The sequence below is a fragment of the Plectropomus leopardus genome, chromosome 1 (assembly GCF_008729295.1).
Source record: "Plectropomus leopardus isolate mb chromosome 1, YSFRI_Pleo_2.0, whole genome shotgun sequence".
Lineage (NCBI taxonomy): Eukaryota > Metazoa > Chordata > Actinopteri > Perciformes > Serranidae > Plectropomus > Plectropomus leopardus.
Window position 1 is genome coordinate 6,850,650 of NC_056463.1, and position 144,179 is coordinate 6,994,828.

At 39.9% G+C, this 144,179-nt stretch overlaps 1 protein-coding gene across 2 annotated transcripts; it reads right to left on the reverse strand.

Moving 5' to 3' along the window:
• Positions 1–10,650: 10,650 nt before the first annotated feature.
• On the reverse strand, positions 10,651–93,538 carry mpped2a (metallophosphoesterase domain containing 2a). 2 transcript variants are annotated; one of them, XM_042490869.1, is made up of 7 exons: positions 92,965–93,538; positions 90,266–90,553; positions 66,834–67,015; positions 55,663–55,888; positions 15,854–15,969; positions 13,644–13,757; positions 10,651–12,653 (listed from the first exon to the last, which is right to left on the reverse strand). In XM_042490869.1, exons 2-7 carry the CDS (start codon positions 90,376–90,378, stop codon positions 12,535–12,537), a joined length of 870 nt encoding a protein of 289 aa, XP_042346803.1. In that variant the 5' UTR covers positions 90,379–90,553; positions 92,965–93,538; the 3' UTR covers positions 10,651–12,534. The 2 variants fall into 2 exon arrangements, with proteins under 2 accessions (XP_042346803.1, XP_042346809.1); XM_042490875.1 differs by lacking the exon at positions 92,965–93,538 and adding an exon at positions 91,603–92,070.
• Between the last annotated feature and the right edge of the window lie 50,641 nt (positions 93,539–144,179).

Genomic DNA, 144,179 nt, shown 5'->3' on the forward strand with positions numbered 1-144,179 from the left:
CTTAACCCTTTGAAATCTGTATCTACATCAGTTTTCTTATGCTGTATTCACTTGCTTTTCACAAGCTATTTAACCCTTTGAAACTAGAGCAAACCCGTGGCTGCTGCAGCAAGAACACACGCTCTAAACTCTGTCAATTAGTCTGAGCGTCTAATAAATCTGTGTGTGTCTTTACTCTACTCCATAATCACTGTTGCACTTTTGAACTGTTGCATTAATGTTTTTTTGTTTTTGTTTGTTTATTGTGATAGGTCCATCAAATTGCTGTTGTTTTCTTTGTAACTTGTGTTCAACCAGAACAGGTTCACAAGCATTTCACTGCTCATTGTAGTTGTATGATTGCGTAGGTGACAAGTAAAGCTGAAACTACGTTGGGGTTGAAAGTGCGATGCCTGTTACACAGATGCTAAGTGGTGCCCCACTGCTTGGGCAGCAGTATCTTGGACACTGCCCAAGTGGCATATTTTGACACCCTGGGGGTGAAACCAGGCTGTGCAGACACAAAAGCATTACTTGAAGCCTGACAGGATGGATTTTTGTGTGATCACATGATATTGCAAGAAGCTGCCATGCAAGGTAATCTTGTTAAAGTACTAAATTCATATGCAAAATAACAGTTTTTAATACACTTTCTTTAGAATTAGGGACAATAAAAGGTTTAACAACCCATTTTTCTATCAAATTATCTGTCAAAAAAAAGGAACATATTAATGGTACCCTGTATTTTCTAACGTGTTGATGTGGAGATTTTCCAATCAGAGGAAAAGAGACACCGACGTATCCGATTATGAAGGATTCTGATTGTCCGTTAAGCACTGTTCTTGATTGGTGAATAATGGAACAATACCGCCCAACATCTGTAATTACGGTAATTTCCTAAACACCACACAAACTAATCAATGAGGTGCTCACAAGAAAGGAGAGAGACGGGAGAGCGAAAATCGGGAAGGAGGTAAATTATATACCATTACACAAATGTACCTTTTGTCTCTGCGGCGATGTAAAGAAACAGCGGAGCCACTAATCATCTCCCGCCATTCAGCCGATCCACTTGTGATAATCATGCATTGTTAGCAAGGTTGGAGGGTCAATTCTCTTCCGGCTCAATCAGCTCTGAGAGATTCCTTTAAAAGTCAGAACGTAAAGAGAAATGACAGCATCAATCCACTCTGCTGCAGAAATAATTAACTTGAAAGACAATTATAAAAGCGTTACTATTAGCCAATGAGCTTTCAATTTAATTTGATCAAATTTTGACATTTGGAGATGACTACATTAAAACTCAATGCCTGCTGGATATTCAAGTTAATTATTTCTGCAGGAGATATATATATATATATATATTCACATCTCTGCCCGAAAATACTTAAACCCAGTATGTCAATTTTGATTTTACAGAAGTTTATTCATCTCCACTTCCAAATATATTTCGCAAATAAACCCCAAATAATGTAAACTGCAAAAGTAAAATATTAGTCTAAAGAGATAGTAAGTAAGACCACATGGGAAAAAGATGAGCGCATGGAAAGCATGAGCCTGCATGACTCCGATTTAGAGAATTATTTCATACCAACTCCACTCGTGCCAAATGAGCTCCAGATTACAATAATACCACTGGCGGGCAATTAAGTCCATATAAACACTGCATGCAGAGTGCTGGCACCAGAGTAAGCACACACACACACACACACACACACACACACACACACACACACACAGGTTGACGCTCAGACTCTGTCAGCCTTCACCGTGTCACACACCCCGTATCCATCAGCGGCAGACGAAGGCTAACCTGACAAACACCCAATACCAACCAGCAGCTGCCTGCACAAGGATAATTAATACAGCCAGCAATTTGGCAGAGCTATAAACGTCCTGAAGCTGAGACATGAGAGGTGACTAGTGAAGAGACTATCATCAGTGACAGAGAGAGAGAGAGAGAGAGAGAGAGAGAGAGAGAGAGAGAGAGAGAGAGAGAGAGAGAGAGAGAGAGAGAGAGAGAGAGAGAGAGAGAGAGAGAGAGAGAGAGAGAGAGAGAGGCATTGATAGGAAACAACAGATTTCTCTGACAGACACATTAATAACACAAACTTAATTGTCTCTGTCAAAGGAAAAATCCACTTTTTACCCCTTTAAAACCTGAGCAAATTGGTTTGATTTCTTTTGAAAATATGGCTAGAAGGCAAGGAGCAGCAAAAAAAGAAAAGTATTTACAAAATAAAAATATACAAAACAATATATAGATAAAAAGACAAAGAAAATAACCTGAAAAAAGTGGAGAAAATAAAAAATAAATTAATTTTTCTCTGTATCATAATTTTGAATACAAAGGTATGATAATTAAATATATAGTTTTCTGGAAATTTCTCTCTATTTTTCAAAATAATATTCTAATCATCTCCCCCCTTTTAATAAGAATTTTAAGGTCATTTTCTTGTTTTTTTTTTTTTTTTTTTAGAAATTTCTTGCATTTAATGGGACATGTCTAGCCAAGCTGGTCCTTGCTTTTCCCCCCATATTTTTCCACTAAAAAAATCAAACCAATTTGCTAAGGTTTTTTGGAACACAGCACAAGAAAATGTCGAACCAGGTTTCAAAGAGTTAAAAATCTTCAGTTAATTCTCTGTAGATAATAAAAGGTGACAGGAGCATCTCTCATTGTGAAAGAACATCTTTTTTTTAAATTGTAGGTGTTAACAACAGCATTGGCATGTGTCTGATTCTTTGCTAAAAAAAAGAAGTCAGAAGTAAAAGCCAGTGTACATAAAAACCTTTAACTAAGAAGCATTTATTCATTCACACCTCTGACTGTCTTCTTCTCCATGGTAACGCCGGCTCAGGCTAATGATTATCACAATATTTAGAGCAGGGGTCGTCAACTACATTTGTCCAAGGGCCAGATTTCCTCCACGCAGACACTGTGGGGGTTGTACTTTTGCATAAAAATAAATGCATTCATTAGATCTAATAAGCCTCTCATTGTTTAAAAAATTAAAGGAGCAGTGTGTTAGATTTTGTGGCACGTAGCGGTGAGGATCGCACATTAAAACCAGCTCAAACTTCTTGTTAGATTTTCTCAAGTGTTCAGGAGGTTTTGACCAGGTGTGCAATTATCCATAGTGGTCTCTTCCTCTTCAGAGCAAACGGACCTGGTGATTAAAATGGCCAAAAACATTGAAGAAAGCAGCTTCATGTTAATATTCATTGTTTTTCGGACACTGTGCAGCTTGTTGCAGATGGCACATTAACCCATCGCTGCCAATGTGCTCACCTATTTTCTCTGACAACTCAAGATCCAAATGTTCAGGAGGTTATTTGGCGAGCCGAATTATCTGCAGAGATCCAGTAAATTAAACCAGAAAAAAAGAATAACTAAAGCAGTAGCAAATTAAAAATCAATGTTTTTCCAATGCTGTTTGGCTTGTCACGGACGGGCTGCTAACTACAGTGATCCGGCCCTATCCTGCTCGTAACTGGATCAGATGGGTGTACGGACATGAACTCAAAACTGCGGGTTAACTTTTCCGATTGCGACTGTGCAGACTCCAACTATGTCATCATGGCAGGACCTGTATACGCAGTATTTCTGTTCATCTTTGTTTCGTGAAAGAAAGTAAAGACATGTTGTCCATTTGTATATACAGTCAATGGCTGCAACCACCAACACATCTTACATTTCCACGATTATTAAATCTGTAGATATTTTCCAGATTAATCACCTAATTTAAAAAATTGCCATCACCATTTCCATGCTCTAAAGTTGACTTTTTCAAATAGCATGTTTGTCCAAAATCATCCAGTATTTAATATTCAGTTATATGTAACAGAAAAGCAGCAAATCCTCACATTTTTTGAACAAATAAATGTCAGAGAATGTTTGCCTTATGCGTGATTTAAAGGTCCTGAGTGTAGGATTTAGGGAGATTCACTGGCATCTAGTGATGCAGATTGCAGATTGCAACCAGCTGAGTCTTCACCAGATTTCCCTTAGTGTTCCTTGTTCAGGAGGTTTTCACCAGGATATGAATTACCCTCAGAGGTCTCAGACAAGGTGATTGAAATCCATGAAAACAAAAAAATAAAGCAGTTTCACTTTAAAAACATCTGTGTTTTTCCGACACTGCTCTTCGCAGGGGGGCTGCTAACTACGGTGGCTGACCCAAAAAAGCAAATGGTCTGATCTAGAGACCCGTCTACCCGGGATGCCCTTACGGTAATGCCAAAAAATACACATGGTGGGATGACGCAGTCCGTTACCGTGATGTAACAGCACGCAGAAAGCAGCATGGTCCTTATGTTTACACGACAGCGCGGACTGTCATGATGGTTATGATCAGACAACAAAGTCATGGATGGTTAGGTGTAGGCAAAAGAGGCGCATGGTAAAGTGTAGAAAGAAAAACACGCACACATCCACAGGGGAGGTCAACTTTGAACTCCCACACGAAAGTTGGTTTTGTTCAGTTCCGTCCGGTTCCATCTGGTTCCATCTGGTTCCATCTGGTTCCATCAGGTTCCGTCCAGCCGCATTCTCATCCAGCGCAATGTAGCTGTGTCCCTGCTGGACGCGGAAGGTGACTTTTGGCATCATACTCGTAAGCCGAAAGCACTGACACAGCGGCACTATTTGACGAGTTCGTAATGAGAATGGGCTGGTCATCTTTTTCTGGCACAAAGCAACATGGGCCTTATGTTTACACAACAGCACGAGCTGCCACGATGGTTGGACCTATCCACCTCCCCAGCCGCCTGCCCTATAAGCGTACTTGCACTTATGTTATGTGGTTACCAGCAGAGTTATTATCTGACGCTGTCCTTCAGCGTTTCATGAACATGTGATCCGTTCCATCCGGCCATTGCATGTGGACGTGCCTGGTGCCATCCGGCCATCCGGCAGTGTACAATAACAACATCACCAGTTCTGTCCCACCATGTTATCATCTGACCATGTCTGGCCGTGTTCTGGTTGGACCAAGAAGGTTCCACGCCAAAAGCATTGACAGAGAATGGGTTAGGGCTACTGCAGAAACATGGCGGAGGAAACACTCCCTATACAGATATAAATGACTCATTCTAAAGATAACAAAAACATGACAATTCGTATTTTCAGGTGACTATACACTAAAAAAAAACACACATTTTTACATTATATTCCATTTCTACCAAATATATCCCCCTAAATCCTACACACTGAACCTTTAAGATTCTGACATTTAGTTTAGGATCATGTGACATTCGAGTATTAACTTGTCATTAGCATGCACGATGTTAAAGTAGCATTTAATGTTTTCAATTAGCATTCTAACGATAAGCATGTAATTTTGAAATTCTAGCACATGAACATGTGTTAGTAAATTAACAGGGAGATGTTTAGCATATCTAACATTTAGCATGTTAGGGAGTATAGATGGACTACGTCGTGCAGTATATAAGGACCTATATCAAATGGATTGCAGAGACACAACATGTGCAGCATTAAAGTGCCCGTATGCATTCACACCCACACTAAGAGGTTGAACGAACACAGCAGAGCCGAAGCAGCCGTGTCTCCTCCTGCTCATCTGTGGCCTATGTTAATATGATTAGACTGGATTATGGTAATGTGCAGGGGGATCTGGTGGGTGTGGGGCGATGCTTTGCTGCTCTCGTTTCGGGGAATAGTTAATTGGTTGGGTTTCTTTGATGTCGTGGTGATGAGAGAAGGGGGTTGGTGGGAAAGGCTGGCAAAGGCGCCCCACAACTCAAGCCCATTTTATTTTTGGCCTACGAAGGATCTGTGCTGGCCAGTGTTGAAAAGGAATGAAACCTGATGAAACCAATGAGAAATGATGCAGATCTGGAGCCGAAACATTGTGAATATTCAGATAACAAGTCTGGAGGAAAGGCAAGCCTCATTTTTATTCTCTCCTGCTGAGTGAAGCAAGTCAAGTCATCTATTGATCTGAGTTTTGTTTGTGATCTCTTAAAGGCTCTTTAAATCTATTATTTTTTACTTATGAATAAATAAATGATTATTTGCTGTAGCTGAGAAAGTCCTTAATATCTGCTCTTAAGAAATGTCGATCGCCTTCTCAGGTATCCTTGGTTGATAGTACCAGTAAAGTAAGAAAGATGCTGCATCTTTACTTTAGCTTTTTTGGGCCACATAAGTATTCATGTCCTTTCTGGGCCTCATCCACTGATATGTGAATAAAATGTTCTTACTTTGCAGGCAAAAAAAAGTGTGCATGCAAAATTATCGTCAAACTCATGACACGTGGACAAGCCAATTTTGTTTTTTCCATCATCAGTAAACGTTAATCAGAATCGCTCTAAATTGACAGGCGCACGTCCACTATTTGCAATCAGCACGCTGCCACACCGCCATCTTTCTATAGAAGGAAATACAGACACCTAAAGGGTGTATGATGGAGAGAGCGGCGCTGCTGTCAGGCCAGCGTACATCTCTGCTGCTTCTGATCTTACGAGGCAAATTTATGGCCATCATTACAGACGCCATCATCCCAACCGCAAATGTTTGATTTGAATCTTGTTATGAGTAAAATCTCGTTGTGCTCCAAAAATAAGTAATATAATATAATTATATGTAATATAAGGGACTATCTGTGTAATTTTAGCAGAGACTGTACAAATAATTGATGTAGTTAACATTTGGTGAGTGGAGCACCATTTTTGAAGCCTCAAGTGTGGCATTTTGGCCATTTCCGCCCTGTTTTTTTGGAGCCAGAAGTGAACATTTGGTCCATGTTGTATGTTACAGAGTAGATAATATTTTACCTGACATGATAACTGCCAAGGATGAAAAGGTAAACATTTCATAGTTTGGCCAATGCATCAGTGAATTACTGATGTTTGAAATATTGTTGCCTAAGTACAACATTTTTTTTTTTTTTTAAATGTAGTTTTAATATGCTTATTGTAAAGTTGTGTGTACACATTTTCTAGGAGAGTCATCATTTGTGCTTATGTGTGGTTTGAGGCTGCTGCTGCTGTTGGGGGGCTCATCCTGAAGTCCATCCCACATTCCTCTCAACAGTTTTGACTGTGTTCGGTTTTAAGTTGTTCGGCACCGGGGAGTCGACTGTTCAACCTCCCTTGTCTTCCGTCTTTGAAAGAGCGAACACCTGAGTGCAGGCCGGGGCTGAGTGGGTGTTACAAATAAACAGCAGCCTTCCAAAACTACGCCACCAGTTCTTGCTGTAGTTCTAACGTCGTCTTTTCAAACAATTTCAAATAAACCTCACAGCTGGAGAAGTCAACAGTGTGCAAAAAGTTTTACATTTCAGCTTAAATCATTTTTGTCTGCACAGTCACAGCAGGGAAAACGCTGCTGCTGATTTACTGCCTTTATATTCATGTGTGGGTCAGGACTTTTAAACATGTTGCTCTTCTGGCCTCAGTACAATCAGGACCAGCAGGTGTTCTGCCTGTAAAGGCACAACACCTGCTGGGATACTGGGCTGTGCAGATAAGTATACATTTATATACTTTAGACAAAAGTATACAAATGGCTCTTGTATGTAGGCCAAGTCTGCCTGCAGCTGTTTCCAAACCATTAACAACAACAATATTTGTATGAAATGTGCTTATACAAATTTTGCTAATGTCAAAAGAGCAAAATGTAAATGTAGGAATTGAGATAGAAATGATAATAACTTATTATTTATGAACAGTGTTCAGGTTACAGAAACTTAAAAAACAAGTGAATGGAAAAAAAAAACTGTAATGCATCTTTGGCTGTTAATCATCACCAAGGTGCACAGTTGGCTTCCTTTACTTTGCCGTTACATGATAATGTATCAGGTTTACAACAAGTGGTGTCACATGACAATCATACAGCAGCGGTTTGTCCAAGAAATGTGGACTCAAATCACCTCACTTGGATTAGAGTCATGCATGCGCTGACTACATTTTAAAAAAAAAAAACCCAAAGAATTATGACATCACTTGGACTTTTTGATCTGAGCCTGAACATGACAAAGTATACTGATATTTGTTTGAATCAATCTGACAACATGTACTCACATTGTTGAGGGGGAATGAAAGTTGCGTTTGACTAAGGACTCTGCAGCAAACAACAGAAATTAACGTGTAAAACATGCAGGAATGACAAATTATTAATGCGTTGAAAACCAAAGCACACCTCATAATTTTAATTTAAACAATATAAACTATAAAAGTAACTAAGACACTATTGACAAAGCATCCATTATCACTCATAAGTCAGACAATAACTTGGACTTTGAAGCTAGCGGGGAAGAGTCCTACAATATCAGCTGAAGTTACCTACATGTTGCAATAATGTTTTAAAGAAAACATTTTAATGCAATGTTCAAAGACCGTTTTTAAGGTTGTTTATGATTTCATTAATGTCCCTTTAGGCAGGGGCGTAGCCATCATTTCAGATGTGAGGGGGACAGATTGTTCAAGAATAAGCCAACTTTTATGGAGTGATTTATCAGCCTCTGACATTCAATTGTGCCTCTCTCCTTAGCGGTTAAAGATCCAAATAACCACAAACAGCAACAGTATGGCACCCGGGGACCGACTCAAATCCTTTAAAATGACCAAAATCAAAAGTTTGAGCCACCAAGCTCTGGTTGAGTTGATACAGAATGACCCTCAATCATCTACAGGGCAAATAGCCAAATAATTCATTACCAAGTGACAACACTAAACATGAAAAGTTCAGTTATAATCTGTCCTCACCTGTGATGTTTGTCCCTGACTGTCTGCGCTGCAGCCTGATCTCTGTCCTGACCGCTGCCTTCTCCCTGCTTTCTGCTGCAAAAAATAGAGATACAAATAAAATGTATATGCAAACTTCAAAGCAAATATAGTAAATGGAATTGAGAATAGTAGTTGTGAAATAGCTGTGGACATTAATCTCAAAGTCACTTTTATGCTATAGATGTATTTTCTCAGCCAGTGTAATCTGTCCTCACCCGTGATGCCCTTCATGACCGTCAGTGTTGCCTTCTGGTCCACCTTCTCCTCCCTGCTCTTTCTATTGTAGCATTAAATATTAAAAAGTAAGTGCAAAGCAATAGTGAGCACAAATTCTGCACGGAAATTAAGGAGTGGGTCTATTCCTAGCACGAAGCTAGCTAGCTAACCACAGGTAACAATAACGTTAGTATTCTTATTTGACATCATTTAGCGAACAATATCAACAGGCAGCAGCTTAACTCAACTTACACGGTTTGTTTTGAAGGTTTGTTGCCTCTTGTTGGTTGGTTCGCTGCACATTATTTGTGGTATTTTGTTAAAACCGACAGCTCAGGGTAGTGCTGCCCGCGCGCGTTTCAACTGTGTCACGTGATCACAACAAAACTGCGCGTGTACGTCGCCGCCTATTTATGGTGCGTTTACAGACCGCTCGGAAAAACGAGGCACCAATCGAGCGGTTGTATAAAAAAATAAAAATAAATGAAAAAAGTGCAGATACGGGAAGTGAGGGGGACATGTCCCACGCGTACCGCACGTCCACTACGCGCCTGGCTGACAACGTTACTAATACATTGCATTGGTTGCTTTGTACCATTAAGTTTATAAAAATAAAAATTGCTAGCTGGGTTGACTCTGGACATCATAGCCAAGATTTTGTCCCACAGCTGCTCATCTTTGTTCATCCACAGTGGCCTCAAAGATCAGTCCAGTTGCCGAAAGGAAAATGTTGGTATTGTACATTTCTGCAAACCACAAATATGTTGCATTTGTATGTTTCATGCTTATTATGTATGAGTCTATAAAGTGTCAGTACATGAGCTGAATTTGTCACTGGGAGGTGGAGGACATGTTGACCTGACATCTTGGCAAGATACCTGCCAAGCTGCAGACCACCATTTAATACCAACAAACAACTAAACTGGAGGGTATTTTAAGCCCAAATCTGATCTTTTTTAAAACCAAGTGGCTACAAAGTCCACTGGCTGAAGAGTGCTACTTCACACATGCAGGTATCAGGACATATGACACCAAATAAAGGGGAAGAGATTTGACTTTGCTTTGTGATCAATAGGTCATAGGCCCCATTGATGGCATATTTTATTTTTAGTTTATTTTTTGCCTCTATTTAGAAACTGTGTTTGCATTTCTTTAGTCTTCAAAATCTTACTCTTGGAAAAAGACCCTCTTGAGTCACTGAAATGATTCGTACAGGATGTTCTTTTTAAGTGCTGGGCCATAAGAGCCATCTGCCCGAAATATGACATTATTTACAAATTTATTGCCATTCCAGGTCTTTAAAACTCCCAGTTTTTCCACAATTAACCCATTGATCCCTAAGCAAACTGGCTCGATTTCTTCCAAAATCATGAGAAGAGGTTGATGAACAACTTAACAAAAAATCATCAAAAACAAAGCAATAAATCAGTAAAAAGTTACGAGAAAATTACCTGAAAAAAAGAGTAAGAAAAAACAAGAAAATGACGTCAATGAGCTGCCACTGTTTTCTGTTTGTTTCACCTTTTACCATTTTTTTTCCAGTCTGCAGGACGTTTCCTGTTTTTCAGGGTTTTTCAGTGCAACAAAAGAAAACGGACATTGATCCAGCTGTTAAGGGGTTAAAATGTGTGAATTTGACAGAAGACCTTGAGACACATATTTAAATGGTAACATTTAAATAAAGATTAAAACCCGAGGCAGAACTCCATAAGTAAAAATCTTGCAATTTTATTTGCATATAAAGGCAGCTAAATATATCACAATGAACTGAAAGAGAGAACTAACATTTCCATGAAGAGGGATACAATCAGAGAAAGAGCGAGAGAGGAACAGAGCACGGAAAGAGCATTTACAGCGGCAAAGTTGAGACAACTATTGGCAACATTTTTTTTGTGCTAGCAAGATTGCATTTACACACAGTGCAAAATTAGAAAAAGAAAGCAATAAAACACAAATACTATCAGATTTACACTTTAAAGGACAACTTTACCAGGTTTAGGCAGGCGTGTTGTTGGGAACAACCAGCACCTGTTAGATTGTGACTCTGACAAATTTTCCTCTCTCATCCAAATGAATGTCTACCCTACTGGGAGAGTCGATACAAAAAACATTAAAGAAAGAGCGTCTGATGGGAGCATTAAAGAAACAAGTCAATTATACAGGTGCATACAGAAAAAAAAATGCACCATTTTTTTTTGTCAAACACAACTTTTAGTACAGATGTTTTACAACATGAATATATAATATATATATTTATATATTTTATAACATACATTTTCCAAATTAGATCAGAAATCCATAATGCGATGGTACAAAGTTAATTTTTCGGGCTGTAATTTGATAGCTTCCTGTCCCTGCGTTAGTCAGGTGTTGTTTTGCGGGATAATAAATAAGGACTTTTCTCTGAGCTCGCAGAGAGTGGGGCTCTAGCTGAGAACATTAAAGCTAGTTTAAGGCAGCGTCCCTGTCAGCCAATAAGAAAAGAGGAACTGACGAGAAAAAAAAGAAAAAAAAAAGACCTAAACACAAAATATCAGATGATACAACATAAAACAATGGCATCCATTGTCCGGCCAATGCAAACCAAACACAAAGAAATTGTACAAATTCACAAAGCATCATTTATCTTACAGATCTGACCAATATTTATCAAGAGCAAGATTGTTTAACCACAAAATCCCTCTGACAAAAGGAGAATACCGGCGTCACTCGTAGCTCAGTTAAACATGCCCCCTAAATTAATTTTGCATTGCATACTTATTCTGACATTAATTCATGTTCTTTTTTTTTAATCCTTTTTATTTATTTATGTTTTTAACAAAAATGGCAATTAACAAAAACATGCAGATGTGATGGTAATGAGAGAGGACAAGAGTGGAAATTATTCCATGTGTTTTGTTTCTCTCTGATCATGAAGTTGTAACTTTTGTGACCACAAAAATAAACAAAAAGAAATAAAGTCAGAAATGTTTTTTCCTGTAAACCCCCAAAATACTGATTTGTGATCTCAAGAAAATGAGCTAGTTATGTTGAAAAATAACGTGAATGATCAAAAAAAATCACCTTACATCATGGCTCTTGTCTATTCTGCAGGCAATGTATATTTTAAAAGATTATTTCTTTGATGAAGTTTCCATTTCTTCCCGTTACTGTCAGGTGCTTAACGTTAAGTAGCGTTGATGTAAAAATGCTGAACTCTGCATGACGAAATCAGGACAAAGTTTCTGCGGGGATTATCTCGCTTTGAGGCAGTTGTTTTTCAGACGGAAAAACATTCTTGAAAAACAAATCCTGATATCTGCAACTGCACTGACTGTGTGTAGAACAACAAACTCTCAGAGGGAAACCAGCACTGTTGGCACAATAAGAAAAAAGAAAAGAAAATAACACCGGTATTCTCCTTTAACCCTCCCCGACAAACTCCCCACCCCGTCCCACGTCTCCAAATCTTCTCAATCTCAACAACAGCTTGGAGAAGACCAAAAGTTTGCAAAGAAACACTTAGATTTTTTTTTTTAAACTTGACATATTTATAGAAAAAAAGTAGTTTCTCGAGCCCGTGACCCTCCCCACCCCCGTCCTCTGGTCTCAGGAGCTGGAGGGGTTGGGCAGGTCGAACACGATGGGGGGGTTGGTGGGCTGGAAGCTGACGGTGCAGGTTGACGCGTTGATGAACGTCGTGTAGCCGTCTGTCATGATCCCGTAGCCTGAGGAGGAGAAACGGGCGTCAGCAACAGGCAGCGTTCAGAGACTTTACAACCAGGGAGAGATTTTAATCAATTCTTCCCCTAAATCTCTAATTTGTGCACTCAATATACCTGTTTCTTTACTCAGTTCAACAATTTGTACACTTGCCTCCATGAATTTTACACTGTTCAGTAATCACCTCGGATCTACTTTCTTGTCTAAACACTAATTGTTAAGAATAGCTTGGATTTAACCCTTTGAAACCTGGAAAAATTGGCTAGATTTCATTCAAAACATGGAAAGAAGGCAATGAGCCACAAAAGAAGAAAAGAACCAAAAATTCGCGAGTTATTAATAAAAAGTACACTAAAAGTACCTGAAAATGTGTCAAAAAAAGGGAAAAAGATGAAAATTGAAAAAAGAAATAAAAAGGAAATGATCTGGAAAAAGTGCTTAAAATTATAGTAACATAACTTTAAAAATGTAATTATGATATTTGTAAATAACCAACCAAGACATTTTCCCCGAGCTTTTTAAAAACAATTTTCCATGTTTACTAATTTCTTGCAATTTGCAGAACATTTCTTTTCAAGCTGCCTTTTTTGTATTTGGAAAAAAATAAATAAATCAAAATAATCACACCACTTTGCTCAGGGTTCAAAGGTGTAGATACTCGTGAAAGGCATCTAAAAGCAGCACAAGAAAAAAGATCTCACTACTGGTTTCAAAGGGTTAATACAGTTAAAAATTAGTGTTATGGCTACTAAAGACAATGTCATTTTGCCTTTGACTTCCCTTGTTAGTGTTGTACAGGATAAGATTGTTTTGATGGTCACCAGTTTAAAGGAGGTTATAAGGACGGACATCACGGTGCTCCACATGTATGATCACGTTATGTACTGAACCAAAACAAAAAGCTGCAGCACGCAGAGGTCTGAAGGGATTTCTCTGTATGTCAGCGTGAAGCCAACTCCCTCCCGGCCTCTGACTCTGGACTCTATTCTCAGTACCTTCGTGTATGCCTCCGAAGGCATGAAGTTTGGGTCGCACCCTCTTCTGGACCGTGTTGAGCAGCTCCACACAGCCGACTCGCTGCAGCTCCTTAGGAACCCAGTCTCGGAAACCTAAACAAACACACGGACGCTATTTAACTTTCTCAGTTTCCCGGACAGTCCCGGTGTGGAATATGCCCGACCAATCATCAGTAATGGTTGTACAGAAATGTAACAAGTGAGACTTAACTTTCCCAGACCTTTCGAGAACCACTTGTCCTGCATGTTTTAGATCTCTCCTGCAGCAACTTAACTGAATTAAATGATCAGCTTGTTATCAAGCAGCTTCAGGAGCTTTGTTCGAGCAGGGACAGCGATAAAACATGCAGGATGTGGTACTTTAGGAGAGGTTTGGGGAACTTTGCCTTTACTGAATGAATTCAACAGAAACATTTGTAGTAGTGGTTAGATCTTTATTTCCAACTTGCCAAATTAAATAGGGGAAAAAATAAATTAAAAAAACAACACCAGAATGCCCAACGGAAGAACTTCATGTCCGAAAAGGAGTCGGAGGAAGTGAATACTTATCAAATCCTACCCCCTCTTTCAATTTTATAAAAAAATGTCTGTTTTAAACATGAAAATTCCCAATTTCTGCCCCAATATTCACCATACATACCTCGATCTAATAAAACAAGAATTACGACCAAAACAAGAAAACAATCTCACTGAGCATTAATGAAGTACTGACAAAGAATTAAAGAACACATTTTTTGAACACGTTTAATTTCCTTCGGTGAGTCATGTGGGTGAGCTGGATGTCCAGTGAGCGGCTCATTATTGCAAAATGAACCCCAACATGGTGATGCAGGTCTTGAATCACCCTGAAGGGGTTCGTTTCTCAGTAATCGCTCACTGTACATTAACCTGCTTATTACACAGAAACTTAATTAAAAATAAATGAATAAATAAATAATAAGTTTATGACTAAAAGTGTGTCTATAGCAGCAGTCTTTACAGAAACATCAGACCAGAGAGTACTGCGCATTGTACTTGTTTGACTGTGCATGTGAAAAATAAACTTGAAACTTGACCAAAAGTGTGGAGAACTTAATAAAGCCTGTTTATTATAACTGCAGGTGAATTAAATTTCACGGTATACTGCTGCAACCCTTGTTTGAGTAAAGAAATGAACCGATTTTATGGAAAGCAGAAATCCTCTTCATTTTTTAGTAGATTCAGGCTGACATATGACATCATTTGTCATAAATGCTGAAGTAGTTTGTGATTTTTTTAAAATGTAAAAATAAAGAACAAAATTTCTCTCATATGTTGCTACATGCAAGTTAAAAGTAAGCAGTGTCCTGCTGCAGGAGATGACTTTCTTCTGTGCAATAATGAGATTTTGCTGCATCACTGGTGACTTGCGTGAATCTTTTCTAAACTCTTGATCTCTAAGTGAGGTCTTCTACAAGTTCATCTTTGAACAAATTTCCTGGGTCTTACATATCGGGAGCCTTTTCTAGTTCAAAACCATCTGTGAATAACCGTTCATTCACTGCCTTATGTGAATTTAATAGCAATCTAAACACATTCTGGCAGATGAAACCTCTTCTTGATATTTCCTAGTCTATAGTGGTGTAAATGATTGATATTTATATATATATATAGTATATATATTTCCATTTTGTGTTTTCCAGTTTTGGAGAGCCACCCTACATCTTCTACCGCCCCTTCCCTCCCCCAGCTCCAGCTCCACACTCCCATGGTCTCTCTCCAATCGTTTGCAGCGTCTGTCACACTGGTGCAAAATCGAGTTTCCATGCAATCAAACGGCCACAGTGGCTGCCGCAGCAGCAACAGCAGCAGCCCTCCGTAGGCGAGAGGGAAGGAAATCACTCAATAAAGCCAGATGGAGCGCGCAAGAGCAAAAACAACAACCGGGGCCCAAACAACTAGAAGGAAAACTGAATCAGTCTGTAGTAAAGAACAAAAAAACCCCCAAAAAACAAACAAGTATTTTTATGAAGTCAGACACAAACATTGAATCAGAAAGTGTTCGGGATTGGATTTAGATGAAACGGTTTTGACTCTAGCGTACGTACAAACAGGTCTACACAAACCGCCTGCTGCGACGCCTCCAGTGACTTCATGCCGGTTTTGAATAATGAGGCACAACCTCATTAGATATGAAGATGAGGGGGCTGTGATTGGTTAATTGGACTCACCGAGAGGAGGTCCGTGGGTCATCAGGATGTCGATGCCTTCAGGGACGAGGTTCCATTTATCCAGCAGAGACTGACCCCGAGGCAGGTTAAACCCCCAGCCGTTAAACCACGGAGTCCTGCAGAGACAGAGAGAGAGAGATCACATTAACATTGCTCAGGAGACCAGCTCCACCGTGATTATAACATAAAGATAAATTGATATCTTGAAGCAAAAACATATTAATGAATTTATGCACCTTTTCTTCAGCGAGGCCTTTTCTTAAACGCTGCAGCTGTCTTGTTTTAAAGCCCATTATATTTCTTCTGTGACCTTATTTACTCAATTTGTTTCATAAACAGTTTTTAACAGCTTCCTCCGGAAACTGTTGTTAAAGGGGCAGTTCATCTCAAAACCAAAAATACATATTTTCCGCTTACCTGCAGTGTTGTTTATAAATCTAGACTGTTTTGGGGTGAGTGCTGCCGAATGTTGGAGATATCACCTGTAGAGATGTCTGCCCTCTCTCAAATAAAACTGAATGGAACTAGATGATACTCAGCTTGTGGTGCTAAAAATGCAAAAGAATAAACTCAACAGCAATGTGTCTTTCTAGAAATCCTGACCCAGTTACTCAAGATAATCCACAGACCATGCTGTGAGCAGTTTCATGTAGGAACTATTTTCTTTCTATCGAACTACACCTGCCAGCTGTATCACAGCGCAGAAGGAGGCATGTGTAGTTCAGTAGAAAAATTCTAGTTCCTACATGAAACTGTTCACAACAAGGTCTGTGGATTATCTTGACTAACCGGGTCATGATTTCTGGAAAGAGACATTGCTGCTGAGTTTTTCAAAAGTGATTTTTTTTGGCACTTTGTGCACCACAAACCGAGTGCCATCTAGGCAACTCACACCAGAACAATCTAGATTGATCAATAGCTCTGCAGTGAAGTGAAGGCAGGTGCAGGTTTTCAGTTTGAACTATCCCAAACTGAAAACAGAACCAAAACGTCTCCACGTGAGGTAAAGGGTTTTCTCTGCCATTTATACATAAATAGTAAATTAGCAGTCTCAGCACACGCCACAAATAACAAAGACAAAGAGCAGCAAATTGCCAGAAAGCAGGCTCATAAAATATTAAAAGTGCAAACTTAAACTTGCTGCTGCTTTACTGTAAAAGGCTTCGACGTAATGGAACTGGTTATGGCTTTAATTGTAAGGCAGCTGCAGGAAGTCTTAAGTTGGTTTATGAAGTAGAAGTGCTCGGTACCCAAATAAGAGAGATTACTGATCATGTCACACAAATACTGTGTTTCTGGAATAAAATGTGTTACATGCTGAGAGATCGACAAATATAGTGTTCTACTGTAGCGGGAAAAACTTAAATTAAGCAAGACTAAATTTAAAAGCATAAATCTTAAAATCAAAACAACCACAACAGGATGAATGAAAAAAGGACACATAATTGCTTTATATAAGTAGAACTTGAGACAAAAACTGTTGGACTGTTTACCAGTAAATGAGGAGTTTGACGGACCGAAGCGTCAATGCTTTAAATTCAAAGACTCACAATCAAGTTCAAACAATTTTATAAGCCAAAACTATATGTCTGATGGCGCAAGCCTTCTTGAAAATAAAAAAAAGTGAATTTCTAAACAGCAGGGAGCCACATCATGTGTCAGTCCCCATCCCCTCTGCTTCACAGGCTGCAGATTGATTGACAGCAGCTGGGCCACCTCCGGCAGCCTGGATGGGAGTCTGCAGCTCCGGGGTGACAGGCAGCATCTCAGCCTTCCCCAGCAGACACAAAGAAAGCCTCGATGTGGCTGAGTGGGAATGAGGGATGGATGGATGGATGGGTGGGTGGATGCAGGGGGGGTTGAAAACAGATGAAGAAATAAAGCGAAGCGTGCGGAGGTTAGATATAGGAGTGGGGGCGGGGAAACCGAGGGGAGAAAAAGAAATCGAGTAGAGGCTAGTTGATAAATTGAGCCTTCATTTATCACAATAGTTGTAATGGCAAAAGAAGGCTGACAACAGAGGAAAGGAAGATAGATTATCACCCCGTAATACCTCGGTATATAAGCTGACCTACTGCAACAAGCTCAGAAAAAAAATCTTTTAATTTTGAGTTTTGCAGCACAGAGTCGCTGATAAAAAGATGATTTTCTGTTGCTCTCAGGTTACTTTGGGACAGGCCGCTGATCTCGGAGCAGCTTCCAGTCATTTAGAGATGGAGCTGCGTATGGTATCTGACCAAGGGGAAATCAGGGCTCCACAAACATCAATAGGCTTTGTTACAGTGAGGGATGGACGCTCCAGCGCTAATCAATACTTAGTGTTCCACAGGGGGGCCGAGTGGGGCTAACCAGAGCCCAAGCAGACTCAGGATGTGTAAAACATGAGATCTCAATCCCTCCTGGTTCCGTTTTAAAACACAACCAAGCTCCTAGAGTATCTCTGCCCACCAAAAAATCCCATTAATTCAGCGTGGCGGGAGAAAAGAGCATTATAATGCAGTCTAAGCACCAGCTCAGCCAGTTTGGGCCTGGTGCTTGAGCAGTATCGAGTGTTTGTGTGTGACGGCGGCCGCAGACCTGAAGCTCGCTCTTTGATTTGCTCGCTCAGTCGTTGCCTCGTTCTCTCGCTCAGTGGAGAGCTGAGAAATGAGGTTAAAAATGAAATGTGAGGAGCGCACAGGGGAGTGAAGGCCACAGACTGAACTGATTAATTAGAACTAATCACACAAATCGGAGCTAATGGAAGTCTAATGGATTACTGGGAAGACTCGCCACTTCATGGATGGAAATAGCGCTGCTGCTGCTGCTGAGGCTGTGGTGCGGAGAAACTTAGAAAGCAGTGAATCAGGGCCGAGCCGGCCTGGTCGGCTGGCTGCACACAGAAAGTACAGGCAGGGTATTTGTCTGGCTCTTGTTTTGACTAATAGCAACAAGGCCAAACTTTGAAAAATAGCTGAACGCATTTATTTTCCCCCCATTCAGAAAAATAAATCGTGGTTGCAGGCAGCAAAAAATAAATAAATAGCTCGAGCGCTGATTTCGCTCCGTGTTTCACATGTTTTCTCCCACATAAACACATTCATCTGGGAGATGAAACATAACCCCGGACATGAGCCGCGGATCCGGAGCCAACCAAAAGGTCCTGACTGAATGCAGAGCGAGGCGCTGCAGCTCGACGCCACAATGGCCCCATTGTCGGCTGTCTGCCTATGAAATATACCTTCCATGCAAGTGCATTTGTTAACCTCCGCCAAGATTAATGACATCCCGGTCACATAAAGGAGAGATTGTTTCCTGTGTGGCTGTGACACAGGTTTTATTATACAGTACTGCAGTGTGTGTGTGTGTTTGTGTGTGTGTGTGTGTGTGTGTGTGTGTGTTTGTGTGTGTGTTTGTGTGTGTAGTGGGCAGAGTGCACGTCCAACAGCATCTGAGTAGGATGTGAGTGTTGAACAGAATGTGCGCTGCAAGTGTCTCAGTCTGTTCTCAGAGTGCGTATTTGTGGACCAGCATGTATGTGTATCTGTGTGTGTGTGCGCGCGTTGTGATCAGACTACATTCGGAGCCCAGTCTTGCCTTGACACTCGCCACCTGGAGTGTGTCGCCGTGGCAACAAAGGAGAAGCGTCTGGAGGCAGGCGCAGTGGAAAGTAAAACACCATCACAGAAATAGAAGCAGAAGTGAGAGAAAGAAAAAACAGGATGAAGGAGGTGAGGTTCAGAGACAGGAGAGGAAAGATAAAAGGGGAGAAGGAGTAATCAACGAGGCAAAGATGTCGTCACGTGTTTGTGGTGGTTTGTGGTTTTTCTGCTGGAAAACGGCCATTTAACAAAATGCAAAAAAGATGCAAAGACTTTTGAAACTGGTGCTACATGACCAGAGAAAACAGAGAAAAAGCACGCTTTTGCTCAAGAGGTAGAAAACCTACAACTACCAGAATGCACTGTGCTTCACCAGGCCAATAAACGCTCCCGCTGGCGGGTGATGAAATGCAAACTCCTATGTGTGAAACAATGGCAGCTGGCTAGCAAAAAAGATCTTGTGTAACACTTTAATGGTGAGTTAAAACGTGTTTCTGAAAACATTTCAGGTGAGAAATAGGAAACTCTGCGACAGAATCTTGGCTTGTATCTCATCAGCGCTGCTTAGTTTTAATCTCTTTTTTTTTGGCCTCAATTTTCAGTGTGCAGGAAGCAGTATGGTGTCCACTCTGTTCTCAAACTCTCACTATTACAGCTACATATGGCAATAAAATGTGTTTCTAAAAACATTTTACATGTGAAAATGGCAGTGCAGGAACAAAGTCTTGGTTTATACTTGATTAGCACTGCCTCGTTTTACCATTTGATTGAATTTCAGTCCAAGTTTGAGAGACAGAGAGGGAAGGGTCTGTCTCTTGGTCCACTTCTACACTCTTGGCAGGCAATAGGAAAATGCAGGACAGCCTGTAGTTCGAGCAGCAGCCCCGAGAGCCAGCAAAACTCCTCTAGATGATAAATAGTCACTGGTTAGATGGAGGGCAGTTTACCACAGTTCATCTTCACATACTACCTTCATTGTTGACACAAAGCTGGATAAAAAATCAGCTAATTATTCTCTTTAAGTTTAGGAAGGAAACCATCAAACCTCTATGCAAACTTACTGTAAAAAATAACCTCTCTTTCACTCTAACAGTGCCACACAAAACACTTAACATTGGATCAAAAAGGACGACAAGAAGGTAACCATGGTAACAGGGACATTTAACAATCACCCCTCCAACCCCCCTCTGGGAATCAAACAGTGGAAACAGGTTCAAAATCTGCAGCTCGCGCCGGCAGCGGAGGTGAAGCAGACAGAAGCCATTTAGCCCTCGTGTGCAGAACGTCAATATTCAATTAGGCCGGTGGACATCATTAGGACGGCGGCTCTGTGTCTCTCTGGGCATGACACCGCTCTTAACCCAGCTGCTCCCCCGAACTACTCTCTCTGGGTCCCTTGACGGGCTATGATACCCCCCTGACACACACACACACACACACACACACACACACACACACACACACACACACACACAAAATGCTTCATGCCTCTCATTACGCCTTTTAATCCGTCCCCTCCCTCACTTACTGGATCATTTTAAAAATGTTCTTACACCTCACTGAATCAGCTGTTTGAAGGCTAAAGGTTCTCTGACATTTTTGTGTCACTGACCCAAAAATCATCACAGAAGCTCAAGGGGCCGGCATTATTTTAGGGTATTTTATGTACTGATATCATCGTAACTTGTTATTGTATTACAAATCCTGTTGCTCAAATTTATGTTTCCAAATAAATTGTACTTTTAAAACAACAAAGCAACATTTACTCAATTAGTCGATCCAACAGAGAAATAAATAGCAACAATTCTCATACACGATTGACTGTTAACGCATTTTAACTTTTAATGTAAAGATTTGCTGCTTTTGGCAGTTTTGAAAAAAATCCTGCAGACTGACACCCAATTTTCACAAATTTCCATCAATTTTTATATAATTCTTCGATTAAGATTAATAAAATTAAGCTTCTGTTTGACTAATGAACATAACTATAGCCCTATTTCAGAGCCTCATAGGGTTAGAGAATCATTTACAGATGTGCCATTTAGCTAAATTCTTGTGTTTTATCAATGATTCCAAGCAAACTCTAATTTAAAACAAAATTAGTTATCTAAGTTTTGGTTTTACATGTGAGTGTTGAACATCAATTTGATCATTTTACATTTGATTGTGCCGACAGTTCCTCATTGTCGGGCTGCAACTGACAATCAGTTTGAATGTTGATTAATCTGTCAATTATTATCTTGATTAATCCATTTGTTTTTTGGTCTATAAAATGTTACAAAATTGTGAAAAAAAAGATCAGTGTTTCCCAAAGCCTGGTGTGACATCCTGGCTGATATGTTTTAATCGAATACTCCAGTAGGACTTTATCAAATCTCTAAGCAACATCATGTTGGCAAATCCATAATGCTTTTTGCTTAACAAGGTCTTATCTTGTACCTGGCATTTACATAACCTCCATCTGATAAATTTACATATTTGTGTTCCTTCTTTAGCATTCATTAACTGTGAGACTCAGTTACATTAATCTCAGACATTTAATAGTGCAGATATTTTCTGATAAATCAAATGATACAGTTAAGATCCCAGCACCACTGATCATTTTGCAGGGAGCCTTTGGGATTACTGATGCTCAATCCGTTTCTTTTCCCTCCGTCCAACTAGCTGTTTATTCACTGGCTGGCACTACAAATGCTTTTTTTTGTCGTCTCTCTGCTTAACAAACTCAGGTCGGCCTCTCTTTTACCCTGTGCCTGAACTACACAAACACACACAGGTACCTTCATTTACCCTGTGCAGCGCAGACTGTTTACCAAACACGGTGCCGCCTCTCTCGTACACCTCTGGTTGTGCCTCATTCAACACACACACACACACACACACACACACACACCTACCTGAGACCCAGCAGTGCAGACCTCACAACAAACACTCAAGCTGGAAAAAAGAGGAAATCACTGTCTGTCTGTCTTCACCTGCAAAGTCTCTGACTGTATTCATTTATTGGGTCAAATCTGAAGGAGTATTTTCCCCCCAAACATTGCAACAAGCCTTACAGTCTAACAATGCCCAATGTCGCTGCATTGTTCAAAATGACTTAACCATATACATATTTAACTTTTCAGTGAACATGAGGTAAAGGTAATTATGAGATGATTATACTAAAATGTGTCATTAAACGTTTTGATGCTTTAACAACAGTCAACAGTCAACGTTTTAATCTGCACATCAGATTTGAATATTTCTTGTGCACAAGTGGAAAACAAAAATATGAGGATTCATCCTCTAGGAAGTGTTAATATCCAAAGCACATTTTATAGAAATATTTTTTTTTAACTTTTTAATTAATAGCTTCATGACAGTGTTGATTCAGTGAAAAGTTATTACATCAAGGTTATGGAATGTATCAGGACCCTCTAGAGACGATGGATGTCCTCACCCAATTTAATGGAAATTTGGCAAAAGGTTGTGAAGATAACCTGCAACAAAGTGTTGGGCAGGATTTCATACCATTTCAGGTATTTCCATTGCAATCAGTGATATCAAACATCAACACTCTACGTATTGGTGCCAGTTGCTCAGAGACAATGAGAAAAGCTTCTTTTAAAACCGACATTTGCCTGTTTGACAATAACACGGAGAAATTCGTCTTAGATGAGCCAGAGAACAATTTCTACAACCAGAGCAGCAGGAAGTTGCTGCTAAATGGTAAATGGACTGCACTTGTAAAGCGCTAATTTCTGCAAACTCTGAAAGAGCTTTCACACTACATGTCACATTCACCTATTCACACACACATTTGCACACTAGTGGCCAAGGCTACCACACATGGTGCCACCTGCTTCTGGGTAACCATTAGCATGCACGCAGACACTCATGGCAAGACATGCCATTGAGATATATTCAGGGGCTCAGTTTTAATCATGTTGCCTTTTTTCCAGCAAAAGAAGTGCTTTTTCAAAATGCATTCCCATTGCCAGTATACCAGAGCCGGCTTGGCAGCAGAGTATGTCTCTCTCTTTTTTTATTTTGCTGTATCACGTTCAACTACATGGATGGCCCTGAAATTTTTTTAGTTAACAGTAGAAAGCATCATGGCGGCCAGTGAAAAGGTTACAGTGGTGACTTATTTTTTTGTATGACTGTTACTTATTCAGTCTCTCTTTAAAACAAAGTCCAGACAGAGATGGAAATTTGCGGCTGTGCATCATTGTATCGCACTAGAAAAAGGACTAAAATTAGGGTGTCGACCCAAGTTATGAACAGTATTTCTCTCACTGCCGATCACAGGCGACCGGAGCTGGAGCCCATAAATACCTGTGACTACGGCAGAGTCATTTTTCCCAGGAGTGAATGCAGACTGTAAGTTTTCCAGTTAAACGCAAAAGCCAAATGTTACCATTTTTCTTGTCTGGTGAGAAAGGGACTATAGTCTGTTCGCTGACTCTTTTTAAAAAAAAAAATTTTAAACTGCTGTTTGTTCGGTGTGTGACTGTCTGACCGCTCCTGCTCCTGCTCTGCTGGACTAAGCCATTTCAGTCTCAGTGTAATCAAATCTGAGGGATGAAGGTACAGGATAAAATGTTATTATCAGTTAGAAAGATGACCAAATCTATTTAAGTATCATATAAAAAAAAGGAAAAGGGGGGAAAAGCTCAAAAACAAGACCCCTAAAAAGTGAGAAATAGCAACCCCCAACATTACAGCACTGTGCATGTGTTTTGGTCGGGTTCAGAGCAGAGATAAGATCGAAACATGTCTCAGGTAAAGTATGATCCTCCTCCTAAAAGCCAGAGAACAGCTGCACCCTGGGATACCAGCCTGGCGCTGAACACGACAGGACGAACAAGCTGCATGGTGACCGGCCCAGAGATAACAGGAGAGAGAGGGAGAGCTGAGAGAGAGTGTGTGCAGGTCCAGCGATCCATCGTGTCTGACCTCTGAGTCAGAGCGGCCCCAGGGTCAGCGGGGGGAGGGGTCTAATTGATCAACCTGTCAGAACCAATGAGGAGGGCCATGTTAATGGGACTTTTATAAGCCCCGCGGGATGCACCACCTGACACTCAGAGCTGTATGAGTATGTGCAAAGCAGAGTGCATGCCCTGTGTGTGCGTACGTGTGTGTGTGTGTAATCCCAGAGCCCAGGTAGCCTTATTAAAAGGAGCCAAGTGGAGACTCTGGCTGGGTTTTGACAAATGGCCTCTCAACACCAAGGCCACCTTTGCAAACTTTGGGGACGAGGTAGAGGCGAAGTCACAAGGGTGAAGGGGCCGTGTATGTTTGAGTGTGTTTTAGTGTGTGTTTTTGTGTGTGTTTTTGTGTGTGTTTGTGTGCTCGGCTTCGCCCCAGCACTAATAACCTGTGCCTAGTGACTGATGGAGTGTGGAATGGATTAATCTCGCTGCAGTCATGCTGCCAAACACAGAGGCGCTAAGGGTTAGCCACCAGACTTAGCCCGCTTAGGAAAGGCTACAACCATGGGGACGGGTTGTTTCACACTCACATATATACACACATACACACACCCGCACACTCTCTCTCCCCAGGGTTCATCTCCACGCTGAGATGCAGCCAGCTGCAGTTTGACCTGCAGGCCGCTAATGTAACACAACCGCTGCATCAGCCAGCAGACGCTTCGCAGCAAACACAGCTGCTCTCGACGACCCAGCAGCTTCCAGCAATCCACTGCATGCAGGTCTGAGTGGATGCGAACACGGAGAGAGACGGTGAGTGGAAGACAGAAAAAAAGGAAGAGAAAAGGGCAAGTGCCCAATATTGTAGCAGGAAATCAAATGAGAGCAGAGATGTTCAGAGTGTCTCCCCTGCCATCATTACATCTAAGAGACTTCCTCCTTAACAACCCCCCTCCCTTCAAACGCACGCTCACACACGCACACACTCACACACGCTCTCTCTCTGCAGCCGGAGATACACTGGATTAGCACAGACATCAAAGCCATCAAACACTATAGTAACTGAAACTGCCTGTCTGGAAGTGTGATTCAGTGACTCTGTGTGCATGCATCTGTCCCGAGTGTTGCCCTACACTGAGGCCAATCAATATTGACAAAGTGTGAACATTTTTTTAAAACACAATAGCGTCTGTGTGTCTGCAGCAGAGTGAGTTCCCCGTGGGTGCTTAAATTCAAAGACAAAAAATGATAACAGATTGTGGCGTTAACAAGGTCAACCGAAAAAATATCTACATTGAATATTTGCACATTTATTTCCCTCATTACGACTGTACATGTTGTTACACTCCCACAGGCAAGATGCCTTTGCATCCTAACAGGGTTTCAGTCTGACACCATTTAGTCACATTTTGTGAACATTTTTTGTAAACAAAATTTCACCAAAAGAGTTATCCAAAATATGCAAAAACAAATTTTGCACCAGAAGCACCACTCATTCTAGCACCACTAAAGCCTGGAAACCAGACAGCTCTGCAAGCGCTCTTTTTATCAGCGGAACAATCAAAACCAATTTAATAATATGGGGCGGGTTTGATATGATGATTGACAACTTGTGGAGCCTTTGCAATTTATGCAAAATTGGTTATAATGTTTAGTTTTTTGGCTGGTGCAACCTTGAACCAGAAACACTACTGCAAACATAAAATTAGCTTAGAAAAGAAGAGCGCTGCTGAGGCACTCTCGAAAACAACCAAGATAGCTAATGTGCCATATTCGCTGCACGTTGCACGCTGTGGTCTGTTAACATTGGGGGTGCTACTCTGCCAGAGCGAATCAGGACATGGCTCAGTGCGTGTGTTGTGTTTGTGTGTATCCTGATGTTGTGGGTTCACTGCTTTTATCAGTTGCTGTTTTCAAAACTCCCCTTTTATGTGTTTGTACCATGTGTTTTAAATGTGTGAATTGTGTGCACTGTTTTAGCCTAGTCAAAGGAGAATTTCTGTCACTGTTTGGGACAGAAAATAAAGCTGATCTATTCTATTCTATCTGACGGTCACTCAGCACTACATCACTCTTGGTTTTTTGTTGCTCTGACTGGTTGTTCGGATTTGTGATTTGGTCTGGCAAAGTTAGCCTACCACTCCGAGTTGTGCTCTGGCAAATGTGACCCTATAACATTGAGCTTAATGACCTGAAATCATCACATACACTTCACCAAATGTCATGACGTTTGTTGAATTGTTTTACCAAGAAAAGAGAAAATAAATGGAATGATACCATGTATCTAAATAAAGTGTCATGCTTGTAAATTAACTTTAAATTAGTGCCTTGGGAAGGATTTTTTACGGAACAAAAACCACTTCAAAACAAATGAACCTTGTCACTGAATTAGAAAGAACCACAGGTGGTGAACAGCTCACAATACCTGAAGCTGTGGCTGTTTATTTTCTGCTATCTTTGATAGTCAGAAACAGCCAACACAGATAAACACTTAAGTAACATCAGTTTAGTCGTTCTTTTGTCATTTTTTAAGACTTAATGCCTGAACACTGCATGTGTGATTTGATGAATATATGATTAAGGTAGTTAGGCTTCCCAGTGTTTTTTGTGTCCCTTTTTATCACCCTATGTCTCCTCTCTGGTTACGGGCTACTTTGTTATTTTGAGGGACCGTGCATGCAGTGCAGGTGGAATTGCAGTTTGTGGAGTTCGAGTCTCAGGTAAGATAACTGATCTGTCGATCCAATCAGAGCTGATCAGCTCAGATGAGTGGAGCAGCTGCTGCAGAGGCAAGTGAAAGCAACTTTTAAGAACCAGTTCAAAAAACAGTTTTACTTTACTTTAAAGTTTTACTTTCACTGTGCTGGCTGTTCTGCTGCTCTGTCTGTGCCCAGAGTACACTCAGCACTCAGCAGAGGGTTATGATATCTGCAAACTTAGTGTTTTTTTCTTTTTGTTATTATTTTCATGTGTCCCTTTTTTAATCATTTTGTGCCACCTCTCTAAATGTGGGTGTTTTTTGCGGCTCTGTGAACGCAACACAGGCGAAACTCATCCAGGAACAACAGGCTGAGTAGAGTATTCCAGACGTCCCTCTCCCCAGTAACACTTTCCAGCTCCTCCTGGGGGACCCAAAGGCAAACCCAGGCCAGATGAGATATATTATGCCCTGGGGCCTCCAACCAGTTGGACGCGCCTGGAACACCTCTAATGAGAGGCGCCCAGGAGGCATCCTGATTAGATGCCTGAAAAACCTAAACTGGTGGCTTTAGATGCGAAGGAGCAGCAGATCTACTCCGGGCTCCCTGCGGACGTCGAGACTGGAGCGAAACTCATCATGACTTATTTATCTCAGGACCAGTTTGAGTTGTGGCGCGAATAATCTCTCAATTGATCTGGTCAGAGCTGATCAGAATGATGGATAAGAGGAGAAGCAGACTGCAGAGTGAGTAAATACAGATTTTTAGACGCAGCACTATGAACGCTTAAGTTTCACTTTCACTGCGCCTGGTGTTCTGCTGTAACATCAACATGCTGGTGACAGCCCTCCAAGAAGGTGGTGCGATGACACACAGTACATATAGTACATATACTTCAATAGTGTTAGGAAATCTATATGTGGGAGCAGGTGCTTTAATTATGGTGGCCCGCAACAAATAAATAAATGTGAGGGAAACCCTGGTATTTGTGGCAGTGAGACTGGTACAAAGCTGCCTGTGGATCTGGCAGGTTAGGTTTGGGATGAACAGTGAGGTGTGATGGGAACACAGATGTCTCTACATGTGAACATGGAATCCAAACACTTTGAAGTATGGATATGGACTAACAAGAAGCTGGCAAGTCTGAAGAAACCAGAGACCTGACTAATAAAGAGAAGAGTCCTATTCAAAGGACCTGTATGAGGGGTTGGGGGCAGGGGCCAGGACCCATTCAACCTGCCCTGAGACACAGGGACAAGGGTCCCATTACCCTCCTCCAGCCCCGACCTCTGTGAACTTGATCCTGAAGAACAATGTAAGAGGGGGGAAGCGGGAGAGAAGCGAGGCAAAGGGGAGGATAATATCTCTGGGAAATAAGTGAGCTTTCCTCACTGACAATAACTGACAGGCAAGGTTTCATTTCCCAGCTCTGCTCCAAGGACCGGGGCGGAAACTCTTTTTTTCTACAGATTTCAAACAGGACAAGGTGATCTGAAAATCGAATGAACGCACTCTATAACACAGGTGTGTCTTTCAGGACGTTTCAAAGCTGCACCCTCTTACTGCTTTTCTTCCTCAGCACAAAGACTACAGCTCTAGGTCTGCAAGTTAATTGAAAAAAGGAAAATTGAAAAAGCTGTTTGAACATTTCAAACTTTCCTTTATGACACACAATACTGAGAGTAGAAAAGAGATGAAAGAAAATTATTAAAAAGGACCATTGTGTGTTTTGGCCTCTAGTAGTCTTTGTGCCAATTCAGGCCTAAAGCCGAAGGTCTGCTACTCTTCAGACACAAACAGAAATTTAAAAGAAAGATTTATAAAAAAAAAAAAAAGCTGTAAAAAATTGGGATGGTTTGACATAAATTAGCCCGGAAAGGTGACATCAGTTGGGGCATTCACACTTTTCTTACTTTGTCATGTTAGTCTCCCTTTCCTGCATTTTAAAGAGCTCCACCAATTTGACATTGCACTGCGATAACACTGTCAGACTAACGGTGGACCGTTAAGTAAAAAATATCAAAATCAATGCAGCAGAAACAGAGCTAACATCCACTTTTTTGTTTTCAAACTTGTAGTTTACAGACTCAACCAATGCAGACTCAACCACTTCTGGAGCTGTATCACTGCTTTTTGTGAAGCAGCACTTTTGAGCTGCATGTTTAGTAGAGTTGGCTAATGTTTACATTTGAACTGGTACCGATTCTGGTATCCAGCAGTACCTTTTTTAGATACCTCACTTTGTCTGTAATGACAAAAGTTTAATATTTAAAAAACAGGGTTCCCATACATTTTCATGGACAAAATGTCAGAACTTTTTCATGACTTATCAGAGAACTAGATTTTCTTTTTCCTTGTTTCTTTTCCAATGCATTTGTAGTAGACGAAAAAGCAAATCTGCTCCTCTGCTCTTTGATAATGACAAAGCTAATCCTCCCTGTCTGTCTTTTTGCTTGAGTGCATCTGCTTGTCTAGCAGTGATATTAGGCTTTTACAAAAATAACACAGACAAGAAAAATGACCAGACGCTCAAACTATCGCAGGAGATTGATGCTGCCGTGATAATTTTGGCTCTCTGAGAAGCCAACAGAACGGCAGTGGAGCTCTGCGGCCTCCTTCCCAGCTTTGGGGTGCTTCCACCACCTGTATGAAAATAAAACCACTTCATGGCACTTCTACCTCTTGTCTATACCCGTTGTTCTCATCCTGGTGCGCTGTTAGGCACCAACATTTGGCACTGATGGATTTAACGATGGTTGGTACCCAACCCTTACACTAAGGCTACCATACATGTGCCCTGCTGCATGCATAGCTGTAAATATAGTTGAAAACGTAGCATCTTAGTATATTTTTATTGTTAGAATTCAAAACCTGCATACAGCTCAGAAGTGGTGTTTGATATCTGAACTTATAACACGTCCTGGTTGTAGAAAAAAAGAAGAGCATGAAGGACCATCTTTTTATCTTCTTGGTATTTTTTAAAAGAGCAAATTGTAGTTGGATTAACATTACATTACCTCCCTCTACTGTTCATCTCATTTTGTAGAAAGAATTATTACACAATGTACAGCAGACTACACGTATCCCACAATGCAGCATCAAAAGTAGTAGTTAAAAAACAAATACTGGTCACTAATGACACGATGGCTTCCATCATTCTTCAGAGTTTACAGGAAAAAAAACTCAATATTTTTTTAAAAAGAAAATTATTCACAGATTGAACACAGCACAAGCTAGTGTAAAAAAGCATTAATTTAATGCTATTAAAGATATAAAGTTTCAAACATGTAATACCATGACAATGGCCAGCACTCAGCGCTCTGCATCAGTGCAAATTACATTCCATTAGTTACTAAAATAGCCTCATTATATAAATATCTTCTAACATAAGGCCTCCGTGGCTTTATTTCTCTTCACAGCTTTCACACTAGTTGGCTCTCGTTGTCACAGCCAGATGAATAAGAAACTAACATGATTAATAAAGCATACTGCAAGCTGTTAAAACGACTGCTGTTTTGATTATGTCGGTTTTCGTCAGTGTGGAATTACTCTCCTCCTGAGGATTAAGTGAAAGAAAGCAGCAGGTTCTCACAGATTCCTGTCAAAAGGCCAGGAGCTGAGCCTGCCTTGTCCTGACATGACAAGCCAACCAGTCTTTGCTGGAGGGGTCGAAGGTCAAGGGGGGAGGATGAGGAAGGGGTGTTAAAGGCAACAGGAAGGTCCGCAGGGTCAAGCCAGTGCAGATACATGGCACTCTGTTCGCGGTTATTGTCTCGACCTTACAACGAGTCGATGCTAGCCGGGGCACGGAGACGCAGTGGCAACAATAGGCACAGGAAAGCACACAAACTGGCATTGTTAGCCTCATGAGTTTGTATACAAAGAGCCGGAACATAGACAAAACAAGACACACAAAGCTGGACCGGGAGGCAGCCTGTACAAAGGAGCTCAGGAATATACACCAAAAGATAAAGTTAACTTGAAATGCTATTATTCTAAGGGGCAAGAGCCGTTTATGAAACAGGCAGCAGAACAGTAAACCTGGCAGCTGCTCAGTGCTACTGATCAGTGAGTCAAATCAACAAAAATAATCCACAACAGTTTTGATACTTGGGTGTTTAAATCATGTATGAAGCAAAAAATGCTTTTTCATTTGTTGGTTTAAGCTCCATATTGGTAAGAAGTTGCTGATTCGCTCTGTAACAGCTGCTCGTAATGCAACTGCAGCAGTGGAAGAGATCTGCACAACATACAGTAAAGAGCAGTGAGCATCATTTCCCTGTATGCACTGTATGCACCACCTGCGAACCAGGGGTTTCCAGGTGGTGGGTCACAGTCCAAAAGTGGGTTGCATTCCATTCTGAATGGACCAAAAGTAATTTGTGAACATGTCACGTTTGTAAACAACAACAAAAAAAACACACTTTAATTTAAGTACAGTGAATTTCTGGCACAAAGTTTTTATTTGAAGTCCCTTTTCTGTTTATCTCGCAATATGTTTCATTTCTTTGCGTTCTAAGCCAATGTGTTGTTTACTTTTTGGGAAATAAAATTGAGTATGTGGTTATGTATAACTTGAACCTTGAACTAATGACTAAGGAGAAATCTGGACCCCATGACCGGACCAGTTGGGAACCACTGCACTAAACGCACAGAGGAGCGCAGCCCGTTCTGCTGAACCTGTCGTGCAGGAGACAAGACTAGTGAAATAAGGAAAAGTAGAAGGAGAAGTGGTTGAAGAAACACATCAGCCCTTAGCTTGTGAAGATTTTTTTAATATTTAAAAGAAATGTAATATATAACAGGCCTGCACTTCTTTTACAGAAGAAATACAGGTTTTTAATGGAGCTCAGGGCGCAAAACTGCTGCCTGGTTGGACCTAGACAGAATTTTTTGGGGGGTTTATGTAGGGTTGGGCCTGATTTGTTGGGGGAAAATCAGAGATATAAACACATTAAATATTGCAGGACTTCAAACAAAACAAGCTACTAGGGATGTCAACTTCAGAACAAGGAAACTGAAGGGCAAATTTACAGGTTAGGTGATTCATCTGGGAAATGATGAACATACTAAGTGATAATGGAAACATTATTGGAAAGATTTGTAGGACCATGATTGTACGTAAAGATGGATGATGATCATCACTTCCTCCCACTGTATAAAAATGAAGCCAAAATATCATTGATACGGCTCCTGCCATGTTGCACTGGTGACGGCATTTGGAAGTCTGCGCAGTAGTGATTGAAAAGCAGAGCTACTGTAATTAGTTCCCGCCAAAACACCTGTCGGATCGAGTCGCGAGCTGTGCTACTGATAGCGGGAACAATTGACACGCATAGCTGTCAATCTTGATCTCAACCCCCCAAACCAAACTTATCAGAAAAATGAACACATGGACATACAAAAGAGTGATAAGGTCTGCCTAAAATGACAGGAAACATTTTGGGGAAAAATTATTGCACTTTGGTTTTTATTTTGGCTAATGTCCCATCTGCTAGCATGGAGGGGGTGGGGCTTATAATCAATACTGTAGCCTTGCAGCTGGAGGTGATCAAGAATGTTTTGACTTCAATTTTGGGGAGCTGTCATCCATCTTTGTGTACTTTGTTGCTGCCCTACAGCTAAATCCAATGTGCCAGAAATTTGACATATTTTTTTATTATACTTCCTATATATAACTGACTTTTGTTTCTATTGTTGATTGTTTGCCAAACAATGATCCCTCATTGGAGGTCACAGTTTGCCCACCTTTTTATTTACGGCACTACATCCCTGCAGGCACCTGGGTGTTCCTACCACCCACATCGGGCGTCTAAATTCAGCGAGCGGAGATAAGCAGCGTCTCGTCCTTGCCACTGAAGCTGTGCAGAGGTCAGCAGGAAGGAAGGGAAGTGCTGCAGGACGATGTGAATGCTATCGCCGCCGAGCAGAAACCAGTAGGTAGGCTGCCCTTCTGTTTATGGAGCTGTCGTTACCGCTGTGATTGATGGCTCGCTACAGACAATCAACATCTCCCTCACAGGACGCATAGTGTGGCGGGGGACGAGGTGGGAGAAGCAGAAGAGTGTGAGAGTGTGTTTTTGTGTGGGAAAAAAACAACTTGGAAAAACAGTTTCAGCTGTGGTGAATTTTAAGTTAACTTTTTGGTAGAGCTCTGCAATGAAATGTCTATAAACACTATAAAATCTTATCAAACTTACTCTAAATGTATTAGTTATTAACAAATCTTTCATTATGCCTTTGTTGTTAGATACATTTCCCTGTTTTAAGTCAGGTGGACTTTTTCTAAAGGGGTTTAGCAGTACAAAAAAAGACACTATTTGGTGTGTACCTCAGTACAGGGGTCACGGTTTGGACCATTTTCAGTGCAGCAGGGAAAATAATTTGTTTTAAAAATGCAGTGGCATAGAGAATTAGTGCCACCAACTGATTATCTCAATGAGCCAAATCCAAATATTTACACAACAGTACTCGATGCAAAAAACATTCATTTGCATTTTCTTTTAGAGATTTTCAGAAAATTCGGTTAAAATTTGCAATACATTTGAATAATATTGTGACTATTGCCACCAAGTTGCATACTAATGTGTAAGTATGCTGTCGCTCTCATAAATTAAACTAAGGGGCCAAACCATGAAAAACAGTCCCAGTGCCAGAGGATGTAAATGTATTCGCACAGTGGTGTCCCACATGTGGTTAAATCATCCTCGGTGAGTATAAAATATTGAAATCCTCACAAAAAAGGCCCATTTTACACTGCCTGTTCAGCAAAGTTATGCCACCTCGCTATTCTATATGAAAGGTACGACTGAAATGAGGGGACAGAGTGGTCTTGTCTTTAAGCTGCCGTGGGAGGTAGTTACAGTCCACAAACGGTGTCTGTATTAATAGGACAGCCAGCAGGACAGGACCATGGGCAGGACAAGTGTGACGTTTTTTGACAGCATGTTAGGCCTGTGACCTACTGCGGGAGATTTAAAAAGCAGCCATCAGAATTCAGCGGCCGCTCAAAGTAGAAGAACAGCAGCCGTAAATGTACGCCAAAAGGAAAATAATGACATTCAGGAGCTCCTTACCCCCGAGCAGAGGATTAGATCGGCCACCATATAACAAAGAGGGTTAATGATTCTTTCGCCATGCTACGCCTTTGTTTTTGTTGAGAACACGCTGCAGATGTGTTTGTTTTATGTCACAATAGAGGCAGACACTAGAGGTCACACCCATGATGCCCATATAGATAGATAAATAGATATTTATTTCAAACATGTAAAACAAACAATCAGATAAAGATAAAAATTAAACAAAATGGCAATAACAAAAATGAATGATTATCTATACTCAATAAATAGACTCAAACAAGCAACAAGAGTAACCTACAAGTTGTAGGACCAAGTTTGTTTGGTTCTATGTAAAAATTCAAAGGAAGCATAAAGAAGAGACTTCTTAGCGGCTCTATAGCATGATATCTGTGTAAAAAGGGCTAAAGATATACTGTATATAGAGGACCAAGCCTCGAGTGGACTGCTTTTAGAGGATAACCAAACTGCAAATAATAACACCTTGAACAGTCTGATTTCGCCTCATCTCCTTCTTGAATCATTAATGTTTTCTTCCTTCTAAAACTTGCAAGAAAAAAACAGTGGAGCTTGCACCTCTTTTCTTTCTATCAAAAGCTTTTCAGCACTTAGCATCTCTGCTGTCATATTCAAACTTGTTGTGATTGATGGCATTACTTATTCATCTGAGCTCCAGCTGCAGCAGCACTTAGGTTGGTGACCTTTCACACCAAATTCTGCGGAGAATAATGGCCAGGACAGTAAGGTACACTTTGAGCTGAAATCTATGTTTAGGCAGAAAAAAGAAAGAAAAAAAAGATAAAGTCACCGTGGTAAAAGGTGCAGCTAATGCACGGCTGCCAAACCTCAGGCCACAGAAGCAGGGGACAGTAGGCTTCCTTTGCTTTTCAAATATTTATCCCCCCATAGCGTGAGACACAGCATGGGACGGAAAACAAGACGGAGCCCTGCTGTGTCCAGGATCTGCCAGTGTACACACATACACACCAGGACAAACACAGCAAAGAAAAAACAAACAGATGGGAAGATTCAGATGTCAGAGACATACACGTGCCCCCTTTGTAACCGAGACCAAAGTGTTGGTAATGATGGAAACCCGCTGCTGCGTGCCTGCTTAACAGCAGCCCGGAGTTTTTAGCATCTTCTCTGTTGACTGAGCAGGTAGCCTGAGGTCGGGTTCACGGGGAGAGCAGGGAACGTCTGCTGACAGATCGCCTTTGCTCCCTGGCTGGTTGCTGAGCCATCTTGGGCACACTTCCAGGGGATTGTGATTGCATTTTATAGCCTTGAGCAGCCTCCTCATGTCATGTATCCCTCCTCATGTCGCAGACATCTGGTTAGCTCTGGGCTCTTCTAGTCTCCCCTGTGCTCCCTGCTGTGTGGATTGTTTGATTAAGCCTGCATCGCTCGTAATCATACTCAGAGCTGCTTGCTTCCCCCATACCTGCAGACCTGCTCCCAAACTGCCTCAGAGTCCCATGACAGTAAGTCTTGCCTCTTTAATTTGACACATTATTAGTTTAAACAGGATGTTTGAGCAAGACGATGCAACTGAAAACAGCCACAAGGAACAACGATGGAGGAAACAAGGTTTTCAAGTGAGAATACAATTTGTGACGGTGTTTTTTTGTTTCAAAGATATTATGAATTTATTATGCTATTCAGATAAAGAGAACCTGGGAACCCATCGGCTATCTGTTTGATGAGGACAAAGCCTCTGGGGGCAACACTCAATATTTCTGGGGGCTACGGTGCAGCGAATGGATATCTGGGTAACATATATCCATGCCAAGACTTCCATTTCTGTATAATCAAATAATAATCTCTATAAAAAGATACCTGCATCCGAATTAGGACTGCAATGAGTAGCTGACTAGTTGATAAGTCAACAGAACACAAATCAACTATTTTGAGCATTTAGTATTTTTTTAAGCAAAAAGGCAGTTTATATATCTGATATCTTTGACTTATGGAATGACAAAAAAACCCTCAAACACACTGGGATAGACATTTTTCTCTATTTTCTGACATTTTAAGCTCAAATGATTAATCAAGACAATAACTTTCGGATTTCTCATTAATTAAAATAATCATCAGTTGCATCTATTTTGAATTAAATTCTTTGAAATCGTCAGATTTTGAGATTGCATTTCACCTGATGTATTCTGCCACTTTTGCTCTCCATGCAGGGTGTTTACGTGCATGCATAAAGCCAGCTCAATTTTGATTGGTAAATACAGACAGACAGACTCTCTTTTCACATGCAGATACCTGTTTATAGAGATTAATGTAAAGGTAATGAACCAGCCCTTCTTGAACTGTTCTTCCTCTGTTTTTCTCTACCTTATGTGCCACGTTATGTTTTAGGCCCTTTGTTTAAAATCAATTTGTACAAATACATTTTTTGTTTAAAACAAACTTTCATCAACTGCCTGCTGGTATAATTTATTCTTTTTTTTTCAGCATATCATGCACAAATTGATGACATGTCACCAAACAACGTAGGATGAACTCTGCCGTTCATTCGTACTCGCTTGCCTGTTAAATTCTGAGCAGCCTGGAACCTATTTATTACCACTTGCTCACCTGCCCCATCACTAAGCTATTCATTATCAAGGTGACTAACCTGCACAGCCATTAGCTGCAATGCTATTCATTTCTTGTTAGTTAGCGCAGGTATGCTGTTAACGGGCGACGTGCCATTAATTCTGCACGTACAAAGGAAAACGTGACCCCGTTTCAGAGAGCTGCGGTGAGCCGGTGCACCGCCAACACACAGCCGCCGTGTGTTTAACGGGCCTCATAGGAGAAAGAGACTTACAGTGTGTTTACACAGTGGCATCTCTGAGCTGGTATTAATAATAGAGCCACTTAGCATTCAGAGGCACTGGTCTCAGCCACGCTGTTTGTTTCACAGGTCATTAAATTTATGCCGCAGCCCTAATGTTCATTACAGCAGCAAACTGGCCAGGGGTCTGTAACACTCGCTCACTGTCTTTAATCCCCCGCTGTATTCCTAACACCGGCTTTCTTTTCATCCCTCGCTCGTTCTCCCTCTCTCACATCTCAGTCCATTTGCCTTTACAACAATCTTTTCCTGGTTTAATTAAAAGAATTGCGCCAGTGTTTCCAGATTTTGTTTTTTTTTTTTCCCCTGTTGTGACTAAATTATTCAACCACCTCACACAGGCAAAAAGTATTCTATAAAACCGATGCCTGGACAAATATTCTGTTGTGGACAAAGCGTTAAACACCCTTTAAAAGTGTCGTTCAGCTGTGACTGCTGCACAAAGCTGCTGCTGTGAGGCCAGTTTGCCAGTTTCACCTTCGTAGGCGATGCTGGCAAGAGGAAGCTGATCCCTGCTCGGGCTTAACGGCTGGTAATTCCATTTCCACTGTGAGCAAACCAAAGTCACCGTGCTGCAAGCTAACAGAGGCTGGAGGTCAAAATGATAGACAAAAGGCACACACAATGTGAAAACTCATTAAGGGGTTTTACAAGGATTTTGCAGAAAAGACGAGACTGGAAAACAGCAGGGATTTATAAAAGCTAACAGGGAAACAGAGTTTTTCGTCATTATTTTCTTAAAAATCATTAACCCTCTCTGTCTTGTACTGCTATCCTCCACTCTTCTTTGCGTTTCATCGGGTGCTTCAACAGAAAAACAATCTAAACCATTACATGCACCTCAAAACATGGACACACTGCTATTGTTTTTTGTCAATAACATGCTCTGAAGTGCATCATTTTGTTTGAAAGCTGCTATATAAATAAAGTTTGCTTGATTGATCCGGCAAAAGCAGCAAAACACAGCAGGGGCGAGGGCAGATTTTCATGTTGGACAAGGTGGGGGGCACGTTTAATACGCGTACACTCTCTAAATCAACACTGCGTGAATTCACGTTGCAACCACAAACAGCAGCCTGGTCCCACAGGCTCCCACCGCCCACCAATCCCTTCATTATTCCTTAATGCGACTGATTATTCTCTTTAGAAAAAAAACAACACTGCCACACAGTCCTGTAGGAGAAAACACAAACACTTTAAGGACCAAGCAAACACTCTGTTTAATCTAATTAATCCTCTTGGAAATGTAGCGTACTTTGAAGGCTGACTGTGGAGCCGCTGGAGGAAACCAACAGCAGTTGAACCGTAGAGGAAAACAGAAAATGATTCCTTATAGAAAGAAGTTTTGTGGGTCAGATACTGACTGTTCAGAGTCGACCGCTTAGACCCACAGGAGCTACATTCCCAAACTAACTCCACATCAAGAATCCAAGGATGAAATAGATAAACATGAAAGCTCAGACTCCCATCTGAAGTACAAAAAAACTCTGTTCATTACGAAAACACACAGGGCCTGCTAGAATACCTTTTTACAGGGTTTGCATATTCATAGTCCTTCCTGAACTAATAGTTGAGCATTCATTGTGACAAAAGGAAAAAATATTAAAGCACTGCATTACCTAATAATGCAAGAAAAACAACCTTCTATTTATCATATGTGCCTATATCACATGTAAGGACATGATGCATCTGCTGTGTGTGCCACTGAATGCCACACAGGTGACAAAACCTTTGGCAAAAATGCAAACAAAACCTGACCAGAACCTAATGTCGCTTATCTGCAGAGATAGATTAAGGGGGCTGTGGCTCAGGAGGTAGAAGGGGCTGTAAACTAATCAAAAAAATCAGCTGTTCGGTCCTCCAGCCTGCATGTAGACGTACCATTGGTGGGATACTGAACCCCAAATTGTGAGTGTGCGTGAATGTTTAACCAATGAGCAGGTCAGAATGGGGATCGTTGGGATAATATCAATACTACTAATCCTATTGATACTTATCAGTTATTTTTCATTACTAATGAAAAAAATACATTGATTTAAAAAAAGAATATTTCAGAACATGATTAGATATAAATATTTTAAATATATCTAAATGTTACCAGAGCAGCAAAAGTGATGTTAATAACAGCAACAGACAGCGGAGGAGAGGCTGCAGCATGATTATAAATGACACCAAAATGCTAAAAAATATCAGTAAAAGAACTGGTAACATCTGAATTTACCAATCACGCCTGTCTTATACTGGGTTTTAGTTCCCATCACTATGAGCAGGTTGCACTTTGTATGGTAGCCTTGGCCACCAGTGTGTGAATGTTTGCGTGAATGGGTGAACCCGGCATGTTGTTTAATATTGCATTGGGTGGTCGCAAGACTAGAAAAGCGCTACACAAGTGCAAGTCCCTTTAACATTTCAGGCCGAAAAAGTGCATTCAGTGCAACACTCCTATAAAGCTTTAGTCTACTCTACTGCTGAATCCATCCATTGCAATTAAGTAATGAGTGAAACGTGTTTAAATCCAACAACAAGAGCAGTATGTTTTAAGCTTTCACTGGGCCTACTCAGCCATTCATCAGACACACAGATGCAAAGCCCTCAGACGTCAACCAAAAAGACAAAAACACACTAAGCAATCAAAAACACAAACATGATGACCAGCTAAAGTTAGCATGTTACAACCTGTATCAAGTATCCTGGTAGCCTATCATATGATTTATTCTCGATTTCCCCGGCTCGACGTCATCTACCTTTCTCTAAAATGATTCCCGTCTGTCTCCGCAGCTCTGTGGCGAATGAAGGTGAATAATGCCAAAAAGATGATAATGAAAACAGAAAAGCTATGTAGATAAAGATATCACACTAGGCATGGGGTGATACGAATGATTACCCTGGCCAAAATAATAATCCCAATAATACTCAAAATATGCTTAGAAGTCTAAAAATGCTGCTAAAATATGCCTGACTTTACAGGACATTTTTGTTGACAAACAAATAGTTTTACTGCATCACAAATAGGCCACTGCATTCCCTCAAGGTGCTGCTGAACACGATGTTCACCATTATCCTGATCGCAGAATTTTACAATCTACTTGTTGTGGGTTGATTTTTTTTTCACGATACGTGATAAAATTGTACATCCTCCGATTCCTATATCACACATGCATTATCATTTTTGAAAAATGTCCTCGTGTGTTTCTTGTTCAACATATTTGTCTTCTTTTGAAGATAGAACCAATATTGAAAACTAAAATTTTACTCTCTTTAGGAACCAGATGATCTCCCCGTGTGCGTGTTTGTCAGTCATAACATGCATCTGTCGTCTCTGCTGCCTGGTCTGAGGTCAATGTGAGCGTTTGCAGCGTAGGATCAGAGGCTTTGCAGAGCGTCGAGTCGTGTGGCTCTCTAATTAAAGATGACGCCGCCACTGAAGCCCGCCAGCTCCTGGGTCAAAGGTCACCACGCAACCACTGACACAAACAGGTAGCCAGCCACTGTGAAACGGGCTGAAAGGCAAACCGCCACCACCAGCCTCCCCCTCCTCCGCCTCCTTAACCTGTCCTCCTTCCCCCACTCGTCCCTGCTTCTCCTTTTCTTCCCCCCAATTCCCTGCACCTCTCCTCTTCAAGAAAAAAACATCCGCCTCCGCACATTTATCCACTCAATGACATGGGAGAGAAAGAATAGAGACAGAATAGAAAAGGAGGAAAGAGGGAGGGGAGGAGGAGGAGGAGGAGGAGGAAAGGCTTTTAAACAGTGGCAGCAGAACATCTATAGGAAACTCGCACTTCAGAGCCCTTTCAGCACGATGAAAGAGCAGGAGCGTCGCAGGGCCAAGGCCATCATCTGAGGGCCAAACATGTCACTGGAAAAATAAAAACTGTAGGTGGAGAAGTAAACTTCCCTGTGTACCTCTCATATGAATGATCCTATCTGTTCACCAGAACAAAGGTATGCTGTTGACCTTTGTGTGCCTATTCTTTTATAGCAAAGTGGAACCGGACCTTGGTGTGTTTTCTTGGAGATGCTTTCGTTCTTACTTTCGTTGACGTAGAAGGAGCATATACACCGAAGCCATTCATCACGCTCAAGCGAAAAGAAAAAAAAAACAGTATTCAACCTCAATGTATTTGGTCAAGCACAAATGAACCAGAGCTTGTTAACTGGAGTCACAGAGCTGAGAGGTCTCTTGTTTACAGGTCAGAGTTGTAACAGCACGTCAACCTTGGAGGTCAGACACTGCCGGCTGCAGACGAGGCGAGTCAACAGCTTGGTCACTGCAGCTGCAGCGTTTTCAGGCTTTATTGTGTGCTGCTCGGCTTTCCGAACGCGAGGAACTGCTGACTGTCAGATGTCAACATTCACCTCCTCCTCCTGCAGCCCAGACGGCCTCATGCTCCGAGGTTGTTTCTAGGAGTTGATTAGGTTTACATTCTCACTCCAAACAAACTGTACTGCTGCTCCTCTTCTTGTGGTTTATTGATGCAAACACACAGAATCACGATGCATTGTATCAGACGTGACACTTATGGTAATTTGAAACACACATTCATGGTAAAGCTTTTTTTTTTTATCAACAGAAAGACAGAAAATACACTCGAAGCAGTGTATTTTACCCTTTTCCACCAAAAAAATGTTTTTTCGTTTTAACAAAGCAAGCCATAGTTGACACACACATACTCCATATTGTGTAAACACAAGATCTTTATCAAATTAAGTAAAACATGTAGCAAATAATTTGATGTAAATCAGGAATTATCTGATGGAAGTTAACAAGATCTCCAATCTGACCAAATATTCAGTCAGAATTTTGTGGAAAACCTTATTTCTGTGACAAAGCAGGAAAAAACCTTGGCAACTGTCAAAAGGAAAATTCATATCAAGAAACATCAACACTTCTCTCTTCACACTGGAACCAAAATTAGCTGAAGGTGATATGCATTTCCGTTAAGCCTGGCGGTAAGTGTCTCGCTGCCACAGATGGATGTTTCTCACACGTGTGAACAAAATCAAGGGCTTCCACATAAAATATGGAAACCATATTAGGTGAAAAGAGTCAGGAGACTCACACAGCTGCCAGTTCTGCACATTTACATCACAGCACGACGAGAAAGACTTTTAAAAATATTACGCAAATAAATAATCCTGTTATCTTAAGACGCGCATTTTATATCCGTTAGTTTCAATAGGTTTGGTCAGACAAGTAGAAGAAGAGAGACAGCCGCCCATGTGTGTCTCTCTGTGTCTGCATCAAAGCGACGAGGGTGACGACATCTCAGACAGAGTCAACCGAGCTCTAACACTCTCAAAAACACACACACAAGCACAGACCTGCAGAGCGACAGGAGCGATTACCTTCCAGCCGCAGGCTCTGTGTGTATTGTAACCACAGTCTGTCCACACTGTCGGGGACAAACACCGATCTGACCTCAGAGCAGCGCCAACAGTCTGCTACACAACTAAAGAGCAGAAACACACCAGCGGCTGAAACACAGCTGTCTCTCCATTATTCACAGAGCGCTCAGTTTTTGGCTTACAACACACTGAAGGTGGGAAACCTCACAGGGGACTGTGCTGCTGACATAATCAGATTAAATACTTAAAATGAGTCATCATTTTTTTGGCAATGCTCAGAGACAAGCAGAGAAGGAGGTCAAATTAGATACAAAGGAAAATTTTGTCTATTTATTTCTCCTCATTCGTTTTTGATTTTTTTTTTTAAATTTAACGCTTTAAGTAAAGAAAAAGCAAAGCATGACGATATCCTGCACCCTTCCAATCCAAAATAACAATCAATACAATCCAAAATCCTGACGTCTAGAGATGTTTCAAAATCAGTACTGAACTAATTGGCTAATCTTTCTTTTATTGGATCCACCACAAGTGTCAAGAAAATGTCAACACTATTCTAAAAATACATTGATTTGCGTGAAGGGAAAAAAGGAATTGAAAATAGAAAATAAATACAAGGTTTTTTACTTACTGACAGATTTATTTATCCTTTCTTGTGTAAGAAAATTGGAAAATTTGAACATGATGTTACATTTAAGGGTGAAGTCTTGTTTCTTGAAAATAAGCAAATACAACAAAGTCTCCCAACTAAGTGAGATGATTTCATATTTTTTAAAGGCAGTTTTTAGAAGGCTGGAAAATTCAGCAAATTTTGTTTTTTAATTATGGTTTCAGCCTAATAGAGATAAAACTATTATTTTCAATGATGTTGCTTTGTCTTGTGTTATAAACCCAGTGCACCCCTTTCCTTTACAGCGGTGCACTCAGTGTTGCAAACTTAGTGACTTTCTCTAGATTACGGACCTTTTCAGACCTCTAGTGACCTTTATTCTGAAAAATAACGAGCTGCCAGCGCAACCCCTGCAAGTGCAGCCTTTGAGCTCTCATTATGTTACAAAGCAGAACTCTCACGACGGCTGCTAACATCATATTTAGCATCACCCGAATGTGTCGATTAGCGTAACGACACAAAAACAGACTGAAAGGCCAGTCCTTCTCCCCACAGCGTTCAGGCAGCCTCACACTGCAGATTCAGACGTGCCAAAGTCAGAACTAATGCTACAGGATGTTACTGTTGTATATGCTGAATGCACTCACATGAACTGTATGTCTTAAAGAATACCAAATTAAAGCACACGTCAAAGTGCTTAAGCCCGACTACAATGTGTCTTCACGTGTGTAATTTAAGTCTGCTGTTCCTGCCCTGTATAAACAAGTTAGTTAACACGTTAGTCTTAAAACGGAGCATTACTGCATTTTTAAAAACATACATTTTGAATTTTCTTATTAAAAATATGCCAGTATTTGAGTGACTTAACTGTAACATTACCTACACCTTTAGTTGACTTACATTTTTTTTTAAATATACTTTTTATTGGCATTTAACATCACATACCATCTCTTACACTGATTTCAAAAGCTTTGAACAGCCTTTATGTCTATAATGCCACATTCTTTAAATTTATGACAGGACTTACAGTTTTAAGTTCAAGAAAATCTAGTTAAGTTCAATTAATGCTTTACTTGCCGAAAGTTAATAAACTAATTGTTTAAATAACTGACATATCAATACTAACCCCCCAAAAATCATGATTTTACCAAACCTTGGCAGCCCTTGATTTTAAATCATGATTACCTTATCTGCATCATTATGTCTCCTCCCATAAAACAGTGACCATCGCACTACATGACTAAACTAGATCTTTTTTTTTTGCAGTGAATTTTGCGCCGTGGCCTTGATCCAGAGCAGGATTTTGGCTGCGTCAGCCCTTTTCCAGGCCCGACAGTGTTTGATGGAGCTGCTGGCCGTCGTGTGGCAGACCTCTGGCTGCCTGGCTGGTGACTGATGCTCACGGGGCCACGGAGGAGAGCTTTATTAAACGACGGCGAGGACCCATCACTCTCCCTCTGACATATTGGGGGCTCACCTTGGGGGTGGGGGAGCACCAGGAGAAGTCAATGGAGATGTGAAACATTTAGTCCGTCTGCGCTCACCCACCTCTGATGACTCGCAGTGTTTGTTGGTTTTCAGTTTATTGCACTTTTGCTTTTTGAAGGTGTTTTATATTTTTGTTGCATAACGTGTGTGTTTGTGCATATGTGTGTGTGTGTGCAGGGTGAGTCATTTAGCAGGGAACGCTGTGAGCTGGCATACTGTGGAGAGCGAGGGCACGATGACAAATCCATCACTTAACCCTCTCATTCACTCCTTTGACACACACACACACACTGAGAAACTTCACACACACACATACACAAACAAACACGCTACATCTGCAGACCTTGACAGCCTGCAAGAAAGAAACCGCCAACACACCCCTCCACCTCCTCCTCCGCCCAGCCTTCATCACCAGCTGCAGGAGGCTCCATACAGTCTGAACCTCCCTGCAGCTGTAACCTGAGGACCACCTGCAGCTGCACCAGCACCCATGGGTGCACCGAGCAGAGCCAACAACAACAGCAGCAGCAGCAGCAATAATACACACACAGCAGGAGCTTTGGCCTCAGTCCGGCCCCGTTAAGAGACGCTTGACGATTTCTATTTTCCGCTCCATTAAGTAAAGGTGTCACATTTTAACATCAATAAATCATTATCTCATTAATTCTGGAAAATTACGGTAATTAATGTGGGACTGCTGTCAACTGAAAACATTTTTTTTAAAGGAAAACCGAAAAAGAAAAACTGTTTTGATTGCATCTTGGCAACCTTTTATTTATTTATTTATCTGCTTATGTAATGAAAGAGTTTCCATTGGAACAAAAGGTGGAAAAACATCAATATATAATCCTCCGCAAGGGATAAAGAAAAATATTGATTCAAATACAAATCTGCATTTTCTTATCTCTTTTCTTCTTATCTGCATATTGACTACTGAATCCACATTTTTAGTCAGCGTATTTAAACAAACAAGTACCGTTTACCTCGGCGCTAACAGTGTTTTTCTTTATCTATATCCATTTAAAAAGAACTATTGATAATTAATATATGAATTACCTGAGGAAACTAAAGACCAGAGTCTTAAGAGATTGCTTTAAATCCTAAAACAGCTGTTCTGGTCAGGTGTGTGTGGTTCAAGAGTATTCATTTAAAGACAAAATGTCCTTAAATTATGAATACTTCTAACTATTTATTCACGTCTGTTTTACTATGGTCACACTTAGGGCTACAACCAAAGGTTATTTGTTGATCTATTAATTGTTCTGTTCATAAAATGTCCCAGAGCTCTAGATAATGTGTTAAGATTATGTGCTTAAATCAGCCCAGAAGCCCAAATATTTTGAGTTTACTATCAAATATGAGGAAGACAAGCAGAAAATGCTCATGTCTGTGAGAGTATTTGGCCTTTTGGTAAAAAAATTCGGAGCAATTTGCAATAGATACAGATCAATTTTCTGTCACGCTTCATCATTTCTGAGGGACACCCCCCCCCACAAAACAAAAAAGAGAGAGAGAGAGCTTAAAAACTTTCTAAAAGAATCACACAGGACAGACATGATCCAGGAAGTGTCTGCGTGCCAAATCCACTACAACTGCTCAACCATTTTCGTTTTTACTTTTTTAATAAATAACATACACATCCCTGCAGTTTTTAGGGAGGGGAAAGCAATTTCTCTTCCTTTTTTTTCAATTAAATAGTTGGGATTTTCTTGTAAAACAGGTTTGGTATATGTTTAGTTAAATATAAGAAAACTCCTTTTAATTCACCACAAGTTTGTGTGACATTTCAGAGGTTCGGGAAGTTTCACTACACAAGTTCTCTGCAGAGTGAAACAGACGAGGGCAGAACGACCATGAAGCCCTTGACTTCGCAGTGACGGACATTTGTCAGGCCCCATTGCCTCATCGGAGGTAACGCTGCCATGTGCTCTTACTCAGACAGAGAAAACAGAGTATGTCACTGTGTGTGGGTGTGTGTTTGTCAGTGTGTGTGTGTGTGTGTGTGTGTGTGTGTGTGTGTATGTGTGTGTGTGTGTGTGGTGGGCAGACTGCCAAGACAGAGGCTGGCGCCGGCAAAGAGGTGACTTAGGGGTGATTAAGCTAAAAGCAGCCGACACAAATATCAGATCTCAACGACACAGACAAATGACAACAACATGAAGTTAAAATGCTCGTATTCACTTCCACTCGATTAAAAGAGCTGTCCAAACGGACTCAAATGTTTTGAAAAGAAATATAGTCATGTAGAAAGTTTGTGTCAAGTTTTTGCCTTTTTTTTAAGGTTTATTCTCTTAAAGTGTTGAATGCTGCATACATTTAAGACCAGTTTCTAGAGACACCAAGCACAGGTGAGTAGGGATTAAACGTTTATATCCATATCTATTAAACATCATTCAGCTCCACATATATGTTTCATTAATAACCGTGTTTTTCTTTGAAGCAACTAGCAAGCTGAAGAATTTAGGGGGAAAAAAAGAACTTTAAGCATCAAGTGTAAAGTGGGTTGGGATTATTATTTCTTTCAGGTCTGTAAAACAAATTAAGTAGAAAGTTGTGTGTGTGTGTGTGTGTGTGTGTGTGTGTGTGTGTGTGTGTGTTTATGTGTTAAAGGGTCAGAGGGGATGTTATTTTACAACACCAAATTGTTCAACAATCAACAAAAGGCAACCTGACCGAACGTAAGACAGTGATGGGGGGGTTATTCCTGCCATACACTACATAGCCAAAAGTATGTGGACATTACACCCATGTCTGCTGTTACAACAGCCTGCACTCTTTGGGGCTCAGTCTTTCCACTACATGTGGTTTTAAATGCATTTCACCCCTTTGTTACCCCCCCAGCCCCCCCGGATGTGTCGGATGGGGTTGAAGTCGGGGCTCCTCGGCATAAAAATGACCGAGCTTTGTGTACAAGAGCATTATCACGCTGTAAGAAAGGTAGAAAGATGGAAAGATGGTGAGGAGAGAGTTAAAGGAATCCATCAGAAAAACAGATCTCTGCCCTCTTCATAATGAAAACAACTGAGGCTAAACATACTGATACATTTAAACATCACCACTGTGTATCAGTTCCCCTTCACACACACACACACACACACACACACCCCACACATACACATGTGCGTGCGGCTGACCTTTACAGTGAGAAATGAATACATGAATAAAACCAAAATCTGCAAATGACAAATCTGCATTTGGCCCTCCAGGTTTCCCCTGAGGTGAGTTTCAGAGAGTCAAATGAGGGCAGTTGGATTTAATCTGCCGCCTCTGGGAGGCACACGCGCACATGCACACGCAGGCAAGCCAGCAGACTGATTTTCTTTTGAAAAAGCCCCACAAAAAAACAACCAAACAATGATTGCCATTTCATTCGTTAACACGAAACAAAGTAAGTACAGTGAAAAAAGACGAGATGAGAAAAAAGAAGCGGGAAAGGGTACCGCTACTATAGGGCAGGAGAGAAATGAGAAGAAGAAATGAAAGGAGGCGAGGAGGAAAAAACCGTGACAGGAGAAGAACGGAGGAGAGGGAGGAGACTCCCCAGTGAACGAGGCAGCGGAGGAGGGAGGGAGCTTCAGCTGGGAGGATCGGGGAGGAGGCCACAGAGGCAGCAGCAACAGTTTGACCTTCGACCAGGGAGTTAAGATGCGGTCAAGTCCAGAATCACAAAATAGGTTAATCCCTACAGACCGTCTCTCTTCTCTGCTTCTCTGTTCTGAATCAGTCAGCAGAGCTTATCAGAGTCGGCAAAAGCAGCAGGATTCCTCACATATCTGTGACCAGCCTGACCCGACTGTCACTGCGTCTGTTACTGATGTCTGAGCTGACTGTGTGAGAGTGCTGCAACTAACGGTTACTTTCACGATTTCTTTTAATTCTATTCATAGTTTAATGTGTAAAATCATGACCAATGACCAATAAAGGTGCCAAGAGCTCAAAATGTTGTCTTCAGGGCTGCATATATAGTCTGAAAAAAGAGTCTGAAAATCATAAGGAGTCCGTTTACAAGAACAAACAAAAGCAGCAAATAGTCACATTGGAGCAGCTGGATGAAGTGAATGATTGGGAATATTTATGCCGGATAATTGTTTATTCCACATTAGTGTGTATTATGTTTAAAGAGCTGGTTACGATGGCAATTAAAACTAAATTTTGTGACTAAATTACTTTATTTCTACAGAATTCTGAGGGAATGGACAAAGTGTCCAAATTAGAGGAAGCTGTCATAGCATCTGTATGGCATGATACTCTTATTTAACCATTTGAACCCTGAGCAAATTGTTGTGATTTCTTGGGAAAAAAGTGCAAGAAATTAGTAGATATAGAAAATTACATTTTTAAGTGCTTTTTCATTTCATTTCCTTGTTTTTGTCTCTCTTTTCATTTCTTTTGGGTTTTTTGTTTTGTTTTATTACTAATTTTCAGGTGATTTTCTACTTTTTTTTACTATGTCTTGTTAATTTTTGGGTCATTTCATCTTTCTTTGCTCGTTGCCTTTTTCTTTTGGTTTTTGAAAGAACTCAAGCTAATTTGCTCAGCTTTGAAAGGGTTAACCTCTTCTGTCGGAGCATACAGTGCACCAGAAAAGAGGAACAGTCTGCAGTCATGAGGCAGGTATTGATCGTACAAATGCATCTGTTGAAAAAACTGTGTAAAGCCATTCTTCCGTTTGCAAGTGAGTTACGTTTCTTGGTCTGAGAGATTTTTTCACTTTGTTCAATAACTTTTAAATGAATTGATATTCAGTCCTAAAAGCATAATGCCAGAGTCGGATATTAAATGCACAAGGTTCTCACACATTTTTGTGTATAAAATTTCAAAACTTTTTGTGACTTTTCAAGGTCCCATAATAAATTTTTTTCTATTCCTACGTGCCCGGCGCTTTTAAAAGATATCAGATTCAGTTTCAGCGAGGTGCCATACATGAAGGGAAAGACAGAACGCAGGGAGAAAATTAACATGACTTTTCCAGGTTTTCCATGACCGTGAGAACCCTGATTTGCATCTTAAAGTAGGAATACATCAAAATTTTCAAAACATTTCCATATCAGGTAGTCTCAGATAATGACAGATAACTCTGAGATTACTGTGTGCTCCTTTCAACTTTCTGAAGCCCAAATTCAGTCATTAAATAGTTTATTTTGCCTCACTTGCTCCCATAAACTTTACAGCGATACCAAACAAAGAAAAAAGGCAAAACATTATGTTTCAGCAGCTTTGACCTAAAAATATTTCAGATTTTTTTTGTTGATAAATAATTTAATTAAAGTTCACAGATTGTTCACACAGATTGTTGTAATCATCTAACAATTCAGCGCAGATCTGAAGTGTTTAACCTAAAGCTGTCAGACTGGAGCAGCACTTAACGTTTTACCATTTTACAAAGGGCAAAAAAAAAAACAACCAGAAATTCATATCCTGCATTAAAGCAGTAGATTAAAGACAGAAGATTAAAACAAAGATTATAAATACATTAAAAAGTTCAAAGAAAAGAGTTTTACTTGGCTCCTAAATCTTGTTGCCTGGAGCAGAAAGAGTTAACGATGCGAACAAAATCTAAAACTGTAAAGCTCCCAGAGACCTTCAGCTTCTCCTAAAGAGGTTTGATTGACACGGTGCAGAAGCCTGCTCATCTTTGCACTGTGTGTGTGTGTGTGTGTGTGTGTGTGTGTGTGTGTGTGTGTGTGTGTGTGTGTGTAGGAATGTGTGAGTATGAGAAGAGGAGGTTTAGGTATTCGGTCTGTTAAGCATCTGTCATTAAACAGTGTGTGTTGTGTGTCTTTCACGGTACGCTGCTTTCACTCCAAGCAGAAGTGAAAAGGGTCAGAACAGTTTTACTCAAAATGTTTCAACTTTACAAAGTTATTAAAAAAAAGCCACATAAAATTGTTTTTTTCTTAAAGAAAGATGTAAGAAAAGAATATCTACAATATTTCATCGCTTCGAATCAAAGGGTGTTACAGAATTAATTATTTTAAACAAATATTCAAGCATATTTTTTAGTTTTAGCCTCTCAAATGTGTGGAATTGCTCTTTTTCTATGTTTCATATAATTGTAAATAGTGTTAAATAGTGTTTTAAAAGTTTTGCTCGGACAAAAAAAGCAACAAGACACCACCTTGGACACATAGTGAAAATTTTAATTTCAAAGATCATTAATTGAAAAAATAATAAGCATTTTAATTATGAGAATAATCTTTGGTTGCATCCCTAGAAAAATCCAATCCTCCATGTTTGCTAATCATGTATATCGCTTATTTTTTTCTGCTAATGGAAGCTCAAGGATATTTTCTATTTACCTGCTTTATTCACGACGTTTACGTTCTTATTTCAGTCGCTGCTGTTTGTAGCTTTTAAGTATCTGAATGAGAGAAGATAGTGCTGCTCTAACGTTTTAATTCAAATAGAAGTGAAAAAGAGAAACCAAATTACATCTTGATTGAAAGCAATCTGCTGCAAATTAAAGCTGTTTTGTTTTGGGAGGAAACAGAAAGAGTAACTTGTATTTTTGTCTCGTGCAGCCTCATGATGGTCACGTCATTTCTTACTTTACTGAGATGGTATCATGAAGGAAATAAATTTATAACCCAGTGTTGACATCAACATAATAACAACCAAGCAGTTGAAGGGATTTTAATTATTATCACTGTCCTAATGCTTTTAGATTAAGATCATTTCTGAACACATTTCTTTTTCAGCAATGAACCCAAAGCCAGAAGTGTTTTCAGATTTGCAACATCTGGGGCAATTTCCCTCAACGCTGAAGATTTTTAAAACATTTTTTTTATAGATAACTGGCTTTTCAGATGCTCTAGTGAGATTAATTAACTGAGGCAATGTGTTGAACACATATTTAAGTAACCAAAAATCTGTGTGTGTGTGTGTGTGTGTGTGTGTGTGTGAGAAAGCTTGGCCTCCTTCAAATCCACCTCAGTCCCTGAAGAGAGGAGTTCAGAACCGGCTTTACTTCCTCAGTTTTAGAAAATGAAAAGTTGAAACGAGCGGCGTGGGAAAGTTGATATTTCCACTGATATGATGTGAAAGCATGTTAGGCCTACACAAACTGTTCATGGTTAAAAGAAACTATGAGACAAAATGTGTTATTTATTCTGACTAAGGTGAAATGATTTGTGAATTGTCAAAAATATTATTATTAGTATTTGCATGGACAGTTTTGAGTAGGATGAAATGAAAAGTTAGAAGTTAGAATAGCTCAAATAAAAGACTTAATATCACCACAACATTTTGATTAATATTAAGTCGGTTGTACAGTTTTCAGTGTCAAAGCAAATAATTTTAGTTATTTGGTTAATTACGTTTGTCAGACAAAAAAAGATTTACTCAATACTGCCAGAGTTGGAACTGCTTAAAAAGATCCATGCAAACTGTTACATTGATTATTTTTTTGAAGTTGAACCAGAGGATTATTTGTGCAATGTGAGGACAGCAGACATGGATGTGTCCAAAACACATTTACAAAATACATAGCACCGAATGAACTGTTCCTCAGTGGTATATCCAAAAATCTCCGCTGTAAATGGCCACATGCTGAACTGACAACCTGCTGCAGATAATTATAAAATGGATTATGTTTGAAAAGCGCTGCAGCGGAATGTCATTTTTATCCATAAGACCTTTAAAAATAGACATTTAAATGATGGATTGATAAAAAGAAATGGTGAGAGCAGTGAGGGAAAGAAGGCTGTAATGTTGCTAATCAGTCAGTCAGAGCAGAATGTTTTCTTCCATCTCGTACGATGAAAACCTGCAGGGTCATTTTGTCTGAGCAGCTGTAACCTGCTGCTTCTCTACAATTAACAAGAGCAAACTTAAGAATCCTGCGTGCTCCAGTGATATAAAATTTCACTAATCGATCCAGCAGTTAATGTGTTTTGAGAAACACAAATCATTAATTTTGGTGGATTTTATGAAACAAAAAAAGAGGAGCTGTGAAGGGAATATTAAAGTTGTGTTTTCCATTGTGCTGGTTATAATCAAACTATTGTATTTTGTGCTGTGATGTTTGGACATAATGTACACTTTCATTCAAAGTAGGACAAATCTGCTAGAGCGGATTCAAAAAGCAGAAAATGCGTTTTTAGAAGTTGATTTCACGTCAAAGAGAGAAGACACAAGGAAACACCCTTTTGATGGCATTTTGCTTCGGTTGGAGTCAGATGGGGGTGGGACATTTACCAAAATGTTCATAAAGTTTTAAAATGTGAGGCATTTGAACCAAAAAAACAAATGACTGTTGTTTGTTATTTTCCTGTACATACTGTCATAGCCAAAAATACGTATTTTCTCTGAAAGATGACAATTTGTCATTTCATCAGGGAGTCCATGGGTAGAAAACATTTTAAATCCATGCTTTTAGGACTTGTTTTGGGGAGAAATTATCTTTTTCTTTTTCCTAGAAACATTACAGGTAAGTAAAACAGTAAGCTGTACATAAAAACTGCAGTCAAGTGCATGGGTTGGTTTTATGTGTGAATATGGTTATTAGAGTGAGTTCAGCTAATCTACATTTTGCCAACAAGTAAGTACAAGTATGACATAAAAACACGGTATTGTAATATCAGAAATGTGGACTTGACAGAAGATCTTGACTCGTTTGGACAATAATAAATTAAATGATGAATCAATGAAATTAGATAAAATGTTAAAGGCAATTAAAACCTCAAAAATTCAATAATATTTAGAAAATTAAGACTTTTTAAGGATTTACAGACACCCTGTCTTGTGAAGATTGCTGAGGTCCGCCACCGAAAGCAGATGTGTGAATAAATAAATTGGCCAGCGAGCTGAAAACTACCATATTTTACTGTGTTTTAAATCAGCAGCAGCAGAGCAGCGTTTATCAGGTGGTAGTTACACGCTACATTTCTTGAGCGATGCTGTCGCGTCCCGGCCTGCAGCAGCAGAGCGCTGAGGGCTCGGAGCAGATCGGCCACCCAGGCGGCGAGCTGGTGAGCTGTTGATGAAGTGAGGGGTCACTGCGAGGCTAAGTGAGACCTCACACTGGACAAGCAGGCCAGACCTCGGGCCACGGTGGCATATGGGTGTGAAGGAGGTGAGGAAGCTGAGGAGGGGGCGGGGGTGGCCAAGCTGTCCACTCGGCCTCTCACGAGACCCCCAGCTGTCACAACAGACACTTACCAGCCCTCACACTAAACACCCACCAGGGAGAGGGGGGCAGCATCCTTCCTCTCTCAAACAGAAGGATGGAGAAGAGGAAGGATGGACGGAAAAAGAGAAGGTAATCTCTCCTTCCTGCTGCTGTGATGTCTGAGGAACGCAGGGATCTGCCCCTGTAACTGTCCCCCTGCTGCTTTTGAAGGCAGCCTGCAAACCTGCTAATTATAGCCACTACAGGATGAAGGTGTGACCTAAATAGTTATTTTAAGTCTGGAGCAGACTTGTGAGGACTAGAGAGAGAGAGAGAGAGAGAGGGGGAGGAGAGGGAGTCATAGCAGGACAGAGGAAGTTCAAGAGTCGACCGCCACACAACAAAATACACAGCTGCAGCGCAGAAAAGCCGAGGTCAGACTGCAAGACTGCTCAAATACTGTAAGACGACAGAAGAGCGGACTAAACTACACAGATTTCTTTCTGCTGGACAACAGCAAAGGTGAATGGAGCAAAGTGAGAGCATCACACGGATGGGAATAAAGGACTATTAGCTAGCACGGGTGTAACAATCCTTCGATCTGCATCGATATATCGATGAAATGATCATGTGTCATCATCGATACAAACTTAAAACACCAGCAAGTGTTGTCACTATACTGTAATTTCTAACTTCAAGACAACACCTTTTTTTGACAATGGGGAAAAACTGACATTGAGGACATAAGATCAAATTTTCAAAGTCTTTGGCAGAATAAGCGAGCCATCTAAAAACAGTACCTTTTTTTATTTTCAACATATTTTTCAACCTTTTTAAATACTAAAACAGTTGCAAAAATAATTCATGGATGGAAGTAACTGCTCCAGCCCTACTTACTGCATTACAGTTTGTAAAACACACACTTCCCACCCGTTTGGGGATAAGAAACCTGCTCACACTTGCTATCTTTACTCGGAAGTTAGACATGCCTGCTGCAAACTAGTTGCATATGCAAATAGCTACATCGGCGCATACGCATACTTTCAAGACATCAAGGCTACATCGCTCTTTGGGGATAGAAAAATGAAGATCCATTCAACTTTCATGCAGTGCAGCACACGATTTCCAATAATGTTAGACATGTTTTGAGTATTTTATGAATATAATTGAAACAAAAACCAAAACTATGTCTATTCAAAACTTTTCAGAAACATTCTATCAGTTCCAAACCATTTCCAGGCCTGGAAAATGGTTTCTATAATTTCATAACTGTGGGAACCCTGGATGCAACATGACCAGTGAAATTTCACTTCTTCTTCTTTACTGTTCTTCTCATTGACAGGTCTAACAAATGCAAACAGATGTTTACTTCATTCTACATCCATTTATGACGAACTGAAGGTGTGGATACGTGGCCTGTGCACGTGCGCACAGCTCCACATTGGGAATCCTGTGGCTTTAGAAAATCTGAAAAAAGTATGAGTGTGCACATTTCTGTCTTTGTGCATACACACAGTTTTATGCATCTGGGCACTACGGTTAACCCTAAAAATCAGATTAAAAATGGCATTACTGTATGAACACAGTTTTTCATTTCTAACATTATAGCATATGAAACTTTGTATCAGAAGTTATACATCCAGCAGAGATCTGAGGAGAGTTTTCTTCCATAATGACGACAAGTACTTTCCCTGCACAAACCCTTCTCCTTCCCACCTGCCTCTGTTTGTTGAATACACGCTGCTTGCACCATTCCTCGACCCCCCCCCCGTGTACTTTCCGCACCTGAGAGCCTATTGACAGAGTGTCCCGGTACCACGCGTATCACTTAACCCCGTGTCAAAACACAGGTGTAACGTAAGCCCGGGGAGCATGCGAAGGTCCTGAGCTCATAAAGGAATGTGCGAGCTGGGAATAGCACCCTGCATGTAAGAGAGGCCTCTCACTGAGAGCAAGTACAGAGTTACTGCAGGGAGGGGAGCTGGAAAACAGCCAGACACTGACAGAGGGGAGGCACACCTTCACCTCAGGGATCCTCAACACAACCTGACAGAAATGTGACTCAGCGGTTATGAAAGACAGAAAGTGATGAGAGTCGCTTTGGATGGAGGACAAAAGAAGATGGTTGGTGTTTCTTACCATGGCGCCCCGTATATCCGGAATCCCTTTATGGTGACGTCCGAGTCCTGCAGGTACACACAGTTTGTGAGGAGCGACTGGACATTGTCAAAGTCCTCTGGTTTCAGTTTGGACACTGAGGGGAATCGGTAGTAATCCTGCTTGACCAGCTCGGCCATAAAGTCCTTATCAAAGGTCAGCTCGTGGTTTCCAGCGATCACCACCTTAAACTCGTACGGGAGGCCACCTAAAGGAGACAAGAGAGGGAAAGCGGGGTGAGCTGATGCTCCACTAATATGTAGAAAATAATGACATTTTTGTGCATAAGCTGACCAAAGTGACAAATTCAACTAAACTGAAGAAGCTGCAGTTACAATCAGCACTAAAGACAGAGCTAAAACTCTTCAATCAACCCACTGTTGAGCAAATCGCTGAGCAAAAGTGGATGACATCTGCAGTATCGACATGCACAAACGATCATAAGCACTGACAGCTAAGCAGCTTTTCTATAGCTGCATCTATGATGAAACTTTCTTACATCAGAGTTTGATCGCGTTAATGAGCAGATTATATAAAATGAAAGAGGTGAAAAACCAATAGATCAGGGTTCCATTGATAAATTACTAGAGTGATCTGTTCAGTCATTTTACACAGATCTTGTCCAAAGGTTTTAATATCCCACATTTTTTACTTCAGTTCCTGTTGCATTGATGTGTCGCCTTTTAATTGTTATTTTGTGATAAATTAATTAGAAATTACTGGAAATATACTGTAAGCATCAAGTTTATTCATACTGAAAAGAAAAGAAAAGAAAAGTTTCAATTGGTTTTTTTTTTTTAATAAAAAAAATGACAAATGTTGGCACTCAGAAGTGATTCAGAGCATTCCTGAAGAAATCGGGCCTATGCTGAAAACAAACCAAGCAACAAGGAAGTGGAGCTTACTGAAATAATTAAATTTTTTGCAGCGGGGGGTATGCTCATGTGTTTCAGGTGGTTAAATTAATTGTACTATCTGTCAAAATATCAGGAGTCAAATAATTCTGTTTATAGCTTTCCTGCAGCTACAGCTGGCTGCAATTCACCACTAAACTTGGACAAAATCCAACTTTAACACAGAATCAAACGGCTGCAGCTCGAAGCGGCTGCTGCAACTTCCTGTAACCGCTGTGTGGCAACTTACACTGCTTGGTATGTTTCCTGTGTTGTACTTATGAATGTCAGAATACAAATCTGCTGCTTGATAAAAGTTATATTTGAACATATTTAACTGCATATTGTCAGCAAGTTAGTAAAGTATTTTTTTTAATGTGCACTGTATCTGCAGAATATTTGTGCATGAGGTTGTTAAATTCCTGAATAAAATGTTTGATTTGATTTAACTGCAAATGATTCACACTGTATGTTTTGTCCAAATTGTGCAGCTCTGCTCTCAGTATTTCATACAATCACAAAGGGTTTGTACTTCCCTCCTGGTCAGTCTATTTCTACAGAAACAGCAGGTTGTCCTAATATTTTGGACACGGAGCCTACTCTCCCCTGCAGCTCCCTGTATACCTAACCCAGAGTACAGATCAGGACTGGATAGAAAACTCAGATAAGTGGAGGGAAAAACACCCTCAATTCAGACAGTCAGAGAGGTTACAACCACAGCTGACGGCTCTGCTTGACCCCAACAGACCACCGTCCATCTCTGCAGACACCGGGCGGCTGGAAGAAGCACGAACCTGAACTAAATAAAGAAGAACATCTATTACAATTCTCATCCCCTCATCTTTCAACTTCTGCTGTGCCCTTTTCGCTCTCCTCTGTCGGGGTGATTTGTCCCGCCTTCCCCTTCGCTATCAAGAAACTGACTTACTACTTTATTCCAGCAGATTGAGCACTCAACAAAAGGCTCTGGCCTTCATCGCCCTCTGTTCTTTCTCAATATTTCTCTCCTTCAGTGTTTTTTTTCCAGTCTTCTTTCCTCTCTGTCCTTTTTAGCCTGCTCTGTAGATCCTGTAATAACTAATCTAAGCTAATTTATGTGTAAAGTTAACATAGCAGGACCCCTGCTCCTAATTGCAGCACACCCCACACAGGCAATGTAATTTATAATCAGGCTGCAACTAATGATTATTTTTAATTACTTATTAATCTGCTGAACATCTTCTTGATTAACCTGGTAATTGTTTGGTCTATAAAATGTTGGAAAACAGTAAAAAATGACACAATGTCACAATTTCTATAGTACAAAGTGCTTGTTATGTTCGACCAACAGTCCATAACCAAAGAGACATTTTTTTTATTATCAAATAATACGAAGAAAAGCAGCAAATTTTCACAAGTGAGAAGCTGGAACTTGGGAATAACTGACATTTTTGCTAAAAAATGACTTAAAATGATCGATCAGTCGTTAACGATGACAGTCAATTTTGTGCCAAACAACTGATAAATTAATTGATTTAATTATTTAAGCTCTGATGTATAATATTTTGTCTGTGTAAACTGGACAGAATTTGTTAAAATACTAGAATGAAGTTTTCAACCTACAGCAGCCCTTCAGAAGCGTCGCGCTGACATGAGTAATGAGTCTGTGCTATGCTAATGAATTCATTGTGACTACTAAAGAACAAACTGTCATATTGTTGAGCTGTAATGTCATGTAGGGCTGGCAAGAGGTGATTTACTGATACATTTTGCAACAATGGTACTCCGTATGTAAACCTCCGTAGGACATTTGTTCTGACATCAATTTGAGCGAAAAAGAAAAAAAACCTTAAATGTACCTTTGTCTTACCTCCTTTGCAATTGCATTTGCAGCAATATTTCAACATTTAACAGATTTTACAGCATCTCCTGAGACATATTCATTGACAAAAAACAAACAAATCCCTTTCATACACTACAGGATTACTGCACAAATGCACAGTGAGACGCCTACATCCACCATCGACATGCAGTGTGAGTGACAGGAAGGTATTGCGCTCGCCACATTAGCCTATACCCCTCTCTGTGAAATGTTTTTGTCCTCTGCTCCATGTGTCTCCTGCCAGTGATAGCAGAAGGTTATGACTGAATTGAATAAAATGTTGAATAAAGAATCCAATAAAACATATTTGTTGAATGAAAAAAGCTTTGGACTCATGACAGTCAGTGAAAGAAAAGATGGAACAGCGCTGCTCAATTTTGCAGCGGTCAAGTTCACAATTGGAAATAAAGATAATGGAAACTGAATAGAATACAAATTTAATCAGGATATGCTGGGCTCAATGCAGAGATAAAAAAATTCCACTGCATCAGTCTGTGTGTGCGTGTGTGTGTGTGTGTGTGTGTGTGTTCTCTAATGCTGAAAATGAAAGAATCATGGTCCCCGGTCCACAGGTTTCATTCCCGCTACTCTAAATTAGCTCTTGTCGCGTCTCAGGATCATAAATTCCAGCCTAACCTTATATGAGAGCGCCGTCTCTCAGTCCCCCAGCACTCTAACTGGATCACACATCCACACACACACACACACACACACACACACACACACACACACACACACACACACACACACACACACACACACACACAAAAAGCGAATCATCCTCTCCACCTCCACACAGGGAAAAGGTGGGGAAAACATAATTACCATCAAACAACTCCATCTCCATTACTCTACTGGGAATTTCTACTGCTTTTTATTGCCACCGTGATACATCTTACAGAGGGCTGGTGGAGTGATACACCAAGATTTATTTCTTATTTTTTTCGCCCACAAACGGGTATGAAAGAGGAAATCAAAAGTCTGTGAAGAACTACGTGTGCAGAGTTTTGTCATGCCTCTCAAGAAGGGAAAAGATGTAAGAAGGCAAAAACATCTGAAAACATTTCAACTAGAAAATGTTTTTCACAGTGCTATACTAAAAATATATTCTTTACAACAGGGGCAAACAGGAGAAAAAAATATTCTACATGGTATTTCCTAAATTAAGAGAGGTGAATATCTCAGAAAATTAACTTGTCGTCCCCGTCTCATCTCTTCTTTTTTCCTCAAATTAATCCTTGAGGAAATGTGGCGGTCCCCAGGGACTGCCGTGTCGCAGACGCCGTCGCCTTTTACGACAAGCAACGGTGGCACAGAGCTTAAGAGAACTGGGGATGAGGGCGTGCGTGCGGGCAGGTGTCAGATCTGTGTAGAGCACCGAAACAAAAATACTGTAACATGACCGACAGTGTGGTTATAGCACCCAAATCACAAGTTTCACTCTCAGTGGTTTCTAAAAATGAGAAATACGTTCAAAACAAGTAAAGTCACCTAACTCCACTGTTTCTATGATTCCAACATGGATTCATTATCAGGGATAATAATTGGCTGCATCTCACTGCAGGTAGATTTTGTGTTTACTGCCTGCTTTCAAATTTTAATGCATCAGTGACATAGTGTTTCCATCCTGATTTAACAGCCTGCAACTTCACTATTTACGAGGATAAGGCTCTACTGGACTCCCTGTGTGTGCCTAATCAGCACTTAACAGCAGACAGACTAAGTTTGCAACTGTCTGGTGAAGATTTTGGAGCATTTAGCATTGGTGGAGACGAAAACAGAGCTAAAAGCAGAGTGAATATTGAACTTAAAATCATTGGTTGGACGGAGACAGGACTTCAAAAGAGTGCTAATGTTACTCTGTGTATGCTGGATGTGTAAATCAAGGCTGCAACTTATGCATATTTTCATTATTGAATAATATTAATATTATTTTGTCAATTAATCCAGTCCATAAAATGATGGAAAAGAAGCTTGCTCTACTGATGCATCTTTATATTGGCTTATTGTGAGATGAAGGTGTGTTTATGTGTTAAGAGTTTAGAAGGAGGACCTGAGGTAAATGCTTGTTAGCGATTATAAAAAAAAAAATAAAAAGGGTAATCTTCTGTTCACAAAGTTACAAAACACTACTGATATCATGTTATCAGTAGTGTTTTGTAACTTTCAAATAAATAAGCGAGGAATAGAAGAAGTTTATGAATATTTGAAGTATTGTATACAAAGAGTAAGGCTTGGTTTGTGATTAGTTTTAAGATTTGTTCTTTAAATAAAATGGAAAATTAAATTTGAATGCAAAAAAAAGAAAAGAAATACTGTGAAATACTGTAAGTGAACAACAAACCATCTGTTAGTTCTCTCTGTTTAACACGTATATTAAACTCCTTTATCTACACATTAAACATTTGAGCATAGACACAAACACACACACACACACATAAGAGCTGCAGAGGCCTGTGGGAGCAGCTTAAAGCGGCAGATCAGAGCCGGTGCTCGACCATCAGACAGGATGGGTCAGGGAAAGCTCGTTCCTCTGCATCGATCTCCAATGATCTACCTCAACATGCCAAACAGCAGTCGATGCCTTTAGCAAACCACTGCCTCTTCCAGAGCCTTCTGAGAGGAGGCTGAGGGGGAGGAGAGGCAGCAGAGGAGCACAAAAGCACGTTTACAGAGGCTTTAAAATAACAAATACATGCTCACCTAGTCCAAAGTTTAGAATCTGTTTGGATGTTGTTTAATATTTTGCTTCAGTTTTATCAACTCTAACTGCAATTTGAATACTACTGCTGCCAAAATGCTCTATAATGTTCTTCCCTGCATGAAATTACTTCTGCATAGTGATTACATTTTTCTTTGTAAGCCATATTTCTAACCTGATAAAGGTACATGCTACATGCTTAAAAATGATTGAAAAAGCTGAAGCAGTCCATGCTTTGCTTTCAAAAAATGCTAAAAGAAAATTACAGTATGTTTCTTTAAAACAAAAATAAATCCCTGACTCTTGGTTCTCAATATTTGACGCCAATTCTCTGTCTCCTCATGTACCTAATATTCAATTCCCAAAAGACAGTAAAATCTGTACTTTAAAATTTAAAAAATAAAACTTTAAAATTAGATATGCACACAGAACTTTAACAAGTTTCTAAAATGCTTGAATTTTCTTTACATACAAACTCACCCAATACATGCCAAAAACAAAAGGTAATGTGTAAAACTTTTACATACGGCATCAAACCTCCATTTCTGCAACAACAGCAGCTCAAAAACTACACTGAAACAGCTGATAAGCAATTTTTGAGTAATCTGATCATTGTTTAAAATCTGTGTGGATGTTAATTATTCTGCAAGTTTTGGCTGAGCAGTCAGTCTGTACACTGAAACCCTTAACTTTTATCCAAAAATAAATCAATCAAATCATTCATCTAAGATGCCTTCAAACTCGTGTTTTTCAGCATGACATTCTACCACACTGCTTTCTTTTCATTTCCATGTCTGACTCCATTCTCCTCCACTCTCACACTCTCTCTGCCTTCATCAACAAGGACAGAAACCAGCCTTGGAGGGAATATCCAACCTTTCACACACACTTGTGTTTCCGTCACTCGAGCCGATTCTCTATGTAAACCTCACACCAGCACTGTAATAGCCAAAACATAAATGAGTCACATTTTTGGCTGCCGACTGATAAAAGCCGTCTGCCCTCCAAACAGAAGCAAAAGATACCAACTAAAGCAAAAAGATGTTTTTACTGACTTAAAAGCTTTTGAAACAAAACTTTTACAGATTAAAAAATGTTACTTTGTGTAAAAACAATGACAGAAGCTTTATAAATAACATCTCTATTAGGATTTTAGGGGTATTTGAGGATAAGACAGACCAGTTTTTGTGAAGGTAATTATCTTTAAATTTGACCAATATCTGCAATATGAGTGCATTTATCCTCTTTATTCTGAATTTATTCTCATAATTTTATGACTTTTCTGATGAAGTTGCTGCTGTTGTCTCCTCGGTATGACTTTTTTTTCTCAGATTTATCACTTCTCATAACAGTTTGACTATTTCTCTAAATTAAAAATAACTTGACCATTACGCTCTTGATATAAGTGCTTTTTCTTGTGAAATTCCAATTATTCTCATAATACTGCACATTGAAAAAAAAAAGATTACAACTAAAGATATTTTTTTCTCATTTTCATCAAGTGGCTGTCATACTTTTGTTACAATTTTCCATCCACCCCGACAGTTAGATGACCAGGTGTGCAGCTCCACATTCAGAAACGAGACAGGGTGCTCCCAACTATACTGAGCAATTTTCCACTTTGCCCTGCATCGATTCTCCATTATGGCTGATATCGCTGTTTTCACTGAGGCTTAACAAAGTACAGACACACGCACACACAGATATACACACACTTGACATGGCTGTCCGTGGTGATGGATAGAAGAGTTTGATAGAAAAGCTGACCAGTGTGCCCTTCTGGTGGTGCCAGGTGCTGTTTAAACGGTGACGCAGCAGAAAACAATAGCGTGTGTGTGTGTGTTTATGTGTGTGTGTGTTCCTCTATTGTATACAGGTGTGTGAGAATTAGGGCGCAGCACCTGGCAGTAAGAGTCTGGTAAAGTGGGTGCACTACTGTGGTTGCCCAACACAAATCACATTTTACAATCAGAAGACCTAAAGATTTTTAGGTAAAAAGCAGATTTAAAACCATATAAAGAGGATGTTGGGCGAATTAACAGAGATTTTATATTGCAAATAATACTTAGCAAACCTGAATCCAAGTTTCCTGCAACTTAGGGCAAGTTAGATTTAAGACTTTTTATTGCCACTCCAATTAAAATTCGTATTTTTACAATAACCCCAAATTGCAGGGAAAAAATATGAACCACTATCAATCACTTAGTAGAGACAAGTTTGCTGTAATATTAACTTCAGCATAAACCATTATTTTTTGGTCAAGTTGAAAAGTTAGTAGTCTACTTTAAATGCTGAAAATATTTAAAACTTTTTACAGAGAAAAAAAGCTTGTTCATTTTTCATTTGATTGGATGCGGTAAAGTTAAATGAGTGTTGTTAGTTACTCTATCCTGATCTGTGTGACCTTAAATTAGTAAATTATTTTTGAAAAACAAGTATTATATATTTTGGAGATTTCACAATACAATGTTAGGGAAAAAAAATCATAATAACCTCGTCCTAATATCTCAGCATTTTTTAAGACTTCTGAAAGACTGATCTAAGACATTTTATTCCCAATTAAGGGCTTACTTTTAGATTATTTAATTTAATGTCTTAAGACTTTTTTAAGGATCAGCAGGAACCCTGAATATCAGCATGCAGCAGTTCAATGACAAGCCTTCGAATCCTACTTTTAATGTTCAGAGTTGGGAGCGTATTTGTACATAGTAGGACTGTAACGGTTCGTGTATTTGTACTGAACCATCAGAGTAAAGGGTTCTCGGTCTGATGCATGCAACCGCACGCAGAACACACGGTATGTAGATTGACGCAAATAAGGTGGAACCAAAGTTCACAAGCACGAGTTCTGTGGCAGTAATTTTGACAGTACTGTGCATGAGGACTGAGATGGAAACTATGTTTTAGGTAAATTCTGCTGAAGGTATGACTGTTTGAACATGCAGAGCATGCTGACGGACAGTGGAGAAGTGAGATTATGCTGCAGGAGCGGTTTGAGAAGTCTCTACAGACGTCTGGATTTCTTTTTTCTTGTTTTGCCGTGAAAACTGGGTCAGTGTTGGAATCCACTGTAACTGCTGTGAATCCAGACTGACTGCAGCCGCTGTCGTCTTTAGAGGCCAAACTTTGACAGCTACCTTTCAACTCTGCAGGGGGTGAGTGTCTGATGCTGCAAACATAGATTTTAAGAGAAGTACCACTTTCAGCTAAGGGGTTTACTGTTCTGAAGGCATTTGCACACCAAGTCCTTATTTTTCGGATGTGTTTTTTTTAATGTTATCCGAGAAAAACTGTTAACATAGAAACAGATGTCTGATGTGTTTTATTGCTCTTTGTTGCAAAAAATTGCAATATGAAGCAAAATATAAGGACACATTTGCTCTGCTGGTGTACTCCACTAGAGTTATGTCCCTGGCTGTCACCACTCTGCCTGCGTCTTCATGAAATGATGCGGTGCGGCTGTTAAATTGCACTCTGATGTAAGCATCATCATTGCGCATTGTGCATTTTTTGGAAAGGCTAACGTTACATTTTATTTGTCGTGAAAGCTTTCAGGGAGGACTTTGGGTCCGTATATTTCCACTTGTTATTCTTGCTGGCCTGCTGTCGACTTCTGCCCCATTTCTTTCTGTTGCTACGAATGTATGTGTCCCGTAGGTTATTCCACATTTTCTTCCCTTCAAACAGCTCTCTACATGCTTTTGATGGATGCCAAAGATCACACACAATCAAACTTTAATGACTGGCGAACATTAGTGTGTAAACTAAAACTAAAACTAAACAAACTTTTTGATGAAGAATATGGACCTGGTGTGCAAAGGCCTTTAAGCTGAAACAATGGAAATTCCTATGACCAAGTCATAATCTTTCTTTTACACTTTTCCCACTCTATTGTTGTGATATTTTTCTGTTTAGTCGAAGAAAGTGAACTTAATTTTCAATAGGATTAAATGACAAACATTTTTTCAGGAAGATTACACTTCCCCACACAGCAGAAAAAGCATATTAGGAGTTGATTTTAATGTGCACACTGCATGCACTAACATACATGCAGCATGTGGCTCACACATCACAACTGCACATGCACTTTAGCACATGCACTATTGCACCTGGACTACTTGATCTCCACTTGATAACTGTCATTTTAGTCTCTTTTACTGTAAAAAATAATGAATATATGTGTTTTATTATCTCTTGATATGTATTTTAGGACCTAACTATTATTCTTTTTATTTGTACTGCATGCTCAGGGGAATGCTCTGCTGTTATTTTGTTTTTATGCAATGGCAATAAAGATTTTATTCTATTCTGGAAACTGAACCTTGATTGTGAAGGTACATTTCAGCCAATTTTCACTTCCCTTTATGCTTTTTCAACATTAAACAACATCCTGTTTCTTGTTGTGTCTCATCCTGTTGTTCTTTTTTTTGCATAAGCCAGACTACTGGGAGAGAAGTGCAGGTGTGTCCAGACAGAAGACAAAGTCAATTCCCTCCGCTGTCCCTGGATTGTTTTGGAAGTTAATCCTACCCTAAGAGCCAATGGAGACATTAAGTGTAACTAGTTAGCATCATTCATTTATTATCCGTAACCGCTTATTCCGGTTCAGGCCAATCCCAGCTGACATTGGACGAGAGACGGAGCACATCCTGGACAGGCTATCACAGGGGGAGCCTGAAACAGATAACCATTCACGCTCACATTCACACCTACAGGCAATTTAAAGTCACCAATAAACCTATCCTGAATGTCTTTGGACTGTGGAAGGAAGCCTGAGAAAAGCCATGCTGACACGAGGAGAAAATGCTAACTGCACACAAAATGGCCCAGAACCCTCTTGCTGTGAGGCGATAGTGTTAACCACTGCACCACCGTGCCGCCTACCTGGCATCATTCAAATCAATTTTGCGTTGAGAGGGTATCTAATCTGCTTCTCCTTTTTATGCTCATCAACCGGAGTCATGAGGCTCCAGGAAGCTGCACAAGTCTTCCCCTCAAGTTAAGACATTTTCAACTCATTAAGATGTGTTTAAACATGATTTGTGCCTTCCACTTGCATCTTTCCATTTACCTTATATGCAACTGTGATGTCTTTTAGACACTGCTTTTCTAACATTAAATTTAAGGAGGTTGTTTTGTCTGATCAACAGGCAAATGAAATGAATGAAACATAGACAAAAGGATTCAAGTGTCTAAAACCGTTACAGATGGGCAGCACTTATTGATTTATGCGCTTGGTGAGAGGGAACATCAGACAGTATGTGAATTTTTTTGTCAGTGTGACACATGACTACATTAGAGAGACAAAAATGCTCCAGAGCCGCGCGAGCTCTCGCCCGGAGGGTCTGGAGATGAAACACTTGCTGCTGGGACCGAAAACACACACACGCACACACACAGCCCAGCGCTCCCACCCACAGCATGGGGCCAGAGGGAGAGGTCAAAGGTTAACTGAGCCAGGGTGTTAGGTCAGAGGGGTTAAACTGGACACTTTAGCACAGCAGTTGTGGGGTCAGCAGGGGAGGGGAGGAGAGCCATTGTGTGGTCCAGTCACTGGTTATGCGTGCAACATGTCTCGTGCCTTTGGCTGTCCCCCTGCTCACGAGAGAGCCTGTGCAATTCAGCTTTGAGCGAGTGTGAAAACCATGCGTGCATACAGCGGCATGCGGATGAATGTGCGTCTTAAGCAGCTTAATACCTAGCCAGTCGTTGAACTTCTTAACCTCGGAGGGCAGGCCCAGCTCGGTGAAGTCACCCATGTGTAGCAGCACGTCGCCGTAGGGCATCTGGATGCCGTCTGTACGCGAGTGTGTGTCTGACACACACACAAACCTGGTGTGTCCTGCTGGCTTGGGAGTGTCATAAGGAATGGGGTCCACCCTGAAAGACAGAGACACATAGAGACAATGAGCACTTAAATCTATGTCACGATAAAATGTCACATTTACCTCCATAATGATTTACTTATGATTCAGGTATTTTTGTAATTCATCAGTTGTGGCTTCTCGATCCCCATTTTTATTTTGATTAATTATAGTGTGGCAGGTTATACATTTTAGTTCTTTGGACGGTTGGCCACATGGTTGGTAGTTGGGATGCACAATAATACCTGCACGTCATCAGTATCAGCAGATATTGGCTTTAAAATGAAATATCAGAATCGGCCAACATGCTGATTTCTGCCAATATCACAAACCGTGAAGGTTTCGTTCCCGGTGAAACAACAACAAAAGTTACACTAAATGATAATAAGTTATAATTGCTTTAGTGCAGGAATTGCAGATGTTTACACAAAACTTTAGAGTAGTAGAAAGTTTGTAAATATTTTCAGTTCTTCAGTTTGCAGACATTTTTCTGTCTGTAAAAAAAAATGTTTTTAGCATATCAGCTGTGACCTTCTCATATTGCTTTTCAGTCTGAAAGGTGTAGCACAAATTTTAAGAAACCCATTTCTTAACTGTCAAATGACACTGTCAACAGTCAAGTATGTTTTCATATTGTCATCAATAAAAAGACCAGTGAAATTTTCCACTTATTTTTGAGACATCTGCCTCTGGTTTTATCTTATAATTTGGGGCATCATTCTCTTTAAAAAGAGCTGCTGCAATTGAAAGAATATGTCCTCTCTCCTCTTTGTGATATTTTTTTTAAAAAGGTATTCTCGATCCAGGAGCATATTTTTAAGAAATGTATGCTAATTTCATACCAGACAGCAGAAGGGCCACAGCTGAAAACTGGAACCTTAAAAAGATCATTTGTTGTGCAAAATAAATTACACGGTCTACAGAATAATGCATGCAGGGAGCAAAATGCATCTCAAAGAAAAGAGGAGACATTACAGCGGTGTACAAGATGTGTTGTTTGGGCCAGAGAACAACCAGTGCCTGAGTTGATTTGTGCACACAAGAAGGGCAATGGCAGTTTTGTGGCATCAGATTGGCTAAAGAGACGGTGAATTAAGGCATGACATGTCCTTTCTATCCATTATCTAAAGAAAAAACACTTAGACCCAAGTCTGGCTGTAAAAAAGCCCTTTTATTCAGCCTTTTTTGTTCGATGTAAGTACGTCTGTTAAAAAGGAAGAAAAACCTGTACTTTTTTTCTTACTGAAAGGAAAAGGGGGGGGAAATCATCTTGTCTGTAATTGAAGTCTACAATGTGCAATCCTCCAGCACTCTGCCACTAGACCATTATTTCATTAGAAGGGATGTCACTCTGTCGAAAACATCAGACACATAATCAACGCTGCAATCTCCAACCTGACAGGCACACACACACGCACAGAGTTAACTCGCATGTGTGCACAAACATGGCATGAAAACAGCCAGAGAAGCAGATGAAATCAAAAGGTTTCAGAGCGGAGAAGACGCCATTACCAGAGATGGAGAAAATAGGCACCTTGGCACAAAAGAAAATCTTGTCTGGGGGGGAGGCAACGTTGCATTTGAGAAGTCTCATTTGGGAAGCAATTTTCCTGTTTTCCCATTTTTGTGGCATGTTGAGAAGAACATTAGCCCTGGAAAAGATTCACAAAAAGCCTGAAATCTGTTGTTCTGTTTTTCAGTTGAAAGTAATCTGCAAGTGCATGTTAATGGTGGGACAAGCTGGTTACTGTCTGTTACGAGTAGAAACTGTTTGTAATTTGGGAAAAACCTTATATCTTGATATGGAAATTTAAATACAACATTAGGTGTCTCTCTGCACCGTGAGTCCCCAGAATAGCGTCAGTGTGTTTTGGCAACTCTCTTAACTGGACTACAAGCTTTAACATCAGTCTTGCAAACAGTATTCCCTCATTTGGTGTCTTGATGATGTTGGAGAGCAATGCCTTACATGTTGCTCCAAAATGTCCAGACAGCTTAAGGTAAGTTAGATGTAAGACTTTTTAAGACGTTTTAATGCCACTCGGAATTAAATTCAGGCCCCCACCCATGAACTCATATCAATGACTTCTTTGTCTTGTGATAGAGAAGATGAAAGAACAGAATTTGAAAAAATCTGTTTGTTGGCGAGTTTTCTTAGTGAGTTGTGTTCTCACTCTAACTCACTTCCCCTTGGTCTGAGTCTGAAAAGTGTTTTGCATAAAATACATCAAGCCTTGCATGCGTCGCCTAGTTCTGGTTTCAAGTTATTCTGCAAAATCTTGGTTAAATAGTCAATTTCTGTTGAATTTGTACTTCCCCAAGTCATCTAGGGTGCAGTGACAGCTAACTAGCCGACAGTGGATCCTTTGCCAGAGACACAGTATGAGTGTTGCTGGCTCTACTATTCTGAACTTTGGGACTTTAATGCATGAGGCATTAAGTAAATAACAGATAATACAAAAGAACTTTTAATGTTACCAAGTATTTTGAGACGCATTGCAATGCAATTTAAGACATTTTAATTCCAACTAATACCTTTCTTTTTAAGGAATTGTATTGAGGAATTAAGGAATTCAATGTCTTTTAAGACTTTTTAAGGAGACTTTATTAGGAATCTATCAAACTAAGTGTGATTTTGACCAATCCAGGAGTAAATAGCAGAAACTTCTTCTGTACTTTACACACATTGCAAAAATCATGCAAATCCAATGTGGCTGCGAAGTTGTCAAAACAGACTTTTTGCAATACTGCAATACTCGTTTGCAAGACCAAACAAAACTGGACTTATTAAAGGATAGATGCCTCTGCAGTACCAACAAAGCAAGGTAAAATTGATGTTGTGTCATTAAATATGTCTCCATATCTCATAACATTATCCTTTTGCTACTGTCTGTAGTCTAAGCACCATTTGCAGTCACCGTCTGTGAGCAGTGGCCACTGTCTGCAACAGCAGCTGCATACTAGCTGCTTCTCGAGTCCTCCATGATTGTGTCGTCTCTGCCTCTGCATAACTGAATGAATTGGAGGCTGCTGGGAGGAAGAGGCTACTCTTACATCCTAACAGACAATAGTGGCTGAAATGATGATGTGGATGCAGTGGGGGTGCCAACACAAAGGGGTTCGTCAAAAACCTGCTAGCTAAAAACTTAAACTTATTTAAACTTTCTGCCGCACATCAACCCCATGATCCCACAAATGTTGGAGCTATTGGCTGTCGAGCTGTCTGGTTTAATATAATAGAACTATATGGCATTCGGCTTATGTTGCTCAAAGCACCAAAAAATACATTTACACTCAACAGCAATGTGTCTTTGCAGAAATCATGACCCGGGTACTCAAGAAAATCCACAGGCCTTGTTGTGACTATTTTCTTTCTCCTGAATTACACCTGCCAACCTTATCACTGCACAGAAGGAAGTGTGCATCTACTGCTAACACATCTAGCACCACTGAGCTAGATAATGTTACAGCTCAGCTGAGGAGGATACAAGAAATGTCTGTATCTCGTGGTGTCACAAGCATGAGCCTATAGTCCATGAGTACATGCACAAACCGAGCGGTGAGAATCATCGCCTCCTCAGGTCTAACAAGTCATACATAACCTCTGTTTTGTAAACTTGGTATACTCAATATTCATCAAATTAACAGCTTCCAAGTTGCTCTATTTGTACATGGTTCTTTGAATAAAACGCTTCCCTCCTTTTTTCAGTCTCTTTATCACTAACAATTAATTTCATAATTACTCCACCTGAACAGCACTACAGCTTTCCCCCCACCCCCTCCTAACAACGAACCACTTCATCCCAATTTAGTATCACAAAGGGGTTCCAAGATATGGGATTCATTTCCTCCTCACCTGGTTTGACTTTCTCCTTTACTATTTAAAAAAACCTATGAAAAATACCCAACTAAAACAACAGCCCAACGTGATGTTTTTCTTTTCAGGTTTACCTTTTTTCTCTTCTTCTTTTTCTTTACATAAGTATTTCTGTCCTCATCTGCCTGTCCCTTCTTATTTACATTTTTATAATGGCCTATCTATATATTTTAAAACAAATTTATAATTGCTTTTGATCAGCATTAAGAGATTGTGTGTGCTGATTGATAGTTTTGTAGGGAACCCAACTTATCAAGCCCCTTGAGGGTTTCTGAGTTTCCCCTGCAGTCTCCTTTTTTTAATGTATAACATTGTTGTTTTTTAATATGTGTTAAATCAAATCAAATCAAATCAAATAAAACGGTTTATACTTTGCAATCAAATGATAAAATCTTTGTCACCATGGTGGCAATATAGTCCTTCTACATATTTTTAACTGCTGTGCAGTATTGTGCCGTCTAAAAAGCCTTCAAACTCAGGGATCCATAACTCAAATTGGACTGGACACAGGATAATATCTAAAAATTTTACCCGAATCTAGAATTGAGTCTGCTACATGTATTTTTTCATTTGTAGTCAGCAGTTGTTAGTATTTGGTAACCACCGGTCCTGTTGCTCCTTTAAACCATCACAGCTTCACACTGGAGCAGATTGAGGTCTCAGTCACCCGAGCACGCCTGGTCGCCATATTAAACACACTGGACAAAATGAAAAACTAGCTACAGAGATAATGATATTTACTATTGACCGTGTGCAGTAAATACCGCTCCTATATATACACAAACACATTAATGTAAGCCAGCAGAGCAGCACATACATTGCAGTGTAGCTGGTGATTAGATTTGGTGCTCTGCGGTGCCTGGACGTCATGCAGCTTTACAGGATTCGACAGTTCTCGTCATGGAGGAAGGACGAACGCAGAACCACATGGGATGACAAAACACACACACATATGTACATGTATATATGCACACACACAAGCGTGCATATTAAAACAAAGCCAGGAGAAAAACAACCTCCATCTCCTCCCCTTTCCTTTGAGATTTAATCCGCCCTGAGAATGTAAGTAAATACCAGCAGCCCCTATCAATTAAGAGCAGGCCCGGGCCAAGAAACCTTCATGATAGTGCTGCATAGGTCTCTCTCTCTCACACACACACACACACATACACACACATAAAGAAAGAGGGCCCCTGTCTTTCCTGTTAACATATGACTGTATAACAATCCAGAGGTTCATTAGTAATGTATACAGGAGTTCAGGAGTTCAGCAGTGCAGCAAGGCCTCTGATCTATTGTAAACGGAGACAGTGAAAATGAAAAAGTCTCCTTGTGCTCCGGCAGCAGGTAAAAGAATATTCTCCAGCGACAGACTGAACTGTGTTAGCATGAAGGTTCGTGTTAACATGTCTGAGCTTCGGCGTGACATCAGAGGGAAGACTGCGGAGGGAAAAGAGTGGGGGGAGAAAGAGAAATGCTAATGCACTCGAGGAGGGCAGGAGCACACTCTCAAATCCGCCATGACACTGGAGCTGACACAAAACCGAGGTCTGTGGCTGCAGAAATATCTGCCCGATGAAGAAATGTCTGTGATCCCTCAGCAGAGAAACCTCACTGCGTTAACTTCTCCTCACCTACAGCTGCAACATTTCTCTGTCTCCATTTTAGGAGACAAAAATATACGATTGCACTCCTGTAACTTAACATTCATCTTCACTTCAGTGCCGTGCTTCTTGAGCTAAAACCCGCCACACAATCCTGTTTTTATCCTTACTGTCATGCCCTTGTTTTGTTCTTAAATACAAAATGAACAGACGGAGGATGTCAAACTAACACATTTTTCTTCTCTTAAAATCAAACCATTTGTCCTTTTTTATTTGTCTCATTTGGTTTTTCTCAAAAACAAAAAAGGCAGGTTTCGTTGCTGCTTTCAGATCTAAGGTTGTAATTTATTCACATCGCATAATGCCTCAGATGGAAATGCTACTGTGCAAATTCAACTTTCATGTGTATTGAAAATTAAACACTTCAATTTGATTATCAACATTTAAGCTTGCAGTAAATAAAATAAAAAACCCGTATCCTCTGTGAATCACATAAAAAGCACATTATAATATCAATGCTAAAAGATGCCTGACAAGCTTGAAGTGCTTTGCCCTAAAAACGCTTGTAAAACTATAAAAGGTAAATGTGAACCAACTAAATTCTGGAAAAACTGGATTAAGACCAAACACAGTTATTGGTTACATGTGTGATATAGAGCAAAATAACAGTGAAAGAAGAATAAATCAACATGGGAGAGACAGAAGGAGGGAGGGAGGAGTGCTCTCTGATGTCTGTGGGAGGATATTCAATTTGACTGAGCACACTTGGCTCCGTGGCCTTTTAGAAAAACACACAAGCAAACAGGGTCAAAGTTCAGCCTGCGCTTGGTTCTTCAAACGTGACACTTAACTCACAGCAGATAAGAAGGTCGCAGTCTGTGTCAATCTCCGACTCGTCCAGCTCTTTAAGGACGCCACATAATCATTGTGATTGATTGCAACACTTCCTCCCGGGTCCTCGCAACGTCCAAAACAGACTGTGGTGGTTTGCAGCGTGGCCAAAAACCTGTCCAGCTAAAGAGCTTATCGTGCACTTTAGTATTAAATGCATTTGAACCCTACTATCCATCACTGCAAGAGATAACTTCATGCATAACCCTAATGTATAAATAAGACCTGACCAAAGGAATCACTGCCGATCTGTGATATTTCAATGATCTTAACTGTGAAATCCAACATTTTATTGAAGGAGAAAAGAGGGTAAAGGGACAAAACAGAGACACGAAGCAGGTGAGGTTGGAGACGGCACTGCTGTCCAAATATAACCCACATTCTCCATGTCTCAGCCATCTACATCAACATACTTTTAAATGGTAAATGAACCAGCACCTTTCTAGTCCTCTGACTGTCACACACTTGTGGCCGAGGCTACCGTGCAATCAGCTTAAACATTCATGCACAATCACACACCCATGGTGAAGCCATCAAGAGCAATTTGAGATTCAGCCCAACAATCCCTTACATGTGGAGTGGAGGAGCAGGGGATCAAACCTCTGATCTTCTGCTAAGTGGACAACTTGCTCTACTACCTGAGCCCCAGGTGCCCCTGCTTTGATATTTTTAAGTGCACCCTGAAACATTTATTTTTATATTCCTTTCCAGAGGAATGCTCTTAAGTTTTGGAGTAAGTCTTTTTAGGAACAATTAAATAATTTCTATTAAGTAAAAAAATTATGAAGCTGGTTTCGCTTTTACGCACTCCAAGAAACTGTATGGAAAAGTAGTACAAAATGTGATATTAGCTGTCCCTGCTCATCAAGCCTAATTTTAACTGAATTTTTATTTTTTTAGATATAAAATAGGTTAAATTATATTTAATTGTAGAGCTGCACACAGTGCATTAATTTGCTCAGTCCCTCGTTACCCTGCTCTAGCTCTTTTTTTTTTTTAACCACAACTGAAACAAGAATTAGCGACCTAGCCAACCCCACACCCCCTCCGCCAACTGCTGTAGCAGCTTGCACCGGGGGTCACAGCAGGCTGAGTCGAACTTGTGTAAGGGCAGCAACAGAAGGTTTGCAGATCTGGCAGGAAGTCGGGGCGGTCCATGGACCGTCTGCCATTTTGCTTCTTCCTTTACGCTTTGTTTTTATTAAAACAGATGTGACGTCACTCATAGATTACAACAATCAAAGAGGTAACTACTTTCCACCTTTGCACAGACAAAATGAATCAATAGGGTGTTAATTGTATTGATTCAGGCATAAAAAAAATCAATTTAATGATATCATTAAAAAAATTCCCACCCATAGTGTAACATAGTATATTAAGGCTTGGTTGAATATTGTGATAGAGCTGAGCTCCCGGCGGGGTTAATGGGGTCAACGACCTCTGAGCTGCCCACTTGTCTCAGACAAAAACACATGTCAATCACGGTTCAGTCTGAGTCTACGTCCGTTTTATACCTGCCGCCACCTGATGCTGAAGGATTAGCCTCCAGCTCCTCTCTCCCTCCATTGTTAATGGAGTCGTCCTGCTAATGATTTCTCATCAATAAAAGACCACCAGCAGGGACACAGCCACCTAAAACCTCCAGGGGTCAAAAGGGAAACGTGGGAATAGACTGCTAATCAACAAAAGCTGATCTGTTCATACATGATAAACAGGATCAAGATTTGTAATCGCGCCGGCTTAATGTGATCAGAAAGACAAAAAAGCCAAATCAACCCGACTCTACAGGCAGTGATCTCTTACGTGTGCAACTGCAGTAAAACAACATAATTCACTCAGTGTGAATTGCCAAATTCACACAGCACATGCAGCAGGATTAATCATCCACACAATATCATCATGCATTCCTGTTAATTTTGCAATAAATGCCAGGTGATCAAATTTCACTGCACTCTGAAGGGTTTGACGAGATGTGAGCTGCAAGTCATGAAAATTAAAATCATGAGCAAAACGAATTTTAATGACAACTTGCTTCCTGAGTTTAACTTCTATATTAAAAATTATCAGGAAATCTGCTTTTGGTGTTACCATTAAAATAAGTGTTTAATGTTTGAAATGATATGTAAAATAATAAATTATTAACACAACATTTAACAACAATCAATGAACTTTTTTAGTCATTCATTCACTTGCTAGATTTTCTTTGTTTTATTTATTTATGTTTCACTTTTTCTGACATGACAGATGACTCCATAACGAAAAAATAATTTGTTTCAGCGCCTAATGATTTTCAGAGAGTAAAACTAATTGAACTTTGATGTAAAACTGAAATAACCATTTGTCATTTTCACCTGCTTAACACTCAATGCCACATATTATAATGCTTAAGTCAGTGTGTGTTTTATTGCAATCTGACGTATTGAACCTCGCAGGGTGACAGAAAGAAGACTATTTCTAGACAATACACAGAACAAATGATCAGCACTTAAATCACAGCAGACTGTAAATTGACATCTGTTCTTCGTCACCTCCTCGTCAAACTTCACAACAAAGACTGTCAGGGAACATTTGTCCACTATGCTACATAGTAAATTTAAAAATATAATCACAGCTGATCTGGAGACCAAATAGTCACTGTTCTTCCACTGTGCTCACGCTGTCTTTATCGCTCTTTCAGGAGAAACATCAAAAAACAATGCTTCCTATTTCCTCCCTCTATAACCTCTGCATCAGTTCCCCTCCCCCTCCTGTAGATATATACACACTCACACACGCACACACACACACACCGCTCACTCATCCACGGTGCAATACCATTTCTCTGAGAGGAGCAGAGAGAGCGCCTCTCTTATCTTCTGCATTTCAGCTGTCTGCGCTAATTCAATAAACTTCAGAGGAACAAAATGAACACAGGAATAACAGAGAGGGGGTGGTGGAGGTGGTGGCAGTGGTGGGTGGGGGGTGGGCGGTGCTCAAGGGAGCGGAGAAAGAGGCAAAGGTGGGAGACAGAAACAAGCGAACAAGAAAAACACAGGAAATACGGGTAAAAGCACAAGCAGAACGTCAATGTACAATGATGGAAATTCACGAGAGAGGAGGTAAAAAATTAGCACAAGTGCACTGTAAAAAATATTCAAATGAGAATTGATTTTAAAGAACGGTGAATAATGACCTTAATGCCCCCCCTCCTCTCTCCTCCTTTACTCCATTTGTTCAGGCAGGGTGCGTCCTCCTCATTCCTCCCATAATGGCCAAGTATGGCACACAAAGCCAGCGTTTGAATATCAGCACCGGAGAAACCTTCCGGCACTGCGCTGGGAAATAAATTGCTTCTGCTAATGCCCCTTTCATTACAGCACAGCTCTTAATTGTGCTGCTGACAGTCCGCCTAGCTGCAGGGCTGATGGGAGGAAGGCTGAGGAGATGGGCACGACGTGGGCCCCGGGGCCGAACACCAACCAGCAGATTGCTGGGAAAATAAACTAGTGGAGTAGTTTGAACAGACAACACGGCTCACAGCAGAGAGTACAGCTTTTTTTTTAAAAAACATGCCTGCTTCACTTTACGGCGCTGTGTCAGCAAAGATCAGCGCTTTCCGATCTCTGTTTTGTGAGATGGCATTCAAATGGTTTATGTAACTCTTTGTAACTCATGATCGCCTTAAATTCTATCTTCTCTTCTACCGATCTGTTCAACCTGCATATTATCTCTAGATTAATTAAATTGAATTTTTTTTATTTGATAGGGACAATGGATTTTAACATAGTTTCAGTACAGGGTATGACACTTTGCACAGACAGTGTATATCTATTGCTAATTTACAATTCTTGTAACTAAATTACCAAAGTGCATTAAGGGCACATTAGCTAGTAGCAATGTGAGTCCACCAATACATTTTTTGAGTTGGGTTTTTTTTCAGAGTTTAGAATTTCGCAAATTAACTCTTTGTTCAGGCAAGAGGAATGCCTCGAGTCAAAAATAAATGTGATCTCCAATGTAATATAATCTGAAAACAAACTGCACACTGCAACACTTTTCTACCTGAGCTGCGTGCACGAGTCCTCCCACCATTAGGCGTTGAGCAGGACTGATGGGAAAAATCTAACCCGCTGGGCATTATAGGTATTAACTCGGGGGTTTAACTTTAATGACTTTCTAAAAGCAGGATGCATTCGCCAATTTCTAATTATCTTATAGAAAAGGAAAAAGAGTGTTCAAGCTTCCATGAAGTGAACCGAGTCCCGTGTATTATAAAGAAAACACTGATTACTGGTAAAGGCAAACTAAACACACTCTAAACCGCATAAATAGAGGACTTGTCACACTGAGAAGTTGCAGGCTCGGGCAACTTTTGCCTCCATTTCATGTCAAGAGGGAAGTGACATCATCAGGAGATCGTGCCCTGTGATGCCAGGCTCCGGGGACTACGAGGCCAAAATCTCAGAGACATCAAAAGGGCTTCAAATCTCAAAAACAGCAGACCTGTCCTATGTCAACTGTCACTTAACCCCCCCTAACCACCACCATCAACTGCACCAGCAGCACCGTCCCGCCGGGCTCCAGCAGCAGGTCAGGGGTGGAGAGGGAACTTAATCAAGGGTTCTCCAGTTACAAAAGCCCCTCCACTCCTGGCGGCGAGTAGTGGCAGGCTGACAGAAACAAAAGGCCGCAAAATGGGACTGGCTTTTTGTTCTCAGGAGACCTCAAGCCCGACTGCTGCTCCTCCAAAAACCGTTTGGGAGGAAACAGAACAGCGGATGGCAAGGTGAGACGTAAACATGAGGCTGCACAGGGAAACTTTCACCTTTGATTTCTAATCATAGATTTTTGAGCCAGAGAGGCCTTTTCACTTCCAGAAATGTTCTTTTGCGGTACACCAATAGCCTCATAATCAGACTGAATTTGGTTTTTACTTTATTATTTAGCCTGACATTGTGTTCACTTTAGGGGGAAGGGGTGATTTTCTTCTCAGTGAGGTATGACGCATCAGTGCCAACTTCAATTTCAGTCCACACCATAGCGATTGCTTGGTTAACTGTTAACTGTTTGTCATGTAGATCAAGGAAACATATTGGTGTAAGAGTTATCATTTCGGTAAACTGTCCTCTAACATCCTGTGTCTCTCATCTGTCACATATAGGAGTTGGGGATATATTGAATATACCAGATGTATTGTGGCTTGTTCTGCATGCCTTATATAAAATGTTGATATTGTAAACATTGAGTATAAATTGTCATGTTGTTTTTTAAGCCACCGAAATGCGACTTGCTTTTGCATTTAGGTTTTTTCCACTTACTCCTCCAGCTCTCTGTCTCTCAAAAACAGACACACACACAAAAGAAGCAGGGCTTTTGCAGAGCTCCAGACTGTAACTATTTAGTCACATTTCGCAACCATGGAGCACCACTGCGACTTACAGATACTATCAATATATGAACTGGAGAGCTGTTGGTTTGTTTCCAGTTTCCAGTGAATACATCATGACAATTATAGGCGCCGCAGTAACAGTCTGACTTATAAGAGCCAGTGGCCATAGTCTGAGCAGGTGAGGCGTGTGTTTTTGTTTATGCAAACCTCCGATAGCAACATTTGGTTACATTTTGCAACCACGGAGCACCACTGCAACTTGCAAATATTTCAATATATGAATCGAAGAGCTGTTACTTTGGTAATTGCTCACAGTGAATAAATACTCACAGTTAAAAGCACCACTGTAACAGCTGAACTGTCTGCTAATACTCATTCATCTTTTAGCAGAAGCTTCAAGTTCAAAGCAAAAACTCAACACTTGGGGCCCGAGACAAGCCGGGTCCCTAAACATTATGCACCATGGGCTCCACTTTGATATATTTAATTATAACAATACTTTATTTCACTTTAATATCACAGAATGTTACTTAACCTTATTATAACAGTATTTTATTTAAATTTTGTTGTAAAAGTAGTTTATTTAACTTAATTATATAGCAGTAGCTACCGTATTTAACTTTATATTAACTGTGGTTCATTTAATAATTTTGTATTTCAAAATATCAAGATATATACTGTGTATCACGATATAGCCTAAAAATATCGCTATATTATTTTAAATCACATCCCCATCCATGGAGCGGATTCTGGCTCTGCAGCAGAAGGAACACATTGTCTGAATCCGGCCTAAAAAGCTGACTGTCTTGGTTGATTCTGAATCAATGAAAAAAATCTGGGAGAGATTTAAAGGTCTGGAACCAGCGAGAAGAACAAGTGTTTCCATCACAAATGACCAATCAGAACCACGTGACCCAAACAAACCTCCCACAAAGTATCTGTGGAAAATCAGAGCAAAAACCAACACAGAAAAACACACATCAGTCAAAAGTTTAGAGAACTAAATCCTGAACATGTTTTAGCTCCAAAAAGTGAATCATCATCTGCCATCTGGAGACACTTTTTTGTGTCTGTTTTTTTTTTGTTTAAAAACCAGACGACCACAAACAGATCCGGGATGGAGATTTCCTTCAGGTTGTAGCAGCATCACATACTAATAAAAATAACTGTACTGTAACAATTATAGTAAAGCTGTACCAGTGAAAACCTTCTGACTTTTACAAAACACAGCAAACAAAAAGTAAAAACAAATGTTTAGGCTCAATTGTTATGTTTCTCTAAAATTGAGACAAATAAGTTATTTATAGTTGTTCCAAACCATATTTAGCAAAATGAAAACATAAGACGGAAAAAAATGGAAACGACTGCTCCAACCTCAAAAGTCAGACAACAAAACAAGAAGCAAACACTGATCCACTTGAAAAGGAGGAACATTTAGTTTGTCTTTGTTTATTATCTCCACAAGGCGTAAGCCTGGAGGGGATCATGAATGTGGTTGTGTTTGTGTGTGCGCATGCTTCAGAGCTAATGTATCTGTCTGTGTGCAGCTAATCTTGCAAAATGCTAGATTAGTCAGTCTAAAATTTTTTTGTAAATGTATGGTGACTAACAATTGTTGAAAAACCTGGTTTGCTGACTGTTTTATACCGTCATTTACTGTTGACTCCTCATTTCTCTTTGTTGAGGCCACAAGTTTTCCGGAAACCGGCGCAGCTGAAAATGAAAAGCCCGACCATCTTTTGCAGGCCACATTTTGTTCTTTGTTGTGGCTAAAAACTAACATAACCAAAAAATTGGTCTTATTTTGAACCGAAGCATCTGCAGATTAATGTAATTCGCAATATGTTATGATCCACTTAAGTTAGGCATGATACCAGATGAATTGGTCCCCGTTTGTTTTTATCCTAACAGCCATCTTCAACTGTAAGGGGGAGGGACAATTTCACCGTGTGCAGTCGCGACCAGATTTTGGTCCATCTGCCACAAGCCATCACACCACACCAGGAGCGTGTAAGAAGCAGTGTTTCATCTGTAGATATTGTTAATTTATTCATTTTTCCTTGATATGTTTACTTAAACTAAGAAAGTAAACAAGCTATGTAGTTAAACATTTTCTTTTACAGTCTGTTTTAATGGTGTTTATCGTTTTTTTTTGTCCTTCGTTGTGCTGTAGCCCACAGACAAAGTTAATACCATTCAAAGTCCAGGTACAAACGATGTGGATCAAAGATTTCTGACTGTGTTTTAGTTATTAAAAATGCATTTCATCTCCGTAACTAAAGCCTACTGCATACAGTGCCTGCTAGCAGGAAATCACTCTGTGCCGCGGCCATGTGAAAAATGGACAAGGTGTGTATTTGCTCCTGGGATGCTTCTGAAATGCTCTGTGCCATGTCTGCTGAAACTACAAGACTTTTCTATAGCGGCCATGAGTGGTTGCCTTGTCGAGATCTGCGCTCTACTGAGTGCACTTTTCTAGTTTCTATCAAAGATCTATCAATGCTGGAGGAGAGACTGAAAGAAAGTCAACATTTGTGTTTGAAAGTTACAAATTTCCCCCCCGTTAAATTGCCAACTATCAAAGTATTTTCATCTTCAAAGCATTTTCGACTGCTGAAGTAAACAAGGTCTAACTTGTTCATCCACAACAAGACACAAGACACAGGGTCCCTTTTTGAACGGTCTATTTTGTGTTGTGTCACATGAGCACTAAAGCCACAATCCCCAACACAGAGATGGAAATGTCCTGTTTAATTATCATCGCAGCACCTCAACCAGCTTCCAATATACAAACTCATTAATGGCGACTGTGAAAAAAACTGTTGATTTTTTATTGTGCACACACATAACTGCATCAGCTGTGAAAGTAGGGCTGCTCCTCTCACTGTGCAGAAACACATCCCATAAAAAAAACATAATTCCAAACACTTTCCTCGACCGCGTTTACAGCACTCTTCCATTATATTACGAACAGGAAATACGGCACATAAAAAAATCTCAAGGAGTTCATTAATAAAAACCAGGACGGTGTTAAAATGAATGTGTGAAGGCCGTGTTCTTCTGGTGCCGTTTCCTCACCAGCTCGCGTCAAAATATCCACGTGTATGGGTGCAGGCGGCGGCGGCGTCATTAAATGATTCATACTTACGAGCTTCTCAATTATTCAGAGGGCAGGAATAATTAACAAGGCATCTGGAGGGGAAGGAGTTTGTTAAATGTGGAATATTTTTTTCCCACGTTTGCGAGGGGAGGTTTAAAGAATTTCCATTTCCCAGCATTAAAATTAATGTATTGAGCTCAGGTGTCTTGAGTGACTGATGTTTTATACAGAGTAAATAACTGCCTAAGAAAAGAAACGAGGATGCAGCATCTCTGTGTTAACAAGTGATGCTTCTGTGCCACCGAAATTACTCTGATTGGCTTCTATATGTCTACTTTGGTTCAATCAACCCAGTTCTAAATAAGGTAACCACAGCAACAGCACTTCTACTTCATGCAACATAACCAGCATTTACCCTCAGTGGTGAAAAACCTGTTAAACTGACTACAAATCTGAAGGTTTTCGAATGTAGAACTGAGTAGGCAGAGGAAATGGCTCTTTACTTCACAACATTTGTGTTTTCAGAACCAAAAGCCACCAATTTGTCTTTCTTAAAATATTTAAATTGTGCATAAAAATGTAATCCATGTGATGACAGATGTTAAGTTAATGCAGCAAATCCCTCCTTGATATAGAACCTTAAATCAGACCAGGGTTGGGTGATATGTCAAAAAATTTCCAACCAAACAACTGGTGATTACTGATATATTTGCGCAGGTGTGTGTGTGTGTGTGTGTGTGTGTGTGTTTGTGGCGTCAACCCCCATTCCCGTCCTGAAGTTTCAGCTGGGAGACGAGCGTCAAGATCACTACGCTCCACAAGCTCTCTTAGCTTTTTTAAGTCTAATGATTAAACAAAATAAACTCACAAAAAGTCAAGAACGAAAATATTCTTACTTCCATTCCTTATTGAACAGAGAAACAGAACTGTATACCATCTGAATTCAACTTTCTCTCTTTCACCAAGCGGAGATAAGCTTAACTGCCTTGTTAAAACTGTAAAACACACTTCATTCAAACTCGAAAGACACCTCAGTTTGTCTTTAAACTATCCAAAAATCACCAACTCTGGTTTGGTCGAAACAAACCCTTAATCCATTGAGTCAGATGTGAAAATATGCTGCACACTGTTTCTCCTGCTGTCTTTTCTCGGCTGTTGCCCACTAAGCAGCTGCTCTCAGTCGTTCTTTGGAGGTAGATCATTAAATTCACAAAATGTCACAAATGCCAATAACCGTTGATGTACTCAGCTTATCGCCAATAGCCAATATTTTCGTCCAATCGTCCAACCATAAATGTGTAAATTACCCTTTTCAGAATACTGTCCAAACATCTTATATCAAACAACCAAAATGTGTTTGTAGTACAGAGTATCAGAAACGGTCAAGAAATAAAAGATTCTTAATGTTGTTCACTCATTTGATCAGATATAAATCATGATTTTGTATTTAATTGTATTATTTTGTATTATATTTAATTGAGGCAAAGTTCTTGTGCAATTGTTTTAAATTACAACAAAATAATGGCGCATTTTGCTGAAAACAGAGTTTTGTAGAAACCCAATAGATAAATTAAATTTAAGACCGATTTCAAACCTGAATTACAAAAACAAAGCTGGTGGCAAAACCATGCACACCGTAAAACTAAAAAGAGAAGAAGAAAAAAATCACTATGGTCCATATTCTCCAGCGTGTATAAAATGCTCTGAAAGCTCCTAACTCAACAGAGTCCCAATATACAAGTGCTACTTAGAAGAACTTGGTGCGACTTGGCGGACCCGGTCGCTCTCTGTTAGGCACTGTCACAAATTCCAGGACATTTCTTGACATTGTGTCTCTGAAGCCACACATAAAAACATAATCACAAACATTAGCAGGGTTTATTGATTGTATCAAAAAAAGAAGAAAAGATCCTGGTTTATACATATTTACAGAAATATAACAGTCCACTCCCTCCTGATGGAGAGAGAAGATAAACACTGTTGTTGCATCAGAATAAACCTCCCATCACTGACCCTGGCAGCACCGGGGAAGTCGGATTTCTCCACTGACACAGTTGTGTTGGCTTGTCTGGTGCGCGGGTCCGGTGGGAATTAAATAAATTAACACTTGAAAGGCGTTAATGGCGTAATGCAGTTAAGTCATCGAGCGAGACATGCCAGCACATCTGCGATCAAGATAAACCACAAACAACATGGGCCGTGCACAATCTAATGTGGTGCACATGAGTAACTTCATGTTTTTTAGGATTGGATTACTTTGCTCCCTCAACTCTACACAAGGCTGCAAATAATAATAACTTTTATGGTGGATTCATTTGTTGATTATTTTCTTGATTTCTCGATTTGTTGTTTGGTTGATAAAATGTCAGTCGGTATTTACAAGGTAACATCCTTTTGTCTTGTTTTGTCCAAAAACCCCAAGATATTTAGTTTACTGCCACTGAGGAGTAAAGAAATCAGAAACAAAAAATTATATTTAAGAAGCTGGACTCAAAAAAATCAGACTTTTTTTCCTTACAAAAGTTACTCAAACCAATTAATAAATTATCAAATTAGTTGGGGATTAATTTAATAATAGACAACTAACCGATGAGTCAAATAATCATTGCAGCTCTATTGCTATGAGCACGTACTTGCTTATTTTTATTTTTGATTGGTTAAAATAATGAAGTTTTTATATTTACAAAGATTTGTGCTGTAAACAAGCATAAACTGCAGACAATTTTGATAATTAATCACAATTTATCAAGCAAATATGCAGTAAAGTGTTGCTTTTCTCTGTTTTTATCGATGTATGTTGAATATCTTTGAGTTTCAAACTGATAGCAGGACAAAACAGACTATATTAAAACTTGATTTGTGATGGGCACTTTCGTGATTTTTTATGCATTAATTGAAAAAAAAAAAAAAAAACAATCAACAGAGACACTGATGACTAAAAATAACCATCGGTTGAGTCCCAACTAGGATTTCACTGTAATTGGTGGGGTCTGCTACATCATATCATTCATGATATTACCAGTATAGTTTTTATTATGATATAAAATAAAATGCTACCAAGATAATAGCGTCATATCATAACACACAGCAAAAGTAAGCAGAATGTGAAATTGCTACCGGCTCCACGATAGAGGAGTTAATTCAAAAAAGGGAGGCGACTTCAGTGGTGTGGCATCAGTTGGCTCCTCTTGTCATGCCCACCAAGAATCGGCGACACGAAGCTTTACGACAAACTTAGAACTTTTGTTTGACTGTGCAGTAATGTGGATTTATGTAGCCCCTTTCAAGAGACTGAGAGACGCTTAAAATAGTAGAGTTAACTAAATTAAACAAAAAAACCAAAAACAATCAAGAACATGAATTTATTTTGTTGCAGTTGTATGTTCTTGAAATTAATAATACATTTTTTTCTGTATTTTGTAATGTCATCAATAATATAATTAGCGCAAAAATACCATGAAATATTGTGATATTATTTTAAAGCCATATCACCCACCACCACTGACAGGAAATTCTTTGAAAACATTACAGCTGATTTTCTAAAGCTTTGAAAGTACAGCCTCAGGAAATTAAATGTTAAGAGCAATTAAGTTCAACTGTGAATATCAAAACTGTTGAGTTCAATGACAGGATTTGAGGCATTTTATGAATCCTTAAAATTGAAGACAATTTTATACTATTTAACGGGTCACAAAAAAAAAACTTAAAAAATCCCCAGATCTCCAGTCTTGAGTCCTTTTAGTTTCAACTCTGTCAGTTTGTCTGTCTGCGTCTGTGTGTCGGGCCTTCCCGCAGTCTGGCCCAGATCCTGCTCAAATTGGATTTGAAGCCATTAGTGTCCCAACTCGAAGCATATGTTCCAAGTTGCTGAGCATTTCATTTCACGAGACGACGATGAGGGGGCCGAGGGAAGAAAAAAAGAAAAAAAAAGAAAACACAGACGGCGCAGAAAAATAAACTAGATACAAACAGGACCGGACTGAGTCTGTCGCTCACTTACAGACAGACAGAGACGTCCCATGCGCCGAAGAAAGCCCACTTTGACTTCAGGGTCACGTTCCTGAGCATTAGTCTGTAACTGCCAATGTGTGTTTGCCTGTGTGTGTTTGTGCGTGCGTGCATGTTTTCATACGAAGCTCAGAGAGCGATACCTTCCACACCAGACAAAAGGCGCTGCTGTACTCCATCACAGAAATCTAAATATTCTGTCTAGGGGGGCAAAAACATTAGAGCAGGGATTGTATTTCAAATGGCAACCCCCTCACTTGGATTTTTTTTACTCTTGCTCTCTCTTTGCTGTCAGAGAAGCAACGACTTTATTTATGTCCAAATAGTGTGGATGCAGCGAGCGAGAACCCCCCAAGAAAGTCGGATCATTATCTCTCAAATCTAAACAAGCCTTTACTTTCCCAGAACAGAGCGCGTATTCTATAAGCACTTAAACATAGAGGGGGGATGGGCTTAAAGATGTGTGCGTGTGTGTGTGTGTGTGTGTGTGTGTGTGTGTGTGTGTGTGTCCAGGGTTCCCAGTCTGAGTTTAAGAATGGCAGGGTAAAACACTGCAGGCTCTGTGGAAGCCAGGAAACAGCCTAATGTATTTATCCAAACACATATCTGCTGAGAGGCCCCACGGCTTCAACACATCCCCTTCCTACAGCGGCTTCACCTCCAAAAACTACCACGGCAAAAATGGAGAAAAAGCAGGACAGCACAATATGGGTAAAAATACACATAAAACTGGTTATTTAGAAATACATATTTGTTCCAAGTTTCAGGAATTTTAACAGCAGTTCTGCAGTCAAACACAGTGTCACTGTTTCATTTTTCATTGCTGTGTTTGTCAGAGCAACAGAAGCTCAAAGATCTTGTTTTCACTTCTGCTGACTGTTAAAACATCCTTTTTACTGAATAAAAAATAATCAACAGCTACTTATTTTACAATATCATTCACAATCTGATCTTTTTTGTTGCCAGCTGGAATAAAACTAAGTAGGGCTGCATGATATACAAAACGCATCGTATTGCAATAACTTTGGCAGATATTATGATTGCAATGTGAGTTGAGGTTTTAGTGTTAACAATAATTTTTTCATATTCCCTTAAAAAAAGATAAGGATGTAATTTTTGTCTGCAACAAACAAGCATGTCCCCTTACATCTGAAATACATCTTTGTGGCACCACAGTGCTTAATTTACAGCTATATGTTGGGAAAAGTTTTTCCATCTTCAAAAAAATTCAGCTCCTGAGATTTGTATAATGCGCTTGGCCCTATTGCGATTTTGATAATGTTTCGATTAATTGTGCAACCCATGTAATTTGTAAAGCACTTTGGCTTGCCTTTAGGTATGAAATGTGCTTTATATTGATGTGCTTTAGATGATGTTCCACTTTAGGAACGTAAGCGTTTTCAGGATTTTCCTCTTCACAATCAGGCAGAGATTTCTTTTCCCACTTTGCTTGTTTCTCTGTTAACCAACATAGAAGTTTAATGTTAGGTTGTTCTCTTGCTTTTCAGCCTTCTACGCTACGCTTAAGGTCAACTGGTGCAGCACTGCAGAATAAAAGGCTGAGATGAACCATACCAAGACTTTCCAGGAATCTGAACACAAAATCTGTCAATCACAGAAGCATAAAATAGTAATAAATCCAAAAATAAGCTGCAAAATTTCAGCAAAAATAAAACCTTGCAGAGGTAAGTCTGTCGTCTTTTACAGTCAGAAAATACTGTTTGCACCATTTGTTTGCCTTGTCAAAAAAAAAAGGAGAAATTGAAGCAGCCTCCTTAAACATCAACCTAGATTTCGCTCTGGTGAATCCTGTGCTGTCTGGCATGTTTTAACCTTGATTCATATTGAAGCATTTGGCCTGATTTATCGCCGTCTTTGTCAACCATTAAAAATGGACTGACGTAACACAAACTGCGAGGTGACCTCGTCTCCACACTCGAGGCACCGACGCTCGCTGTGCTGGCAGCCCTGCTCACAGCTGAGGAATCCCAAAACAACACAGTGGCACAATCAGGCGAATGCTGCCAACACCAGGAGGAAGGTAAGAGTCTCCATTCAGCTGTTTACACGACTCCATAATATGACCATCTCCCCAAAATAATCCTGTTTACATGAACATGATTATGCAGACAGAACTGTGGGAATCTGCATGTTTGAGGTAAACAAAAAAAAACCAACTTGTTTGCCAGATGTTGTTGCTCCCCAAAGTAAGAGAGAGCGGCTGGTTCAGTTTTCAGCTCTTCAGTCTGCACAGATCATTCACTGCAGCCCAAATCCTCCTCTCGCTCTTATCTGTCTGTCTAAAAATGTCTCTTTTATGATGTTTATATATCTGCACGAGCACAGTGTCTCGCACGACATGTAACATAAACTCCTGTTCTGAGTGTCAACCCTGCCGGCCGCCACTGGCTCAAAACGCGATGCTGCTTCACTTCCATCTCAAAAACAAAAAACACGATGATCTGAGTACACGTGCAACCTGACCGCGCTCCAGGACAAAAGACTGACTGCGTGAAAGGATTGTACAGTGTTGTACCGTGTCTCTCTCCACTTCGGGGCTCCCATACATCTTCCTGGACAAACTTTTCCACGACTTTCCTAGGACTCACGATAACAAATATTTTTTTCTTGCCCCACTTGCCTGCCGTTTGTCAAACATATCAGATTAAAACTCTGCTCAAAATAATCTCAGCAAGCAAAAAAGGAGAAACGTACATGCCAGTAAATGTAACGTCACACATCAACACATATCAGAGCTATGTTACGTCAACAGCTACAGAAGATAAATTTGCAATTTCCTTAAATTATGTGAAAGGTTATACATGGAAGAATACTTAAACAAAACTTTTACTAACTCCATGACTTTTCCAGGCTTTAATGACTGTGGGAATGCTGAAGATGCTGCATCATTTTTATTTTTAATTTCAGACTGATCAGAGATTGCCATAATTATGTAACAAGAGATGCAGGAGCTCAACTTGGGGGCAAAAATTTACAAACTGTTGCTGTTTTCTGAAAAAGTGTTTAAGGATCTCCGCAGTTAAAAACCTGTGGTGATCAGAAATCCATATTTTTTTAACCGGTCCATTTTTCCTCTTGGTATTGAAAATAAATACTCGATATTGATATTTTTTTTTCAAGATATCGTATTGAAGTTGGAATTCCATCATTGAGAAAACATAAAGCTGTAATACAGAAAAAGCCAAAGAGAAACTGTAAAAGGCAGAAGAAATGTGTGTCTGCTTTTCTCCAAAGAATAATCTAAAACAGCCAAATCAAACCACAATTACCCAACAAAGAACAAAGTTCAATCAAAGAGCAAAATAAAATGAAGCAACAAACAAATCCACAGCAGACAGACAGCACTGTGGTGCTCTTCTTCAATCGCTTCCTGTCCCTGCTGTGGCTCAACTGTTCACACAACGCTCTCAGCGAATGAAAATATCTCAAGCACACCGTGCATGTAACCAACAATCACTCACAAATCTTTTAGAAAAGCTCAATACTGCTGTAACTGGAAGAAGGCACAAAGCATGCCAACATGCAGCCGTTTGTGAATATCTGTCCACAGATAAAACACACAACGCTGTGATGAGTGTGTGCGTGGCGAGGGGCTGACGGGTCACAGCACTCTGACCCACTAATGAGAGGCAGAGCGTAACCGCATCAGACAAGAGCCACGCTAAGTAACTGGTCTGATAAATAAATAAAAAGAGCGCCCTAATGCGGACAAAGCGTTCATGCACCGCAATGACAACATGGCACAAATGATAACAGTCTCACAGGGAACAGTGGCGAGCCGTCCGCGATGCACGACAGGAAGGAAAAACGTCTGAGTCAGAGAAGCTTTTACTCAAATCTGTGTGAACCACGAAAAGCATTTCAGTTTTAAGTGTGTAAATGTTTTTAAAATCTATGTGGTTCACCTCCCACACTCACTGCAAACTTTTTCAAAACAGCAACATTTATTTTCTTCAAATGTTACACAGAACTGTTTGTGCAGTTTTTGGTATCTGCTTATTGTCAAAGTTTGTCCTCGATGGCCACCGTACATTCTCTGAGCTTGAGCCAATTAAATCAAAGTATGAACAAAGACTCTGATTCAAAAAAGCTTCTGATTGGCTTCCTGTTGCAATTCAAAATGTCTAAAAGTCTGTCTCAGAGTCTGCATTATTACATATTATGAACTCTGTTTAACACTCCAAACAAAACTAGCCTTAAACCACCAAAATGTCAAATCTGAAATAAAATAAATAATCAAACAGACCTGGATGTGTGTATAATTAAAAGTTGCAGGTTTTACATTTTTCTGTTTAAGATGTCTCAATTTACTTTGGCTAGTAATAATTATTTCTTAATCTGATTTTAGTTTAAATGTCAGGCGATCCACCGTGTGTGTGAGCGTGTGTGAGACTTACATGTGGACATGTGGAGGTTGGAAGCGGCTCTGGTTGATGTTGTAGTGTGTGAAGGCCTGTGTGGGGTTGGAGCTGTACTCGTCCACCGTGATGGTCACTTTGCCATGAGCCATCCTTCCGCCGTTTGGACATGAGACGCCGTTCGTTCACCGGGATTCAGCAGCGAGCCGTGCAGCGGTCATCCTTCAGAGCTGCTCAAGAAGCCCAGGAAGTCTCCCAGCAGCAGCAGCGGCAGCAGGAGCAGCAGCAGCGACCCGGCCGACTGACACGACCACGACACACTGCAGTCTGCACAGACAGGAGCAAAGAGACACACACACATCAGCTGCTGTAGAAAAGAGCACACAGCATGCACACACTCCTGAATACACTGGTTTAAAGGTTTTTTATGTAAGAAGAAAGTAAAAACCTCTTTAGTGGATTTATACACATTTTTACTGTTCAAAAATTAAAATGCACAGACAAAAACAGGCGGCTTGAAGAGCTAAAATGACTCAAATAGGGAGGCGATCTTGTCCTTATCTTTTTTTAATCACAAAGCACATTGTGATCAATACTTTGCACTGCAATTACAGTGTTCACGTTTGATCATAGGGAGCACAAATAAAAAATGATTTCTTCTTTTGTTTTTTTGCTGGGTCACAATTTGATTTTGGAATTCCTGAAAGAGCTCAAACTATTTTTCATTAAAATAAAAAAATCCTAATCAGAAAAATGCAGTGAAGCAGCTTAAATATAATCAGCAGATTCATTCAACCTTCCTTTTTTGTTTTTAAATCAGCATGGCTTATCGTAAAGTGAATAAATATTCTTTCAAAAACTAAACACTGGACTCTTAAGGCGACAGTTTACAATCTGGAAGGCACATTTCTTAATTGCTGCTCTGCTGCTCATAACCCAGCTGGTTTTAATACAAACTAATATATTCAAATGTAAAAATTACTGCAGGCATGGCCTCTAAGGCATTAGCCCGTTGATATTCAACCAAGCAAAATAAAAGCTGCACGTAAATTCTCTGCTGGTGATCGAATGTGTTGCAAAGCCTTCAATTAAATAAGAAATTCTTCACAATGCATGCACAAAACATTAGTGAAAATTACCAACAAAACTCACTAAAAATAACACAAAGTTCTGCTTGTTATTCCAGGCCTGGTGCTTTAATTCTAAAATGAACCAGCAACAATTAATCTGCCAACTGAACTGCTCGGGCATCTTTGTATAACCATGCAATAAATACTAAATAAGGTAAAATAAATAAATAAATAAAGTCTGCATGGAAAAGCAGCTAAAATTCTGCAAAACAAGTGTTTTTTTTTGCATCTCAAGAGCTCACTCACCGGCTTCGCTGTGTGTCTCCTTGCACCCCTGAGCCTCCCTCCTGCCTGACCTCCCTGACTGATAGTAAAGTGGCCACTGTGGGCTTGACAGGCTTTTTATACCCGACCTCCTGATGCAGCCACCAGTAGGAGAAGAAAAAAAAGCCCTCAATTTAACATCTCTTTTGGAGGGTAATCAGCAGCTCCAGAGTTCATTTGATGGTTAAATCCTGTGATGCAGCGGTGAGTTAAAAAAGAAGAGGAAAAAAAGCTGTGACCTCCAGTTGTTGAATATCTTAAGGCAAACAGCCTACCAATTCAAAGTAAAAAAGTGTCTTATTTTCACAAAAGCATTGATTTATATTTTCTGGGTCAGCTGAATGGTACTTCGTGTAATAATTGCTATGTATTAAAGTCAGAAAAAATGTATGCCAAGCTAGAAAAAAGTAGGTAAACTCAATTCCTGCAAATAACAAAATGCAAGAACTTACATTGCAAAGTTATAATAATGAAATTATAACTCCAATGAATCTTGCACAAGAAACAAGTTTGCAGATCAAAAATTATATAATTTCCCAGTATTTAACACGCTTCACCTCAACAATCATTCCTCCAAAGGCAAACTAAAACCTGAACTACCGCTGCTGCTTTTCGGAAAATGTGCTCTTTTTTGCAAATGCAGGCCGATTTTTGTGCAGCATGCTTCACGGTCTCCTCGCCGTGTGCATTCAGTGTGTGTGTGTGTGTGTGTGTGTGTGTGTGTGTGTGTGTCTGTGAGTGTGTGTCTTGCTCGCCTGTCTGTCTCTACCTTGTGGCTACAGTAGCAGCAACTAGCACTGTAGCTTAGCCTGCTAAACCTGCCCTGGCAGTGGATTTTTTTATTATGCAGGCTGTAGCTTCACACTGAGCTGCTTTTCTATAACGGCGGTGCACGCACACACACGCACACAAACACACACATTGTCAGCCGCCTGTCTTTGGATACACAGAGCAGATACACACCATATAGCTAACTTCACGAGGAGAAATCACTCCGGGAAGCCGAGAGAGTAAAAGGCGAATAAATTGACCCTTTCTGATACCATGCATGTACACGATGTGTGCTATGCGCCTCTCGCTCTTAACCGCTTGCAGAAATGTACACAAAAAGAAAGGAGGTCCGTGCAATCCTGAACTCTGCTCCTGGAATAATAAAAAACACCCAAAGGTGGTCAGTGTCACGGCACCGACGCGCTAACCTCTTGCTCGTCCTCGTAAATGACAAGCCACCTTTTAACCGACGGCTTTGTGTCAGGAATTTCTTTTTTTTCCCTCCCCTTCTCCCCCTCTCTCTTCCCTCCCTCCCTCCTCGGTTCTCAAAGCAAAGCGGAAAGGTTGCTCTACCTTCGTCGTGTGGGGTTTTTGTGCGTTTTTATCTGGCCGGAGAAAGAGTGTCGGGTCGGGGTCGCCCTCTACGCGGCGGCGGCGGCGGCGGCAGCAGCAGCGGCGGAGGGACGCGGGTCCATGCGGCAGCAGCAGGAGAGCGGGTAGTTCGAACGCGGCCGTCCGGGGGTTGCGGCAGTCTGGGCGGATAGGGCAGAACCTTCGACCCGGCGGGACCTCGGCTGGCTCCTGTGGAAAGAAACCAGACAAGAGAGCGAGGGGGAGAGAGCCGGAGAGCAGGGCGAGAGACACTGACAGACAACGGGGGAGAGAGAGAGAGCAGCCTCGGTCCGACGGAGGGGGAGCCGGAGTGCAGTGAGTCGGAGCTGCCACTGGGGTCAGAGAGCAGAGAGAGCAGGAGCGAGCACAACCCCCCGCCACCTCCCGTGCGCGCGCCCTCACCGGCGGGCACACGCGCGGCGAGGCGCGAGGAGGAGGGAGGAGGAGGGCGCTCGCGCAATCCCGCGCTGCCTCCGTGCTGCATTCAAGGACCGTCGAAAATAAAACCATCCTGCTTAGATACAACGAGCACACCACTGGGGCAAAATTGGTTAATTTAACCCCTTGAAACCTGAACACACTGGCTTTACTTCTTTCAAAAGCATGGGAAGAAAGTAACTTGAAAAGCTAGAGAAAATGTCTAGAAAACTATATTTATAATTGTCATTACTACACATTTAAAATTATGTGACAATATCATTACAATTTTGAAGCAATTTTTTTAGGTCATTCTTGTTTGTTTGTTTTACTCTCCTTTTTGCTAATTTTCAGGTAATTTTCTTGGACTTTTTATTAAGTTCATGCTAATTTTGGGGTAATTTCTCATTAAAAAATAATTTTCTAAATCTAATTTCTTGATATTGGTAGAACATTTCTTACAAAGTTGCTCATTGTATTTTTCTCATTATTTAAAGAAAACAACAATTTAGGGTTCAAAGGTTTAAACACTTGTGAAAGGCATTTGTAAGCAGCACGAGAAAAGTGATGACAATCTTGGTTTTAAAGTTAAGCAGGAAGCAGTTGATTTTTTATTTTTATTTAATATGAAACTTATAATTATTAAATTGACTGGCTTTAAATTCGTGTATGAAGTGAAGTGTCTACGTACTTGTGTGAGTGAATAAAGTGATTATGTACAACTAAGTTGTCAAATATTTTGTCTATTAATAAACTCATAGATTCACTTTTGATGGCTTTAGAAAAGCAGAATAAGGGATTACTCAGTAACATTTGCTGGATAAACACCAGTCTAAGGGATTTTTCCCAACATGGCAACCAAAAGACTCTCTTATTCAGGGATTACTACCTATCTTTGAATCTGTGTATATATACACAGTATATCTATGTGTGTGTGTTTTAATGTGTGTGTCTTCATGTGATTTTAAACCTGGCCAAGAGTGCAGCATAAACATCAATAAATTACAATACACAGCAGACAAAACTGTAACGCACTGTCATTAAGCAAGCATAACATGCAATTAAAATGCAGTACAAAACCAGGTGAATAGATAAACATACAGTTTCCTAAAGTGATTTTATTAAGTTATTAATCAATAATAAACTGTTAGTTACAACATATAAGGCACTTATAAAGAGTCACATTTTAGAAAGTGGTACCAAAACAATTTAAAACATCTGTAACTAGGTTTATTTGCACGTTATCTTTGTTTAAAACATTAGGTGCATTTAAATTTTGAGTTTTCAAATCAAATAGTAAGCCCTCTAGCATCCACCCACTTGATTGTTTTCATCACATGACGATACTGAGAACAGAAACATCCACCCAGGCTTATAAATTGACTGTATACCCTCAGTGTCTTCCATCTTTATGTTTCTTCGGTTTGCCTGAAGAAAGGTTTCACTGTGTTATGTTTACACCAGACCTCATGACATGGCATAATAAGAAGGTTATTGATTTTCTTCCATGAAATCTTATGCAGTATTCAATATTGTGGTTGCTGCACCTTGAACTCAGCATGCACCGCCTTATTTGTAAACCAGCACACATGCTGAAGCTAATTGATTGTCTTGGTCGTGATAGACACTAATAGTGAAATCCTTCTACAATAAATGGATAGATGCATTCTTATTTTGGATTTACTGAAATAAGCGGAGCTCCTGCACACCAGACTTGAGCTTACTGTTTATTTTAGCATCAAAGTTCCCGTCCTGAAACACTGTACATTAATTCAGTGCAAAAACTGACCTGAAATCTTTCTTCATAAGATCACAGATGTGTGGGAAAACGGTGCCAGAGTGTAGAAGGTGTTGTAAAATCTATGATTAGAAGACAACACGGCCCCTCTGGGTTCACAAGTAAACAATACTAATGAGTACCTGTGGGAGTCCTTCACACAACCTGAAATGGGGCAGCACACTTTCCAAACTGGGAAAAACCCTGCAACTTGGATGGCTGAATGTAAAAACAGCATCCTGATCATCAGGGTTGATTATCAATTCATTGAATTATAAATGAAGTGTGGGAGAAAGTTGATCTTGATTTTGTTTCACAAGTGTTGAAGTGTACCAGATTTGCTCAAATGAACAAACCCACTCGAGCTCATCATATAACTGTTGATCTCGAGGCCTTTTCCAAATCTGTCTTTCTCATGGTGTGCAATAATAACAGCAGTTCAATTCAAAACCCTGTATTTAAAGTACATCACAACATCTTAGGGTTGCTTACCAGTTTTCTGAGCTTTCAAATGCCTTACAACCTTTTTGACTTCAGATTTGTTGTTGCTGTAGCCTTTCTATATTGAGGTCACATTTTTCAAACTCAGCAAACAGTCTTACCTTTATCCAAGATTTCTAGGGATGGTGATGGGCTATCAGTCTGTCTGAGTCACACCGAAATATGTCAATAACAACCGGATGGATTGTTGTGAAATATAGTAGAGAAATTCATGGCCCCCAGAGGATGAAGCCTGCTGACTTTGGTGAGACTTACATTACCGCCATAGCAGTTTTGGGTTTGGTGAAATGTCTTGAAATCTTTGAAAAGACTCCCATGAGATTTAGTAGCAGTACATTCTCATTCCCAATTCCTCAAATACTGACGCTTGTTCAGTGGCGCTGCCATGGATGTATAAAGAGACCTGGGTACAGCATTGCCAGTGGAGTCCTAGTCATTCCTATGAAAGCAGCAAAAAAACACTCTTTTCCACGATAGGAAAGTACCCTGATCTTCCACATTATGTCGCACATAGGGCATGCGTACGAGAGACTTACAGCGGCTGAGTGTGCATGAGTGTTGAACTTCCATTGGCCATCTGGCAAACTTCTGATTTAGTGCTCTAACTAGAATGGGGATAAAATCACTTAATCTTGTGGCTCTTCTAGACTTTTTCAATGTTATCAGACTGTTGGGATCAAATCCCTTCTTTAACCCTGATGGTTAAAGAAGTGATTTTGCAGGGTTCTGACACTCAACAAAATGTATATACTGATTTACAGACGTCTCTTTCCTAATGTAAGTCTAAGTCTAAAAAGTCTTCCTGGGCCCCATGGCATCACTTGAGGGATCTGAACAGTGTAATTCCACTTTTGGCCACTGTGTAAAATTGGCTTCAAAGCCTGGCACTGTTCACTTGGGCTTAGGCCCTACACGTCAAACTATGAGGCTTTATGTACACAACCAGTGTCAATTTTTGCAACTCAGGGACGGTGTGACAATTTACTCCCGTTAACCTACATGATTTGTGTCTTTTTAAAATAAACTTCAATTTTCACAGGAAATGTACAGTATCTATTAGAGCTTAGTTTTCTTTTCGGACCCAAAGGCAGACTTGAACACAGATTGGTAATGACAATAGCTGGTTTATCAGGAAGAGAGTTGGGGGAATGTGGGAAGTTGGAGACTGCAGGGGGAGACAAGTCTGACGGGAGGATGAGGAGGTGGGACTGGATACGGCTGTGAAAAGCAGGAAGATGACTGGATGAGCTTGCTTGGAAAGGTGTGGAGGTTCAGATGGGGATAGTGAGATGGAGTGGAGGCAGAAGCTGGAGATCTGAGGCACAGGAGAAAACTGTCAAACACAGGCTCAAAAACACAAGGAAAAAATACTGTGGTATCAAGCTACAGAGCGGTCGAGACATTACCATCGGGCGATGAATGAGTGAAGTCCCTGGGTACTTATACTGCGTGGTGATGAGATAACTGAAGACAGAGTGCAGGTTGATCAGGAGCCAGTGGAGGGAAAGCCATGGCCACAACACGCAAACACACGGGGGAGGTGGAAACATCAGGGAGACAAGGAGAGGAGCACAGAAAAAATCACAGCTGGAGCCGCAACATTAGCAGCTTGTTAAATGCATATAGTGTCTTTTCAAAATAAAGAGAACAGAACAGAACAGAAGGTATAGAAAGCCGTAGAAAAAAATCACGTTTGGCTTAAAATAAGTACCTTTGTTACTAACAAAATGTCATTAAACATCACATATGTCATGGCTATGTCATGATGACTCTTGGTTTCACACAGGAAACAATGATGGTCTTCCAGGCAAAAGGAGTTTGTTTGACCTCCACCTCCCCTCCTGCTCGCCTTACGCAGACTTTTTTGCTCTTTATACTATGGCAGTTGCCCAGTCCATCTCATACCGCTGCTAAAGGGTGTCTCAGTGTGTCGCTATCTGATGCCTAAGGCCACTGACCAAGTGTTGTTGTTTGTCAATTTAGGAGTGAGAAAAGCTTTGCTTTATATATTCATGGTTCCCAGATAATGAATCCAGTTAACTTCGGTGAATCGCGGACCTCTCATTCAGCATCTCCAGCAGGTCAAGGTTTTTACTTATCTGATAAAATATCTCAAAATCTACCAGATGATTTTGCACAAATTTTGGTACAATCATGTTTCCCAAAAGATAACTCAGAATGACTTTATTGACCCTTTGACTTTTCCTGAAAGAGGTTCACATTTGTGGTTTAAAGTAAAATGTCTCAGCAACTGTTGGATGGATTATTTGATGCCAACATTCATGGTCTGTGTGAACTTGTATGATCCCCCCTGATTTTTTTCAATTTTATCTAGCCCCATCAGGTCAAAATTTGTCCAGTACTTTGATTTATTTATACAACAAAACAGTTATCAACAATTAACATTGAGCATTATATCATCACATGTCTGTAGATTCATAGTCGTTTCATAGACTTTGGTTTCATGACTATCTTCTAATGGCACATCATATCAACAGCACATTCAAGACTGTGCATCACAGCTGCACAGAATGAATAAAAACAGCTTTGAATTGCATGCTCTGTAAATGATGACAGAGCTAAAATTAGCTTTCTCTGGACTTAATATTCATGCCCTTGACCTTTAAAATGATAGGATATGGTACATGGTGTCCAACTCTCATTTTCCATTAACTCTTGGTGACTAAACTGGATATTATGTTAGCTTGAGGTTAATTAATTGCCTTTCAGTTTCATTCTCTGTAAACTATTGTCTTTCACTTTGAGCTCTGCAAGTAAAGTGTGTGCATTGACTGTAACTTTTTGAAGAAGTCAGCTTTAAGAAACATTGAAGTATTAAAAAAGGAACAATAAGACAAAATGTTTGTCTTTGGTCTGCATTACTTTTCACTGTAATGATTCCAATGATTCATAAATAACACAATGGGGAAATCAATATAAGTGTGTATTAAACCAACTACAGTCAAACTTTACTTAATGAGTGATTATTTAAATTCTCCCTTCCATTTTATTTTCAGAGCAGCTTTGATTTATGATATTGGACTCCAGGTTTTCCTAATATAGAAAATAAGTCTTTTTTCTGATCAGGTGTTCTTCATCTGCTCCTTGTCCTTATTTTCTTGTATCAAGACACTTCATCATGGATTATCACTACTTACTCCAAGATGAAAATTGACTCTGTTTATTAGTTTGCACAATGTGCCTTTCACTCATCTGCTGTAATCCTTTAATCCTGTAAAACTCTTTTACTGAATATTTCTTCATGCAACCTTTTCTGATAAAACAGGAGAACAAATGAGCCTTTTTTCTCTCTCAAAATGGCCACAGAATAAAATGTACTATATACAAACCTAAATGAATGAATAACATTGTGAAAGAATAGTGTGTTCTTAGTATAGGAGCTGACCTACAAGAGTGTTAAACTCTCAGTTACCCCTTTTACACCAAAATAGCTCTGGTTCGTGAACTTTTTCCATTCATGGTTATTGGAACTTTGGTGTTATAGCAAACTAGCCCACCAGTTTTGAGTGAAACTATTGTCATCAAGGATATTTCATCAACAGAAAGCAAAAATAAGGAGAAGCAAAAGTGCGGATTATATTAACTAACTGTGAACTTTTGTTCTGTTTTGGAAGATATTTGCTATTACCCAAAAAACAAGCATGGACCAATTATAAATCAGACCAGTGCATGCTCTTTTTTTCTGACTATTTCTCATTTGACTCTATCTGACCTCATCACTGTTCACACATCAGGTCAAGAAAAACCTGCCATTTTTGGTGCCAACTGAAAACAAACTTTTCGGTTTCTTAACCAATTTATCTTTGGTCAAAATACTCTGAACGATTTAAAATTAGGTGTGGGAACTGAAATGGAACTGGCTCCATATTAGTGGAAAAAGATCAAGTAAAGAACCATAGAAAAAAAAACAGAAAAAACAAAAAAAGGGATATAGCTACCTTGAAATTTTGTGGAAGGTTTGTGGACTTCCTCTAGTTCGGCATTTCAGCCATCGCCATCTTAGATTTTTGGTACCAGACGTGACCATATTTTGACAAGTGTCTGACCCATGGAGGAGAGACGGGTGGATCTCACTGAGAAGCTAAGGACACTAACAGCAGACAACCTGTCAACCAAGGTCGCCTGCCTTTAATTATGTGCCACTTTAAGCCTTAATAAAATGTAACCCGTTGAATTATGTAAAAATCAGCCCCATACAGTTGTCATGATTGGGCAAATTAGCTATACAGACAAAAATCATTTTTTTGTAGCAGACTGTAAACATGTTTACTTTGCTTGTAAAAGGTATTTTAACATGGATATCTATGGGGATTGAGTAACTGGTTTCTGGAGCCAGCCTCGAGCGGTCATTCAAAGAACTGCAATTTTTGGCACAGCATATTGGCTTTATTTTTCCTCCCTGAAGGTTGCTGCTTGTGAAGAATCAGCCTGTTCTCGTTGTACAGTTGTCAAATACAGAGCCATAAAAAATATGTTACAATCCTGTACTATCCATGCCTAATTCTTGATATCAAAACGTGGGAAAAACCAATATTTTCAGATGTCTAGATTTTTCGATTTTATCAGTACAATATTTGTTAATATTATTGATTTAGAAAACCCAATTGTATCACAATAAGTAGTTTCCATTTTTCTTTCAAATATTTCCCTGCTGAGGGAAGATGAATGATAGTACTGAAGTGCTGCCCATCACTGAGTTCAGGGACGATTCAAATCAGTCAGGAGAAAAAAAGAATTAATTTGTCAGTGGCGAGGCTATACCTTTTAATATACTGATGGGATTTCTGATGAGAAAAGGCTGCGTGGGACGGTCCGTAATGGACTCATCTGAGGGGCTCTGCCACATTTACATGTCTGCCAGTTGAGGCAGGGCTGGCTATTTCTAATTTTACTGACATGCTTCAATTTCCCGGGCCCATCAGCCCACTCCCCACTGCCACAACAGCCCTGCGAGTCATTTCCATTTGACTTTTCTCTTATCTGCGCAAAAAAAAAAAAAAAAAAAGCATTTTCCATCTACTAGCCGGCGGGTGTTAATGTGAGAGCAGGGTTTGAATTTTATGTGGAGAGGCCACATTTAAACATTTGACCAGCGTTTGTTCTCCTGGCTGCATATAGAAAACTGATGATAGATAGGGGACCAAATGTCACAGAAGAAATGGCTTTTGCCATGAATGTTTTATTCAGCCCCGTGTCGCGGCAATCACATTTATACAATAGAAAATGTAAATGTTATGCAGAGCGTTAAAAAAAAACACTATATATTTTATGACCTTCTATAAAAGGGGTAAAATGACTTTCCATCCAAATAAGGCAGAAATGAAACACATATTTAATGGGAGTGGGAAATAAGAGTGTGAGCTTTTTCGGGAGGCAGAGGGTGATATTCACTTAACCTGCCGGCTGAGGCGGTTCAACAGCTCTAACCTGCACAGATTTATGCCTGTCTCTGGCCATGCCTGTCTCTCCTGCCCGCCATGTGGATAAATAAAATGGAGGCCTGTCTGTCTGAGCGCCCCATTCACAGACAGGCAGGAGTTGGGTTTTTTAAATGTTAATGTCATTCAGATTTATGGGAGGCAGATAGATGGTTGCTGAGGGTATGCCAGGCTAGATACTGTTTATGTCATTGAAATGCATACAGACAAAAATGTTTGCCCCTGAGCCTCGGCAGCACTCTGAAGACCGAGCTGCCACCGGCTCCAGGGTGTGTGTTTACAAATGAACAGAGAATTGAATTCAATCTCAAGATTCAAGGAGTTTTTTTTTTATTTTTTTTTTTTTACTTATTTGCTCTGCATGGTTGTTATCGCCTAGGAAAAAAAAAATCAAAGCAATATACAAGTTAATTTTATTAGCACACAAAGTGCTTTTGTCCAGTGGAGCTTGAAGAGAAAGAGAGAGCAGGAGGGTAGGGGAGAAGAAAGGCGAGGAGAGAGCACACTGGCATGAAAGCCAAGTGTATTAATTCTCCTCCCATTCTCCCGCTGTGTTGTGATAGACTGAGTAATATGCAGGCTCACTTTCTATGCCAAAGGCTAGACGAAGGCTCACAGGAGAGGAGTCTCTGAGTCAGTCTCTCTCTTTCTCTCTCTCTGCCTCGCTTGCTCTCCATCTCTTTCTTTCCATCCCTTTAAACTTCAGCAATGTGAAACTGTACAAATAAAACAATCATTTAATTTTCCCCTGAGATCCAGATTTACCCGCAACCATTCAACACAATCCGCCTGCCTCCGCTTCTTCCTCCCTCTCTGTCTCCCTCTCCCTTCGCATGTGTGTGAAACGGTCGATACAGTATAAATTAGGAGAACACTCAGCCACGCTGGCTTCCATGTGGAGTGACTGTGTATTAAATCACGTTAATTGATTAGCTGAAGTTCAGAGGAGGACAACACTGGATTGCACTCAGTCCTCAGCCGCTCTGTTGAAGTGGCTCCCGCTCATTTCAGGTGACGACCTGAACACCTACACTTGCAATTAATCCACTGTTGATGCTTTATATCTCCATCCTCTGCTCATGTATGCCATGTGCAAAGCCCAAATATATATCAATGCTGTATCCCAGTTCCATCATGAGGTTTTGTTCGGTAGACACGAAGAATGTTAATGTAGAGGCCTAAATGTACCTGATTTCGGAGTGTGCTTTCGATGTCAAATTGATAAACTGTGAACCATCAAGCAGCTCAAACAATATCTCAGATGTTCACAAAGCAAAACAAAAAACAGATAAAAAATGTTGCATTTTTGTTACCTTCAATGACAGAACAGTTGCAGTTTTATTGACATTTGTTGACACATTTCCTTCAATGCGATGTTTATTTCTTAAATAATATGCTAAAAAAGTGGATCACTACACAGTATACAATAGGATATCAAATACTTTATTGTCTAGTTTTCAGTATGTAAAAGGCAGAAATATGACTTTAGTTTGCATGTGCAAAATAAAAAAACCTATACATATTTAAGCACATTTACAACAAAAAAACCCCACTACAAACAACATAAACTACATTAAAAGGAGCACCAGGGACTTGGTCATGAGGACTGAATTAAAGGATGTATCAATAGATATAAAGCTTTTTTTTGGGCTGCGGTAACAAGCTGGTTTTGAAAAGCATAAATAGTATTTACTGAGTAGTAATGTATTTGCACACATATGATCTTGGTGTTTAATTTCTGCAGCAGAAAGTATAGTTTAGAGGAACTTGTTTGCACATCCAACCCAAGTGAGGAGAGAGTGCATGACAAATTCAGCAACTTGCCCGCAGTGAATTTATAAACTTCCATAATATTTATACTGCATTTCAACAAGTGTGAACAGGATGCCGACTACTTTTCCTTCTTTTTAAATGAAAATACAGCTCATTTAGATTCTTGTCGCACACATAAAAATAACTGGAACTGGTTAGACTTGGAGAGATTTACCCCCACAAAAATGCACAAATACATCTCAAATATCCACAGGGATTTGGCTTATATTTTAGAGGAAAATGTTTGACCTATTATAGTTTGAGATGCTGTCTACAATATGTGTAAAATGAAGCTTATTTACTGTAGAAACATGGTGATTTCCATGCACGAGGATCCGCTCCCTATGTTGATACGTATAAACAGCTCATTAAAAGATTACAAAAACACAATGATTCTTATTTTTAGTGATTATACACTAAAGATAACTTACTTATTACATTATATACTTTTTCTGCTTCATATGTCCCTAGATAAAGTTCTTCTGGTTGTTATTTGTGAATTGTGAAATGCTGAGTGGTGTTTCCAATATTCAGTTTGTTTTATGTATTTAAATGTGGTGAACAAAAACATTAAAAATGCCTCTAAATAAAATGCTGTCTTTCAAACTTTGGCCCCGTGTGTTTGTCCCTGTGTATGTGTGTGTCCCTGTGTGTGTGTGTCCCTGTGTATGTGTGTGTCCCTGTGTATGTGTGTGTCTCTGTGTGTGTGTGTGTCCCTGTGTATGTGTGTGTCTCTGTGTGTGTGTGTGCTCTTGGTTCACCATCACATTTGTTTCTGATAGTCAGGTAGTGCGAGTGAGAAGGAAGAGCAGAGGATAACGACAGGATGAAAGCATATCAGCAGGTCAGCCGGTCACACATTGAGGGCTGAACTTCCAAACACCGAGACTCACCCTGAAAACAGAGCAACAGAAGGAGGGCAGAGACATCGGATAAAAGACAATGAACTCAACAAGAGCAGAGAGAGAGGAGAGAGAGGAGGAAGAGGAGGGAAAAAGACAGAAGCATGTAACTAACAGACTGGATACATTAAAGGAAAAACTTGCCCTGGAACATTGTTAAATCAGATGGTGGACATGCCCTGTGCATTTCACTCTGCTGTTTGGTGTATTTTTCTGTGGATAAAATACATGTAAGCATTCTTTTGTGAAACCACTGCGGAGTTTGATAAAAGATCAGATTTTGGTGTCATATACCACCAAAGCTGCATAACTTTCTCTCTGCAGTTTTTCACATAGATGAATGTAACGCAGCCTTGAGATCATTAAAGAGTCTTGTTTTAAACGTGAATGTATTAGTCTCATGGTCACTCATTCACTTCTCCCTGCATAATACACATTCAGTAGTTTGCTGCATAATATATAACGATTTCGGACATTATAACTCTAATTTTCACATCCAACAAAGGCGAAGTGCTGCAGGGTGGAGTTTTGGGCACAGAGTAATGTGCATGCTATGGAGAGTGCTTCTTTCATTTCAGTGTGAGAATTTTTGAAGGTTATGTGTGGTGCATAAGAAGTGGCACTTAAATGAAGTGGAGGAAAGTCAATTTAGTGCACACAAGATAGCAAATAAGGAGTGATTTCATCCACTGCAACATTCATCCAAACCTGTTTGCATTGAAGAAAGTTTCATTAAGAGCACTGACTGACAAAAAAGTCAACTCTGAACCCTACACATGAGGTTTATATGGAGCATTTTTGCAACAGTAAATACATTTAGAAGGAAACATAATGCTGTCTGAATTAAGTTTTCTATATAATGAGGACATTTTGTTAATCAAAAGTCCATTTTGTAGGATTTAGAAGCATCTGTTGGCAGAAATGGAATATAATATTCATTACTGTTTTTTCATTAGTGTATAATCCTCTAAAACTAAGAATCACTGTGCTTTCGTTATATTAGAATGAGTCCTTTGTATCCACATACGGAGAGGGTCCTCTTCTACTTGGTCTGCATGTTTTTCTGCAGAAGCCCAGACTGTATAAATCTAAAATTTGCTCTCGATAGGGCCATTCACATTTTTGAGTCAGCCAACATAGTTCTCTCACACGTTAAGAACACGTGAGAGGTTTCAGTTGGATGCAATCTGCAACCCTTTAAGCTAGATGCGACTAAATCCTACACACTAGAACTTTAACATAAAGTATCTTGTGAGTGGCAAAAATGTTGAAACTCAGTGTTTTAGTAAAAGGTTCATTGACATTTTATTTAATATCTTTTCTGCCAAAATATCCAATCATGCAATTCAATATCCACTCTTTGTGACTAAAGCGTTATTAAAGTTTGAAGGGCAGCTTTGGGTTGAAGTCAGGGAAAGCTCATGCTTGTTGTCTGATACAGACATTTAATTTGAATCATGAAATACAATATAATTCTCAACATTTCACAGAAACCTTGATCTTTTTCTAACCTTAACTTACAAACTGATGCAAACTTTGGTACGTTTGTTATCCACTTTATCCTTCAAAGTGAAAGAATCACTTCAACTTAACTAAAAGTAGCATTTTTTTACTGTGTAGAATTAGTCTTTTACAAATAAATGTACTAAAAATTTAACTGAAGTATGAGTTAAATTAACTGGGGCTCAGCCTGGTCCGTGAAGTGCAGGGGATGAGGTGGAAGGAACTGAAGATGCTTTATCTCACCACCCTGTCAGCGACCATCGCAAATAGAAATTAAATCAGATTCTTTGGGAAACACTGTCCAAACACATATATTGTTTATCAACATATACTAAAAGTACCAAAAGTGAAAATACTCATTGTGCAAAGTAATCCATTTCAGAATATAAAATATCATCTCTTTAATGTTGAAGCTGTTAAAGGTGGGGCTAATTTTAATTACTTACAAACGTTTTTATTTTTCTAACCCACCTAATAAAGTCTTATCTTAACATTTATTATTTCATCTTTAAATGTGCAAAGTATCTTACATTATCAAATCAGTGCAGTCAGTGGAGTATAAAGTACAAAATTTCCCTCTGAAATGCAGTGGAGTGGATGTAGCAGGAAACGTAAATACTCAAGTTAAGTACTGTTCAGTTGTTGACTTTGCGCTCATTCTTGTTTTTTAAAATTTCATTTACCTGTTTCACGTGTGATTATCAACCTGATGAGTCTGACCTTTCCCTCTTTACCCTGCTTCCCTTGTGTATTTAGTTTGTCTCATTCCCTCGGTCTGTGCCAGTTATCTTCACTGTGCTAGTAAACCTTCGAGCATTTACTTCTTGAGTATTCGTGTGTTTTTGGCATATGTTCTGTATTATTACTGTTTTTATTAAGCGTTTTTGGGAAACCTCTCCTTTGATTTTTCACTGACTCCTACATTGCGACCTCTAATATTTTCAAGTAAAGACATTAACTTTTATTGTGTTGGTGAGTCATTGCCTGTACTTCCTGATAAGTACAAATACCACAAAACTGTATTGAGTAAATGCATTTAGTTACTCCCAAACCACTGTTAACCTTGCATCTGTTGTGGTCGTAGGCTGTGGTTATGTTTAATGTAAATCGGGAAACAATTTAGCAATATGTAAATGTAGTTTCTTGATGCCAACAAACACATTTAGAGTCACTCCATTTTTTTCTAATCAATAAGTTTTTTTTACTTGCAATACCTTGTTTGGCCACTGGAACAATTCAAAGCGAGACATTAAATGTGCGACATCCAGCTCTCTCAATATATCCACGATTTTCAGTAAGAAAAGTAGGAATCCTTGAAAACATGACCTGAAACTACCACTATATGCTACATCAGGGGAACATATGCTTCCACTTTGTCTGACACTATAGTCCTTAAAAGAAAAACTGCTCGGAAGCAGCACTTCCTCCGAAAAGTAGCTCCAATTAACACCACACATTCATTTGTGGTGTCTGCAGGATGCTGCCAAAGCCATTATCTGAATTTGATACAACTACTTAGAAGAAAGTGGGCACATAGCAAAATAAACTGAACATCACGAGAGAAGTACAAGCATGTTATGAGCATATTTATCTTACAACACACTGAAGTGTCCGTCCAGTATCTGCTATCAGAGGAAATCTGAATGAGTGTTACCTGAGGGAGCCATTTGGCATTCCTTGTAGCAGCATGCTACTTCCCCATGTGGTGTAAATGTGTGTGGCCACCATGTTGGACTAACCTACCTCTCTGAGTAAATGTATCTGCAGTGTGTGTGTGTGAGCCAGGTAGGACAATCTCGGATGTGTTTCATTGCTCTGTTACCTGCTGTGAAAGTTGATGGGGTTCCCCACTGAGGACGTGCGAAATGATCCTGGCAAGTGATTTGTGTGTGTGTGAGAGAGAAAGAGAGGTAGACTGTTCTGTGTAATCTGACAGTCTGTGTGTGTGTGTGTGTGTGTGTGTTACAATTATGCTTGAACAGGTGAGATAGGAAGTGGGTCTGATTGAAAACCCCGGCAATGCAGTCTCACGCTGCGGCTCTCATTTTACCTCACAACCGCCTCGAAACCCATTTGATTGTCGCTGTGTGACTCATTTCAATGTCAGTTTTCTAAACTCTCCTTCTTCCGGTCAAATGTGCCTCATCTCCTCGACACACCAAGGCCGGGGGAGTTCAACACAACTACGCAAACATGCAAATGTATAACAGACAAGTAAATGGAAAACAAATCTTCCCTACAATGAAAGATGAAAGTGTTTTAAAGGAAAGATGCAAATAAATACAGTTTTATATTTTCAGATCTCAGTGGGACTCTCAGACATTCAGATCACTGATCCAAAACAGATTCAAGGATAATTACACCTGATTCAAAATACATTAAACCTTAACCAACCCAAACGAATAGAGAAAACTAACATTAACAAACCCATTTCAAATGTTCATCACTCAAGGGTGTTATTATTTATGGCCATAGATATGAGTTAGAGGGATCCTGCTGCAGCGGCCAGAATGTGTTGAATGCCATTATCAGCAAAAGAAATGGCCGTTGCTAAAAGGAGCAGTTTTGTTTGGTTTCACTTTCAGTTTCTTTAGATTTAGGTGCAAAGACTATGTGGCTAGGTTTAGAAAAACATTGTTCTTTGGCTGAAAATAATCATGTTATGTGACATAATGTGCAACACATTCTCAATGGTCACTTGCTCAGTGGCCCTACACCTCAAACTATGATTCTCTAGGTGCCCCTCAAGTGTCAGTTTTGTGTGCTCAGGGTGCTCATAATATTGTGTGCCTTTTAAAAAAATAACTTCATGGTATTAACTTAATTTATGTAGCACATTTCAAAACAGAGTTTACAAAGTGCTGTAACAACCAAAGCAAACGTAGAAAGGAGATACTCAGCAGGAACCAAAACAAGAAAGCCAAAGAGTCTTACTTAACATTAGTGAGTCGAAATTAACTTCCACTTTCACAGGAAACATATATTCAATGCATACAGTCTCTTTTCAAAATAAAATGCATGGGTAAAAACTTGTTTTTAAGGTTTACTTCTTTGGGTTAAGACAACAAAAGCACATGGCAATAATTCGTAAAAAACATCAAGGTTTGGTTTAAAAAACTATAACATGATGTAATGTCGTGTAACGATATATGTGGTGACGTAGTACATATGCTGCCACGAGTTGGGAGTGAGACCAGGTTGTTACATGACAATCTCCACATAACGTACATTAAAATAAGTCAATGTTGCCTTTTCATTTCACACGAGACAGGAGCTTTGAGATTACTAGGTAAGAGTCTTGCGTTTGACCCACCCACCACCCTGACTAGAACTTTCTCAGACTTTATACTAATATTTTGCCAGTTGAATTTTCCTCCATTATCACAAAACCATGAACAAGGTTGTTTTGTCTGCTAATAACAACGGCATTCTGCAAATACTAGTTGCCAAAGCAGGACCCTTCTAACCCATATCTATGACGCTGATATCTACTAGTAACATGCAATTAATAGAGCGATAACATTCAAACCAACAGCATGGCGAGCCAGCGGATGACATTTTGTCGTGTATTAGTGTGAAAAGCACGGGTGTGAATAATAAAATGAATGAAGGCTGAATTCCATTTAGCTGTCTCCAATACAGGGCTCGGGTATTGTGTATGCTGGCTCACTGTCATGACTTACAATGGCATGTATAAATGTTGTTAGCATGCTTTTTTATCACAAGTCAAGTCTTTGAAGAAGACCTGATAACATATTTGGACCAGGTCTCCGTTCTTGGTGGGTCTATGTGGTGGATACAATATATTTTCATCGATTGCATATGCAGTATATTTGCAATCTATGCATTCTTCTGTTTTAAGATATTTGTTTGAGGCGATTAATGTGTAAATGAAATTGTCCGTTCCCTCTGTGTGCCTCTTATTGTAGTGGATGGTGTGTTCATGAGACTAAACACTGTCAGAGTGTCTTCTGGAGGAGAGGGAGAGCTGGTGGAGGTGTGCGGAGTCTTACAGTGTGGAGAGTCCGCCTGCCGCTGCATGTTTTATCTTCTGTCACTGAGCTTTCAGTGCTGCGCTCCGCCTCTCAGTGATTTACTGTCTCACATCAGCCTCGCCACTGCGCTGAGGAAGTGTGTGTGGGTCTATCACAACACCAACAGAAAATTGATAGTGTGAGAGATACATGACAATATATGATGTAAAGTTTAGGAAAAAAAGTGCTGTAGAGTGAAATTAATCAAAATATATACAATAATAACTATCTGGATTTGTAAAGTGTCATTTTGTCTCTTGATACAGTCTGAAGTTTTAATTTGATTTCATGCTATTAAAGGATATCATCTAATTTCTATAATATAGCACAAGTCAGTTATTGTGTGATTAATGAATTTGGACTGATCTTTCATTAAGCTGAAGGACGGAGAGACAGACTGGAGCGATGATGTCACCCAGACACAAAAATCCTGGAGCTCCTCCATAGACGGTGAATAATGGAACAACTGCAAGGACACTGTGACAGCAGCCATAGTGGTTTTACTGGGAATAAGCCCTCCATTCAAATAAAACTCACTTGGATGGAACAGAAGGGAGAAACGTGTGGGGAGGGTTATATCGGCCAGCCAGAGTTCAGCCAGTGACAGATTACTTTTTTTTCCCAGAGACAGTTTTTCAAATAGTTCAAAACTCATGGATGGGCATAAATCCACAATACAAACTATTATAAGTCTGATTCAATACAAAAATATATAAATAATTGCTGTAGATAAGTGAGTCCAGAGATCAGTGCAACAAATAATTCTGTATCTGAGTTTTGTAAATCTTCCAGCAGTGGAAAAAGCACTCAGATCTCGTACTCAAAGGGACAGTTCTCCACAAAATCAAACACATATTTAAGACTGTTCAGTCTGAATTCAGTCGACATGCAATGGCTCTGGCGACATCCTTGCAGTCAGCATGCCAATGACACATTCTCTCAAAACCTCCTCCATCTGTGGCATTGTGTTTTGTGATCAAACGACGGATTTTAGAGCAGCTTTTATATTGTGACCAGCTCAAGGCACAACTGTGTAGTAATGATGCTGTTTAATCAGCAGCATGATGTGCCGCACCTGTCGGGTGGATGGATTATCTTGGAAAGGCAGACGTCCTCACTAACACAGATTTAAAAAAAAAAATTTAGGACCAAACTTTGAGAAAATAAGTGTTTTGTGTTCATGAAAATGTCTTAGTTCTTAAACCTGTGAAAAATAGGAGTAAAACAAAGGTGTTGCATTAAATGTGGCATTGTGTTTTTTGATGAAACTGCACATTTTAGAGCAGCTTTTATATTGTGACCAGTCGAGGCACACCTGTCTGGTAATTAAACTGTTTAATCAGCGCCTTGATGTGCCGCACCTGTCAGGTGGATGGATTATCTTAGAAAAGGAATCCTCATGGATTTTAACAAATTTATGACCAAACTTTGAGAAAATAAGCATATTGTGTGCATGAAATATCTTAGTTCTTAAACCTGTGCAAAATGGGAGTAAAAACAACGGTGATGCAGATAAATGTTTAAATGTTAAATTTGTTTAGAGTACAATATGAGTACTTTTGGTACAAATTTTGATGCTAATACTATTGTCCTTTTTCACTTAAGTAAAGTTTGCAATGCAGGACTTTTACCTGTAACACAGTATTTTTACATAGGCATAGATTTCAGACATTTACACCATAAACCGATGCAGAAAAGGCACAAATTGGTGCAAAAATATTCAACAGAATGCAGGAAATTTAGTGTTTGATGCACAAAATTTTTCTGACGGAGATCCCAAGAGTTTGATAACCCTGCTTGAAAACCTGCCTATTCATGTGACAGCTCCTGGTTTTTGGCTCATCTGACTCTTGAATTAGTTTCAGTCTCCTGTTGGAGACTTTGTTGAGTACAGTTTATCATTGATAGAAATTATAGTGAAATTATGAAAAAAAGAAAAAGATTCAAGCCATTAAAATCTGGAAATATTCTTTATTTTCTTTCATTTCCACTTCATCAGAGTCCACTGAATGTCACACGTAAAAACTTCTCAAGACTCACTGCACCCTGTTTATGTGTGTTATTCTACTTTGCTCAGATGTTTTAATTGTGGAGCACTTAACAATCAAATAATTCTTCAAAAACATCTACAGCTAAGGCAAAAACTCTGTAAACTCAAAAAGGGAGTCACTGTTTTTGGAACAATGCAAATTCTTTTTAAAAGTAGTATTTTACCTTTAATAATGTTTTATGATGAGGTATATTTTATGCAGTACATAATTTTGGAGGGAACCATGCCACATGCTGTATTTCCTGGATTTCGATGCACTGTAATGACTGTATTTCCTCACATATGTTGTGCGTAAAGCATGTGAAACTGTAACTAACTGTGTTCAGATTTCTATGCAACATGCATGCTTGGCACAGAGTCAATATGAACTCTTCTTCCTTGGCTCCCAGTGAATCAGATAGGCTGCCCAGCCCCCATGAAGGAGATTACACAAATTTATGCAAAGCCTGTAAATGATTTATACTGCAGAGCACAACAAAGGGCTTTTTTTTACAACACCGTGGACAGGACAAGGAGAGAGGGAGAGCAAGAGACACTGACACCTGCAGCGATTCCCTCATTCACCACCACATACATCTTACTGTGCTGCCGACAACGGAAGAGGCGCAATGAAACATGATGGAATTTGGGCATTTTAAAAAAATAAATAAATAAATAAAACTAAAAGGCTGCATTCAAGGCATATTCAGCCATTAGTATTATTTCAAAGGAAGTGCATAACACCCATTTTTGTCTGCACACAGAGCAGCTATTGTGGCTAATTCTGCTGCCATGCAGGCGGCAGAGTGCAGCGACGGTGGAGCCCCATTCAAGACCACAGCACTCACTGTTGGCCTTGGGTCTATGTTTAGACAGAGCTTTTAAGCACTCTGATGTCTTGTGTTCACTGAAAAAAAAAAATCAAACAGTGTATGTGTGCATGTGTGTGTATTTGTCGTGTCTGCGTGCCGTACTGTATGTTTGTATAAATGGGAGTTCTTTATCAGGGAGGATAAAAGGCAGAAATATGTTTGAGCTCATCCCATCTCCCGTGGCAATGTCACCCCCCCCCCCCCAATGCACCCACCACCCCCAAGGATGCAACGCGTGGCCGGGTTTATACACTATTCATAAAGATCACTATGTGGGAGAAAAATGGACCCATTATTTCTTAGCAGTAATGGGATATATTTGTTTTGTGGCCCTGAGTGCAGAGTAGTCGTACTGAATTTGTATGCATTTGTGTGTGTGTGTGTGTGTGTGTGAGAGAGAGAGAGAGAGAGCGTCACATACATAACATGTTTGCACATTCAGACCTTTATGGTATGTAGGCCTACCATGCAGTCAATTGAAGGCCATGTAGAATGAGGGTTCAGACTGCTTATATAAACTTAACTGTACAATGTAAAGTGTCTGGATCACAGCAAACTCATACATATGCTATAAGCATGTTATATGAAGACAGCCTTGAATTCCACACCTGTACGAGTTTGATGAAAACAACTAGATATTGTGAAAGGGTTGGCCCATAGTGATAAACCTACGGAGAATTATCATCTGAATCTGCAGCTCCTCTCAGCTTTATGGAACTTTATATTTCCAGCTCGTTGTTTAGCTGTCTGGAACACAGTCAAGTCAAGTCAAATTTATTTATAGAGCCCATTATCACAAAACATGGTTTGCCTCAGAGGGCTTTACAGTGTACAACATCCCTCTGCCCTTAGACCCTCACATCACCCAAGGAAAAACTCAGCTTAACCGTTCTGGATCGACCCTCTCAAAGCATTGTTTTTGGAGGGACAGGCACCTTTTTTTCAGCAAATAGCTCTAAACACCCACAGAACACTACTTACCAAGCACCAAACAGCAGAGAAACATATTTTAGTGCACTGTTTAGGTGTAAAATTTGAAAGGTCTTATCAGTAGGTGGTACTTGGTGCTTCATTTGACTGTCACCAACATGGCGGCCAGCACATAAAAATAAAACTAACTAACTAACTAACTAACTAACTAACCACATTTGTGGCTTCTCAAAAATAATAAAAACAGGAGCAGAAACAGGATGGACTCCATTTTTTTTGCTACACTGGATCATACACCCGCACAGAGCATAAATAAATCTGCCTTGATAATGACGTGAGAAGTTGCTTCTTCTTCTTTGTGTGTCTTGGCGGTTGCAAACCAACTATGTGCATACCACCACCTACTGTATGGGACTGTGTACATACTCAAGTGTACTTCAGCACAGAACGACAGACTATGTGTGAATGCTGATCTACAGGGGAAAGGGAAGGGGGGACTAATCATGCACAGGCATGGTATAAAACAATCGTGCCTCATGTGACAACACCTTTAATTGTAGGTTGGAAAGTTTACTTGGTGTATATTAAGCTTTTTCCCTTTAAAAATGTAAAACATACTGTTTGACTTCTAATAAGGTATGAATCACATCTTTGTGGGGCTAGTCAAAGTATGCTTTTGAGGGTGGTGTGTTTTTTTTGTGTGTGTCTTTCTGACACATTAAACTAGAAAGGCTCATTGCTGCCCCATGTGGTCGATGGAGGAAAACAGCAGTCATGGTTTGTAGACTTGAAAAAATCCCCCCCAAAAAATGTCATAAGCACAAGCAAACACACGCAAATGTCAAGACAATTTCTCTGATTCTGCCCTGTTTGTCTTCCTGATTTCAAACCTACTCACTGTTCTCACTACGCCCTCCCGTGGACCCCTGCTGGCTGCTGGACCACAGCTTGGGCGATCCTGCCTCAGGTCAGTGGTCCTGCCCGACATCAGCGCTGCATGTTCGCCTCCAGTCCTAAACACTTCCTTTGCTGACTGATGGACTGTGACCATCCCACAACCCCACTTCCACCTCCCATACATACACAGCTACCAGGTGCTGAGCACCCCACTGTCCCCTCTGCCTCCGCTCCCCTCCGCTCCCCTCTGCTCCCCCCCGCCCCTTTAACCCTGTCCTTCAGACAGCATTGTCTACGCGAACAATGGGGTCATTGTTACCTCAAGGTGGCGTATTGTGAGGGGTTTTCACAGGGGGCTGCAGAGGTGACCCTGACAGTGTAATTCAGCACCCATCTCACCTCCCAACACACACACACACACACACACACACACACACGGTCTGTGGTTCCCAAACTTTGCCGCTCTATTAGAGCTTCAGGTCACAGGGGACATTCAAGGTGGGGAGCAGCATGCCTATCTTATACCCTGGTGTGTGTGTGTGTGTGTGTGTGTGTGTGTGTGTGTGTGTTTCAAACAGCAACATTGTGTTCACACTTAGGACCAACATGAATAAAATCCACACTTATGCAGGGGCACCAAAATAAACATTTTGGCCTACTATTCAAACCGCTTGCATTTCTCGACAACAAAAATAAAATCTCTTTTATTAATTCTCTCTGCAGGGAATATTGAAAAAATGGGATGTGCAGTGTGAGAGGCTTTTGCACAGACAACAAGTGGCAACCTCCAAGGCTTTTATTACACCCATTTACATTGTATTTAGGCTTAAAGTTAGGCATATTTAAGGGCAGGGACGCTTGACTCAAAGGCTGTCTGCTGATGGTGTCTTCCGCTTCTCAATCAGATCTACTGCTCGCCCAAATGTGGTCAATTCTGGCTCCAAAAAACAAAGATGGCAACGGCAAAAATGCAGAACTTGAGGCTTCAAAATGGGACACTATAACTACTGTGCTACTGTGGGTGATGTCACATCAGCTATGTCCATTCTTTGATGGACAAACACCACACTGCCCTTGACAGACCTTTATATATCCAACCTGTAACCAACCAACAGACTCCGTGAGGTCCCTCTTTGCTGCAGCCATCCTTCACCTGCTCTGTCGTTGAGCTCTTTCTTGAGTGATGCTTTGTCTGGTATCTACCTCTCTCCTCAACAGCACAGCCAAGGGGGACCCTTGCCAGGAGAAAGCTTGCTCATGGCACTTTTGGAAGACACAACCTTCAATATCACGGCGGAGTGAAGACCCTCCGAAAAAAAAAAAAACAATCACCTTTCATGTTAACTAACCTTGTGACCTCTCTTAACAACACTTCAGACTGAGGGAACAGACTACATTAACTGTACTGAATCACACTCGTCACTGAAAGAATTAGTAGCTTCAGTGGAGCTTCACTCACTGTTGACTCACTCACGGCCGTGAACTTTAGTGAATGAGATCAGTGTGTGCTTCGTGCATATGTAGATTTTGTATGAGACTGGTGGAGTTGAAAAGTATTTTTGTAACTCTTCTCACTGACTGCTACTTGTGTCGAATAGCAGTCCACTTTCGTGTTTTAGCACAACTGATTTTCACCATGAACAATACTCAAGACCACCTTTTCAACTGGCCTCGGGCTTATGTGCAGGTACAGTGCACAGTGTTCAGCTCATCAAACAAACTGAACTTTGTGGCCATGTGTACCTGATGTGAAAGTCTCATTAATCTGGGGTTGAATTCCACTTTCACTCGGCGGATTAACCCTCAAAATGCACAAATTGCAAATATAAAATACGCAAAATTATTGCAAAAAAAAAAGATTTTACGCTTGCATTAGGTGGTATTTCAGGCAAATTGAAGAAGCCATATTTTGCAAAACTGCAATGGCAGTGGTTTCATTGCGCAAACATTTTTGCTTTTATAGGTCCCATGATGCTATGGCTATACACTTGTCGGTAGGAACGGGCTCCCTCGGGCATGATGCAGCAGGCGCTACAAGAGATGTTACTGCATCACATAACTCTTCAAAAGTTGAGCAGATCATCTGGACGTTTTGAATCTACAATTTCTCTGTGAAATCATTGACTGTTACCTCCCAGAAATCCCTCATACATGGCTGCTCCCTTGTATAAGAGGGTCGCCTTTCCATTATCACTCACATAACACTCCTATGTCACCTTTGATCTGAAGTAATGACAGCTAGTGTGGTGGCTGCAATAAAAATAAACCTGCTGATGTTGCATCCGTCGCCATGCTTCTTGGAATGTTATCACCAGAGAAGAAGTCGCATAACATCACTCAGCGGAAACGCAGTCATCTCACGATTGTGTTTTATCGACATTTTTAAAATATCGCCGAAGTGTTGTGCAAATCTTGAATGGAAACCTGCCTACTGGCAATACTTTTACAAACAGCAACTGACATTTCCTGCATAGTCCACCACAAAACCCCCCTTTACAGCAAAGACAGAGAACTTTCATGAAATAGAGTTATTCAATGCAACGTTTTCCCTCTGCTGGTATCTCGGCTTGTAATGTCAGGGTGAGGATGGATGACCCATCTTTCCATCTCCTCTGACTGAACACCAAGCTATCATCTTACATACTCACAACTCACTGTCAGTCTCCATCTTTCTGTCTGATGGAGTAGGAAACTGGAAACAGACTCACCTTTGTCAACTTATATCTTGCTTGCTGGCGGGGGAGGAGGGGGCTTTAACTTACTTCCTTTGCCAGCAGACTCTGAAAAAACAAATGTTCTCCATTCAGCATTCACTGTGTGCAGGTGAATATGTTATTGTGCTCTGTTTAGCTGTATAGTTTCTTTATCAATATTGTTTTAAGATAAAAGAAAACAATTAAAATACCTGATATGTCAGAAATTTAATTAACCTGTGAGAAAGGGTCAAGGCCATGAGTCAAGGGTTTTCTGACTCTGAGTGGAAAGTGATTGTTTTATCAAGAGCTGCAGGAGTCAAAAAGATCCTCCTAAAGTGGCAGGCAATTATATGAATAAAAGAAGATAAGTTCTTGATGAGAAATTCTTTTACTTAAAATGTGTGTTTTCTTCTTTCTTTCGATTCTTCTTGCTAATGGATGGGCAATACAGCTGGTTTACTTTTTTAAATTTTAATACCAGATAATACCAGGGACCATTTCTAAATACCAATGCTGACCTTAATCATTTTAAAAGTCCTCAGCATAAAACAAATTGTAATCTTCTGCCAACTAGTGCTACATTAAAGTTGTTATCCTTAAAGATCCACTGTGTAGGAGTTGTGTATATAGTTGTGTTTTCATTACCTTAGATGTTACCATTGGTTTAGTGGCAGTTGATAAGGTGGGTTACCAAGGACTCTAATATATATTGATTGATAATTAGGTATACTGTAAACAGCCAGATAAGGAGGTGGGCTTACTTTGTATTGTGTATACCCTCCACCACTGGACATTACTTTTAACTACAAATACAGCGGATCCTCATCTACAGAGATCGCTGTCTTGTTTCTACAATAGCCCAGAATAAACAATCAAACAGATAGGGCTATTTTTTTCATTTTTTTTCTTCTTTTTTGCATTTTCGTATTGGCCATTGTAGTTAGCTACCCCTCCAAAAAGACGTCATCAGAAAAACACCCATCTAACACAACCACTGAAGTACACAGGGGCAGATACGAATAGGCAGAGTCTGATGACAGTTCATGTATACACAGGTAATCAAAAAGTTCAGGCAAACACATCCAAACAAGGAGCAGGCTGGAAACAACAACCAAAAAGGCAGGCTATGGCTGTATACAAGGAGACTTACAAGACAAAGAATGCAAGGCAACACAAGCGAACACCCAATGAACCCAACATGAGGGAGAACACAAAGGGATTATATACACAGACAAACGGGGTTAACAAGACGCAGGTGAGGCCAATTAGAGCGGGATGAGACACAAGGAGTTCATGTTCAACAGGAAATTATGACAAAACAGAAAAATGAACATGACTTATTTGACCGTGTCACCATTCATTCTGGTTTAAATCAGCAGGTCCGTTTGTATTAATAAAGAAGAGACATCTTGGATAATTCTGTTCCCGTTAAAAACCTCCTGAACACGGAAGGAATTCTAACCATGAATAATTTCCACTGGTTGCAACCTGCAAACCTCACCGCTAGTTGCTGCTAAATCCCCTTAAATATGAAACATTGGACCTTCAAGATTATCATGATGTCAAATCCAATTTTTGATACTAATTATGGTGAGCATTTTTGCTGCAACAGCCATTCAGTGTAGTTACTCTCAGTTATACTATTTTCCCACACTGGTGTAAAGTTACCATCACATGCATGACATCAGCTTAACTATTTATTTCTCAATTTCTTTACACTAAAACAAAACCACAATGAGTTACTGCTGATACGAACTTAACATTTTCTGATGCTGCTTCAGTTTGTAAAATATGGGGAGGCTTCTTTACAAAGAAGCCACAGGAATCACATCGTATTTGGCATTTTTTGTATGTGGAGCATTTTTAAATATTGCAGATAGTAAAGGAACTAGGAGGAGTTATGGGTGTCACTTTTCAGCAAGATATCCAACTCTACTGTGCCCTAATGTTGCATGGAAAGCTACTTGTGCTGTGCAAGTGTTCTTAATGATATGATGGAAAAAGGCAGATTTTTTTATTCACGTCATTATTACCACAACAGGAGTTTGTTTGGCTGCACTGTGAACAGGGGCACAAGTTTCTGTTCTTTTGTATTTCTGACAAAATAGCTACAATCTGCAAATGTTGTTACCAAAGTAACAGTAAGGTGCTGCCAAATCAGCTGGGACAAATATCTCAAAGAAATTAATTAATGAGAAATGATTTGCTCCCTGACAATCAATGATTAGACTATTTATCCTTTTTAATCCTAATTTTTTGTGAAGAAACAGAAATTATGTCTTTTCTTTTTCAAGTTAAAGGCAGTTGATTAATTCAGGACGAAGGTCCTGTTGTCTTTCTTAATTCATGTTTGTTGAATTCTGATGTGGTCAAAATACATTGCAGAAATTTTGGGAAAAAATGTAATTCTGTATCAATGACTTCTGCCAATCAGTGACATGCAAATAGTGAAAGACAGAAGAGTGATGATCACTGATGTCAGCAGGCATGTGACCTCACGACCCGGGTCGGCGGGGTCATGCTGGGTGTAAGGGGTGACGTGGGAGGAGGCGAGGTCAATGCCTAATTAGAGCTTTAAAACACTGGGAAGGTCAGAGGGTCAAATGACATCACCAAGACACATCAGTGGATTGTAAAGAGCCAACTATTGAAATGAGATCCTCAAGAATCCCTGCGACCTTTGACCCATAACAAAATAGGTGATTAGTGTAGATCATGAATGTCTCACTATGTTACGCCGTTGTTGTTTTTTATATCTCCATTTGTGCTGCAGGGCCTCAGTGCTGTAGTGTTGTAATGCTGGTGATTTTACTATTATCAGCTTAAAACCTTATTATTATCATGTACTAACTTCTAATGTTTTTATTTTTCATCATATATGCCAATACATTTGCAAACTTCTGGTAGTTTTTAAAAAATGTATTATAGGAAGCACCATAAAATGACCTTGAAATTCCTTAAAAAAGTTCTTATGTGTGGATTCAATTTTTAATTTCATTTGGACAGGAAGTGAGAAGCGAATTAAAATTAGTTTTTATTTTATTTTGGCAGAAAGAAAATAGTTTATGAAACTGCTTGAAATGATAATAATAATAACTTTTATTATTTTTATTATTATTATTATTATAATGCATTTTTTTATAAAGCACACACTCAAAGACACTGTACAAAAGAATTTCAAACAACAACAAAAAAATATTATAAAATATCCTACATAATCATGAGCCAGTAATTCATGTGTAATCCATGGATTTGGGAAAGCTGCGATTTAGTGACACATGCCCTGAAAGGAGTAAAGAACAAAGGAGAGTGCGTTGTAAGGAGGCAGTTTGGGGTGCTGGATGGGTCATAAAACACAGGACTTTCCCCCAGATGCAGGTGTGCAGAACTGAGTGAACTTTCAGTGAACTTTGAGTTATTTTACGGTATGTCATCACCATGTGTCTTCCCCTAAACCTAACCACAGTAGCTTACTTGCCGAAACTGAACCTAAGTAACTTTACTGAAGTATGTAACTTTACATTAAGTTCATAACGTCAATAATGGGATGCCAATTCGTAGGATATTATACAAGCAGTTGAATGAGGATATGTTGTCTTTTTAGAGGTATATTCTTATTTTTTTTGAATGAGCATCTGGCAGCTGATCAGAAACAAGTCTTTTTCATCTCTCAGATATATAATATCTATATAATATCATGTACAATACAATTCCTACATTAAAAACTAACTTTTACAATTAGATTTTTCGGGGGTCCATCGTCAGTGTGGGTGGCAAAATTTTAGTTATTTCCACTTTTGAATTGTTCATATCAAGAGTAACATATTTGTAAAGACAAAATGCGTCTCAGTTAATAAATTATGTTGTAACGGCAGTTTTAATACGATCACTAAGACCATGTTGTCAGGTTTCCTTTCTCTCTTCCTCTCTGTCTGCAGATGATGACCTCACGGCTGCGAGAGTCACACTGTTAAACAGCCTCTCACCTCTTTTACAAGACCAGCCAGCCCTCAGCTGGGTTCATATGTTCCCAATCAGACTAAAAATAGAAGTACGCTCCCCACACCCCTTTTAACTCCTCTCTCCTGCTCCAAATATGTCTCAGTTTCCTCTGTCTGTACAAGAAGACACAAAGATGTGTTCAGTAACTTCTGGCCATCCAGTAAAGTAATTTAAAAACAAAATTAATGTGCAGAAGTTTAGAGAACAAAAAGATTGTCACATTAGGGTGATATCAGCAGACATTATTGTGACTTTAAGGCTTAATTGTCACTTTTTGTGTTTTTCTGTCTCTCCGGTGTAATTTTGTGTCCTTTATAGTCATGTTGTGTCTCTTTATGGATGTTTTGTGTCATTTCGTAGTGGTTAGAGACTCTGTGAGTTAATTTTCTATCTCCTTTGGTCCTTTTGTGTAAAGCTTTTTAGTCGTTTTGTGTCTCCTTGTGGAGGTTTTGCAGTCGTTTGGGTCTCTGAGATAATTGTGTAACTTACTGAGATAAATGTGTGTCTCTTTGGGTTAATTATATGTTCTTTTGTAAGCTTTGTAGTCATTCAATGTCTCCTTGTAGTCTTTAGTGTCTCTTTGTAGTTGTTAAGCATCATTTTGTGGTTTGGTGTCCCCATGTGGTTGTTTTGTGTTTCTTTGGGGTAATTTAGTGTCCCTTTTGTCATTTTGTATCCCGTTGTGATTACTTTGTGTCGTTTTGTGATCGTTTGAATCCCTTTGAGGTAATTTTCTGTCTTACTGAACTCACTTTGTGTCCATTTGATTTAATTGTAGGTCTTTTTTGGTCTTTTGTATGCTTTGTATTCAGCTTTTGTCTCCATGTGGTTATTTTGTGTCTGTTTCTGGTTGTTTTGCCCATTTTGTGGTTATTTTGTCTTTGCAGTTCATTTGCATCTCTTCGTGGTCTTTTGTGGTCATTTTGAGTCCCTCCCTGGCTGTTAATCTGAATATTTCGTGTTTATCCCCTTACAGTCATTATTTTACGGTAAAAGTGCTGTAATTATGACTCTTTTAATATTTCCCATAACCTGCATTATAAACTTCAGTTTTCCTACAATTTTTCAATGGACAAAAATGGCCCCCCAAAATCTTCTTTCTAGCCACTAGCACCTCTATAAAACCCACCTGTCATATAGAGGAAGTGCATTCTCATAACAGGCAAGTCTTTCTCTCTCGGTCTCTGTGTCTCTCTCCTTTTTTTTTTTTTTTTTTTTACCCATGAGACTGTGAGGTTTTGGTGCCTGTGCTGGCATCTCTCGGCTGTGAAGTAAAAATGTCACAAGTCTGTCACACTATCAAAGAAAATAAATGGTCCACTGTAATCCTAGTTGCAGTGATAAAATGTCAATGTACTGCGCAGCACTCTGCCTGGGTGCAGCGGCTGAGCTCCTGACAGCTCTGTCAGCAGAGGTGGAGATCACACCGGCCAGCAGCAGTAACAACAGTCATTTTCATCATTTCCATCTGGTCTGTGGGATGTGAATAGCTGAACTTGCAAGCAGAGGAAGAGGGATTTTTTTATTTTGGTTCAGAGGGCACAGGTTGGCCCATTTCACAGCAGACATTTTGACTTACAGCAGGAGAAGTTTAGGTGTGACAGCGAGCCAGCATGCACAACACCAGGACCCTGAGACTGAAGAAACTAAAAGCAATTCAGCTATTTGTCATTTTATTATTTATTCATGTGCTATGACAGGTCCAAATGTCCAGCATGAATAAAAGGGTTACAATATTGGTCTCAATAAAAAAGTGTTTGTCATTTGTTTCAGTGAGACAGAGACTACTGCCACACAGAACACAGATATAAATTCAAACACTCTATATTTTAATTATTTTTATTTGCAAGTTGTTTACTGATTTCTTTAGGATGAAGGCCATCTGTGATTGAGCATTGACTTATAGATAAAACCCATTTCATGATATCAAAACTCCATTGTTTGAACACTATTCATGGTGTGCATGTTTTTCAATATAAGCTATTCGAAATATTTTCTTTCTGTAATTGCCTCTGGATAATAGTTCTCAGTCTGCATCCTCGATGTGTTGCAGAAGACAGAAGTAGGTGCACATGTGCAGTCCATGTAACAAGGAGGACAACATTCAGTCAAGAGTTAATTATTTCTCTTGCATACAGCATTGTTCAAATTTCATATCAAGTCTTTTCTATTAAAATGATGCATTGCAGCCCACAGTTTATTTGCCTGAGCTGTAAACCAATTCATAAGTTTTCTGTATCTCTTACAGTGTAGGGGGATGTGTGTTTGCTGCCCATAGTAGTCAATATACGTGTCATTTCTAACAGAATGACCTGTGTTGTTGTAACATACTTGCTGTTACCACTAGTAATGAAGCAGCTGTGGCCTAAAGATTAGATCCCCGGACTGGCAGAGTAAATCAGAGTGGAGGAGAAAAAGAGAAGCGCTCTGCTGTCCCTCATTACCACCACTGAGGTGCCCTTTAGCACAGCTCTTAACCCCCAACCTCTCAGACGAAATTGTTCAGCTAGCAGGTGGGATTGTGTAACTCTGTCAACATGAGCGGTGGAGTTACTCCCTGGATAAATAATCGACTGAAAAATTTAACCACTGATGTCTCCAACTTAACCAGCTGATCATGGTTATTAAAGCTTATAAAAGGAAAAGGCCCAAAAACAGCAGAATTCAAAGACACATCTTCCCCCTGTTAGGTGATGCAGCACACCTGGGCAGATCTACGGAGGGAAAAGAGGCAACAGCAAAGAACACATTCAGTCGTTAACACTGTCCTCCTTTGTTGTGTTGCTGTGGAGTGTAGGCAGTTATTGCAAATGTTGTTATAGCAACTTTCTCTGCAGGATTCATTGCCATTAAATCAGGCTTTTGCCAAATGGGATGTGCACGTGCATCTGCATTTGTAGAACAACCAATAGAAATGCCCTCTTTCTGAAATGGCCTGTGATTGGCCAAACCACCACAAACTAAAATTTTCTTAAACCTGAGAACAGAACCAAGAGGAGCTGCAGAAGTCCAGTGTGCTCTCAAGCAACTTTAAAAAAATAAACAACAATCAAAATAAAACTGCCTACCCATACTTTAATAAAAAATTTGAAAAAAAATGCATTCGGGTTATGAATGTGCAGGTTTCCCCTACTCCTCTGATGCCTAAGGCTTTTCTGCAGCTGTCCACAGGACAAAGAAATGTTCTTTGTACTTATAATCCTTGAGATTTTAGTCATACTTTTAGTCATTGGACAACACTTTTAGTAACAGCAAGTATGTTTTTGTGCAATACAGGTCCCACAAATTTCATTGGAAGGGACCTATAACACTGGCTTTTGTATTCTGCATCATTTCAAGAACCAACATATTCTCATAGAAAGGGCTGTATGACATCCTACGAAAATGCCAGCACCACATGTCACTTATGAATTTAGATGTGGACCCAAATGCAGAACAAAAAGGACAGACAAGTGTACAAACAAAAAAACGAGTTTTAATGTTAATGAAAATGTCCAAAAACCAAGCAGGTAACCAAAACACACAGCACAAAGGAAACGCAAATCAAAAACTAAAGCAAGCAGGATCACATGGAAGGAGTCAGAGGTGAGGACAGCAGCAAACACACTGGAAACAACAGGGAGGACAACAGACAAACTGAACAGGAACAAAGGGGGGGACACAGGTATATATACAAAGGCAACTAATCAGGAGAAGGACACGCAGCTGGGGCAGGTGGACATGGGTAAAGGAGGGAAACACAGGGATTGGCTATCAATTGAAGGTGTGGTAAGGAACACAAGGGTGGAGCGAACAAGACTAAAACAGAAAGAGGGCTGTACCCTGAAGCGAGATTACAGTAGTACCTTAGTGATGTATGCTGAGTTTAAAGCCAGGGTTTCCTGTACTACAAAGATGGCTCTCTTTTAACCTGGCTAGATCACCATGGATACTTATGCTGCAAACTTAACCTGGTCAGTGGTAGATTATGTTCTGAATTTCAGCTTGAAATCAGCTGAAAAGCGTCTTTCTTTAATAAAGATAAAGATAAAGTCTGTGACCCATCCACCATCCTAACCAGTCTCCTTACAAGACTGCTTGGGACTGCTTCCCGTCAGCGTGCTGGTCATGTGATCTCAGTCTTTCAAAATATGTGGGATCCAGTTCTGGGTGCATTACTTTTATTTGGAAAACATACGAGCAGTTTGAGAGCAAGACTGCAGCAGCAACACTTGAAAGGCTACAATGGTCATAGTACAAAAACACTAAATTTGTTTTCACTAAAATGCAATCAAAATGTTAAGGATTAGAGGTTAATTAGACATTAAAGAAAATTTTACTTTACTTAATTTAACTTTTTTGTAGTTAGTTATTCACATTTACACATGTATTCTCTGCTGTGATGGTAGAAACCACAGGAATTCTCTGTTAACAATGTATTTTTACCTCCAAGGACCAACTACGCATCCATGACCCTTATCACACACAAATACAACAAAGAGAGCCGCAGTGATTGGTATTGCAGTAAATGGTATTTGAGCAGCGGGGCTGTTTGACATAGCAGCTATGTGTAGGCTGTGGCCTTCGTACAATAGCCTCGCCCCCCTGGGGAATCTGGATCCCATCTTTAGTTCGGAGCTCATTAAGCCGATTATTCCCATAATCTCTCTGATGGCAGGCAGAATAAAGAAAACCACACTAATAATTGCCTGCTTACATTTTGGTCTGTTTGGCCCTGTTGACTGTTTAAATGAGAAAGATACACTCTGTTTTCTGCTCTGTTGTGTGTATGTATGTGTGTTTATATGATTATCTATTATACGTTCACCTTAAACAGATGTATGGAAGAGATGATAAAAAGTAAGCATATGTGGTGAATGCTAAGAAGACAGAATGAAGCTTTATGTAAATTTTTCTTCACATTGTTGCTTTCACTTGTAACTCTTTTCTGTGTCTCACTTCATTTTAGTTTTCTTTATGTCATTCTCTATACAACCTCCCCTCTCCCACACACACACACACACACACACACACACACACAAAAACACACACTCCTTTGTCTGTCTCCTGTCAGGGGGTTCGTGACATGACTGACAGCCCTGACACCACCAATCAGCTGCAGCTCAGCAAGGTCACCCACTGTTGCTCAGCTCTGATTGGCTCCCGTGCCTCTACCTGTCGTCCCTGTCTGCTTTGATCACTGCATGTTATTGGGCATCTGAGTGTGTGTGTGTATGTGTGTGTGTGTGTGTGTGTGTGTGTGTGTGTGTTTGTGTGTGTGCACACACGCATGCATTGTGTTTTGGACAAGAGTGTTTCATATGTGTATGCATACGTATATACCTACAGTGTGTTCATATTGCTCCCGCAGGTAGATTCTGTGTGTGTGTGTGTGTGCATGTGTGCATGCGCGCATGCTGCTGGTGTGTTTTCAAGAGGGAAATATAATGGGGTTAAGTTGTGATGGGATGGTGGGTGGTGTAAATTCAAACTGAGACAGGTTGTTACCGAAGGTAATTAAATCACAGCAAAGTCAATTAAAAGTGTGTCTGTGTGTGTGTGAATTTATGTGTGTGAGGCAGAGTAGATTTGGTGAGGCTAAGCGGTTGCACAGCATGTATCTCTGGGAATCACTTTTAGCTTTTCACTGTTTACGCCGCGCCAACTGATGCCTCCAAATGAAAATGTCAATTAATATTCCAGCAAATGTAATTACTTATTGCCTCATCAAGCAGTGTTCCACTGTAACCTTGCAGAGACTTAAAACGGCAATAAATAGGAAATGAAATGTGTATGTTGCAACAAAATGTGTTTGTGAGGCCCCCAAAATCCCTTTTTTTACTGAAATTCACTGCAGTGTGATCAGGCCTGAACCTCCAAGCTTGTTCACTGCACCTCACGGCATCATCGCCAGCTCTCTTTACAGCAGACCTTTTTTTAACATGTCATAGTAGAAAAAGCACAGGTGCATTCAATAACATTGGTTATAACATTGGTGTGACCCATCCACCTTAGCGTTGTTCTCAGCATCAAGTATTACCCAGATTGGTTTACACTTGAGTTGACTGAAAGTCTGGATCATCTCACAAAGACTTAAAAGAGTGCCTTTAGCATTGATATGACATGCCGAGGGGCATGACAGAGCAGCAATATTTGACATCCTGGGATTGGGAGCGGGCTGTCCCTACAGACTTAGCCACTGTTGTTTATTTAGAGTTTGAAATACATGTCTCATGCAATAAAATAAATATTTTTTTAGCTTCTTATTGTTTTTAATACAGTGAATTACATCTGCACAGAACAGCTGTGTAGAGTGTTTGTTGGAATATTTATTTTGTGAATCAACTCCTTTACTGCAACTTAAAGGACCAGCTTTCAGTCACATTGCTGTATTTAACAGCTTTGACAACAACAGACTTAATTTTAACTTATGTCAATTAGTGCACTCAATCTTTGCTTAAAGTGATATCACAGTCAGTAAAAAAATAAAAATAAAATAATATCCGGAAACTAATCAAGATATTGTAATAATCTATTATATTAAGTGGAGGTTGTGACTGACCATTTTTTCTATTCTTTTTACCCTAAATATATTATTTCCACAGTTACCTTTCTCCTTATGAAGTTATAATAACTGCCCTATGTCATTATGTGATTTTACAGCAATTACACATTATTCACGTGTTATACATTTCATTATTTATTATTTAAAATGTGTTATAATTTTTTAAATGACTGTGACTTTTTCGTACAGGATATTTCTTTCACCCATCCAAGTTTCATTTTCTCATCAGATCCACCCACAACTTGCCTCGAATTACCCATCAGGCCTTGCAGGGCCGACCACATCCAGTGATCATCTCCCCAATGGCTGACACTAATCACATCTGGTTAGTAAGCAGCAGGATCTGCTGCCAGATTCTCCCTGTACCCTGCTACTGCCTTGACCTGTGTGACCCGGCTGGCTGCCCTCTGACCCCTCACCACATGATAAGTGTCTGTGACCTCTGACCTGTTTGGATAATTAAAGAGGCGTGACCTCGGGGAGATTGCATTGGAAATCTGTCGCTGATGATTAGTGAGTTACTATGAGGTAAGAGGGCACGGATGAAGATGGCTTATTTTTAGGAATGTTGAAATGGTACATGGTGAGAATGTGCCATTAAATCTTTCCTCCCTAATTTCAGCCAGCTGAAGTCCCTGTAACAGGATTAACCTCAGAGAACGACCCATGTGGCTCTCATTCATCTTAAATTATTTTGTTTCTTTTGTTAACTCTTGCTTTAAGAGATGCTGTTGACAATTTTAGTTCATTAATTTGAAATCTGTGCATTTTAAAATCAACTTTCACTCATTTTCAAAAGTGATAGAAAATATAAATATCATCATTACTTTGACAAAGTTCTTATTTACATGCATTCAGTCCTGTTTATTGGTTAGCAAGGTTAATTTTTACATTGGAAACATATTTCAATTAAATTTTGCAGCACCATAGGCCAAAGGACGACACATTTGTTTGTGGTGTGAGACTAGATCTGGATGTAAATTAAATATTCAAATTAAAGAAAAAAAAAACTGCGTGTGTTACAACTCTGCTCAGAGGCTGCAACAAAACCGGAGATAGAATAAGTGTACAAAATCGTTATAATATATTTATTTACAAAAGTAAGAATAAATGTGTGAGTCAGTAATCAATAGAGTATGCACATGTTTGTGTTGAAATGTGTGTAGAAAAAGCAGCTGAGCCAGCGAGGGAAATGAGAGTAATGAACCACACTGGGCCCAGGTGTGGCTCGTGAACTTAACGACAACTCTCTCTGCCTCGACCCCGATCCTGTAAGATAAAACGAAGCCAGGAAAACAGGCACACCTCGTGGAGCAGAGGGGTTCTCACCCATATATACTGTGGTTATCTAATACTTTGCGTATTCTGATACACTTGAAAATTCGGATGCAGAAAAAATGGAGCCCACCTTATTTTTTAGCCCACTAACAATATCAGTATTCAGTTTTAAATATCCAAAAAGGACATTTTATTTTTAACATTTCATATAGTCTAACATAGAAATATTTTTAATGACAATCGCTTAAAGGTCCAGCGCGTAAGATTCAGGAGGATATATTGGTGGAATTGTAATATAATTTAATATGTGTTTTTATTTGGTGTATAATCACATGAAAATAAGAATCACTGTGTTTTGGTTACCTTAGCATGAGCACTTTATATCTTCATAGGGAGCAGGTCCTCATTGAGTTGCACGGCCATGTTTCTTCAGTATCCCAGAACAGGCAAACCAACAACTGATCCCTGCAGTTAACGGCCCCTTGGGAATGAGCAGCACCGGAAAACACACCGGAAAACACATTTAACTTTTGTTTTTTTTTTTTGTTTTTTTTTTACTGCAGTCCTCATTGCGAGATATGCACTGAGCGTTTGCTCAGTGCTCCCTGGTGGACAAACTGTACGGCGATGCTATTTCGGAGTTCCTCAGACCAACTTTTCATCGCTTATTAAACAGCATGATACCAAAACAAAAACAGTTCAGTTAATAAGGTCATGATTATGTATAGTTTCAGAACATTTTTTTATTAAAATAAATTTGAAGATTGTGCACTGTTGTCAGAAGTCTTTAAATCAACTGTCAGACTGTCATTTAAACAAACATGAATCAGAGTTTTACCTTACAGACAGCACTGGTCACACTCAAGTTATCGTGCACCTGTGGCATGGCTGATGTAACGTGTACTACTGAACAAAGGAAGCTGCAGCAAACAGAGAGCAGAGGGCTGATCTGAGCAGATGAACAGCAGCGAGTCTCTCCAGCTGAATGAATTGGCATTCCACACTTCTCCACTCCACTTAGTTACTGTTGCTAAGGCTGGAAAACTTTATCCAGCGAGCAAAGGGACGCTGCTGTCCATGTGATTTTTTCCTCACAGCTCCGGTAGATTTGGAGTGTGTGGCGGTGAGGATGAGAGGGTAAACCTGAGACCTCAGTGCATCACGCAGCACAACAAAAGGTTTCAGTCCTTTTGTTGGTTATGAAACACTCAAATGCTTCTGGTCCATTTATAGCCTCCAAGTGTCTTTGTAGCACCTAAATTAAAGGGACAGTTCACTGAAATTGCCATAAAATCTAGTGGTATCTATGCCTGTGGACAATTTGGGGGTTTATATGTATCAGACGTTTCTGCCTCAATTTTGATACAATGGAGGTAAATGAAAAGTCCAGTAAAAACAGTTGACAGTGTTTTCCATGGATTATCCACAACCAAAACTCTCTGCAAACAAATGTCTCAAGAGGTGAGAAAGGGGGTTGTTTGAGAAAACTGAACATATATTTTCAAGTATTTGCAAATGCTGATGCAACCCATTCCCATTCCAAACTTGAAGCATACTGCTGACTGGTCAGTGATTTTACGTCAGAAACTGACGGAAAAAGCCATCCTTTTGTGGTGGTATGATACAGCTACCAGACAATTGATAATGGCGCCGATCAATGACGCAATTTAAGGAGCTGGAATCCCCATTGGGTGGGCAGGAGAGAAACCATTACCGGACCATTACCCATGAGCACGCTGTTTACTTCTTGTATCAATGTTGAGCCAAACTGTAATGTTTTTTCTATCCCTAACCATGTGCGCTGCTTACCTAATCACCTAATTTTTTTGCACAAGGAACTAAAAGTAAATATGAGGTGTTTTTTTTTGATGCAATACTTGTATTTTAACAATGACACAATGCATGTAACAGGCGTGCAGCAGTATGATGAGTTTAGAGTGAAAATATGTTGGTTATTGCTCAAATATCAGCATTAGCAGCCTGGGCTAATGCTCAACGCATCAAATACGAATGCTTGGTTTGTGGCACGCAGTGTCAGTTAATAACACTCAAGGAAACCTTTAGTGGTGGTATGAGTCACCCTGGGAGGCTGCATTTTTCAACACTCCAAGTTTTTGCCATATTATGTGGATAGGTCAAACAAACTCTGGACTTTCACCTTGGAGCCCACTGTTTGTGTTTTGTGTTAACCAAATGTCAATCAAGTAATAACAACATAACAAACTAATATGTGCAACATACTGTGCTAGTTACATATACCACATGCCATTTCATTACATTAGTACTGACTGTACTTTAGAAAAAATAATGTATTTTCTTAATCCTTATCAGATGGAGTAAGTAAACCTAAAAATTAGGTTTGTTACCTGTGTCCTAAATGTATTTTTAGAAAAGAGTCTGTATAAATTTGGGCGTCCAAAACAGAAACTGATGGGGTACCTACAGCGTTGTAGTTTTATGTGTAACTAATTATGTGTATTAGTAACAATTATTTTCGAATTGTTTGCTTTAGAGACAACTAACAACAACTAATCAGCAAGATGCAGCTCAAACGATTTTATTCTTTTTTAAATTCTAGAGTTCAGTGAGCAAAACATCTTTTTGTTCATGGCTACAATTGAATGAAATACACTACACTACACAGTATCTCTGAAACTCACTGAAGCAGAAAAAAATGTAAGCAGGCTTTGTAGAAATCACTGGCGAATAGAAAAAGGACCTTGCACAAATTAACACAGTGTTGTCCTTTTATGTCATTTCTTTTCTTTCTGTGATCACAACCACAGAGGATCACGATAGAAATTAAACTGTGGGATCTAACTGTGTGTCTCAATCCTTGAAAGTTGTTGGTGTATGTAACAACTATCTATCTATCCATCTATCTATCTATCTATGTAGAAAAGTTTCTTCTTCTAAAGACTTTGCTGTCATCGGTGTAGTTGGAGGAGACAGACTGATGTGGTTGGATAGGAGAGGATCAAAATGGTTGATGGTGACCGCATGTCACCAGGTTCACCTCAGCGAGCTGTAATTCACCTGACATTTTCACATACGCTTAATTGCCGCTCATTCTATAATAGAGCACATTGTGCTCATAATGGCAGGAAATGTCAAGTCAGCTTTTAAAGGGGAGGATCTCTGCAAATTGCTTTCCTTTTAGGTGAAAATACGCACCGCTGTCCACGGCTGAGGCTCGGAGCAGTGTGATGGCACTGTTGACATGTGTGATTTTCTACCTGATTCATCACACCAGAGGTTGTGCTACTGTAGCTTTGTTCATGGCATTTAACTTGAACCCCTGTCGTCTCAAAACACATAATTTACCACACACTCTTATTTAAAGGTGAGGGCTGCTGACACACCGAGTTAGAGCTACTGAGTTTTATTATTTTTCCTGATGGATTTTCATGTTACTTTGCGTTCTTTGCTCCGCTTTGTGTCACCTTTTGAAGTATTTTTCAAACTTTTTGACACTTTGATTAACGTGAGCGATGATGCTTAGGGAGAGAAAGGACAAAGAAATTATGATAATAAACACTTGGACAAGTTGAGCTCAAGCACTCTGTAAGATGTAATTAAAGACTTGTCACTTTGTTTCTATGTTTTGAGTGACTCACATCTGTGGCACAGGTTCAAGTCGCTATAGTTTAATGTGGGTTTTCATCATTTGTAAGGAACAGCAGCCCATTCAATTTCAGCAGCATGCGGCCTCAGTGTAAATGCTTTTTTAGACGTTAAGATCTCAGAGCCAGTGCCTTAATTCTGTTCCATCCGTCTTCACGAGTATGAGGAATATGTGTGTAAAAAGACCATTTAGGATTGTTGATGCAATCTCTTGTATTCATCAAAGTCCCTCACAAATAGCCAGAAAGTGTTCAAAGTCATTGTAAGATAACCTTGACAGTTGAGAAGCCATGAAAAAGCATGAAACACAAAAGGCATCATGAGGTAGGTGAGAGGAGGAAGGGGGAGAAGAGAGAGTGGGGAGGTGAAGGAGGAGGAGAAGGGGGAGGAGGAGGAGGGAGAATAAATGACATTCGACTCTGAGGTCCACCTTGGCCACCTGATTGTTCCAAAATGAGAGCAATGCCCGACCCAAGAACGAAAAGAAAAAGAGAGCGAAAAAATCAATATAGCGCAATTAAACACAAAGCATGGCTCTGTGGGGCTGAGGGGAATTTGTTATTTATTAAATTCACTTCTCCACCTTCTTCACCCCACCAAAACCCCATAACTCGCCTCAGTCTTTAATGCATGAGCTGCCCCTCTCTCTCCTGTCCTCTCTTCAGGTAATCTGACCTTTGTGGTTCGGACAGGACTGAAACGATTGCGAGAGAAGACCGGGGGAAGTCAGGAGTGTTCTCGCTTATTGATCCGAGCCCCGTCAGCTTTGCAGCAGTAGGCGGGTTGCTTTGGTTTTGGAGAAGGAGTGAGTCGGGGTGGAATATGTTATACACTGCTGTGGTCACACTGCAGGATAGAAATTGCAATTCTGATTTATTTTCTAACATCAGAGGTACATTTTAAAACGTGAAAAGAGGTGCATGCAGGATTTTTAACAAAAGGTTCAGTTGCCCAGTTCCAACAGGTTCTTCAAATTAAATGACAGATTGTTGTTCATTCTTGGTCTCTAAGACAGCACATGTGTGTGTTTTATGATCCAAGTACCTTTCAAAACTGTTTAAAATCTCTCTTTCTGATTTTACACTGCTAGGTTTGGTTAGGTTAGGCTGCAAAAACTGTTTGGTTATGGTTTTCTTGAGAGGACAGTCTTGTCTCGAGTTTACACAAAACACAGGAAAAACCCCATTCTTCTTACTTGACTCTTATTCTAAATATGCAGAAAGGGAAGCACACATCACAGGGACAAATATTTGAGCAATACTTCATACCACAGTACAATGGCCTTTTTACAATAATTACGTGGGAAATTTGATGTGTTTATTATATTTCCTCTTTTAAAAACAGTAAATGAGCCATAGCGCAGTAATGTTAATGACATTAAAACACTCTGATGATCTGAGGCAAATTGCAGAGTTTATTGTAATTTCTATATTCTATATTTATGTTCTTGACTGTTGCAGTACTTTGCCTTTATTTTTTCCTATTGATATGTTTATTGTATGTTTGATGTGTGCACCAACGACCAAAGTGATAATCTACTTAGTCGTAAATCTGTATGTATTTATTGTATTTATGTAGAATATGAATGTATATATAGGGGTAGGATTAAATAGGTGCTTCCTTCTTCCTACTCCTTTTTGAATGTGTGATATTTAAGTTTAAGTGGCTTTAGTATTTGTAATTGAGATTGATATATAGGTTTGCGATTGGCCTTTTTTGTGTTTTTGTTTTGTTTTCATTGCATTTGCTGTAAGGCCTGCTTGTGTTCATTTGTGGGGTTTTTTTCCATGTTCAAAATAAAGATTAATTCATTAATTCATTCATTATTTTGTTGCTGATTCTTCTTAATAACCAACACATTCTCATCCCAGGTCATTACATATTGTGGCTTTGCAGTAGACTTCCCCGACTAATGTCAACTGTGTGGAGCACCACTAAAACTAAGGTGACAGGTGCTCACCGACGGTCCAACATTGACCAACAGCTGACAGTCAGCTTGGTGTGTCAGGGCCAGTAAAAGCACCCACACTGACTTAAAGAATGACTCCAGCTTGTTGAATTCAGCCTTAAGAGCAGGTTAATCTGAAAGAATAAACTGCACATGCCACAGTGACCCCTCACTCAGTGATAATCAATGCAGACCACACAGCTGTGTGGCGGGTCAGTGATTCTAAACTGAAGTCTGAATTGTGCAGAAACCCATGCTGATGCAAAGCTTTGTTCACCTCTTCTGTCACCATTTAGGGGAAAGAGCTCTGACGCTTGAGTGGACTGGCAAGAAGAAATCAACAGCTACTTCTGTTTGACAACATTTTTTTCCAAAATATAAAATCCGACACAGAGAACTCTTTACAGAGAACTTTTCCAAGGTTTGAAATACTTTACATAAGAGGCTCTTCTAACCTTTTTAGTCTTAATGTTCAATAAAAATCAGAAAAAAGGAATTGCTTTTCAAGCACAAGGACAAAAATGCTTTCTTAAGTGAACAAGAGTGAGTCTTTTCTTCCCTATATTCTTTTCTCCGACGATTGCTTGTGATTGACGACCTTGTGGGAGCATCTCTATACATTAACGTGCGCACACACACACACACACACACACACACACACACACACACACACACACACACACACCTGACCTCCACAAGCACCATCTCCAGAGCCCGTGCCTCCCTCCCTCCTCCCACCAAAACCCAGAGGAAATTAGAAGCCTTGTGTCGTTGTTTTCAATGGACCTTGTTCCTTTTCTTTTCTTTTCTTCTTCCTTCCCTCTCTCTCTCTCTCCCTCCGTCTGCCTCTGTTGGTGAATTTGATCCAGGCCCGGGATGGTGAAGCAGGGTGAGTAAATGAAATATTGATCCGCTGCTCCGTGGCCTTGCCTTCACCTTGTCCTGCGTGCTGAGTTACCGACTCTTCCGTTCTGCTTGTAATAGGAATTATTACAGGAGGCCGGGGCGAGTAATTACTTGGCATGGCGGAGAGGGGGCAGAGGAGGGGCTGCTGTATATTTCCTCTAAAAGAAGTTATTTACCGCACTTGCTACCTTCAACCCAGCGCTGCTCCCTCCCTCCCCTCTGACCGCCCCTACTGCCGCAGCCATGTCTTTCTTAACCTTAATTCAATTCTGTTAACCATCATTAATCATACGAGGCGTCAAGGGAAGTTTATCAAATGCCGGCTGAACTGAGAGGCTGTGAGGCTAACCTGGAGAACTCAAGCACTGTGTTTGCAGAAATGTCAGGGATCCCATACTGTTTATGGCTCTGTGTGTGTGTGTGTGTGTACCATATCTGTCTTTACGTCCTCAACATTGCTTATCAGTTGCTCGACACACTCTTAACTGTGTTTTGGGGTGCATAGTAGCAAATGACAAAAATGAAGTACACTTAAAAATGGCAGCATGCGTGCTAAAATCTCTTGATTTTTGAGTGTGGTGTTGATGGACACACTTGTCCGACAATGACAATGCGACACAAATGGGTTGGGAGGTACTTACACATGGAAATAAAGTGAGAAAATAGCTCATGGTGGTATCTCAGCTCAGAAATTAACCAAAAAAGGGGACAATTTAGCTTTTTACTCTCTCTCATTTTTACCCTGAGTTTTACATTTTTAATCCATCAAATAAAACAGCTCAATTCATGTTTGTCACACCTTGTTTTATGTCCTCAATGGTCAACTAATTACTATAACACTAAGCATTGCTTTAGTTTAGGCAGGTGTTGAACCCAAAATGTTCATACACTTGTATATTATAGGTTTTATAATCTGATACTTTTGGTTTGGTGACTTAACCAAAATCAATGCTGTCAAAATTTTTGTACGTTTGTCATGGAGGAATTGGTTCTCTCGTAAGAATCTGTGTTGCTGCAAATATTTGACAGCTTTAATGAGTTTTTATAAGCTCAAACTGTTAAACTATTTACTGTAAATGGTAAATTCCTTTACATTTATATCTTTCTTCAGTTAGAAGACAATGTGATAAATCCACTTTGTACTACCTGTCCAGCATCAAACATCACACAGATTAAAAAGCAACAATAGGTGGTAAAGAAAATTGAGCATCTTGCAGCTAAAACGCCTGATTTTTTGTCAAGAGCTAAGAATGAATATTTCTTACATTTATCAGGAGGCAGAAACATTACTCCAAATAAAAGCAAATGTTGCTCTGTGTCTACTGCATGTGTAAAAAAGCAATTCAAAGGAAGAAAATGCTTTGAACATTTGCCATAACAACTTTATGAGGCAATATGTTGTTAATGTGTTTATACCAAAGACTGTATAAATAAGGATGTTGCTATTGAACATCACCTATTGGTTTGTGGAATCCTGTTTTAAAGCCTTGAGTTCGGCATTTCGCCTGTTGCCATTTTGTAGTTTTTCGAGCTAGACGTGACTATATTTGGATGCGAGTTTGAAAATGTGGAGCAGTGAGGGATTTTTCTCACAAATTGCAGATACTGGTAGCGTTGCCTCATCGACAGCCTATCACTCAAGTAGTCCCGCCCTGCCCTGCGTAACTTTGGGCCTCAATAAAATGTCAACAGATAAGTTATAAGGAAAAAAAAAGTATAGTTGTAATGAATGGGTAAATTTGATATAGAAAACAAAACTGTTTATTTCTGCTGTGAAGGTGGGTATTTCAACATGTGGGTCTATCAGACTTTACTCTGCTTTGGAGCCAGCCTCAAATGGACATTTGATAAACTGCAGTTTTTGGCACCTTCTCACTGGCTTCATTTTTCAGCCCAGGAGGATGGAGGAGGACGCGCTGTCAGAAACTCATCGCTAGCAATTATTTCACCATCATTTTCTTATTGTACACCTGGTGTGCACTCTTTTTTTTATTTAAAATTTGTCTCATGTTGCAGTTTTTAGACATGCATAAAAGTTTACATTTTCTTAACTTTTCAGCATAAGATGAAAAGTTGCATCACTAATCGATGTCACACTTGGCCCACGCAGTTTGTCAAATCAACGAGATTTACTTCTGTTTTCAAACTGTTTTTCAGTATTGTTCATGACGAAATTGAAGAAAATAACAGTTTAGGAAAGTTTTAAATTCCAAACAAACTTTTTCTTTCTTTCTTTTACTTATTGTTATGGAGTCATGTCTTTTCTGCATAATCTTTTCCGAGTAATGAAACACACTAATCTTATGAATGAAATGAATGTGCATTTGCACAAATTTCACAACATTTTCGACTGCCAAGCTTTTGTGTGAGGAGAGCGTCGGTGGGCAGAACACCTGCAGCAGTGACCTGCTGTTGTGTTGGAGCTTGATATATTCCTGCGTCGCTTCACGAGGAAGTGGCCGTTTGTTTGGGTGATAGATCCGCAGCGGTTGCGTCCTTGCCTTAGCGGTGGCCCGTCTGGTGCTGCCATGCTGGGTGATATCCCACTGCATCAGAGTTCTGCTGAAGGTCACCACTGATGGGACAGAGGAACTAGCAGCGATCCATCCTGGGACGGGACACTGGTTTAACAAGGCTACAGGACTGGGGAGGGGCCGAGAAAAACAATAAGAACCCAAAGCTTTTTTTTTTTTTTGGATGTTCTTGAACCATCTGCTCTTTTTCTCTGAAGCAGTTTAATCAAAAACAGCCTTGACAACTTTGTTCCAACAGCTCAGGAAATCTTTTCAAGCACAACAATTCCTTTTGATTAAAATATTCTACAAATACTTTCATATTAGTCATTTGCTGTAATGGATTTCTATTTGTTACAGTTAATTTGACAGAAGAATGTACTGCAGAAAATGATAAAACTGAAAAAAATTTAAAGACTCTTTTCTGAACAAGCAGCTTTCAAAGCTCTTAGTGCTCCAGAGGTCCAGTGTCCAATTAATATATTTTCATATTTCGTGCCTTAAATTAAATGATTTTTCTCATGCTTTGTAGGTAAATATATTTCATATCCAAGATAATTAAGTCATTGAACTGATACAGTAATTGGGTGTTTAGATATGAATTATTTGGTGTAAACAGGGTAAGTGAGTGAATAAAAGCAAAGGCAGTTATGTAGCACAAATAAAAATGTGAAGTATTTAATGATAAAGAGACTCAAAAGATAATTATTTCAACCTTGTGATTCCCATAGAGGAAAATTGGGTAGGAAACATTTTCTAAACAATATGACCAACAACACAGAAAGAGGAAAAGCAGCCAAATTAGATGTTATGAGTAAGTTAATGATTCATTAAATGTGCTACAGAGCTAAACTGCAAAGTTATTCCAGTGTTAAGGGGGAATCTTGTGAGAGTGATAAAGAGCTAAAGGAGGATTCAGAGGCACAAAAAAAAGTTCGAAACAGCTAACCTTGGCAACATTGGAAACCACTGAGGCTATTAGGCACATTAGATTGAGTGTGTGGCTGGAGGGAAAGCACATGCAGAGAGTGGCTGATTAGCGGGAATGAGGGACAGGTGTGCGGGCAGGTATTGATGAGGTGACTGAGTGCAGTGAATATAGTATGTTCTTGTCTGCTGGCTCTTATTCTTTGTTTAAACTATTAACCATTTATCAATATTTTAAACTAATACTGAGAAGCAGGATTGTGTGTCAGGTGATGATTACATTCATTCAATTCAACATATACATTCAACATATATCATCATTTTGTAATCTCTAAATAAAAAGCTGTTTAATTCCTCAGCGACAACGAGAATACTATTGTAAGCAGCAAAATTGTCCTTTGGTACTTAGCACACAAACATGGGGAGAAAAACCTTGGAAAATTAATTTCATATTTGTAATAGCCTAACACAAACTATACAAATTTACAAATTGCTTGACCTGTCGAAATACAGTGTATAAAATTAGGGCCGTTTTGAACAAATTCTTGGCTGCTTTTTTTGCCAGTCTGCCACTGCAAGTAAAGAGCCATTGCAGACAACAACAAGAACTGAAATTTAGTATTTAGTATTGTTTTTTTAAAAAGCTAATACAGCAAACAGTTGATTATTTATACACCTAGCACACAAAGAACAACATTATCATGAATTTGAAATACATCTGACGACCCGATGAATAAGTCCAATATTCAGTCTTCCATAAAGCTCTGTTCTATTCAGCAACAACTCCAAAGGAAAATGCATGTTCACGGACATGTTTTTTGAATATATTCAAAATAGAAGCAATATTCTGGCAGGCTGTGTTGTTTTTATTTACATTAATTATAAAAAAAAAGTATAAATTGCAGCAAAATGTATAGTTCAGACAATTTAAGTTTAAATTCAACTGTGCCTTCTCTTGCTCATTACAACTCCAGACCATATTTGAGTGATGCTTGACAAAAACATTTGTCAGACTTTCCATCTCCTTAAGTTACATTGTTGTTTGGCAGCATTTCAAACTGACGTTATCATCTGACACTGCCTGGCTATGTATAATACCATCACAAATGGATGGCTATTCTCATCAATGGCTGATGCGGAAACTGACCAAGCAGCGGTATATGCAGCCCGTTCTCACTTTGAAAGTGTGAAGTATTCATTTAATCATCTTGAGACCCCTCAGGTTTATCTCGTCATCGTCTTGGAGGGGTCCCTGCCTCCAGATTGGGAACCACTAGCCTGTTCTTATTCCAAACTTGTAAAATACTACAAAGTGCTTTTGGCATAAGACTGCAATACCAAAAGCAATCTTTTGTGTTTGCATGAAACGCTGCTGGGTGGCACCTGCGGTGGCAGCAAGATATGTGCATGGGGGCATCACTTAAGAAGGTGGCCAGAACTTACCACGCCCACATGACACATGTCAGGACTATATCTTTGAGCTGCTTCTTGTTTTGAAACAACAAGTCTGACCTTTCCCTCCACCTTTCCTTTTTTTTTTTGGTAAGGAAAAAGTTTCTTGGTGTGAAAGTCTTGAACAAAGCCTCCATCCAAGCCGCTGATGCCTCAGGATCCTGATGGAGCCTTTCCAGGCCGGCCCTCTCTAACAAGATCAGACCCAGCCCTCATAGATTCTATTACCAAACCACTCTATTACATTACATCTCCATTTACGAACCTTAAGCAGCTCCGAGCACGGCTAGGGCTTCGACCTTGTCAAAGAGGAGAAACTCTGACCGGATTCAGACAGAGAGTAAAGGAGGAAGTAGAGAGAGAGAGCGGGAGAGAGACCGGCTGAACTGTAGGAAGCGTGTTTGAGAAGATGGAGAGAGAGAGCTGGAGGACAGGAGGGGGGAGGAGGGGGAGAAAAAGGGAAAATAGAAAATCGATAAGCCGGGGGAGCAGGAGGATGAAGATTGAAGGATGATGTGGATAGGATTTGGGGGCTGGGGAGGACGTGGCGTTTGAGAGATTGCGGAGTAGCTTAGGGCACTGACGGTGATGGCCATCCTGAAAACGCATCGGGTAGTGTGACACGGTGGGACAGAACAGCAGCTCCCAGAGGTGTCCACCTTGTCTTCTGAAACATTTGGGGGTCACGATTTTCCGACTTTACCTGAGTGACGGACTGAGTCTTTTTCCGCTTTTGAGACCTGTCCATTTCTCTCTCCTCTAAACTGATGACATTTCTCAGGACCTCAGGATTGTGACACTCAGTCTGCCTCATTGTCCACGAGAAAGAGGCGGACAACCACTTTGTCAATGATTTATTTTTTCAAGGTGATCGTCCGCTACAAAAGAAAACAAGTTGATATGTCAGTCCTCAATCAAGAGTCCAGTGTCCTTGGCTTTTGTGGTGCAGCCACTTCTTCAACAGACCAGAAATAAAGCCATTTGTTCACCTGGAAAAAAAAAAGCTGTGATTGATTCATTTTAGTTATCCGCTTGCTCCTTTTCAGGGTTACATGAAGAGAGGCCATCATGCAATAAAAAGCAAGGAAATTAGTTTTACTTAGGCGATAGAAAATATGAGCAAACAAACAAACCTAATTCAGGAGCACAGTTCAGTCCTCCATCAAGGCTGCACAGTTTCAACTGTCAAAGCTGCAGCTCTGTGCCACTTTATATTTGATTTTATGAAAACAAAAAAGGACTTGGGAGTCCCAAATTTTTTACTTTTTTCTGATTGTTTATCATGTTTGTTCTGTTTAGTTCCTCTATTTAATCTGCAACTTGTGTGGTGTCTTGGTCAGGTCTCCCTCTCAAAAGAGAATAACATCTAAATGCACTATCCACTTAAATAAAGGTTAAGTAAGAGAACAATAGTGAGTGCAAGTAGTTCAAGAACTTTTGGATGGATTGCCATGAATTTTATGTCTGTTCTGTATTGTTCAAGTCTCCTATAAAATGAGTTGTAATCCCATTGCGATACCTTAACTCTTTATTTAACATCATCAGGTCATAATTTAAATTTATGACTTAAAAAGGAGGTGGCATTTCTGCACTCCTGGTTCCCTTATCTCAAAGTCAATGTTTATTATTATTATTATTATTATTTTGAGCCTAAAAGCCTAAAATAAGGTCTGTGGTTAAAACAAGCTGAAGAAACTGTTACATTCTATTTTCTGATGTTAAATGTCATTTTTAGTGCTTTAAAATACTATTTCATTCATATATGTGACATTATGAATGTAAACATTTTTATTCAGTCTGTCTTCATTCTGAAGTTGTCAAATACTGGACAGCATCAGTTAACGTGGTCGATTGTCACCTTTAGTGGCAGTATGATACGACAGCGGTTGTAATAACATAATGTAAGGAGCTGGAAAGTCCCCATAGGGAGGGGTGGAAGATTTGGTGGACAAGTCCAACAAACCCGGGACTTTCAGCCCGAAGCCTGCTGTTAACCTTCTGTATGTATTTTGGGCCAAATTATGATGTTTTTCTCTAAACCTAACCACTTGCTTTTGTTGCTGAAGGAAATAACTGAAAATATGAGGTTTTATATTGTAAATTTATTTTGAAAAAGACTGTTTGCATCTAATGAGCAGAAAGTGTACATTTTCTGCGAGAACGGAAGTGTGTTTTGAAAAGAAACAATGCATTTAACAGGTTTCAAATGCCATCCCAGAATTTCAACAACAAACAAAGGAGGATACCTAATATGTAGATGTGAACGGCACAGACCAGCCAACAGTATTTGATGAGTTAGGATGAGAATGTGTTGTTTAATTTCATCTTATCTCAATGATACTACAAAAGCAATTTATAAGGTCCAGCAGGCTGGTCACCCATTGGCTTACTGTGGCATTGGATGACTTTTTTGGTAGACATTATGAGCCGTTAAGCACCAAAGAGCCAACATGTTTTTGTCTCATGAAAAGAAATCAAGCAACAAGGAATCAAACCTAAACTGTTTTATCAATTGAACCAATGAGTCACCACCTTAAAAAAGGACAATTGTAGCACCAAATAATCAGCCTTCACTCCATTTATTTCGATTTAAAAAAAGTCACATTGACCCGTTTGGATGAAGAACAGCAGGGAAACTTGAAAATGATTCTCCATTTGTCAGAATGAGCGATTTTAAATCGGAGGCATCCATCGGCGACGGTGATGCATTTCCCCTCCCTCAGTCCGCACAGTGATTATAACTCTCATTTGGATCTCATATTACATCACTGGAAAGCTTGCCAGTGCTCAGGGCGTGCATTACTTACAAACTAATGTACCCGCCCAGCCTAGATACACTATCACCGTGACCTAATGTTGCCTGCTGCTTCATAATATGACCATTATTTGCCAGCATACTGTTGATCTCTCATCATGTTTGGTAACAGAGGAATGTGCAGGCAGATAAACACTCAAATACAGTACAGAGATACAAAATTTTCTCTCCTCCTGTCTGTCTACCTGTCTCCCTCCTCTTCTCGCCCCTCTCAGCCTCTCTTTTTCTGAGGAAGGACCTAATGAATATTTCCCTTTGAGTGGGAGAGTGTAAAACAAACACAAGCCTGGATCTCCTTTCCCTTTTTTGTGGTTCCTCGGAGGGAAAATGTAAGATGCATGAAAAGCTGTGAGACAGAAGATCACATGCAGTATTTTGGCATCTGCACTGCCTCCTCTCCTCTCACCAAATCCTCTCCAGTCCTCTGATCATCTCCAGCAACATGGCAAACGCTGATGGCAGAGAGCAGTGATGAGACTGAGGGGCGAGAGAGTGAGAGAGACGGAGACGATGCTGCAAAAAACATTTCTGCCGCCCAAACTGATGAGTCTGGAGATTACTTCAGAAATAATATATATGCATGATGTGGAAAAAGTAAAAATATAATCACCAGTAAGAATGTGAAGATGCAGCTGAAAACTAGAAGTTATTTGATGATGAAAATGTGCAGTGGAAAGACTTAAAGGAATCTCAGAGTTTGGTATCAGATCAGTTGTTTTTAATATTTTTAGACTGTACCGATGTTATTCTGTGATCAAACAGTTCCTGATTTAAATCAAAACACATTTTTTTTTACATTAAGATATTGTATGGTGTTAAGTGCATTTATATTCCACAAAATAAGGACTTGAGGATAAAGTTAGCCGCTTTTTCCTGCTTTTTATTTGGCTTGAGAAAGTTTACGCTTTGGCAAAGATAAACAGATAACTGCATAGAAAACATATTTGTGACTTAAGTGACAATTTTAGTCCAATAGTACTGACCAATCACGTCTGAGAGCTCGTAAACATTCCTTGTGGAGAACAAAAGAGGCAGGATGCATTGGACAAAATGCAGTCATGGAAGCTATTGTTGGATGATGGCTTAGTTTTTCAAGCAATTAACGCTGCTTGGTCATTGATTTCGGTGTCAGGCATTGCCGCCAAAAGCCACCTTTTTCGGCAGAATGATAGACTGACACCAGCATGAAACACTGCCGTGAACAATGTATTATAAGGAGCTGGATTTGTCCAGCAAACCCCCCTATTCACTTCCTTTTGAGAATGTTGAGCTAAACATGATGTTTTTTTTGGTAAATCTAACCACGTGCTCTTGTTGCCTAAACCTTACCATGTGCTT

What these genes read in the sequence shown, in the direction of transcription:
- mpped2a (XM_042490869.1), bottom strand. Translation starts at nt 90,378, where the DNA reads ATGGCTCATGGCAAAGTGACCATCACGGTGGACGAGTACAGCTCCAAC. An exon ending in CAACCTCCACATGTCCACAT is followed by an intron (nt 67,016 to 90,265) that starts GTAAGTCTCACA and finishes TCTGTCTTTCAG; the next exon opens with GGTGGACCCCATTCCTTATG. An exon ending in GACCCACGGACCTCCTCTCG is followed by an intron (nt 13,758 to 15,853) that starts GTGAGTCCAATT and finishes GTGTTTGTTTAG; the next exon opens with GTTTCCGAGACTGGGTTCCT.